At 41.3% G+C, this 118,426-nt stretch overlaps 5 protein-coding genes across 9 annotated transcripts; 2 read left to right on the top strand and 3 right to left on the bottom strand.

The window, feature by feature from the left end:
- Nucleotides 1-15,770: 15,770 nt before the first annotated feature.
- Nucleotides 15,771-60,420, bottom strand: rhobtb4 (Rho related BTB domain containing 4). Of its 4 annotated transcripts, none has more exons than XM_015972468.3 (12): nucleotides 60,275-60,420; nucleotides 59,590-59,722; nucleotides 34,455-34,656; nucleotides 34,095-34,198; nucleotides 29,250-29,435; nucleotides 28,199-29,018; nucleotides 27,850-28,069; nucleotides 26,952-27,070; nucleotides 18,047-18,197; nucleotides 17,847-17,935; nucleotides 17,559-17,664; nucleotides 15,771-16,171 (listed from the first exon to the last, which is right to left on the bottom strand). In XM_015972468.3, the coding sequence occupies exons 3-12, from the start codon at nucleotides 34,644-34,646 to the stop codon at nucleotides 15,993-15,995; spliced, it is 2,166 nt and encodes a 721-aa protein (XP_015827954.3). In that variant the 5' UTR covers nucleotides 34,647-34,656; nucleotides 59,590-59,722; nucleotides 60,275-60,420; the 3' UTR covers nucleotides 15,771-15,992. The 4 variants fall into 4 exon arrangements, with proteins under 4 accessions (XP_015827954.3, XP_015827953.3, XP_070402560.1 ...); XM_015972467.3 differs by lacking the exon at nucleotides 60,275-60,420 and adding an exon at nucleotides 59,797-59,955; XM_070546459.1 differs by lacking the exon at nucleotides 60,275-60,420 and having other exon boundaries at nucleotides 59,590-59,798.
- Nucleotides 60,421-74,195: 13,775 nt separating this feature from the next.
- On the bottom strand, nucleotides 74,196-77,268 carry wdr54 (WD repeat domain 54). Of its 2 annotated transcripts, none has more exons than XM_015972460.3 (9): nucleotides 77,044-77,268; nucleotides 76,855-76,917; nucleotides 76,268-76,334; nucleotides 76,052-76,147; nucleotides 75,860-75,987; nucleotides 75,666-75,766; nucleotides 75,376-75,538; nucleotides 74,648-74,722; nucleotides 74,196-74,530 (listed from the first exon to the last, which is right to left on the bottom strand). In XM_015972460.3, exons 1-9 carry the CDS (start codon nucleotides 77,266-77,268, stop codon nucleotides 74,399-74,401), a joined length of 1,050 nt encoding a protein of 349 aa, XP_015827946.3. In that variant the 3' UTR covers nucleotides 74,196-74,398. The 2 variants fall into 2 exon arrangements, with proteins under 2 accessions (XP_015827946.3, XP_015827947.3); XM_015972461.3 differs by having other exon boundaries at nucleotides 76,052-76,108.
- A 304-nt stretch (nucleotides 77,269-77,572) lies between these two features.
- Nucleotides 77,573-80,645, top strand: LOC107393852 (uncharacterized protein C2orf81 homolog). Its single transcript, XM_015972462.3, has 5 exons — nucleotides 77,573-77,708; nucleotides 78,446-78,701; nucleotides 78,825-79,001; nucleotides 79,099-79,186; nucleotides 79,879-80,645. Exons 2-5 carry the CDS (start codon nucleotides 78,459-78,461, stop codon nucleotides 79,896-79,898), a joined length of 528 nt encoding a protein of 175 aa, XP_015827948.1. The 5' UTR covers nucleotides 77,573-77,708; nucleotides 78,446-78,458; the 3' UTR covers nucleotides 79,899-80,645.
- Nucleotides 80,646-82,337: 1,692 nt separating this feature from the next.
- nol6 (nucleolar protein 6 (RNA-associated)) lies at nucleotides 82,338-108,118 on the top strand. The gene is made up of 26 exons (XM_015972456.3): nucleotides 82,338-82,501; nucleotides 82,740-82,964; nucleotides 83,084-83,200; nucleotides 83,291-83,470; nucleotides 83,552-83,720; nucleotides 84,923-85,057; nucleotides 85,186-85,349; nucleotides 85,442-85,562; nucleotides 85,675-85,733; nucleotides 85,816-85,917; nucleotides 86,004-86,119; nucleotides 87,027-87,204; nucleotides 87,285-87,407; nucleotides 88,062-88,210; nucleotides 91,694-91,769; nucleotides 93,079-93,219; nucleotides 93,343-93,460; nucleotides 93,656-93,810; nucleotides 93,939-94,102; nucleotides 94,231-94,383; nucleotides 94,479-94,576; nucleotides 94,791-94,915; nucleotides 105,465-105,554; nucleotides 105,669-105,869; nucleotides 107,604-107,705; nucleotides 107,779-108,118. Exons 1-26 carry the CDS (start codon nucleotides 82,436-82,438, stop codon nucleotides 107,926-107,928), a joined length of 3,477 nt encoding a protein of 1,158 aa, XP_015827942.3. The 5' UTR covers nucleotides 82,338-82,435; the 3' UTR covers nucleotides 107,929-108,118.
- Nucleotides 89,131-91,551, bottom strand: LOC107393850 (zinc finger BED domain-containing protein 4). Its single transcript, XM_015972459.3, has 2 exons — nucleotides 89,971-91,551; nucleotides 89,131-89,890 (listed from the first exon to the last, which is right to left on the bottom strand). Exons 1-2 carry the CDS (start codon nucleotides 91,480-91,482, stop codon nucleotides 89,342-89,344), a joined length of 2,061 nt encoding a protein of 686 aa, XP_015827945.2. The 5' UTR covers nucleotides 91,483-91,551; the 3' UTR covers nucleotides 89,131-89,341.
- Nucleotides 108,119-118,426: the final 10,308 nt, after the last annotated feature.

Here is a 118,426-nt window from a genome sequence, read left to right as displayed (position 1 = left end):
TTGGCAGTGCCTAATCTGTTTTTGTCTTTGATCTGGCCCCCACTGGCTTTTGGCAGCCCCCAGAAAAGCCAGCAACTGCAAAAACTGCTACTGATCAAGTCCAAAAAGAGCCAATTTCATGGGAACCGAGAATGATAACTGAGGGTCTTTTCAGGCACTGGTGGTGACACACAGACTCACACCCCTCTCCTAAATATGCACACACACCCACACACTGTATGAAATCTGCTATTACCCCAGACTTGCATGCCAGTGGGTCACTAGCACAAGGGTTTAGGATTATTGGAATGTTCCTGAGCTCTTTAATTTACTTAGATGCCATTCTTAGATAATCCAGGACAGATGCCAAGGATCAAGGTCGTTTTTGTATAGTGAAGTGTCTGACTTTGGTTCACTTGTGTAAATTGTGTTCTTCACCAAAAATTTGACATGCCAGTTAGCACTTGATATGGAAATAATGGCTGACTAATCCTTTGAGAGATAAAAGAATGACACAGTCATCCATCCAGTCACACATCACGAGAGGAAAACTTCCTTTCAAGGCCAATATTTTCCATCTTTTTAAATTTTTTTGGGTATTCCAAGGACAAAAGGAAAAGATGGCAGGTCAATAAACTGCTGAGCTGTGGTGGCCTCATGGAGGGGGCCATCGACTAGCACACTGCTGCTAACCACTAATACATTCTCTGTGTGTGTGTGTGTGTGTGTGTGTGTGTGTGTGTGTGTGTGTGTGTGTGTGTGTGTGTGTGTGTGTGTGTGTGTGTGTGTGTGTGTGTGTGTGTGTGTGTGTGTGTGTGTGTGTGTGTGTTTGTCTGCCTGCTCTGTCTTCTCGATCCCCAGTGAGTCGTGGAGGATGGCTGCTTATACTGAGCCAGGATTCTCTGGAGGTTTCTTCCTGTTAAAAGGGAGTTTTCCTCTCCACTGTCGCTGCATGCTTGCTTAGTATGAGGATTGCTGTATAGTCACTGACACTAGTCAGTGACTTGATGCAATTTGCTGGGTTCCTTATATAGGAAACATTATTTCTGATTGGCTTAATGAACTGTGAATTGGAATGTTTATTATGTGAAGTGCCTTGAGACGACTCTTGTCGTGATTTGGCGCTATATAAATAAACTTGAATTGAAAAAAATTGAATTGAATAAAGCAAAGCCAAACTACTATTACAAAGGGTTAGTAGTGATCAGAATAATTATTACTGATTTACATATGGTAACAGTTCATGCATGGCATTTCCTCTCAAATGTTGAATCTCTAACGCTCTGCTGTTTTGACTGGAGTTTGCATACCACCAGGATACGGAGCTTAACATCTTACATACCTCTATTATTCTTACAACTTCCTGCTAATTAAGACTCTCCTGCCTTTTCCAGCTCTTAACTGTGGATGTGAAAAACGGCAGTGCAGTTATGGTCCACTTCAGAGGACTTTGGCAGTTCCTCTGCAGGGGTGCGGTGGCAGCAGCTGTTGTTGAGGATGGGGCTGAAATGTTGGAGTTTTTAGTGATGTCCAGTGGGGATTTGCAAGTGTGTGTGTGTGTGTGTGTGTGTGTGTGTGTGTGTGTGTGTGTGTGTGTGTGTGTGTGTGTGTGTGTGTGTGTGTGTGTGTGTGTGTGTGTGTGTGTGTGTGTGTGTGTGTGTGTGTGTGTGTGTGTGTGTGTGCACAGGCATGTGGGCTAATGGGGATTTTCTCCTCATTTACTGAATTCTCTTCTCCAATTGTCTGAGAGGCTGCTGAGCTTCCTGCCTTCCTGGAGCAGCCTAAACAAATGGTTTAAGTGTGGGTGACAGGGTGCTGAGTGGTACAGTTAAACAAAACATCTTCCAGGAGTTCCCTTCACTCCTCAGCTCTTTTCCTTCAAGAAAACCAGTGATTGCTAATGCACTTAATTTGTTCCTGTCACTAAACATCCCTTCTTTTTGGATGTTTCCATTTTCTTTTTTGTTTTACTTTTCTGGAGGCCTCAAGGTTCTTGTGGCGTACTTTGCTCAGTTCTGATGGGTGGTGTTAAAAGGTCAGAGATGTGTTTGGAGTGCATGGGTTTTACCTTGAGCCCTTCACTGTTTTCATAAGCATCCGGCTGAACACTTTTATGCAAGTGAAGTCTTATCTGGTTAGTTTGGAGGTGGTCAAAAGGTAGATCAGAGTAAAGCATTTTAATACCAATTCTCGACCTGTGGAAAGAACCTGACTGGGGTTAATTTTTTTCTGACAAAACACTTAAATACGTCAGCAGTATTTAGGAATAAACCGTTGGCCAGAATTCAGACTGTAAGGGAACAAAGTGGACCTGAACCCGAGTGAGTTGTTGAAGGAGCAGCTTTACTGTGTGTGGATCAATTTTTCACCAAGCCGATCAAAATTGGTGTGAAACCCTAAAATGTTGACATCAACAACACCTGTGGTCTGACAGGTTGTAACTGCTGCGTCTGAAGAGAACTTTCATCTTTTGTAATAAAATCCTGATTTATGACTCTGATAATGTCTGCATGTCCTGTTAGTTTGTGATTCTTCCTATTCAGACTCGTTTCATGACGGAGAAGAAGGTTTCCAACTGATCTCAACTGTTTGAGCAGTGCACACATTTTTGTTCTTGCTGTGATTTTAGCAAGACTAAATTCAAACGTGTTTCAAATCGTTTTACCAGTAATGTGGGAAAGATTTGTGTTTTAGATGTTTTTGTTTTACAGCTGTTGCAAAATTACAAATGAATAATTCAAGAGTTTCACTTTCTTTCTAAAACCTAGTTCCTGTTTCATCACAAAAGAGCCAAGACTTTTGGATCAGAGTATTTAGTCCTGCCGTGCTCATGTTTAGTTCAGTGGAAGTTTGAGACAAGCGTTGATGATGAGGTAGATGCAGGGACACTGGCAACTTACTCACATTTATCCATCAAGGCTAACTCGTGCAGCTATCTGCAGCTGAGGGTGAATAACACAATAAAAATCTCTTAAAATCAGATTTGGAGCCAGACAGGCCGGAAAAAGGAAGGAAATATCAGAGGTGAAAAGCAGGGCTGGAAACAAAAGAGGACATAAAGATAAATAGAAAGACAGGGTGCAGGAAAGTCAGACTTTTCTCTGTTTTTTTGTTTTGGTCTGCGAGACAGACAGATGAAGAGAGAGATCTTAACATGCTCCGTGAATCTGGGTGTCTTCTCGTCTGGCTTCCAGGTGAGGTCACTGCTCAGCTATGTGCCTTCACAACAGTCTTGAGATATCACTCCCTCGAGCTGCAGTGCACACACGCATGCACACACTTACACACTCACTTACTCTGTACAGTTTGAGTTCACATTTTCTTCCCTGCACAAACATGATCATTTGTGATTAGCCTTTTGAACTTTAAACGTAATCATTTGCCTTCCCGGGATGAAATGGCACCATGGTGTTATGTTTGTCTTTAGTTTTGGAGGACTTAGATTTGTGCAAGAGAAGAACAGCAGCAGCAAACTCTAAGGGGTTACAGGACCAACATCATTACCTTTCAAGAGGCTTGGATATAAAAAGGAAAGTTCTGTCCATGAATCAGTTCACCTGAATATGCCTGTAGCGTGTGTCAAAGCTCTCTATCACTTGTTATTTCAATACATGTTTTGTCATTTCTAGTATAAATGGACACCTTGTAAGTCGTAGAAAAAAAGCTGTGGTACTCCTGTTTCAGGAAGTTAGCCGGAGGAGAGGGGAGCAAGAAATGGCAGGATTTGGGGTCCTACTCATTATTATTTGTGATATTTGGAGATTTCACCTCTGATTGGTTAACAGCAACATGACACTACCACTGCCTCAATTCGTTTTGCCACTTCGATGTTTTATCGTTACAAATCCTGAAGGAGGTCTGCAGTGTTGTAGCATTACTAGCCTAATGCTAGTGGTTAGCTTCTACTAGCTGAGAGGTGCTCTGCTCTCTCCTGGATGCTAAATCAACAACTGCCTTCCCCGTCGCGAGCCAAGATGGGCGAGTCCATGAATGCTAATGTTCTGTGTGACGTAGATCTGTGTTGCTTTTCTGACACAAGTGTTTCTTCTTTCATTGTCTTTCAGCAGCTAATGCAGGAAGAAAATAAGGTTAACAGATTATTGTTACATCCAATCTACATGTGAAACTTAAAGTTACCAAAAATATTTAAAAAACAAGTAAAAATACTTTCTCTGTTATTTGCACAAGCTCGTTTGTGTTCACCCATAAAACCTTTACAAATGTAGCCGTATCTTTGCTTTTACACGCTTAATGGCCTCTGAAATGCTCTGTTTTAGTTATGATTGAGTCATGCACATCTGTCTCTCTTCTTGATGATTTAAATCTGCCCCTCTTTCCTCCATCATCATCTCAGGGACAAATATATCTGTTGATTGACCAAAAATCCCTCAACATATTGAGAGCTCTCTACTGTACAAGTGTCTGTTTTTCTCTCAATTAAACTCCTCTTATCTGCTCCCAAGAGAGCCAAAGGAAATGACATCCAGATGTGGTGATGTCAGCTCTTCTCTGTGACTCTGAAGTTGTGCTCTACAAAGCTGGGTGCAACAGCAGGGATAGGGATTGTGGGAAATTTGAACACAGCCAACGTCTGAAGCGAGTGATGCAGAACGGAGGTCTGTAATCAGTGTTAACCCGATGCTGGTGACTGTGAGGTTTTTGCTATGAAAACGTGTCTAATCCCTCCATAAACTGGAGAATCAAAGGAAATCTGATTTACGTCAGCGCCTGTTAAAACATGACTGGTTAAACTGGTGCAATTCTTTTTTTTTCCAGAGACTGACTGTAACACACACACACACGTCAAAATAGCACCCACACTCAAATATTCCACACATTGCAATGGCCGCCGTCTGTTGAGATTACTGTAAAGATGCAGCTCATCCAACTTGTCACTAAACATCTCCATGACAACCTCTGCTCCATGTTCTTGTGGGTTTATGTGCTTCTTTATGAGACTTTATTAAAAGTCACTGAGTTTGATGACTCATAAGTTCAGGGAACAAAATGATGAAGTTGATGACTCAGACCCGCTTTATTCTGGGGCCTTGAGCAAATTTAAATGACTACTTTTAATTTTTAAAGACATTGTGTTTATTCTGTTAGTCAGGTATCATTTTACTCTAACACAAAAGGAGATTCTGCGGGTGTTCTTTTCCCCCACTAGGTGGCACAACGGGATCAAACTCTGTGTATGGGTTTGCATGAATTGGGGGGGCTTAAGTTATAAAAAGGTGTAGAAAATGAATTTATTTGATATCTTCTAGCCTACTGACATTGTTGAAGCTAAAATGTCATTTATGACAACATATTTGTTTAGTGCAGCAATAAAAAAGGCATGAAACACATTTATACAGGTGTTGCATAACTTTGTCACAATTTGTGTCATGGTGCTTCTTTGCACTTATTTTTTTACTTATTGCTGTATTAATTTATAAAAGTTACAGTTTTTTCACCATCTGTGAGTGACTCTTTTTTTCCAAAACACATCAACTTAGATTATTTTTTAACATTTTTTAGTAATGTTTTAAAATACATAAATGTATTTTGTGTGTGTGTGTGTGTGTGTGTGTGTGTGTGTGTGTGTGTGTGTGTGTGTGTGTGTGTGTGTGTGTGTGTGTGTGTGCATGGTGCACATGAACTGTAATAGTACTTCTATAGTAGTTAAGTGCAAGTAGCCCAGGGTGCCAAGTACGCAGAGACTTCTGGGCAAACCCTGTGAGGCAGGTTATCATGTTCTGTGTCCCTTTGTTCCCCAGCTCCTCCAGTTCCCACTCCAGGTTCTCCTTTTGTGCTCTCTTAGCGCCCTCATGTGTCCGTTGTCTGCATTTCTGTTGTGTGTCAAGTTTTACCTCTAGCCCTCTGTAGACTTCCCCAGGTGTCCTTCTAATCATTCCCCATTCCTAATCAATATTTATTTAGTCCTCCTCATCCATCTGGTTATTAGTTGTTTGTTTTTGGCCCTCAGGCTTTAGGTTTAGTTTTGTGTTAATGTTTATCTGCCCTCTGGTCAAGCTCCTTCCCTTCCCATTTTGTTAATTGATTCCACCAGTTTCTCCTCAGCTCACACTCCTCACACCTGTCACCTGTTTCCCTGATTGCCTCCCTCCTGTTTATAAGCCTTGTCTTGTCACTCTGTGTTTGTCGGTCCATTGTTGCTGTCAGTGTGAGTATTCTGTCAGTCTCCAGTTTCCTCGTCTCTAGTTTTACTTGTACTTCTTGTGTCTCATTATTGGATCACTAGTTTTTGGATTTTGAATGTTTTTGGATATTGGCTCCCCACCCCTTTGGATTTACATGTTTTTGGTTCACCGTAAAATAAAGGATTTTACTTCACATCATCTCCTGCCTTGTGTCATCCTGGGTTTCTGCAATTTGGTTTCCAACATCCTTCCCATAACGTGACACAGGTGCGTAGGGGGGTGGCTTTAAAATGGCCTGGGTGTGGAACAGAGTTTTGAAAGTGATCTGAATTGATTCCAAAAACATTAGTGGGATAAATCTACCTACATTTACCTTTTCAAGCACTTTCTTTGTTTTCAGTTTTTTTATTTGACTATTTTATCCTGTCAGTCTCTGATCCTGCATCTCTTCTCAATCCTCCAGAAAATCTGCTGCCTGGCTTCCTACTCTTTTTCCTCATGAGTTACTTTTGAAATAAGCTGATCAAAGAGATTTGTCGACCACTAAAATCGCAGAGTGTGCACTGCGCGGCAGCACGGGTGATGAGCTCCACAGCAGCGGAGCACATCAGGCACAAATAAAAGACATAGATTCATAGAATACGAGCAGAGATGAACAATTGTGTGTTGGCCCCGCTTTGAGAATGTTACTGTAGTCGTGCACAGGACTGGAGTACTATCAGAATGTCCATAAAAAGAATGTAATCCAGGTAGAAACTGGATTTTCTTTTTGTGCTCCCCCTGGGTGTCAGTTGAGGGCTTCTAGGGGAGCCCATCATACTTTCAGGGGAGCCAGGCTCCCCTTAATTGGCCCATTTTTAAAACCAGAAGAAGCAGTCAGTTTTTCACAGACAACTTAATATTACTGTGTGCAGTTTTATGAAATCATTTCTTTCTGAACCTCAGCACACTAACAATTTTAATCTGTGGGATTTTCTGACTATAAAGCAAATCAAAATTTTAATTACTTGATACATTCAGCAGCACATATTACACTGTGTATTTAAGACAGTGGGTTCAGGAAAAAAGAAGCTAAAAGTCATCTTTTATTTTATGATTAATTCAATGTATATTTCTAAATTTACTCCATCCATCCACCCATTTTCATCCGCTTATCCGGAGTCGGGTCGCGGGGGCAGTAGCCTAAGGCGAGAGGGCCAGTCTACCCTCTCCCCAGCCACTTGGGCCAGCTCCTTTGGGGGAATCCCTACGCGTTCCCTGGCCAGATGAGAGACATTGTCCTTCCCCCATGTTCTGGGTCTACCTTTAGGTCTCCTCCCAGTTGGACGTGCCCGGAAAACCTCACCAAGGAGGCGTCCAGGAGGCATCCTGACCAGATGCCCGAGCCAACTCAACTGGCTCCTCTCGATGTGGAGGAGCAGCGGGTCTACTCCAAGCACCTCCCAAATGACCGAGCTTCTCACCCTATCTCTAAGGGAGAGCACAGCCACTCTTCAGAGAAAACTCATTTCAGCTGCTTGTATCCGCGATATTGTTCTTTCAGTCACTGCCCAAAGCTCGTGACCATAGGTGAGGGTAGGAACGTAGACTGCAGTAAATCGAGAGCTTCGCCTTCTGACTCAGCTTTCTCTTCACCACGACAGACTGGTACAACGCCCGCGTCACTGCAGATGCAGCACCAATCTGCCTATCGACCTCACGCTCCAGTTTTCCCTCACTCGTGAACAAGACCCAGAGATACTTAAACTCCTCCACTTGGGGCAGGACCTCATCCCTGAACCGGAGAAGGCATTCTAACCTTTTCCAATTCAAGACCATGGTCTCAGATTCAGAGGGTTGATTCTCATCCCAGCTGCTTCACACTCGGCTGCGAACCGCTCCAGCGAAAGCTGAAGATCACGTTCTGATGAAGCCAACAGGACCACATCATCTGCAAAAAGCAGAGACCTGATCCTCAGGCCACCAAAATGGATGCCCTCCACACCTTGGCTGCGCCCAGATATCCTGTCCATAAAGGTTATGAACAGAATCGTTGACAAAGGGCAGCCTTGGCGGAGTCCAACTCTCACTGTGAACAAGCCTGATTTACTGCCGGCAATGTGGACCAAGCTCTGACACCGGTCATACAGGGACCTAACAGCCTGTATCAGAGGGCCTGGTACCCCATACTCCCAAAGTACCCCCACAGGGCACCCCGAGGGACGCGGTCAAATGCCTTCTCCAAATCCACAAAGCACATGTAGACTGGTTGGGCAAATTCCCACGCACCCTCCAGGATCCCTCTAAGGGTATAGAGCTGGTCCAGTGTTCCACGGCCAGGACGAAAACCACATTGCTCCTCCTGAATCTGAGGTTCAACAATCCGACGGACCCTCCTCTCCAGATTCCCTGAATAGACCTTACCAGGAAGGCTCAGGAGTGTGATCCCCCTGTAGTTGGAACACACCCTGCGGTCCCCCTTTTTAAATAAGGGGACCACCACCCCGGTCTGCTAGTCCAGTGGGACTGTCCCCAATGTCTACGCGATATTACAGAGCCTTAAGGAACTCCAGGCGGATCTCATCCACCCCTGGAGCCTTGCCACAGAGGAGCTTTTTAACCACCTCGGTGACCACAGCACCAAAGATTTGAGGCCAATCTAAAGTCCCCAGACTCTGCTTCCTCACTGGAAGACGTGTCGGTGGGCTTGAGGAGGTCTTCGAAGTATTCTGCTCATGATCCACAATGTCCTGCGTAGAGGTCAGCAGCACACCGTCCTCACTATAGATCGTGTTGGTAGCGCACTGCTTTATCCCCCGGAGGTGCCAGATGGTGGACCAGAATCTCCTCGAAGCCATTCGGAAGTCTTGTTCCATGGTCTCACCGAACTCCTCCCATGCCTGGGTTTTTGCCTTGGCGACCACCCGAGTCACGTTCCGCTTGTACTGCCGGTACCCGTCAGCTGCCTCTGGAGTCCCACAGGTTAAAAGGACCTGATAGGACTCTTTCTTCAGCTTGACAGCATCCCTAACCGCCGGTGTCCACCAGCGGGTTCGAGGGTTGCCTCCACGACAGGCACCGACGATCCTGCGACCACAGCTCCGGTCGGCCGCCTCAACAATGGAGGGACGGAACGGGTCCGTTCAGACTCAATGTCCTACGCCTCCCCCTGAGCATTTTGGAAGTTCTGTCGGAGGTGGGAATTGAAGCTCCTTCTGACAGGAGACTCTGCCAGACGTTCCCGGGTTGACAGCTCCGCCCCTCTCTTCACCCGAGTGTCCAAGACATGCGGCCACAGGTCAGATGAAACAACAACAAAGTCGATCATCGAGCTGCGGCCTAAGGTAACCTGGTGCCAAGAACACATATGGACACCTTTATGTCTGAATATGGTGTTCATTATAGACAATCCATGACTGGCACAAAATTCCAATAACAAAACACCACTCGAATTCAGATCGGGGGGGGGGGGGGGGGGGGGGGGTTCTCCCAACCACACCTCTCCAGGTCTCACTGTCGTTACCCATGTGAGTGTTAAAGTCCATCAGCAGAACGAGGGAGTCACCGGAAGGAGCACTTTCCAGCACCCCCTCCAAGGTCTCCAAAAAGGGTGGATAGTCTGAACTGTAGTTTGGTGCATAAGCACAGACCACAGTCAGAACCCGTCCCCCCACACGTAGGCGGAGGGAGGCTACCCTCTTATTCACTGGGGTAGACCCCAACGCACAGGCACCAAGATGGGGGGCAACTAGTATGCCCTCCCCTGCTCAGCACCTCTCAGTGGGAACAACTCCAGAGTGGTAGAAAGTCCAACCCCTCTCAAGGAAACTGGTTCCAGAGCCAAAGCCATGTGTCGAGGTGAGTCCGACTATATCTAGTCGGAACCTCTCAACCTCACACACCAACTCAGGCTCCTTCCCCACCAGAGATGTGACATTCCATGTGCCAAGAACCAGCTTCTGTAGCCAAGGATCAGACCGCCAAGGTCCCCGCCCTCGACTACCACCCGTCACACACTGCCCCCGACCCCTTTGGCCCCTCCCACGAGTGGTGAGCCCATGGGAAGGGGGTGCCCGGCCGGGCTCCATGGGTGAAAGCTGGGCCACCAGGCACTCGCCAACGTGCCCCACCTCCAGGCCTGGCTCCAGAGGAGGCCCCCGATGACCCACGTCCGGGCGAGGGAACACGGTTTCCATTTATTTAATTCATCGTAAGAGGTCTTCAGGCTGCTCTTTGTCTGATCCCTCACCTAGGACCTGTTTGCCATGGGTGACCCTTCCAGAGGCAGAAAGCCTGAGACAACTCAGCTCCTAGGATCATTGAGACACTCAAACCCCTCCACCACAGTAAGGTGGCAGCCCAGGGATTATCATTCAGAATTTAAAAAATAACATTTTAGTCTAGTTATGAGTAGACAACTTTACTCTCCAAAATATCTGTAAATTGTACACTCATATCTGTAAATTTTACACTCATATCATTCCTAGATGTGCACACAACATAAAAGTGAGACAAGTTCAAAAGATTATCCATTTTAATAAAATTCAAGTCAAACATCAAAATACTGAAATGGCAAAAGGGAAGAAAACATTTATTTCTACATTTGTTTTTCTCTTAAATGTTTTGTACAAATCACAGTGGTTCCAAAAAAATTACAAAATGTTTTCATTTAAAAAAATTTCTTTTCATTTTGCAACAGCAGTGAAACATTCTGATTGTTTCTTTTTAAAAGCCCTTAATAGTTTTTGAGAGGTGTGCTCATCTTTTTTAAACTCAAACATAACATGACATGAGCATTACACATAATTAACACACATATGAGTCCATGGAAGCAAAAGTGCATAACAATACTATACAGTAGATACGATCCACATAGAATTTACAGTATAGACCAGGAGTTAATTACACCATGTCAATAGAAATGACTCCATACAATCCTATGTATATAGTAACTTAGTTAATACATACAGAATGGTGAGCTTAAAAAAAAGGTTATTTCCAACTTCTATCAAATCCACAACACCGTGCTGCATTTTGGATAATTACCACTTTCAGTAAAGCAAAATACATACAGCTGTCACTGCTAATATGTGCCTTTAATACAACTATTCATTAATCAAATACTGTACTCCAACTTAAAGGACACAGAGTGTAGTTACGATCAGATAAATAATGGAAGCAATAAGAGTACACTCCTGGATTTGGCTTAGAGAGAACAACCAGGCACACACAGAGAATCGATAAAACTTGTAAATATAGAGAAAGCATAAGAAAAAGTCTTAGTAGGCTACATAATAGAAAGTGCAGGCACCTTGAAGAGTGAAGAACAGATCCTCTAAAAATGCTGGTTTGCTGGGTTTCCTTTAACAACCGAACGCTCGAGTCATCTGCTGCGTAGCTTTGGCATAGCTGACCAAACCTTATCTAAAATGATCATTCTTATCCAGACATCTAGTGACTACAGTGATATTCCACTTGAGTTTATTCTCAAGCTACCTACTGGTATTTTGATGCTTGTGTGTGTTTCTTGGCTTAATCTGAGCCCAGATGGCTACTGGTGCATCAAGTGAGATTTCACTGAAGGCACAGGAAAGGAGACAAATAAAATTGTTCTCCCAGTCACTAGGCTTCACTATAAAGTCAGGAGACCTGGCCTACAAAGTAGGAAGAACCAAAATGTCAAAAGTAGGGTGATAGTACAAAGGATGATGGGAAATTACAACAAACATCACAATTTGAGAAGGTCTAACTTTGGCTTGTAGATCTAATGTCAAGGGCTAAATAAGAATAAACAGAGTATGCTTTAACTGTCTCGATTTTTTAGATGTCTCACAGTAAATCTTTAAGAGCATCAAGGGACATTAAAGGTGCAATATGTAAGAATGAACCAAAAATAAAATTCTGTAGTCAAATTTGGCTACTGCAACCACTTTCTCACTACCATTTCATGAGTTTCATGGCTGCTTCCAGTTATGGATCAGCACCAGAAGATTCAAGCAAATAGCAAATAGTCATACACAGCAAGTTGATATAAGTAGAAAAACAAATGGTCATATCTGGTGTTGGCACTGTTGGGTGTTTAATGGTGGGGAGCACTTACTACACTTAATACAGTAATATTTCTCCAGCATTACAGGAAGTATTGTTCGCCAACTTGCCGTTAGCTTGCTGTTACAGTTTTGAATGACTAATTAAAGGAAGTAAAACACCACCATTGACTCATTATTCACTTCACACATACATGTCACTGTAATATTGAGTTGTTAGTTTTGAAGCAGTAACTTGAGATTTTTCTTAGAGCTGACCATTTCCTTCAAATTTAACGTTAGCATTGTTAGCTCAATATTAGCCTCTAGCTTTCTTCACCTGATATTAGAGCAAAACAAAAATATGCTGTGGCTTCTTTTGGGATACAAGAAATAACTTCTTAGTCATTTCTTTTTACTGGCTTTGGTTCTTTAAACAACTCTAGAGCTTTTTTCCTGTCTGTGTCGAATCACAAATGCCAACACTGGAGTACTAGCTCGTTGGAGATACAGTGACCTCCCAAACACCCTGATATAAACATGAACTACATCCCTCTTTCATTTTGTTGAAAGGAGAAAAACTGACAACCTCCCTGATGGCTGAGAATGAAATCTTTTTCAATGTAACCTTCCTTCCAGCACGATTGAGACATTAGACTGTTTTATGATTATTTCACTGTAGAATTCTTACATATTGCTCCTTTAAAGTCATCTGTACACAACGCAATGTCACCCCACAAACCTGCACCATGCCAACATCAATTCATGCATCTAAATCCAAACATGCTTGGCCTTAAGCCAGTTAGGATTCCATTTATATATTTTTCTGTTTTCCATTGTCGTACCCCAAGACCAACATTTCTTTCACATCACATGTTTAAATTTCATTTACTATAAAACTTGCAATAAGAGCATGCATGGGACGGCTGTGGCATTGAACAGCAGCAACAGATGGTCTGTTTAGTGTGGATGTCCCAGCAGCTTGCAAATATTTCACTGCTACTTTAAGTTGTGCTGAAATTCATTATAAAACACACGTGGGGGAAAAATAGAACCTCTGTGGGGAGAAAAAGCCAAATAAGTCCCATTATTCATTTTCTCCAAGTAGCAACTTCAGCGAAACATAAAGAACGGGCAGAAATGGCATGCTACAGTCAAAAGGTTTAAGAACGATCCTGCTTCACTATAAATGGAGGTTAAATACAGGAAAAAGAAAGTGCATTACAACATAAAGGTTGCTCTGAAAAGTCAGGGTACCATGCAAATTCACTACATCTCAAAAGTGGTTGCACCCTCTCAGCGCAGAGGCCAGCCAGTGCCTCATTAATAAAAAAAAAAGTTGAATCTGCATTCTCACCGTCAGTGGTTTTGAAGTTATACTGCAGAAGTATTTAAACAGCTACCTCTTGATCACCTGCTCAGTGAAGAAACACTAATCTAATGTCCCAATGTAGGGAAAACACATCCTAATCTAAGACAATATGATTAGACCAAGCTATCCTACTGCACAGTATTTAAAAAGTCACTTTGCATAACACAGTAGGCCCCAAATATGCTAAAGGCATGGCTCAAGTTGGCATAAAAAAATTCCCTTTCTTTAATTTAAGAAAGATAATTGCTGAGATTGTGTAATGCAACACCTTAATCTTAAATGTATTTATTTTTGTTACGACTTGATCTTCTGTATTTATCACAACTGCAGAACCGGTCTGCAGGATCAAACTAAGGTGTTGCCAAATGTCCACTTTACTGTCCAAGTATAAGGCACGTGGACCAAGAAATGAGGCCTGATGGGTGATAATTTCTTATTTCCCAAAGCACTGCACTGGGATGACATTTCAATTAACCACAAAATTATTTTAATCAACATCAGATGCAACTAATGTTGCCTGAGATTTGTTCATTTCTAGTCTACATGTCCTCCTTCTGGACGAATCAACCCAATTCTCACTTGGACCAAGTGAGATTCAATACAACTTCTATTCTAGTAGCTGAAAATTACTTTACACACCTCCCGTGGAAAACGCTGGAACACACCACATTTCACACTATTCATCTACCTAGCTCCAACAGTTGACTGGGGGAAAGCTGAGGGGCGCAAACCCACAAATAGCAACGTGCTAATGGAAAATCTGCATCACTTTTTTTTTTGTTTTTCTTCTTTTTCTACATTTTGTGCAAAACCCCCAAAAATTAGCACCCTTCATGGGGGGGTGGGGGGGACCCATCAAATTTGCTCAAATTACTTCAAACAGCAACTGTAAAAACAAGGAATTCAATCCAAGGTGACATGAAATTCCTTATTAATAAAGAAACTCAAGCAAATTGTTTTTTTAATAGAAAAGGGAAAAAAGGTTTGCAGAGCTAGGAATCATCTGCCTTTAAAATTAGTTATTAGTAAAAAGAAAAGGGGCAAAATAAGGTTTAAAAATATCAAATTATTTGTGAAAATACAATTACATTGCTATATGTTCTTTACAAATAAATACCAAAGACTGAGACAGAAAATCAAAGTCTGTGTGTTCACATGGACGTTGTGTTAGTGTTTTAAGCACCGTTTTCAATTCCAGCAACAGGAATCGAAGGCCATATCTTCAAGTGACACTTTTCTCCTGACACCAAAGAGTGAAAATACCACCCCAAAATAAGAAAGTTAAATATAACCTAAGACTGTTATCTTCTACAAATGTTGTTTCTTCTCCATCCTTACTTCCAATTTAAAAAGAAAAGCTGGAAAACAGTAAAATCCGAAAGTCAAGGAAGAATTGCAGCTTTGGTATATAAATCGTGTTAGATGTACTTTAGTATGCATGATTAAAAATCTGCCAATATTAATTGCTTGTACTATTTATTTTATTTTGAAAATCTTTGCAGTAGGCTGAAGATATAGTGATAATCTCAAAATAATAGCAAAGGAAGTAAAAAATAAAATACACCTGTTGGGATCTGAGTAATGTGGCCCCCTGGCGGTGTCGCTTAGGTGCTTCAATGCATCCCGGTGTCTGAGAACATTTAACACTGGATCCATTTCTTCTCTGTGGCAGAAGTATTAAGTAAGGCTAGCCCTTTTTGCAGCCATCAGTGCTATAGAGTGGCTGTGTGATGGCCTCAAAGCATTTTACTGACGCAAACTCAAGCACAAGAGCCTGCATTTGCCCTCCCACCTACCGTTGTGTGCAGAATGAAGAGTTAAAAGACGCAGAGCTAGATGATAGACACTAAGGGCAACATTGCGACCATATGTGAGCTCATTTGTGTGATTAAACCCCCTGATGAGGGTTGTAATCACCAACTGTTCCCCTCCGAGGAGTGGACTACACCATTCCCCCTGAAGAGTCAGAATGCAGAAAAGAGATTTGTTGTCAGTGTTTAGTTCCTGGTTATTATGGTTATGGGCATTAACGTGGCTGTATATGTGTCTCTGTGTAAGCTAACAGTCTCTACAAATGTGAAGGCAGAGGTAAACCACCCCTTACAGGAAGCTCCAGTGGTGAGTGTGTAAGTATTAAGGTCAGTGTGAAGGTTGAAGACTGAGAGACTCAAAAGAAAGCCCTTGCATCCTGTCCAGTCACTCAGAGATTAAGTCACTATTTGGCCTCAATGTCTGTCAAGCACCAAACCTGGAAGCATAAACTCACTCATTCATGCTAAAACCCTTCTGTTGAATTCATGTTTGTCACCCACACCAATAAAGAGGCACAAACACTCTCCCTGTGCATGCAGACATTCAGGATTATTAGCTCTGAGAGTTATTTCCCCACAGATTAGAGCATTCTGAGCCCACCCTCCTCTATTAATCTAAATATGAGGAGGTTAAAAAGGGACAATCCAGGTCTGGGTGAAGAGTCAGAGGAGGCGAAACATTTCAGGAGACATGTGGAGAAGAAGACGGGTGTCTCCAGAAACACCAGCCCCGTTTGGTGTGCTGCTTACGTAGGATTTCTTCCTCCCGCTCACGCTCCTTTTGCGAGCGCAGATAGCGGTCTTCCTCCTTCAAGAACCACACAGGAGGCCAGCGATGCTTCTCAAAGTGCTTCTGGTTCTCTGCAGGAAGGGAAGCAAATACAATATAATTGGACTAAGAATAGTCATTAAGCTTTCATTAACGTGTTATTCCAAAACATTTGAAATAGTCTCTGGTATAAAAAAATGCCTTGTGAGTCGTCTGTAGAAAAAAAGCTGTCATGGCCCTGTTTCAGGAAGTAGAAGAGTCTTGTGCCATTTCTCAATATGCGTACTTTTTTGTACTTGTGTACTCACTTGTGAAACGTCATAAACGTTGGCCCAAGTACTGCTCTGATCCTAAGTATGAAGCATAGCGAGTACGCTCAAAGTTCCCGAATGTGTTCTTGCTCCACCCATTGTGTCTAGAATGCATCAACGCATCCTTCTGCAGGCAGCTCATAACTGTAGTATTTTTATATCAAAAATACAAATAATGAAGTCTAAATATATAAATATGAAGTTAAAATTTGCTGTGTGGTTTTTTTATGCCTGACTCTTAGGATACTGCAACATGCTAATTAGCTAACCCACTATAGAAAAAAACAGAGTTGCCTTAAATAGCTGTTTTGATGAAGAATAAACTTTTAGTAATTTAACAGCAGAAAATGCTGGCATTTGATCACTTTTGATAAAAGGTGGACCAAATATTATACAAATAAAATAGTCATTGTTATTTTGTTATTTAATAGCGAAAAACAGTCTTATTTTTAAGGTCATAATTTTAACCATAGCACAAAGCAGCGCGTATTGTTCCAAATGCCGTCCTCGCCCTCCCGTACTTTGTAGAATGGACATTCTGCTGTACCTGTCAAGAGCATATTTGTTAAGTACACAAGAAAGTACTAGCATACTTTGGTATTGAGAAGCAGCCTTGAAGTCATCTCGTCTTTGATTGGCTAACAGCAGCGCGACTCTACCACTGCCTCAGTTCGTTCTGCAACGTTGACGTTTTATCTCCACAAATAACACAAGCCTGAAGGAGTTCTGCCATGCTGTGCAGTTGCTATTGCTAACAGTTAGCTTCTACTAGCTGAAACACGCTCTTCTTTCTCCTGGCTGCAAAAATACACACAGCCGTCCTCATTATGAGACAAGATGGGCGAGTCCATAAATGCTAATTTTCAGTTTGACATAAATCTGAGGGGGTTTTTTCCGACCAGAGTGTTTCCCTGTCTATTTTCTATCAGCGGCTAATGCAGAAAACAGGGGTAGAAGACTGTATTTGCATGTTCAGCCTGCATATTAAACTCAGTGACTGGTCACATTTCAGATATAATGTGTAAATAATTTCTAAGTGAACTTGCTCTTAAAGTCTTTCATAGACAACAAATGCAAAAGGTGTAGTTTATTTTCTCATTTCTCTTTGCAAAGGGTTTGAAAGACGCGAATGCTCAAGGCCAAGAGAGGAAGGAGGCGTGCACCATACCTGGAGACATGGCCTTCATATCTTTGGGAAACTTGCGGCAGATGCTGTTATAATTAGTGCAGATGTGATGAAGGCACCAAGCTGACAGCTGTTTGGAATTGTGGAACTGTGACACGAAACAAATAATGAATTAACAAAAACTAAATCTCATGGTCAGACAAAAAACAAAAACAAAAAAACTGACAAGAGAAAATGAAAAAGCTCACCATTAACTAAACGATTCAACTAAAACAATTATCTTTATTATTAATAATACGAAGAATCACAAATACATAAGTGAGACCACACCTGTGCAAGCTCAAGATAAGCCAACACTTGTCCATCGATGTCGATTCCTTTCATTGCCTGCTGGAGAAGTTCATCCACAGCGTGCTGCTCTAAAAATTTACAGAATTAATAGAATCATGAAAGTATTTATTATTTGCACGTTATCTCCCCTTGTTGGTGAAGTTCTAACTTTTGTGTATGGAGCCTTTATTGGTCTTTACCGGTAAAGGCGACGAGACGTGGCAAACACAGCCGATTGGCCAGAATAATTAGTTCCATGGGCTCCAAACCTGGACAAGGTGTCAGTAGACCGCAGTACAAGAACTCAAGCACCCCACGCATACAGGCCACACTGGTGTTGGGAATGGATACCTGCAAATCAATAACCACATCATGAGACATCTCAGATCATAATAAGGCCTCATTTTTATCATAATCGGTTCTACTCTTTGTCAAGTGTCCTTGACCAAAAAGCACTAATGACCCTTATATGTTCACCAACCTTTGTATTAATACTGAACACTAGATTAGATTAACCCTTTATAAAATATTTTAAAAACTAGGTTTAAACAAACTGAGGCCATTGGAGTTGACAGCATTTATGATATAAACTGACCCACTGTTCTAACAGCAAAACTCCAGTAACCTTAAAGGGAGACTAGGCAGTTTTGGCTTGCTTTTAGCACCCCCTAGTGTTCATTAGTAGAACTGAAAGCAAAATATATCTCCTCACTGTGCGTTCATCTTTTTAACACCTTAATCTAACAACTTAAATGTCTCCCCAGCCTTCTTGGGAGTGGTTCATCACTAAATTAAACAAATCAGCTTTGTTCATGATCTAAAACATGCAGGAAACGTGCTGGAACCATACTGTAGCACCAGGTAGGTCAGCTCATTTTTTTCCAGCTGCCTGCCAGTCTGAAGTTGCAAGTGGCATATTCTGGCCACAAGGGGTGATAGGGGCTGGGTGGCCTTTCATTAACCTTGTAAAGGGTCATTTTAGAACATACTGGCTAAAGAAAATGATTTAAAAATATGAAAAAGTTGCTAAGTATCCCTTTAAAGGGCACTCATTGAAGTATTTTTTTTTATCTCAGGGTGTTTTTGTAGTCCAAAACCAGAGTGTATTTCTGTTGTTACAATTTTCAAAAATATTTATTTTCACGCAGAAAGTCAGTGAAAATTAAGTGATCAAATATGGATTTAGGCCCTGTTCTGGTAAAAGACATTCCGAAATAAAATAACATGAGCAAATTAAATAAACATTATTTTTGAATAGTATGGATAATTATAAGACACTTTAGAATAATCTACACTGTAAAAAAAAAGTTGATCCAACTTAAAAAAAATTGCTTCAACTGGTAACAAGCAATTTAATTAAGTTTATCCAACTTAAATTATTAGTACAATTTTAATAATTTAGGTTGGATGAACTTAATTAAATTGCTTGTTACCAATTGATGCAATTCAATTAGGTTGATTAAACTATTCTCTTTTTCAGTGTAGCTAATTTTAGAACATTATTTCACTCTTCAAAAATACTGAATAATCACAATTATTAAACAATATAGAATATTTTTATAAAAACAGATTATTGTGAAGTATTTTTGAAAAGTTATTGAACATTGTACACTATTCCTGATCAAATATAGATTATTAGAATATTTTATATTTGAGGATCTGCCTCATTATCATCTTCCTCCTGTTCATCATCGTCACTGATAATGAGATTGTTTTTTGCAATAACTGTCCTCCATTTCCCAGAGAAATCTTAGCTTAAAACTATAAAGTATATTCAATATCATTATTGCTATTATTACTGTTACCATGAATATTAAGACTGTCTAAAAAACAACAGACTTTACCTAAAAATATACATGATTTCTTTTACTTGTTCAGGGAGTATGTTCAATATGGCAGATTTGATTTTCATGTGATTATTTAATCAACTTCATTGAGTTTAACATTTAAAACACAGATATCCTTATTTAGCACAAGTCTACCTTGTGATGTGTGTTTCATAAACCTAGCATTGGTAGTTTTAGAGATCTGACTGTAAACTCGAGAGGAGACCGAGCTCTGTCTGGCTCTGCAGACACACCATTATTTAGCGCGTTATAGCCTTTCACTGATTGGTAGAATGGCGCCATGGAGCAAACCGTGACTAGCATGGTCTCTGATGATAGTTTTGGTGAAATCCCGTAATTCTACAAGTTTGTGAAAAGGCACAACATCATTTATGATGTGAGTGGAAATGTCTAAATGTGGACATTGGCCCTATAAAGGGTTAAAAGCTGGTCATTTGTTGAAACCCACATATAATCCAATAAATGTATACAGTGCAACGTTTTAAACAAGTGTTATTTTTAATATTCTATACAAAAGGAATCTATGGCGTTTAAAGCGTGCCACAACCCGTGCACGCGCATTGGGTCCACAGCGCGCGTGTGAACGGGACTCGCGAGCGCAAATATACATGGCAGCGCACGTGTGAACGGGACTCGCGAGCGGAAATATACATGGCGAGAGGTCATTTGTGCACTGAGAGGGAGCAAACTGTGTCTGTAAGCGCACAAGGATGTGCACAAGTGACAAACCTGCGTGCGCGCGTTGTCAACGAGCACACGGCAGAGGAAAACGTGCGCGCGCGGCAGCCTCTGTGCGCGCTCGGCAGCCTCTCTGCGCGCTCGGTTTCTGACTCCTGCTCGCTCGGCTGTAAGGGCTTTTGGCACTCTGGAGGCGTGGCCTGTGGCAGATCTTCTCTGTCCTCTGACTGGTTAGTTTACCCCGCACTTTACCCTCTATTTATATAAAAAAGTCTGATATTCAGTAGTTGCTGGCATAGCTCAGCTGGGAGAGCGGGTGACTCTTGCCCCGGAGGATCCAGGTTTGAGTCTGGGCAAGGAAAATGCAATAGATGTCATGTTAATTTTTCTTAATTTCAGGTATTTTACAGTTGTGACCGTTCAACTGTCATTAAACGTCCGAAGGTTTGCTGGGCAGTGTTTTAAAAAGTGCACATAAGCTAGATGGTTTTAACCATATAAAATTACATTTTTTGTGATACTGGAAAAATACATACTGAAATAAAACTACTGATTGAAAACTTTATGACTGTGGTTGTACAATATATGACTCACTAATACACTGCAAACTCCCTTAGAGGTTCTCTCTCTCTCTCTCTCTCTCTCTCTCTCTCTCTCTCTCTCTCTCTCTCGAAGCCCCACTCTAAGAGAGTTTGCAGTGTATTAGTTAGTCATATATTGTACAACCACAGTCATAAAGTTTTCAATCAGTAGTTTTATTTCAGTATGTATTTTTCCAGTATCACAAAAAATGTAATTTTATATGGTTAAAACCATCTAGCTTATGTGCACTTTTTAAAACACTGCCCAGCAAACATTCGGACGTTTAATGACAGTTGAACGGTCACAACTGTAAAATACCTGAAATTAAGAAAAATTAACATGACATCTACTGCATTTTCCTTGCCCGGACTTGAACCTGGATCCTCCGGGGCGAGAGTCACCCGCTCTCCCAGCTGAGCTATGCCAGCAACTACTGAATATCAGACTTTTTTATATAGATAGAGGGTAAAGTGCAGGGTAAACTAACCAATCAGAGGACAGAGAAGATCTGCCACAGGCCACGCCTCCAGAGTGCCAAAAGCCCTTACAGCCGAGCGAGCAGGAGTCAGAAACCGAGCGCGCAGAGAGGCTGCCGAGCGCGCACAGAGGCTGCCGCGCGCGCACGTTTTCCTCTGCCGTGTGCTCGTTGACAACGCGCGCACGCAGGTTTGTCACTTGTGCACATCCTTGTGCGCTCACAGACACAGTTTGCTCCCTCTCAGTGCACAAATGACCTCTCGCCATGTATATTTCCTCTCGCGAGTCCCGTTCACACGCGCGCTGCCATGTATATTTGCGCTCGCGAGTCCCGCTCACACGCGCGCTGTGGACCCAATGCGCGTGCACGGGTTGTGGCACGCTTTAAACGCCATAGGAAACCCTGTTATGAAACTCTTTACATCTGATAATTGAGTGATCGAGGAGATTTGTCACAGGGCTACTTCATGTGGCCTCCCATATCAGATAGTTAAATCTGTGGCTTCATTACCACACAGCAGACTAATTCCTCTGTAGCAGATGGAGTTGAAGCCTCAGGAGGGTGGATGGAAGGTAAATGTTTATGAGAGCGATGACCTGACTCCTCTGGGAGCTCTCAGTCTACCCACTGTGGCCCTTTATGGTCTCCACTTCCATAACCAAGAATGTCAGCCTGGTGTGACCGCTCGTTGGAATAAAAATAATAATAAAAATAGTAAAGCAAACAGCAACATGACGGTAGATTTTGTAGAGCTTATGTCATCAGCTTTTGATCAATCCTACTACGTTAAACAATTTACTCAATAAATAATCAAACAGAACACTGACTTTGTGCTTTGGAGTCATTTAAGTGTCATGTTTAATTTTTTTCCTAATTTTATGTTTATTTAGAGTTTTGTAATATTTAGTCACTAGTGTTTTTATTAGATTTTATTTCATTACATAATGCGTTGCTCCATCACTGGAGCATTTTATAGCCTAATAAAAAAATCCCTAAGTGGGAAAATGAAGCTAAATTAATTTGAATTGCTCTGCACTGAACAGTACTTTCCCTTACTTCCTCATTTTAAAGGTCAGTTAGTTTAATACATTTTTATTTGATTTAAGTGTGTAGAACAAAACAATGTTATAGAGATGATTAAAGCTCTCATTCACTCGTTTTTCTTTTTTTTTTTTTTATTTTTTTTTTTTTTTTTTTTTTTTTTTACATTTGCAGTAGTTTCTAGTATAAAAACCTTTTTGGGTCACTCTTTGTGGAAAAAAAATCTTGAGCTCCTGCTTCAGGATGTAGGAGTTGATCAGAGGAGACGAGGCGCAGAAAACTGATATAATATTCGGATTTCTCGCCTGATTACCAAACAGCAACGCAATTAGTCCACTGCCACCACTCACTCTGCCACTGTAGATGATTTATATCCACAAATAACAAAAGCCTAAAGGAAATCTGCCATGTTGTGGAGGTGCTAATGCTAACCGTTAACTTCTACTAGCCGATAAGCGCTCTGCTCTCTCCTGGATGCAAAAATGAACAAAGCTCTACCTGTTCGTAAGCCTAGGTGAGTGAGTCGATGAACGCTAATTTATAGTGTGATGTAGATCTGACTTGAGTGTTACCCCTAGATGATGGGACTTAGGGCTGGAATATACTTGCTTTTTAACCTTGCCATTTGTTCACATACTTGCTGCTGCACAGCATGTAGAACTGGAAGATTCTGCTGGGGGTGCAGTAGAGTAATCAGACCGGATAGAGAGCCAGGTTTGTGGGGTACAACCAAAAAAAAAAAACATGACGTCAATTGAAGAGATCAGTAACTGGTTAATTTTGACTGCGGCAGAAAAAAGACAGCAGCAGTATTGTACATAGTATTAAAAAACTGTTCTAAACCAGAGACGGAGTGACTATGAGTATGTCTTGCTCATTATGTCAACTCCGCCTGCTGGTTACTCATATATTGCAGCATTTGAATGTACTGCGTTAACTTAAGGGGACTCGCACAAACGACACTTCAAATCAACACAAGTTATGCAATGCAGCCATTTTAAACATGCGCACGCGTTGTTATAGTAGCTATATTCCAGGCCTGATGGCTCTTATAAGGCTCAGTGACCTTGTTGTTTCAAAATGAAGGCAATAAATGACAAAAGAGCTGAAACAACTACCAGCAGAACCATTAAAAATGGTTGACTAAATAAAACAGTTACTGCACGTAGAGAAAAGACTGAGTCATCACAGATTAGATGCAAAGTGTGAGCGGAAAAAAAGAGTCAAATTAGTGAAGGTTATTTCCAGTGTACTGAAAAAAGAAGCTGTACAGGTTAAACAAAATTTTTATTTTTGGTAAAAATCTAATGCAAACACTGAATGGAATATTTGATCTAGTTTGTTACACAGCTATCTCCACATAAATAATGATAATATCTGCTCCAAAACCAGAATCTGTGCTGTTCTGTACAAAATAAGAACAGTCCATTTTCACACAACTACATAGACATGTGTGAGCAGGAAAAAAAAACTGAGAAGGAAGTGTGGCATGAGCACAAAAATAGGACGGCGCGGGACGGCTCACGCATGACTCACAGTTATGGAGTTACAGCTTTTGATGTAATAAGTCAAATAAAGTTCTATCAAAGATAATGAATGCCAAGGAAAAATGCCTCTTATTTGAATTCATGGAACTTCCAGCTTTCCTTCATAATGTTAAAGAACAGCTTTCTTCCGACTACCACAACCCTCTAGGTTTCAGTCCTTTTTTTATGATTCTGTTTCTTTTTCCTTTTGGTAATATTGTGTTTGATCATCTTCTGGTATCATCCAGTAGGGTAAGCCTCTAGAAGTAAAAACGTATGTGTTTTTATTTTGAATGGAGCAGACCCCAGGAAGAATAGTCTTACTATGGTGAAGACTGATGGGGATCCTTAAATAAACAAATAAATGGTAAAAATGGTAAATGGCCTGTATTTGATATAGCGCCTTCTAGAGTCCTGGAGCCCCCCAAGGAGCTTTACAACAAAACCAGTCAATCACCCATTCACACCCACAGTCACACACTGATGGTGATGAGCTACGATGTAGCGACAGCTGCCCTGGGACGCACTGACAGAGGCGAGGCTGCCGAGCACTGGCGCCACCGGTCCCTCCGACCACCACCAGCAGGTAACGTGGGTTAAGTGTCTTGCCCAAGGACACAATGACAGTGACAGACTGAGCGGGGCTAGAACCTGCAACCTTCCGATTACGGGTGAGCACTTAACTCCTGTGCCACCGTCGCCCACAATAGATAAACTGACTAAAGCTTAAGCTCTGCCCGTGTTTGTTGAAAAGCTATTCAAGCTAGTAATAAACTTTTTAACATTAAATGTGTGGGACACACTTAATCAATACATTTGCAGTGGTCTGTGGTAGGAAAAATACCTTACAAGTCGTGCTCAGGGGTAAAAATGCTCAAATTCACTTCTTTCAGGAACTAGCAGAATGCCACATGAGAGGAGAGCTTCAGAAGACAAGATTTGGAGTCTTATTTCCTGATATATAGACATCTAGCCTCAGATTGGCTAACAGCAATGTGACTATACCACTATCTTCATTTGTTATGCAACATTGAGTTTTTATCTCCAAAAACATTCAAGCCTAGAGGTGTTCTGCTGTGTGGTGGAGTTGCTGATGCTAACGGTTAGCTTCTACTAGCCGAGACGTTCTCTGCTGTTTCCTGAACTGCTAACAGCAGTCGTGAGCCAAAATGAGTTCATGAATGAATGAAGTGTGGCATAGATCTGTCAGGCTTTTCAAATCCTAGAGTTTCACTGTCTCTTTTCTGTCAGAAGCTAATGCATTAAATAGGTGTGGGAGACTATTTTCATGTTCAGCCTGCATGAAAAACTCAGAGTAACTGATTAAAATCAGAAATATTCATTCAAAATTGTTTTTCCAGTGTTCCACATCTTTAAATGCCAGCAGAATTCGTGATAATTGCAGTTTGCAGCTTATCTTCTTTGCTAATTTGCCTCAAAAGACTTTGTTGAAACATAGAAATGATTAACATGCAATAAAAGGAAGGAAAATGGTTCATTAACATAAATATGGGTCATTCATTGTGCAGTCACTCTGAGTCTGTCTTCAAAAGACCTGCTTTTCTATCGCCATTGTGTCATTAATAATAGTCAGCCATGTGAAGTGTTTAGGGTAACCACGGACAACAGAAGCCCACTTACAGCAAATATCACAGCTGTCTAATCAGTGATGTAGATGTTCTTTAAAATCGTCATCAGCAGCAATCTGCATCTTCTGATTATTGCACTTGCTGTTTTTTTTAGCAAGAAGGCTTTTGATGCAATAATAAATGCAAATTTAACACATTTTTTCTACATTTTAGTTCATGCCAAAGCATTTAAACTTAGAATTCTTGTCATTTATTTATTATTTACAACCATTCTATGAATCTTAACAACCTAAACCTGTAGCCTTTTAAATGAGCCGGTGGGATCAAGTTCTGTAATAAAAAACCAAGAAGCGTCGACATAAAGACCTGGCCTGAACTTCGTGGTTATGCTGGAGCAACAAAACATGCATCACAAGGAACTGAGGCATATGAGAGTGCACTAGACCTCTTACCAGGAAAACACTGATTTACAAAGAAAGGACTCCACTTTCTTGAAGTATTATTACCGTTTAACAAAACGTACTCGAACTTTTACAGGCAGAAGTCCTCAAAAAATGGGATTGGTCTTCAATAAAGTCACAGCTCCACACTTGAACCAACATTGTGCTACTTCAAGAGCTAAAAGAAATACCAGTTTACCAAATTAAGCTTGACAGTATCACTCAAGACACAGTCTGTGGTTTGTGAAGCAAACAGACTTAGCAGCAGGAAGTCAGTCAGGAAGCATTTCTCAATGTGCATGTTCATCATGTACACTGACAGAAACAACTACTATAGTCTGGAAATAAAAAAAATATTTGAATGATTGTGAAATGAGCTTCAGTTTAGGCAAAAAAAAGGGCAAGGTTACATAACAAAACTAGTTGATTATTAAAGAAGCAGCTGACTTGAAGTAAAACTGAAGTCAGGGTCAAGTTCCGAGTTAATTATAGACATGTCACATGTAAGCTCTGGGGAAGATCCTAGGAAATGAACTGTGTGGGGTTGTGTGTTCTCTTTATCCTCATTGTGTGTTGAAGGTACTCAGCCATCTGAGTAGACCTTCAACCACATCTGCAAGTGAAAAGGTTTGTAGGTCAGCCTGATAAGACCTAACCTTCAACACACAGGGAATGTTTGGATTGCACCGTGTCCTTTTAGGAATGAGTCGGCATAAATGATAAATCTTATCCCAGTGACTCGTATTATTTAGCCTACTTCATGTCTTTTATCAGGGTTTACAAGCTCTGTGGGATTGAGTTGCTGCTACTGATGCTATCCTGCACTTCCAAGAGTTTTATTTATTTTTCCCAGGATCTAGGATTCAGACATCGAACCCCATCTAAAAGCTTAAAGGTAATTCCATCCAGTCCAAATGAACTCACCTCCTCAATGTAACTTTCCATGAAAGAGCCACGGAACATGGCGGCCATCCAATCACAGCTGGAGATGAGGAGAGGTTTGTGGGCCGGCAGGCAGCCATCGTCCAGTCGGAACACCACATCTGAAACCGGGGTGGGAAAAGAGCGGTCATCTTGTGGAAAGCCACAGAATCCCAAGCTACAGATGGAGGGGAAAGACAAACGAGGCAGACACCCAAACACATGCACAACTAGACAAAAGAAAAGGCCAGACAAACACATTGAGACATGGACACGGGTAAGACAGACAGAGAGATAAATTGACACAGAGACAGCAAAGCTTTCGGACCAGAGGAGGGGAAAGAACGCAGGGTTACGTAGTGGATGCTACAAGGTCGAGAGGTAAAGTGAAGCAATAACATCATTAAATTAGTCTTGGGGGCTATATAGGAAATGCGTTTTAAAGGTGCACATAGCTGGTGAAAATGTGCACTTCAAAATAACGTTTCGTGTCACCATAATTACGAAGACGCACACATTACAGAGTCGAATTGAAGACTGAAGGTTAGGTTCGGTGGACTTCTAGGATTGGCAATGTAAAAGAAGACAAAACCAGGGTGCTAGCATTCACGAGAAAATACACAACAGAGTTAAGAAAGTAAACAAGCAGTCAACAAGTCAAACAATGACTCAAACATACAAAATGCACAAGTTATTCAACAGAACAAATATACTGAGGGTACATTTTAAGACTGAAAGACAGTGCTGCAAAATCGCACTGTTTTTGTCATTCTTTTCCATCACGTACACAAAAATTCACCCACACACACACAATAATCTATTCCTGACAAGGCATACTTGGACAACGTCCACAATTCTGAGGAAAGTACTGAGGCATTGGCCATTTAGCATTGCAGTTTACCAGCAAAAGTCCCTTTATTGAGGCACTCTTTGATGCGGTTGGCTCTGCGGACGTGGAAGGCCTTGGTGATCTCCTGGTTCATGAAGCTCTCTCGGTTCAGAACGTTTGCCACCATCATGCGCAGGTCGAACACCTCGAGCAGCTCTGCAATGGTGGCCACCTGCATCAGGTCATTTCGACTCTCATCCAGACTGCCTGTGTATAGGTACTGAAGCACTGCCTGTGGTCACAGCAAACCATGAGGTCAAATACACACATTAATGTATATGCATATATATGAAAGTAACAAAGAAGTGGAACATTAAGAGACTTCATTTAAGAATTGTTTTAGTAGAAAGGATAGTTTCACCTTGAATGGTTCTTCCTGTATTAACGCATCCATGGCTACCACGGTCATGAGACGAGGTCGTCCGGTCATCGGATCATCAATGTGTTCCAGACACACACTTAGAAAACCCCTTCCCCATCCAGAAAGTGCTCGACCAGTCCCTAGTGCTCCCAAGGAGTACTGGGCTCGAGAAGGGAGTGCATTATCACTCTGGGAAGTCCTCAGAGATCCCTGATGGAGGAGCTGGGGTCGGTTTAGACCCCTAACTCCTCCATCTACTCCATCTTTATCAATGTCCAGACTCTTAGTGCGTCCAGCTTGCTCTTTGGCTCCTCTCCTGCTCTGCTCGTCCTCCTCCCCATTCTTAGTGTTTTCCTTACCGTTCTTTTCCTCCCCACTCAGTTCTGTACGCAATCCACCAATATCAAGGGTGAAAAGGTCATAGAACTTGGAGCAGGATGTGGCTAAGTAGATTTTGTGTGCAAAAACACGAGAGGAGCCTCCCTGCAGAACAAAGAGCACATCTGCACAGAGGGGGTAGCAGAAAAGGGAGTCTGGGCCTTCGCCGTCTGTGAGAGGAGGGTCCGGGATGCCCACTATAGGGCGTGGTGGGCGAGGAGGCAGGAAGGGCGCCTGGAGAAGGGGTCTCTGGACCTTTTTAAGGTGTGATTTCCAGAACTGCAGATGTCGACGAGAGATGAGCGCTGCACGGATGGCATTATCGAAAACATCTTTGACTCCAAACTGTGCAACAATGCTGGTCTCGTAGTAGGGAATACCAAGTTCTTTTGCCACCTCATGGCCTCTCTCTGGAGGAAGAATATCTGTATGTTTGATGGGCCTGTGAGAGATAAGGATCTTTAGGATGCAAGTACTCTAGTAAAGAAGGATGAAGTAACAAAAACATGCATACAAACACATTTAAATATGTAAAGAAGCAATGAAATACCGCAGGGATTCGGTTACTGTCATGCTGCTGATACTGACCACTGATTAACTAGACAAACCAAGCATGTGCTCCTAGCCACATTGTTGAAAGAGCTATCTCAGAGTGAAAAGGAAGGCGTCTCACTTTGCTAACGGTCGTCGTGCACGGTTAACCGCATCCAGGTCAGCATAGCGCAGATCCAGCTGGCAGCCAACCAGGATGATGGGTGTTCGGGGACAGAAGTGCTTGATCTCTGGGAACCACATGGTCCGAACGTGGCGCAGGGAATTTGGATTAGCAAGAGAGAAGCACAACACCACCACATCAGACCTGCACAGAAAAACAAGAGTGAACGTTTATTCAATGTATAAGCAAAAAATACAAAACAACAACACAAAAACAGGCAAAGGAGAGCTGATTTCTCGTGTCACAAGCCGGCGCTGTCAGTCAAGAGAGGACATGTACCCTTTGATGGATTTATAGGACCAGAAAAGACAAATGAAAAAAGGGTCAGTGCTGACTCATTGAACAAGTTGTCAGTTTATATTAAAATATGCACAATGTGTGTATGGAAGCAGCATGTTCAGCTTCTGCAAGGGATTATGGGAGCAGACCAGCACTGATGTAAAAGCTATGAGGTGGAGCTTCGAGATGTGTGTGTCTGGACCTCTGGGCTGGTTATTTGTGTGGTGCTTGTGTCTTTTTTTATTTGTCTCCTGCGTAAATCTCCATGTCCTCGAAGGCAAAATGAACAACAAAGCAAGGGCCAAGAATAGATAAAGATACACACACACACACACACACACACACACTCATCTGATGTGTCTGAACAAGCAGACAGTGGCCCAGCTGCTCTCGAGCTTTATACTGACATGTTGATGCATGTGTGTGTGTGTTTTGAGGTACTGTTTGATTTCTGTCACTGAGACGGATTATTTTGTTTTGCTGAGGAAGTTATATTTCTAAGTTGTAAATCATCTACCTCTGCAACAGTGCGACAACACAGGGATTAAGTTCAGGAGCAAATGATTATTCAAACTTATGCAACTCATGTTACATAAATTATCATTTACAGCTTGGAAACCATTTCTTGGAAAGACTATATATCAGTTTTTAATGTTTGTCAGGCATGCAGTGCACACTGGCAGATGTGAGGTAAATTTGAACATCTTTATGCACCAATCAAACGTACCTTTTAAGCAAAAATATGAATGTTTCAGAACATTTTACCCACTTTGGGGAAAAGGTCAGACTCTGAAAAGGCTCCTAAAACTCTTAAACTCTTAAACTCTTAGGCTCCTTAAACTCTTAAACTCTTCTTAAAGCATGTTAACAGACATGAACACTGTAGCAGATGTCTGTTGATATTTATGCTTTATAAAGAGACATTACTGAACATAAATGGGTTAGGGATGTTTTTACAGTGTAATGTGGAGTCTAAGGTGCCTTTACTTTCACAAACATAATCTCTGCAAAGCTTCCAATCTCAAGTACATAATATACCAGGGCCTGGAATTACATCACAGCATACGCATACACACAAACTTGCATTAGCACGTTGTCAAAGCATCATTACCAAGGATAAGAGTGTGCATTAAATGAGGTCAACTCGTGAAAAGCTTTAGCTCACATGTTTAAAGGGACTTTTTTTTTTTTACTATTTACGCTGCAGTTCTGAATCACGGGGTTTAAGCCCAAATGTTTTTTTTTGAAAATGTCAAGATAAAACAAATAATTAAATAAATGTATCAAAACAAACGGTGCATTAAAATCACCATCATCCCCCATCTTTTAATTCTCTGTAGTGTAGAGAAGAGAAAGATTAAAATGTTCCGTCCCAAAAACGGCTGGATGTAACAAAGATAAGCTATCAGATGAAAATAAAAACATGAATAAAACATATTTATGAGGGTGCCTTTGTTGCTGTGTAAATGGAAAATAAAAATGTGTAGCAGTTTTTTGATTTACCAAAAAATTATTATTAGAAGGGAATTTTTTTAAGTCACAACTGAGGAAGATTTGTCTTCAATTAAAAGATTAACAAAAAAGATAAGGTGAAGAAAAGGAGGCTATGAGACATGGAAAGTGAATCTAAAATGTTCTGTGGGGTACCCCAAGGCTCTGTTTTGGGCCCACTTGTGTTTTTACTATATAAACATTCTCTTGGGCAATGAATTAATTTCATAATGCCTCCTATCATCCTCAGCTGTACCGCACCTTTAATGATTCTGATTTCTATAAACTTCTAGAGTGTCTATAAGCTATCACTAGCTGGTTTAAAGATAACTTCCTTCAGGTAAACTCTGAAAAGACGGAATGTTTGACTGTTTCCCCTGTGAGCATAGTTTCTCTGATTAGTCCACAAATTGGTCATTAACTTTTGCCGTCAAGTCAAACTTGAGCAATATGGTGTTGTTTCTGACCAATCAATATCTCTTAAAGGCCACTCAAATGGTGGTCTGAAACTGTTTTCATCATTTGAGAAACATTTCAAACATGAACTTATTTGGTTTAATGGTCTTTGTCTGGTTGTTTTTAATGACTCTTTGGTTTTGATTTTGTCTTTTAATCCCCTTTAATTTTGATGAGATTTCATTTGTGAAGCAGTTTGTGATTTTTCTAGTTTGTGATTGGTGCTATGAACTTTACCTAATTACTTGATACATCATTATTATTAGCAGACACAAGACTGTAATTGTGCCATTAAAGAAAAGCCAAAAATATGTCAAATGTTTAAACAGATCTCGGGCAGCAAGAGTGGATTTGTTTGTTGAAATTAAATGGTGGTACTCTAAATCTGGACAACTTAATCTTAGATAACAAAATATTCTACAACTAACAATTTTCTGGACTTTACTACACTCTCAGTGTCTTGAGCTCCTAACACCTCTGTGCTCAACTTCCCCGCTGGAACAGACTGTACAAACATTTAAATCTACAGCGGGCCCCCCTGTCCAACACTGTAACTCAGAGATATTTTGTCTGACATAAAAGGTGTTTTTTTTTTTTTTTAGGTGCTGAACTTTAGCTCTCTTGGTGCTCCAGTAGGGATAGGGGCCAGAACTTTGAGCCCAACAAATCCTCTTAGGCCACACTTGGCCAACTGTTGGTTAAGGCAACCAAAATGTGAAAGGAAGAGTTTAAGAAGGGGTGACAGGCTGCTTAAGATTCTGAACTGGCAATGCACCAACTCGCAGTGCTTACGGCTGTAATGCAATTTGAAAAATGCTACAGGAAGGAAACAGGGTGTACAGCTCGTCTGAGGTTACTTGGCTTATTTTGGTACTTGTGCACAAAACATAGCGTAAATAGAGTGACAGCATTTGCAGTAATAAAGTAATAATTCATGCTGGTATGATTAAGGTATTCAAAGCACACTGATTAAAACTTAAGATTAAGAAAAAGACCACCAGATTTTTATCTTTGATTTGAAGCCGTGAATTCCACCTGGGACACAATGAATCCGCAAAGGCAAATCTGTTTTTTCAATTAATTTGATTTTGCTCTTTTTTTATTTTTATAACTAAAAACATTTGAAGTGTTTAAAGAAACTATCAATACAAACACTTGGTTTACGCAACAAAAGTTTACATTTTTTACTTTTTGAGTTGTTTAGACTAATGCTCTGAAGACCCTTTTTATCATTTTTGAAAACAACCAAGGAAGCAAAAAAGGAACATGGCTTTGTTTGGGTTAGTTCATTATCTGAGAAATGTGCTGAAACTTGAAGAAAATGTTTATCATTTCTATTTAAATCTCAATTTCTAACTCTGACCATGTATGTGCGTCATGTTCATTTGCTAAATTTCCTATTTAGATTAGTTTAATGCGTGCTTCACAGAAAAGTGTGTTCCATTTAACCATTTTCTTTGACAAAGGAAGGACAGTGTCCTCATTAGTAAGGCGCCTGGCCTCGCAAGACATCGCCTCACAAGGCCAGGCGCCTTGACATTGAGAATCACCCCAGGTCTGGAGGGAACGGGGAACAGGTAGGAGAGGAGGCTTTGATGCAGAGAACTGGAGAGGCATGCAGGGCAAAAACAGCTGAGCTGGCAGTGTGTCTTTATCTGCAAGTTCAGAGTGTATGCACACACACACACACACACACACACACACACACACACACACACACACACACACACACACACACACACACACACACACACACACACACACACACACACACACACACACACACACGGAGGAGATCACTGGGCAAATGTAGACATCTAGACAGAGAGTAAACACAACAAAGGGGTGGAAATTTGAGCTGCAAACGAAGCTACATGCAGCTGGCAAATACATAAAAGACGTCAGTCACACACATTCACTTTGCACAAAGGGGACAAGGTGACATGTTACACAAAGTGCATGTAACCAACCTTGACAGGCTGCAGAATCTGACACACACAAAGCATCACATCCATGCGAGTATGCATGATGGGTGGGGTGTCTTTGAGAAGTCTTCCTTTGAATTAATTAAAATTTAAATGCAAAAAACTGACCCCGGCATAAAAACCCTCAGTCCCTTTTGATCCCAAATCTGTTGTTTTTGATTGTGTTTCAGTGATTAATCAGCTTCAACAAAGACAGGTGTGAAGTGAGAGGATAGAGACGATCCTGTAGTGTTTGATGAAGGAGGGCATAACGCCTTAAGAAGTAGGATTAAAAAGGGACTGGCAGCTCGATGAGTGAAAATGTATTTACGCAATGTTTGACAGATTTATTAGTCGTCTTAAAAGATGCAGTCTTCAAACCCAGCCAAGTTACTTTCCCAAACTCACCCAGCAGTTAAACTGAGAACTGTGTCAACGTCCTAATGCCAGGCTGAACTAATTATTAAAGTGGAATGTGTTTCAATGTAGTTAACCTTGTGATCAGCCAGCCACTGTGTTATTAGGTCAGTAACTAAGTTCTAAATGCAAGACTGCTTAAGTGTGTGTGTGTGTGCGTGCGTGCGTGCGTGTGCGTGCAAGACTGTAACCCTACCTGCCATAGGCAAATCGTCTGTCTTTGTGATGATCCCCGAATGTGTCCCACAGCCTCAGGGACACACTGACCTCGTCCACGACGTCACGAGATCTCTCCAGCACCTGCAACATTAGACACATATCCCTTTTGGTCAGGCCAAAGGTCACCAATTTATTGTGAGTTTTGTGCTTTTATGAAACTGGGAGGTTATGTAATCACCAGGCTTACAGCAAAAGAGAAAAAAAAGTTGTGCATAATGTCAAAATGTTGCTTTTCCACTCTGGGAAATTAAGTGTTTGACCTCATGAGGAATTTGTTTATTTGTGGATTTTTCTACAGAGTAGTTGCATAAATGTACATGTTTGTGTGCACACCCACCTCCTGGCATACACGGTACTGGTCGATGGCCCAGACGGTTGGCACGTGGGTGGCTAGCAGCTGATACTGTGTGAGCGTGGCATTGCAGGCCCGAGCACAGATTAGCCTGGTCTTACCTACTGCATTATCCCCCACCACCACACACTTAATGGTTTCCACATTGGGCCGCTCATAGTCTGTGTCTATATCCATGGAGAGGGCCCTAGAAAAATACAAGAAGATGGAAATGAAGACTATTGAAGGAATCACTGGGATAACTGAAGCAATATAACAATTTAGTTATGTGATCAAGCAGCTCTTCAATTGTTCAGTTGTTGAGGGAATGCATTGTTGAAGCTGTGAGCCCCCATGGCCAAACTAGCAGAAATAGAGCATCTGAAACATTCATAAAGGCCTTCACTTGCTATTCCATTGACGTGGATGCCAGCACAACACTTCAGTCCAGCAATGACAGACACAAGGAGCTAAAAATGGCAACTATTCGTCAGACGCATAGCCATGTGCGCAAATGCTATTCAGCCATGACCTTGTATCTATGCATTCCTTTACCTCCATCCTTCCTGCATAATAACGCTGCTTTTTCTCCCCGTCTAGAACCAGATGGCATTGATTTTCCTAAAAAAGAAGTTCAATTATGTCTTCCAGACTCCCTAACTGTCTAAAAAAGGAGGGAAAAAGAGAGTCCATCAAAGGCACCATCACTTGAATATGACTTTCAGAGTTATAAATATCCCTTTCCTTTGCCACCTGTGTGGTGGTGACACCTCTGGAGGCATGTATGCTACAGGCAGATGAAAGAGACAGAAGGGGCGATAAAAAGGTAGCACAACCCTGAAGTTGCCTAACAGCCATCTGCCGAACGCTGACAGCAGCTGCCAAAGTGGCACTTTTCTAGGTGTTATGGGAAAAGTGATGAAGGGAAAATGGGAAAACCTGCAACACTACAACTGTCTTTGCACTGTTCATGGTATGCTACAAATAAAGTAAAGAAACCCAGATGGGGGGGTGGGGGGTGGGGGGGGGTTCTGGCAAACAGTAGAGTAGACGAGGGGGTGTTTATCACCACTAACTCCCAGCACATTGCAACAACTGATAAGCGGACGGAATTGCAAGAAATAACAGCCAGGGAGGAAATTATTAATCTTACGAAGAGAGGGAAGGGCCAACGTAACAATCACACAGTTGCGCCAAAGAGGATCAAAAGAGCAAGAACAGCAATAACCAAGGCTGCACTGGAAAACAAATCATAGCTTTTTCTGCTGATTCTCCTCTCTGCCCGACAGTGTTTAATTCCCTCAGGAGGTGAGAAAAATGCAGGCAGAGGACGGACCAGAGTACAGTTTATAATCTTTTATTATTGACCCTAAAAACTCTGGTGCATGCATCCAGGAATGTGTGTGCATGAGAACCAGCATGTCCTTGGCCGGGCATGCAGTGATGTAACCAGAAGGTGGTGTGGTGGTGATGCGAGGTTTCTCGGGGGGGGGGAATCAAGCCCAGCTCATGAATATCGTTCCTCCATCGGAGGCTGCTCGCCAGGCCAAAAATTGTCAAGTCATGCATACGTCAACTCAAATTACACAATCGACGTCTAAAGCTTTCAACAAACGTGCACTTGTTCGAAAGGTTTCGCGCACAACCTTGAACATTTATTTCCAGCAGAATCTGTATATGGGTTGGTCGAGCAGCGCAGGTCACAGATGCAGAAAGAAAAGCTGTAAATGTTCGATTTCATTTTTGTCAACGACCCATGGTGAACTCCTCACAAATGCCGTCTAGACTTTATCAGTCCCACGCTCTTTAGAGGGAGGTGGACTAATCAGCAAGGACAAAGTGGTCATAATAAAACTTCTGAAAATGACATTGAGCTTTGGTCATGTTCCCAGTCGTTTCTGTAAAGCCATTCAAAAGTCTGATGAATACACAGACTCAACCTTTATGATGTCGTGAGTTACTGCAAAGTAAGAGCTGAAACAAGACAAAGCACATTGTGTATCATGAGTGGCTCAGTGTAGCTTTGCTTTAAGGCCAAACATGCTTTTAAAAGGAGAATGCTGGGTTTATCGATACATGAGCTTATCAGTTTTTTACACACAAAAGCTTGTTGTTTTAAAATTCTGTTCCTTAATCCCGTTTGTGCTGGTATTTCTGCTTTGTTACCAGCTGTGCCCACTTTACTACATCTTCATGTAATGCTCCAGATCAATGTTCCTTTTCCACTCCTCAATTATATCAAGTGTTTATTTATGACTTTTTAGACCAGTCCCTCCTACCATCTCCCTCCGTACTTCTCTGTTACGTAACAACTTTGGTGATCCACAACGGCTCATCACTAAACCTTCCGTGACCCGCATTTGCAGCTTGTTTGTCTATTTCCTTGGGGTTAGAGGTCATTCTAGTCTCTTAATGAGGAGATCCCTTCACATCACCCAGCTTTGATTAAAAATAAATAAATGCATGCATGCACATACGCATACACACACATGCAGTTTGCAGGCTTTATACTATCGCAAGCTTGACTGAATGGTCAAAATGTGGAATTAATAGAACTATTGGTGCTTTTCTTTTTTTTTTTTTTTTTTTTCTCAAAATAAACTTTTTGTCCAAGGTTTCTGCCCGGATGACAGAAAACATCATCTCACACAACCTTGTTTGCTCTTCAGGTGTGTGTGAAAGTGTATGTGTGTGTGTGTGTGGATGTGTGCCTGATGATGTTTGAGACACTGACTGCCACAGGCACAGCTGGCACAGACGAGTTACATAACCTGGTTTGTAGCTGCTGCTTCGCTCCCTGAAAGGCTGACAGTAGAACACACACACACACACATGCATGCATGTACCCACTGCAGATGTTACTGGTAATGATGTGCATCCCATAGTGGACAGTGTGATGTGCGTGTCTTTATTCTGGTGAACTGATGCATCTTTGGCTGCTGCATAAAACTCACATAAAAAAACCAACTTCTTCATCTTGTTTTAGCTTCAGAAACACTTTGTTAACACCAACGGTCTCTTCCTGGTGCCCTCATTTACTTCCACCCTCACCAGCGTCGTCCTCCTCCTCCTGATGCTGCTTGTCCTCCTTCTCGCTGTCCATATTTTCCACCTACTCTTTCCACTCATGCTCTATTAACTTGTTTATCTTGTTTCGATGTAACGCCCATACTTTATCATCACTGCCAACAGATTTTTATTTTACAACATGTAGGCAAACTGCTTTTAATTGCCAATTTTTCCCCCCTTCCTTTTAAGAACTCAAAAAGTTAAAACTGGATGTATTTAAGAGACACTGCACTATACAAACACATTGGCTTTATTGGTGATGTTTTTATGTTCCTGCTTGGAAAGATATTGATACTTAGAAAAAAACTGAATGTGGAATCATCCACCCTCGAAATTCAAAAATAGCCTGGACTTTCATCACCAAACTATTATTTAACAGCAGCTGCAGGTGCTGAACTCATTTAGAACCGCAGACCTTCCATTGCATGCTGTGTTCAAAACAAAAAACAACAAACACATAAAAGCATATACACAATTTCAAGCTCTATTACCTCTGCGCGTCCACCACTGCTTCCTGTTACAAGGGTCAGAACATTCAAGTCAGCCATATAATACTGGTTCACTCTTCCATGTGGGTTTGTGAGTGCTGCACATTGTTATCTCAAAGCTGTTGACATAGACAAAACTAAAAGTATAATCAGAATAATAGGTGGCCTTGTCACAAATCCATCTGACAGCACACTTACTGATAGCAAAGATCTTTGAATTATGAAGTGCATAGTTGGTAAAAAGATGAAAGGGACATGTTTCTGTTTCTGGTGGGTCCCAAAGCATTCCCATGCCAGAGACAGGATAAAAATCCTTCCAAAGTTATGGCTCATTCCCAGTCCCTCCTTCCAAAGGGATATACCCGGAAAGCCTCCACACCTGTTCTATTAGGCTGAGCCCATCCATGCTACGGAGGGAGCTTATTTCAGCAACTTGCCTCTCGGATCTCATTTTTTTCCATCACAAACTGAATCTCATGATGGTGCAAGACGGTTGGAACAAAGACGGACCTGTATATCACCTGTATATATCAGATCCTTCTATTCCACTACAGACTGGAAATTGGAGCTGTTACAAGATGACAGCTATCCATGTTGGATGTGAGTCCATGTTGATCATATCAGTTCATTATAAAGTGTTTCTTCGAGCCATATCACTGAAAGAGTTACATTTTGCTACTGGTGCGGCTGGACAAAATCATTTTTTCTGAACACAGGTTGTTCATTAAGCTATATACAAGTTAAAGGAGCAATAGGTAAGATTTCATTCTCAGCTGGCTCTCGGGGTTGTTAGTTTTTCTTCTTTTAAAGGGACTTTGTGGAGTTTTGAATTTTTATGCTCGCGATCGCCCCCTCAGGCCAAAAGTGTAATGGCAGCTTCAATAGGAGGCTCGTGCATGAGGCGCGCACGCTGTACATACACACTCCTTAACGAAAATAACAGCTGAGACAGTCCCTTGTATGTGTGTGTGGGGGGTGGGTGGGTGGGGGGGGCCGGAGGACAGAGGACAGGAGAACGCGCAGCTGATTAATTAAATAATTTGGTTCTGTACCTTTCTCTTCAGCACAGCCGACAAAGGTTTATGATGGGTCAGTCGTCCTGCATGCTCAGATCATTCCCTTCCCTTGCTTGAAAAATTGTTCCAAAATGAAAGTTGAACCCACATCTTTTTTATCTGTGAATTCAATGATGTTCGGCAAGTCTCAAATAAAAATTTGGGCATCTTACTGTAAAAAAATACATCATTAATGTAAAAAATAAACTCTAAAACAACTATGATCATATCCAGAATCAAACCCAGGTCTTCTGCACCAAAGTCTGAAGTCTTACTAGATGAGCTAAACCACCAGTGACATCTTTTGTATCTGTAACATTTATATTCTTGATGACAGCTGAAACAATGTTCAAAGAACGGTTCCGAGGGCTATGCCTGAGCGTGAATGCGCATGAAGCAGCCTGCTCGACCCGAGCAGCTCTCTTTTTCTGCGATTTTACAGAAAAACAGGCAATCACAGTAAAAATGCCAGGGCTCATTCTACAGGACCAGGGCATTGCAGGAGAATGTATGAAGAAGAAATTTATTATTTCTATACATGTTTTGGCTGTCAAACTTCCACAATGCCCCTTTAAAAATAAAAGAGGACGTAGTTTTTGTTTACAGTCTGTGAGCCTGTGAGGTTGCCCAGTCTTCACCAAGGTAACAATGCAGCGCTGGCTTTGTAATTCAACAACAGCAAGCAAACACCTCCAGAGTTGTTTAACTCTAATCTTAACCCGAATTAAAGTCAGTAAGCAGGAGTGACCCAGAAGTTTTTATTTTGTCCCTATAAGCCACAACATATTTTTCTTTTACTCTTCTGGGTGAAGCAGACTAGAGGCTAACATTGAACTACCAGTGCTAACAATAAATTGGAAGTAAATAGTCGGCTTTACAAGTATCTCAAGTTACTTTTTCAATAACCAACAACTCGATTTTACAGTGAAATGTTTGTGTGAAGTGAATGAGTCAAGTGTGGCGGTTTAGAACTGTTCAGAACTACAAAATAACAGCAAGATGGCAAATAACCACACTTCTTCTAATGCAAACACATTACCGTAATACGTGTAGTAAAGACTCCCTAAAAAAACACCCTAGAGAGCCAACACTAGCTATTACAATGTGTGTACTTATGAACATTTTCAACTTCGCTTTTCATCTAGAATCTTCAGGCGCTGATTTGTAACTGGTAACAGCCATAAAACTCTTAGACCTTCAGTGGGAATGTAACTTTTTGCTTACAAAAATGGTCAGCAGTAGCCAAAGTTGGCCACCAGGTGTCACTCTTATACATTCTGCACCTTTAAGAGACTTGTCTTCATAGCTTTAATACTAAAACTAAAACAGGTTTAGGGTGTGTGTGTGTGTGTGTGTGTGTGTGTGTGTGTGTGTGTGTGTGTGTGTGTGTGTGTGTGTGTGTGTGTGTGTGTGTGTGTGTGTGTAAATGACTCTTAGTTAAATGCTCAGTAATATGGACAGTTGTACAAAAAAGTTTAGTTTATCATGTTGTGGAAACCATGAATGTATGTATTATTAGATTTTGTTTCAGGAGAGAACATGTCCTTACTTGTTGGAAAACATATTTTTAAAAAAGTAGATCACGCAATGCTGTGTTCTGGCCAAATCTTTATGTAACTCCATCCATCTGGTTGGCATGATGCCGATAAGTTCAACGAAACTCACTTGGCATTATTCATTTATGTCCAAATGGAAGTGAGAGGCTCCTTCACCAGCCACGCTACCTGCAAAACGTAATAGCTCTGATGACGTCACAGTCGGGGATCAGCATTACGGCACGCGCGCGTGCAGATATGTGCGTGCGTTCTAGCAAGATTCTGCACCTTCTCTCTCTCTCTCTCTCTCTCTCTCTCTCTCTCTCTCTCTCTCTCTCTCTCTCTCTCTCTCTCTCTCTCTCTCTCTCTCTCTCTCTCTCTCTCTCTCTCTCTCTCTCTCTCTCTCTCTCTCTCTCTCTCTCTCTCTCTCTCTCTCTCTCTCTCTCTCTCTCTCTCTCTCTCTCTCTCTCTCTCTCTCTCTCTCTCTCTCTCTCTCACACTGGTGGTGGATGTCAAGGCTCATCAATGAAACGAGCCTCCCCCCGCAGCCATTCATACACACCTGACTCGTTCATTCATTTTTTCTCATCTAACAAACCTGATAATTCATTGTCTCGTAAAAGATCACCACCCATAGCCTGCACAACCTCCCATAGCCTTTAGATGACACAAAAGGCAGGTGCATGCCAGCCTTCGTCCCAAATGATGCGCTGATGTCTTGCGTAATGTGCCAAGCCCGTCCGCTTCACGGGGACAATAATAAATCATCATTTACTAGTCTCTGTGGCACGTGCTGAATCTCATAAATAACATTAGTTTATTAAGACGCATTTCTCACTGGCAATCGATTTAAAAATCATTAAAACAGCCCAAGATTTTAAGCAATTATGCAACAAAATCAAAGGAATTTTCAGAAGCATGGTAATCCAATTCTGATGCAGATGTTCAAAACAGAAGACAAGAATGATTTCTTTGTCATTAACAAGCGCTGGGGGGTGTTGCTTTGTGCACAATAGGGATAGCAGAAGGAGCATGTGACTCGCTGCATGCAGGAGGGGTCCCTACCTTCCGACGGTTCCGGAATTGACCCACATGCCAGACTGCTGGTGGTTCAGCCGGTCACTCAAACCGGACAAAGACGCACGGAGAACGAGGAGGTGACGCGGTGATCCCGTTTTTTGTCACAGAGAACTGCGGACAGGACCTCTGCCCTGAAACATCCTCCTCCCCTTCACTTCCCCCTGCAGTCCCTATTATTCAGCGCGCCGCGCGGAGATCAACAAGTACAGCGTGGCTGCAGACACGGAGCGGATACGCGCTGGATTTCCGGACGGACACTTCTCAGATTTAGATCTGAACATAACTAGCCGAGCGATTCTTCTCGTTTGAGCCACCCCCTTTGTGTTGTTGTTGCCACAGCTGATTTAATCAAAGACACGCCCCCACGCTGTCGCGTCACCAATCCGGACGCCAAGCGCATAATGCTGCGTTCTCGTTCAGTGGGAAAATCGAGAAATATGCTTTATCTGCGTTGTTTGGCTATATATCTAAACTGAAAATGACATCTGTAGGAAAAAGTAATGATTAAAACATTCATAAGTGAGTAAATGCAGCTAAAATAAGCCATCAACGTAATTTAACTTGCGTTCATAATCACATTTAGGCTTTATTAGTTTCTGTTGTTTGCAGGTTAAGACTTTCAAACAGTAGCCAAATTGTTTGTTTCATGTGTAAACATCTCCGAGCAAATACAAGCAGATCAAACGGTAAATATGTGTAGGATTTTGGACACTGGAGCAGAAATCAGAAAGGCTAAAACCATAAACTGTTCAGTTTGCATCCTTTAACAGTTTTAAATCACATCCATCACAACCTTCATGGGCAAAATCAAGACTATGGCCCTGATTTAAAATATCTACTAAATGTTATTCTCATTAAATGTGCAAATGCCTAAATATCTGTTGAAGTTATGACATTTTGGTTGCAGATCCTATAGAATTTAAAAAAACTAGACAATATAAAACACTGCAATTATATTTTGCTTCTGTAGTTATTCTGGGTGATCAGATGTAGCAACTATAGCAACCGTCTGAATCCAGCAGAAAACCAAGATCGTTGATTGGCTCGCGGAAATTACACAAGTTTTCCCCCTTTTTCTAAAATCTAGGAATTCCTTTTTGGAATATTAGCTGCACCAAAAGTAAAAAATAAATTAAAATAATAAATTTTTATTTGTATAGTGGTAAAACAACTCACCTGTTTAAAAATATCTTTAATTGTCACTTCAACAGAGAAGAAGTGCTGTTAGAGCATAGCTGATCATTCATAACAAAACCTCATAAAATATGAATGTGAAGTTTTCATTACGCAACATATTATGAAACAATTGATCTATGAGATTCTGCAGTGTATGCTCTTGTGTGGGTCCTAGATGCATGTCTGCTAACTTCCTCAGCCCTTAGCTAGACTGAAGACAGACATCTACTGGCAGAGTTAGGTACTGATCCCATGGAAACAAAGAAAACAAACTCCTGATGCCACATTATGCCAGGGCTGTCACTCCAGACCGCTGCAACAAAGAATTAAATGTCTTTGCTGAGGCTCCTGTCATAAATTATACGTGTTGATCTGTTTGTCTGCAGAAAATTAGTTAAACGTGAATTAATTCTTGACAACATCAATGCATTCATTGCATTTTCTCAAGGATTATTCTTGTGCAACATGCAAATCAACACCAATCAGGAGAGAGATGTGTTATCTGCTTGTTGAGTGTTGTCTGGTTGCCCTGAGAAAAGGCTGCCCCCTGACCCGGCTGGCATGGTCAGAATGGACCAGCATGAAAGATGTGCTGGAATGCTGTTGGAGAAAGCAGGGGTTCAGCACTACTGGTACCAAGAGGGCTTAGAACTGTGGAGAGGCAGCCTCTTTGTCTGAGACGTGGACTTGTGTGAGAACTCTCCAACAGCACCGTCAGATGTGATGTCTGGCCTTTTCAGCTACAGTAGGAGAAAAACAGGAGCTTTTTCTTCACTGGCTGTTTTACTGACAGAGTGGGGAGTGTTCTCCTGTACCTTTTAGACTCTAGTGAGATTAAAGTTAAAAGAATGAGGTGAGATCATTCTTGGGCATGACTGCATTAACCACAAGCTCCCTCTGTGGGCACACTTTTGATCTGCAGAATATTTATTTTAAAGTTTGAGCGCCAACATTTAAATTTGTAAGTGAACTGATTTTCAGATTGGTTTAAGTAAAAGTAAATGTTTTTTAAGGAAATGTGTCATTTTTATGTTATAAGTGGTTGGACAGACAAATAATAAATGCATAAATAGATTCAACTCATCCAATTGTTAAAACAAATAATTTAAAAAGTTTTTGAGTGCCTTGGGAAGATTCTGCAGACTCTGAAGTGGGTGTAGTTTTTTGGACAGTGTATGTTTTCTTTAGATTTCAGCATCAGACAGCAAAATTACTAAGTTCCTATAGAATTAAATATTTATGACTTTAAAAAATGTAATGTTTGGACAAAAAGGAAGACTTTTGCAAAAGGAAGACATCTCCAACTTTAAAGTCCAGGCCACACTGTGTGTTTTTCAGCTGCTGAAGGACTGCTTCATGTCACCCTGTGAAGACTCTATGAGAGGTGGCACACTGTGCAGTCCAAATGAGACAAACAGCACTAGGTCTCGCTCGAGCAGGACACGCTAACATCAAGAGAGTACCGGCCAAAAACATACATCACTAAAAGCTGACGGCTAACCAAAACAACAAAGCTAAACAGAGGAAAATATGCCAGCGTTATCACTTCTTTTATTAGAATCCAAGCCAAGCTCCAAAAATGAGCGGTCCGCGCATTCTTGCGTGTATCCTCCACAGTTGCTAATGTAGCTAATTCTTGAATTATACTCTCGACACTAGCTTTTAATATCACTCCCTGGGTGTAATTTCATTTGTCGATTGCAGACAAGAGTCGTAGGGTTTCTGACACAGCTTGAGGACTGTTGGGAGGCTGAATTTGATCGTAGGAGAGCTCATCAAGCTGTTGCTGAGCTGGTCACACTGGACGGCCACAGACCTGCAAATCACCCTCACATTCACTGTTTTTGTCACAAATTTATTCATGATGACGGATTTTTCTAGGATGGCTGAACAACGCACAGTGTGACCCAGGCTTAATGCATGGAGGTGGAAGGGTCACACTTTGGGACATGTTAGTTGGTTGCAGGAAAAAAGGTGGGTTCTACAACAGGACTAAAAAAATAATATTTAAAAAAATACATTTTTTAAATATTATTCCTGATCATAATGTCACTTAACATTCATAGACTCAGCCATCTTGAATCGCGACGAGGAAGGCTGTTGTTGGTTTAGCCTCCAGGAAACAGTAGAGAACATCTTGACTAGTAGAAGCTAACTGTTGGCAGCTCTACGTACCACACAGCAAAACTCCTCTGGACTTGTGGAGATAAAACTTCAACGTTGAAAGTCAGTGGTGGAGGTGTATTGCTGTTAGCCAATCCGAGGCAAGATGTCCAAATATCAGATGTAGCGTCCAGCAATGGTCAGTTTAGGCACTGTCTGATCTTTCACCATCTATTCAACATCTGGTCAGAAAGTAGACACAACATTGCATGCGTTCCCTTTAAATGAGCAGGCCTTCATACCAGCTGGGATTCACAGACTCTGCAAGTCTGAAAGATAAACAATAACTTTCTTTCCCAAGGTCCCATCTGTCTGCCTCCACAGAAGAAACAACTCCAACTCGAATCAGTTGCTAAATTCAAGAATGATTTACTAAATCAATATGAACTTCTTCTATGACTTATAATCTAGATAATCATTAAATAAAGATTTGTTTATTATTACTTATAATAATTATAGTACGATGAAATGCTTCATAAATCTGTGCACACTGAATGGAAGTTATATTATGTGTGTCTACTAGATCCTGCCATGTGTTCAACATGTTTTGACGACGAGGTCCTCACACCTGCATCCACACAATAACAAGCACGGTTAAGTTAGACGACAACACATAACTTGCCTTTTTAACCAGTCAGGACATCTGATATCAAAGAGGGTGTGTTTCTGAGTTGTCTTGCTAAAACATCTCTAAACTTGTCAGCCTCTGATTGGCTGTGCAAATCATAACAGCTAAACCTTAAAACTAGATCATTCTGAGAGATTCGTCAGTTCTAGAGAATCGCTCAGACCGGCCATCTGTAGCAAAACCTGTTTAACCATTAAAGATTTTGACACGTCGGCAAAACCTTTTTGCACCTGCAAAGCTGATGAGCAAACAGTTCCTGCAGAAACAAAGCTGATATTGTTAGACTCCTTAAGAGTCCTTCAGACGCACAGTTCCATCCAGCTGTCGTGACCCGAGACATCTGTGGACTGAAGAGTCGGTACCACGGTATTCTACAGCCTTCCGGTGCCAGCGGTCAGCTGACCCCTGCGACTTTCTGATCCACCGAGAGGTCTCTCTTAAATGGGTAAAGTAGACATGACCGACTGTGTCTGAATGTTCTTCTGAAGATAACAGCTTCATAGTTTAGAGCAAACCAAATTTTTAATTTTTTTTTCCGGAGATGCCGCTTTCCGAGATTTGGAAGTTCTGACCAACATCACACTGACACATAGCCTTCATCACATTTAGCTCCATCCAATCACAGTAAATGCTTAATTAATTAGTCATGTTTTAAATTGTTTGTAAAATAAATTCTTACTTTTATAAACCTGACTCTTTCTTGAAGTAACACGAACTATGGTTGATCACTGAAAAAGCAGAGAACCTAGATCTTCTGAATTAAATACTAGAATCTTCTGAATAATTGCAATAAAGAACCTAGCAGGGTAATATTTTACATTTTTATAGAATATTACATCTTCCTGGTCATAACAGATAAAATCATCAATTTGCCTACGCTACACAGGAAATAAGAATTAAAATCCTGTTGTCTGAAGATCCCTTCATTTGCTAGTTCCTGAAACTGGTGCACCGGGGCTTTTTTTCCCTAGAGTACAACTGACAAAGGCATTCATTCCTACCAGAGACCACTGTAAATGCTCCACACCTATAGGCACGCCTCTGAAAGAGCTACAAGCTGGACTTGCCATTTGACTTGTATCATGGAATTACCTTTAAGGTACATTATGTAAGAATGAAGTAAGAATGACATCCTGTGGTCAAATTTGGTTACTGCTGCCCGTTTTGCAAAACGCCTGGGGTGACTTTATCACTCCTGTTTCGTGAGTTGGTTGTTGCCAGCTACAGATCAGCACCAGAAGATACTAGAAAAAGAAGAAACTGTCTTTTATACTGTGCCTCTCAAGACAGAAATCACAGGGAACTTCCCAAGAACAAAAATAAATAAATAAAATAAAAAAAGATTAAAAAAAATACATAAAATAGGAAAAAATAAAATGTGTAATTAAAAATGCGAGGAAAGAGAGAATGAGTAAGAAAAAGCAATGAGTGGATCCCGGGACAGGCAGAATTGGTAGATGATGAGCAACGACAAGTCATATACAGCAACTTGTAAAAGCAACCTTCAATCCAACATGACTGACACATTAGACTGTTTTGTGATTATTTTACTGTAAAACTATTACAGTACATTTTTTGCACCTGAAAGTCTTTCATCCCACCTTAAAACGTCAGCGACCCCCCACCCGCCACCACCCCGCAGCTCCTGGTCCTATTTTTTGCATTACTGTGCAAGAGAGGTTCACTTGGAATGTTTTCAGACCTTGAGTTTATTTAACACCAAGGATTTGGTATCAAGTGTCATTTTAATAACCATGGAGCATTTTAGGAGAACACCCATGCCCTGATCTCCTCCTATTATGTCCATTACCCCATCTACTCCCCCCACACTGACCCTGAACTCACCTGAACATCCAACATGGCTGACGCAACCCCTGCCCTAGCTCTGTACTGGAGCTGCTCTAAAGCTGTCAAAACACCCAGCTTCTCACACTACTCATGAGAGTTCGTTTTAAACACACACCATTCCAAACCCTAAAACACACACACACAAACACACAATGAAAATAGTCGACATGGAGCCCATTCAGGGCCACAAGTAGGTCAAAGCTGCAGTGGGTCTACCACATCACCACGACACAGGCAGACACAGATTACATGAATGCTTTAGCTGAGACACATTTAAAGATGAGATCATTGTGCTATGCGTCGCAGGACATGTTTGCTCATGTTTGCTCTGATTTCTGTGATGTTTTTCAGTTTTTATTTCTTAGAAAGAGATATCAGACACCAAAATGACCGAAGACTAGAGAGAAATCAGCTTGTTTGATGTTCAATCTCTAATAGAGCCACATTAAAAAACACTCAAACACAGAGAAACTCAAATGCTTCCATCACAATCAAACTAACATGCACACATTGTTTTGTTACACAGAGAAGTAACAGAGCTTTGCCACTGCTGCGCTCCTTGTTTATAAAAGCCACCATCTACAGGTGGTTCAGAATGCCTGTGCTCGGCTTCTGACCAAGTCCTCCAAACACACCCACATCACCCCGCTTCTCCTCCAGCTTCACTGGCTGCCAGTCAACTTCAGGGTTCATTTCAAGATCCTGGTTCTGGTCTATAGGGCCTTACATGGACAAGCACCATCTTACATTGGTGATCTTCTTAGTCCCTACACCTCCAGCAGGTCCCTGAGGTCCAGTGATCAAAGCCTACTGGTTGTGCAGCACCAGGCTAAAAACCAAAGGTGACAGATCATGTGCTGCTGTGGCCCCCAGACTCTGGAACTCTCTCCCCCTGAGCCTGAGATCAGTGGACTCAGTGGTCTCCTTCAAAAGACAGTTGAAGATTCACTTGTTCAAGCTGGCTTTTGTATGACCTTCTTCAACCCCTCGCTCTTTATTTTGCTCTCCCCACCTATTCCACCTTCCTCAGGATCCACTGATTTCCTTCTTTCCTATTCACTCTCTCTCTCTCTCTTTCCTAACATTTTTTAATCACAATTGTCTATGTTTTGCTCATTTTAAATATATTTTTAAGCATTTTCTAAATTCTTTTTTATATTTTGACATTTTTTGTTTTGGTGAAGCGCCTCGTGATTTTTATCTTGAGAGGCGCTATAGAAATGATCTTTTCTTCGTCTTCTTCTTCCAAGCTCTTTGGTGATGGTCATGCTGTTTAAAATTATTCAATCTTTTATGAGGGCTGAGAAAAATAAACCAGGCTACAACCAAATGTTGTTTACTTCCTGTTATCAGCTGATTGTCTTATCTAAAATGTTGCCTCATTACATTCTTATGAAATCACTGCATTCCTAATTGTGGGAACACAGAAACTCAGTAAGGCTACACCACAGAGCATCTAAATACTTGTTTCGCTTTTAGTTTATTTTCCTGCTTTGTTTCCTAAAATTAGACATCTCAAAATTAAATAAACGAACCAAAGTTACACATTGGAACATAAAGAAATGTGTAAATTGTACATTGAAAAGATTTGGTGGGAAAAAAAGCTTTTTAATTGCATCACATCAACAGCCAAGAAGCACGATATTTATAAGCTGCAGTCGTAACAAAAGAATGAAGTGTAATTTTAATTCTCGACTCATTTAACAGATCTCTTCTATCTGCAGCATCTAAATGAGAGCACGTCATATTGCAAACAAACGTGCTATTAGCTAAAACGCAGATGTCTGGGCTGGAGACGATGGGTCGTGATGGTGGAATATGTGAAGAATGTAAAGTGGTCTCAAAGACTGGGGCAAAGGCTGTGAGAGGAACTGATAGGATGGAGGCCGGGCTGAGTAAAAGTGAAGGAATCTGGTGTAGAACGGGGTGGGTCTCTCTATTCATCAACCCACAATTCATCTGAGACTGAACAGAATACTGATTATTACATCAACAACAACTTTGGTGTTTCACAGTTTGGTCATTGGTAGTCTAAAAGCAGGACCTGTAAACTTCACACTGTCTCTCATTAGGTGCCTTCTGTCTCCTAACGCAGTTACAGCTGTGGGGCTAAGCACTCATCATCCACCATCAGCATCATGTTAAAGGAACTCTGCAATGAAAAGAAATGATCTAACTAAAAGTGGAAGTATCCAAGAACTTGTTAACTTAAGTAAAATTATTAATGCACGTTCTAACGTGTTTCAATGTTAAAGAAGTAAAAAAAAAAATTCAACTAACATTTAAATATGCATTGTGTGTGTGTGTAAGTGTGCTTAAAGACGGTGGAAGCTAAAGCAGGAGATCAGTGTCAAAGACTGTTTTCATGTTCAGCCTGCATGAAAAACTCAGAGTGACTGATTATAATCAGAAAAAATCATTAAAAATGAAAACATTTTTATTTCAATCAACCACACCTTTAAAATCGCTTTTAAAAAACAGATAGTTCAGGGAAGTACATGTAATTGCTTTAAAATGTAGTGGAGTGAAAGTAAATAAAAGGCCTCAAGAAAATTCTTAAAGTAAAGATACTGAAAGGTTGTACTTGAAGAAGAAGAAGAAGAAGAAGAAGAAGAAGAAGAAGAAGAAGAATCATGGCACAAATGTACTAGAATGCTTAAAATAATAAATAAATAAATAACATAGGTGCCCCCCCCCCCCCCCCCCAAACAAGTGCCCCACTTGAGAAACCCTATTTTAAAAGACCTGGACACACCACTGTCCGTGTACAGGCAATGAAAATATTTCACTTTAAATGAGGAAACTGAGTAAAAATATCAAATTTCAGAAACTTTTGCACCTGCTGAAGGGTTTTGTTTGTGTTGTAAAATAACAGAAGAAAAGCTAGAAGTCATATTTTCTATTTTGAGATGCTGATTGTTCAAGTGCTCAGCCACTCTGTACTCTGAGTTTAACACAACTTGTGTCTGTCTGGGAGTTTTAATGTGATGTATGACTTCATAATTTGACAGTTCAATTCAAATGACAGGAATATAAGAAAACATGAAAATGCAGTCAGTTCAAATGAACATAAATGCATATATATATATATATTTTTTTTTTGCATGCACTCAGGCAAACATCCCAAGTCTCCCGGATGGAGCCACGCAGGTCAGCAGAGGTGCTTCATAATCTGTGGCTGGCAAGTGGCAGGGCTAATCTTATTAGGCTCTTAATCTGCAGGTCCAACCCCTTCAAGGTGTAGTTCACTTCTCTGAAAATGTAACAGACTTGATTGATTCATAAGAAGACTCATTTAAAGTGAAAGACTGTTTTACTGTCTTGATAAATGAGTGCTAGACTGCTGATTTACGCAGCTCTAAGGCCTTCATAGAAAAGGAGGGATCTAAATGCTTTTAGGCTGAATGCTTGGTTGGATGCGGGGTCCGGGAGTCAGGAAGCCAAAGGAGAAATAGGACAAGGCCCAATCCCAATACTGCGCCCTGTGGTTTTCAGCAAAGTGCACTTGAAGAAATTGTGCAGTAAGGCTTTGAGTGCGTAGTACACAAGTGAGCAAATAATTGTTGAACTGAGACAGGGAGCATTGCGTCATCAATCGCAATGCATGCTGGGATGCTGGTCAATGTGATCAAAAAAGCTTTATTAACAACTTTTGAATAAGCAACCAAACAATTATTTGAAGTAAATTTAAATTCATTGCTGCTTTGCCTAAAAATTTCAGGGCATCTACTAATCATCCTAAAAATGAACCACTTTCATTAGATTTTTTTTTTTTTTAGAAAAGCCACTTGAACCTTTTTTTCCGCACCAATGGATTGTGGGTAATACACTTCACCCAAGTTTGCATCTATGTGGACTTGGGTGAAATATGTGTGGAAATATGGGAATGAGGATGGATACCAGGAAGGAAGAGTCTCTTGAAGGGCCATAGTCAGGTGAAATCTCAAACTGAGGGACAAATTAAGGTTATAGAGGACACCAGTGTCACCAGATTTGAACCATTTAGAACTTGCAGAAATGGTTTCCATGACTCTGGGACAAAAACAGAGGCTGAAAAGTAAGCAATCCAGTGTTGCAGCAGTTCTGCCTGATCGAGTCTTAACCAACAGCCTCTGCTGTCCAGCAGTTCAACATCCCACTGAGCAACACAGCGAATAAACACACGGGTCAGTGTTTCAGATCTGACTAGTGGATGCTTCAAAAGCTTCAAATGCTTTAAAACAAGAGAAGTCTTCTGCTGAAATCGCTTTATAGAATAACTCAGAAACACTACGAGCTCATTGTTGTTCTAACTGATTTCAGGTAAAATCTTCTTTTATCATGATGGGAGCAACTTATTACTCACTTATGTGATGTGTGTAAACAAACACAAAAGACTGGTGTTTACTAACTCAGTGGGTGACATGGGAACGTTTTTGTCTGTGTGAAATGCTTGACTGACACAGCAGATACTTTAGTTCCGTTGCAGCACAGAAAGCTCACCATCAGACATTATGCAGAGCATTATGCACCACATTTAAGAGCTTTATTGACAAGTGCATTAAAGGCAGATCAATGGGTGATGAACGGTAGGAGGTTTGTTTATCTGACCTACAAAGTTACACCTGACTGCTTTCTGTTGTGATGTTGAGTATATTGATAACCGTTTTCTCTCATTATTTCAGTCTAACTTTAAAGATTATTTTGGAAAAGTAAACAATAAGTGCATGGCTTAGAAATAAATGAAGTGGAAAAGGCACATGGTGACCGGACTGATGACCACCATGAGGTCTGAGCTGGTCAAAGAAAAGTAGAGGAAAGCGCAACATGCCTGGCCTTTGCACAGGTCAGTTAGTCCTCTGGAAACAGTCTGATTAAACAGAGAGTGAAGCCAAGACAAACACCTCTGGACTTCAGTCAGGCCCAGAAAAGCAGAGCTATAGCCCCATTGAAATCACGCTGCACACAGCCAGTACATCAACCCAACTAAATACACACTTTCATAAGTTTCTCAGTCCCTCTCAGCTGGTGAAATTTACAAATTCCAACAAATGAAAGGCTGCATGTGTCTTCCAGGTAATGAGTTGGACCAGTGGCGTCCGCTCCTAGTCCTCAAGGACCACTATCCTGCATGTTTTTGTTATTTCCAAGTTTAACATGCAGATTCAAGGACTGAATTATGTCTTTGGAATGTCCTCAAGTTCTGCAGAAGCCTGTTAGTCATCCATTTACTCAGATCAGGTGGGTTGGAGCAGAGAAGCATGAGAATCTCTGTGAGCTTTTAGTTACGAGGGTCAAATTGTCACCCTAACCCTAACCCGGCAACGTGTTTCAAAAGTCCCAATGAGACTTTTCAAACAAATCCTTCAGTAATTTCTCATCATGCCTCGACCCATAAGCTGGAAGAACAAGTTGAACCAAGTGAATGGTTAAGATATGCTGCAGAATCTGTGCAGAAAAAGATAGCGAGTGACCGATCTAGTCTTCAGGCCACCCAAATGGAGCACTTTAACAACCAAAAATGTGTAAATACTTACGAATAACCTAATTAGTAAATAAAAAAACACTTTATATCTTTGATAGCTTATGTTTGGATGTCTGAACTGACTAAAAAGGCACAAGGGTGTCCCGCGGAGTTAGCCCCCATAAGGAAAATATCTATTTTATTTTTACTTTCTCGTAAACTGGAAGAATTTTTTTATCCTGGCTTTTTGCTAATTGCTGCTAATTGCTAGGATGAATCAAAATGTGATTCCAAAGTTACATATATATCCTTTATTTTATTTAAAATAATCTAACTGTGCTTTGTCATTCCTTTGTCTTCCATTTAACCTCCTGAAAATCAGACTCATTTTAGTTGCTGCGAAATATCTTCCCATCACAGAGAAAGGTTATTCTGATTTATGTTGCAAAATCATTGAACACAGATCCAGGAATAGAAAGCAGAAATCGGAGAGGGGCGGGGGAAGTACACCAGAATAAACAGCGTATTAAAAAATCACAGACAGACTGAGACACAAATAAATTTTCTTACAAAGAGCCAGGGTTTAACAGGAAGGGCCTTATTTGTGTGTTTACTTCAAATAGCCTGCCTGTCTGTGCGTCTGAGTTGCTGTGCTGAGTTCCTCACATTGTGTTCCACAAAAACAAACCTGTTGAAAGATGAAAAGCATTCATTTTGAAAGCAATTCACTTTAATTTTATTCAATGGAGCTCTGAGTGGATTTTTTTAATCCTATGTGGGCATTTTCTCAGGAAATAGACAAGCATGTAATCCTTCAGCTGTCCTCAAATCATTCACACACACACACACACACACACACACACACACACACACACACACACACACACACACACACACAAATGATTTTCATCAAACAGCAATGAAATAGAACAAGTTCTACATGCATTTGCTGTAATGGAATTATGCGTCTCTATTGTTTTTTTTTTACTCCAACACACAAGAGAGCAAATACACACAAATGTGCACACACACGGGCCCAGTCACGGCTGATGCACTGTGCACGGCATGCGTCCTAGAATAGTGTGATGGAAAAATCCATACTAGCGTTCAGTTATTTCTGCACTGTTGCGCTGTGACCTGGTGTACAAACAGCATGAAATAATCACCGCACACTGTGACCACATGTCATTTATTTGCCAAGCTGAAGCGCAGCCACACAGGTTCAGATCGTTTGAAGAAGGGCACGGGCCTGGAAGTTCTTTTACACTAATGCAGAAGCTTTGATGAAAGCTTATTCCTAATACTTGTGAGGAACTCAGGAACAGTTCAATGAAACATCCACCGGTATCTACTGCAAACTTCAGTTTAAGCATCCAATGCAATGCATTTTTAAATGCTTTAAGCTTGGATTAAAACACCTATTGCACGACTGATAATTCGGTCAAAGAAAAACGACAAATAACGTTAAAAAAAACTAATAAATGGAGGTTTAGACAACTCAGGAAGTCATTTTTTTTGCATAAAATAACATTTGATATTGTCTAATGCCTTTGTGTTAAGTGTCACATGATATTTGGTGGGAACCATAATGGTCAGCTTGATCAAATATTAATACAGAAATGAAAATAAAACATTCCAACATCACACACACACAAACACCTGGAAAACGACAACCACCTTTCCTTGCATGATCCTGCTTGATACAACAAAACTGGTTTAAGTTTTGTTTTTATTTTAAAATGCACACAATGTGTGTGTGTGTGTGTGTGTGTGTGTGTGTGTGTGTGTGTGTGTGTGTGTGTGTGTGTGTGTGTGTGTGTGTGTGTGTGTGTGTGTGTGCGCGCGCGCGCGCATGTGCGTGTGCGTGCCTTGTATAAACTCTTCCTTTTTCTTGTTTCCTTTCTTATGGAATGGATGTCATAGCTGTTAGCTAAGATTAGTTAAATTGCTATTTTGGTCAAATGCTATCATGCAAAATCTTGGATGATATCACAATTGCTGGTGCAATCTGTCGTCACTTTGAATGAGATGTATTAGGACTTTTTTCTCAAATTATAATAGTTCTATGGTCGATTCAAAACATGTTCAGAAAGTTCTTAACGCTAAATCCCTCTCACATATTTTAACATTTTCAGTACCTTCATGAATGAGCCGTTTCAGGGCTCCAAAAGCTATCCAGTAACAAATTTACATCCAACGATCACCTTATGTGAGTTGAATTAAAACATGTGCAGTGATTTAAACACATTTTCCTAACCTATTTTAATCTTTTGAAGGTGAGCAGTAAAAATGTATTTGAGCCAATAATACTAAACTAATGCACCAAAGTGGTGGTTTAGTTGAATAGTTCCATGTGAGAAAAACAAAAACAGAGATATTAGCCAAACGTTTGTCTGGGATGATGATGACAGAGCTCTCATCTGCACTCGTGCCACCATCAGCTCCCATAACTGACTCATTCATTCAGGAAGGTGTGAGGAAAGGCTGAAAATGCACACAAGAGGGTGTCAGTCAGGTTTCGTCAGCGTGCTGAAAAAAAAGATGATGGGCATGCTCCAACAATGCATCAGTAACAGCAATGAAAGGAAACACCTTAACTGGGAGACACTTGTAAACACGATTGAGATCTGGTGGTTTCACGAGTGGGTTGACCAACATAAAACAAGTCAAACCCTGATTAGCAGGAATGACACCCTTGGGTGTGTGTTTTTTCACTGTGCATAACAATTTAAAGCCTGCAGCTTTAACTAAAACACACACATACTTAAGGAGGGCAGGAATGTGTCAGTGTGTTAGCAGTTACGATATTTGGTGGATTTGAAATCTATGTGCTTCAGGTTGAGTGTGCTGACAGATTTGTTTTCTGTGATGATATTTAGATGCTAACTGTTGCTCCCTGAGTTGTAATTCAGCATCACCACTTTTCACCCAAGAAGAACCACTGATGCCAACATACTGTAGGAGCTAACTGGGGTCTCTTAGTTCTCAGTTTGGGAGAGTTAAGAAAAAAAAAGGCAGGAGGGCAGACGGGCAGGCTATATGTAAGCAGACAAGATATAAGCCTTGCAGGCACTGAAAAGGACAGAGATGCTAGCTGGAGATTATCACTGTATCAAAACAGCACAGAAGCTCGACATATGGGGCTGTTTGGGTCTATGCAGACATAGTAAAGTTCATAGTGTGAGTGGGGTTAAGCTCCAGGGTCACCTGTTCAGCTGCAATCAGCACGCACATGTGTGCAACTTTCACTATAAAGGCTTTAGATCTTGTCTGAAACGCAATCTATGATTGAAAAACACACACACACACACACACATGAATTCCTAAATGGCATACCCTCAGTCATATGATGGAGCCAATTCTCCTGAGAGGATCAGCTTTCTGCCACAAATGAGGGGAGCAGATGCTAAAAAAATAAACTCCCTGGGATCTAATTGCATGTGCAGTTGCACACCTATTACAAACATGCACATGCACACACACACACACACACACACACACACACACACACACACACACACACACACACACACACACACACACACACACACACACACACACACACACAGGATGGTACGTCTTCACCACTCTGATACAAAAAAGGAAAAACAAAGAAAACACCGTTGCCAAGCCCCAAATAAACTAAAGTTTACATTTTAAGGAGTTAAATTAAATCTAATATTCAAATTATCAACAGTGTGCAAAATTGCATATTTCAGATGTTGTTTACTCAGACAAAAATAGCAGAGCACTCTTTATTTATCTGTGCAGATGACAAGAATTTCTGTCCTTTAATTTCAGAGCAACAATTAATCCCGAGTATCAAATCCCCCCCATCTCCAGACTTCCTCCTTTACTGTAACTCTGACTGATCCTGACCTCTCTCATAGACCTCTTAACTCATTTTAAAGTAAGTCAGGCCATGTAGAAAATATGTGCAGGCAGAGATTCCTGCACAGAAAAATCACTGAATCTGAGGAACGATGTTGAGGATTATTTGAAATCACAAAAAGCATCAAGGAAATCAAAAAGGAAACTAATCTTGCTGCATCTGACCTCTGACCCAGAACCTTTACTGTGGATTCTGTCAGCAGTGATGTGGTGCAATATGCCTCCCTATCAGTGCAGCCATCCTAGACCTCTGAGCACATCCCTCTGTCGGAGTCTGGCCCCGCTCCAGACAAAAACACTCGGGGCCGGGCGAAAACAACCAGCTCTCAGCTGAACCGTGTTCCTTATCTCCTCTTGCCCACTTGGTCCGACGCAAGCCCTGTCCTGCTTTAGCTCATAACACAACACCTTCTTATCCTCGCCTCTCAGCACGGAAACGACTCGTTCCCCCACACGGGAGCAGACCTCAGTCAGGTGTTTTAATGCACTCATCCACAAGAAAGTGAAAGTCATGGATTGTGTACGTTCCGTTTTAAGGCCAGCTAAAATATTATCTGTCAAAGCTGCTTCTTAAAGGAATAGTAAAGGATGTGTTTGATTTATCGTGTTTACTCTCAAATTTCCAATCTGGCACAGACTCTCTTCTGTGTTTTCTTTTTCGGTACCAAGGCAACCTCAACGCCAATCCCCCCCCCCCCCCCCCCAGCCAAAACCCCTACGTGTCCCTCTTCCTCTGGTTCTGCACCCTCCCTACTCTCCGCTCTCCAAAGCTTGGTTTCTCTCTTATTTGTTTTCAAGCATTCTGCTCCTCTTCTCCCCTCCTCATCTCAGCACACTGGGCCTGTGTTCTTTCTCCAGCCTGGCTCATTCGGACTTGCATGCATATTTTCTGATGTTTTTTTATTTAATTTTTTGCTCCAGACGAAGTCGGTGAAGAAGCAGCCAATAAGAAACATACTAGAGGCCACCTCTTGCAAAATGATTTGATCTTTTTCTCTATCTTAAGTCTTCCCTCCCTCTCACAAAGAGTACAAACATCATGTGGCGCTGGGAGTAGAAGAAGTGTGTGAGCCTTTTGTCCGCAAACATTGACCCATGAGGATATGTGTACATGTATTTGAGTGTTTTTTATTTATAATAATTGCAGCCAACCACTGAAGGCTCTAGGGGCAAGGCAACAGGGGCATTAGTCCCTGCTGAAATCTAATTGGCCTTCTGAAAGGCCACTGTCCTGTCTTTTGTCAGATTAAAAGTGGATGCAACTCCAAGTCTAACCACTAGTACTGCTAATGAGCAAAAGAAGAATTTCCAGTGTGAAATATTTTGTAAGGATGTTTGACTAATGCTTGACTTTTCTATAAATATTGTAGCCCCCTTGGCAGCCCCACACAGACAAATCTCAGATCCGCCACTGCAACCAACACACTCACCTTAACTTTAGAAGTATCTCCTGCACAAATAAAACAAAACAGCCCAGCCCTTACGCTGATTGGAAGCTTAGAGGAGTCGTCCCTAAGGACATGCAGAACTTGTGTGTGTGTGTGTGTGTGTGTGTGTGTGTGTGTGTGTGTGTGTGTGTGTGTGTGTGTGTGTGTGTGTGTGTGTGTGTGTGTGTGTGTGTGTGTGTGTGTGTGTGTGTGTGTGTGTGTGTGTGTGTGTGTGTGTGTGGGTGTGTGTGGGTGTGTGTGTGTGCACATGTGTGTGGGACAGTGCTCGGCCCACACAAAGACACTGCTTCTTATATGTCTCCCAGCTGTGTGAACTTAGGTCACTGAACGGCTATCAAGCAGCCAGAAATGTTTGGTGTGTAACCTCACTGGAAAGCCACACTTATCCCCCCCCACCCACACACACACACACACAGGGAGAGAGGCTCCTCTGAGACAGCACTCCTCTGAGCTGAGACAGAGGGACGGGCCTCACCCAAAAGGAAGAATGGTTCAAATTCCACAGCTGATAGAAAAACACTATGATCCCCACACCCACCACATTCTGGGAGGAATGGTAAAAAACAAGTCTCACAGGCATCATGGATTGATGGTGTTTGGACTGTTGTCTGAGAGTTTCCTTCCAGACTTTGGCCACTAACTGGAGCGAGCTCTGTGTGGAGACAGAGTGACTCCATCTGTCAGCTGACCTCACTAATCTGGGGTGCAGGTGGTGGAGCGTCTCTACTGAAAAAACTAAACTTCATTTCCACAAAACAAAGCAAAATCAAGACAAGTTGTAAACTAATGTTTCTTTTTCATGATTTTGCCTCATTATGCTGTTTTTTTTTTTTTTTTTTTTGTTTTTTTTTACTTTAACACAGTTGCCTAACTTTAGATGGCTGCTTTTGAAAAACATTTCCAACCTAGTGAATAAATCTATTGGACACTTTAAATCTTAGTCACATGAGGAATTTTCTGAAAAGCAAGAGAAGAAGACAGCCATTCTGAAATATGCCAAAATGTGAAATGCATCATTAAATTGTCTGTTACTTGCAGCTTTTGTCTTGTCTATGAGACACACTTATGTTGTTTTCAGGAATGTGGCTCATCTTAAAAAAGCAAGAGTCAGGTGCTACAACTGGGTCATTTGGTGCAGAACTCTGGTGAAGTTCTGCTGAGGTCCTATAAGTACAGAGCAGGGAACAACCCTGAGTGAACCGTTATGCAACCTCTCACTGTCTGTCCACATGTATCTGCACAAGCCCTTTTCCAGCTGCAGCTCTAAAGATTAAATCACAAGTCATACGCGCGTGCATTAATACTCGTAGCTCCTACCGTTAACGCGTTTATCCTCTGCACTCAGTCTCAGGTCCCTCTTCCTTTGCCCCCTCGTCGGTCCACTTCAGATGCACACCTCCTCCTTCACTTCCAGAGCTGCGATCCTCTCTCGCTTCTTCTCCCCATCAAACTGTGACGGACAAGCAAATCAGATCACTCCCGAGCGCACCTTCTATGACGACACCATCTGCAATCAAAACTCACAAAATCCTGAACTTTTGCTTCTTTTTAAGTAATCAAATTATCGTCTTATTTCGTCTTTGATGCGGATCTGCCAGAGCAGACAGACGAAAAATCCTCCCGACTGTTGCAGCCGGGAGACGCCAGGAGGAATGTAATTACACGAATACTGCTGCATGTTGCAAAACCCCGCAGGCAGACGCGCTCTTGTTTGTGAGCAGCCCACCCCCATCCCACTGCGCTCCGCCCGCCCTCTATTGTGAGCTGATGTCTGTTTGGGTTGCCTCGTCCTGCTTGTGGTCCTGATGAGAGTTTTTCCACGTTCCTCTTTGTTGTTTCTGTCACACCTTCAAGTAGCGGGATGGGGGAGACACGTGGAGAAAAACGCGCCGCGGCTTTAAGAGTAATTAAATATGATTGCCACGCATTTGCGTAGGAATTCGCATCATCGCGATGGAGACTTTTTACTGAAACTTCTTCGAATTTAAGTCCTCTGTCTCACCAGATTTCCTGCCCGAAGTTGGATCCGGACTGAGGGGTGAGATGTGGCTGCAGACGGTCCTCCTCTCCTCCCCTTTTGCTTCCTTCCTGTCTGGAGGCAGCAGTTAGGTTTCAGTCAGGACCATCCTTCATGGACAGCTCGCTCCCGTCTATCTACAAGCGCAGTGACGACAGTCTCATTATAGCCAGCCGCGCCACACCCATTCATTCATAAAGTAGCGCCAGGGCCAGCCACCAGGCTCGCTGCAGGGTGGTGGGGTGCGCACGGAGAGAGGACACGCCAAGGTTCCTTCTGCATCTCTTTTTTAATCAAATGTCTGATTCATTTGGGTCACCAATTTTGATGGAGATGATTGGCTCTTCTATTACACAAAGGTCTGCAAACTTCAAGCTTCATTTCGATTAGAATTTTAAAAATGCTTTAAAAACCGAAACATGTTCAAGTTGAACCCTTCTGTTTCTTTTGTCAACAAAACTGTTGCCTTTTAGAGTAAAAGGAAAGTGAAATATTGCATTTATCCACATTTCCATGACAGCACCATGTGGGTATATACAAAGACCTTATCCTTTTTGCCACCACAGATAAAAACTAATATCAGACATTAATGATGTTCAAGCAGGTCCCCTCTCCCTGACCGCATAGGCTGTACATGTCTCAAAACTCACAATTCATGCTATTTCAGACACAATGATCAGGGTGCTGTCTACTACAAATTTGATTAGAAAGAAAATAAAGTGTCTCAATCAGAATATGTGAAGTTGATCTGTTTTTTCTTGTTTTATTTATTTATTTTTGTTACTTTATCATATGTTATATGTGATTTTATTTTATTCTGTCTTTTTTCTAAGTTTTACATTGTAGTACTTTGGCCAACTTTGTTGTTGTTATTAAGAAATGTTGGGTTAGGTCGGGTTTGGTCGAGTCGAGTCGAATCGGGTCAGGTCGGGTCGGGTCAGGTTGGATTGGGTTTAGTTGGGTTGGGTTATACAACCCAAGGCTTGAAACACCTACTTATTAAAGGATGGGGTGGCCCCTTTATCCTTGTCAGATGAAAACCAGGTCAAGATGGCAAAACAAAATGTCATAAAGAGGACTCCAGGTCCTACATCTATAAGAAATGTTGCCAGTTCATAAACCAATATCAGAAATCATGCAGAAGGTGACAAAATTTGGGGAGTTTTAAAAGCAATAGTTGGAAAACCATGGATGTGACTGACTGGCATAAGGTTGTATCCCAACATAATGTGTCTGTATCAGAATAAAATATTTTCTAACACTCTTTACTCTATTTTTCAGTGTGCTGCATTGATACCCCCCCCCCCCCCCCCCAAATAGTCACCACCAAACAAAAACTGATATTCTGTTGCACCGCCTTTAGCTTTGATTATGGCACACATTTGCTGTGGCATTGTTTCGATAAGCTTCTGCAATGTCACAAGATTGATTTCCATCCAGCATTACACACATTTTTCTCCAGGATCTTTCATTGATAGCTTGCACTGGTGCACCAATTGAGCCACATCCGAGCTGAGCTTCAGACGGCAGGTTTTGAGTCCTATTTCCTGATATTTGGACATCTCTCCTTGGATTGGATACCAGCAACATCACTACAGCTGACTCTGTTTGCTCTGCAACATTGGAATTTAATCTCCACAAATAACACAAGCCTGAGGAGTTCTGCTGTGTGGTGGAGTTGCTAAACAAACCATCGCTAGCTGAGACATGATCTGCTGTCTCCTGATTGCTAAACCATCAACAGCCATCCCCTGTTGGTGTGAATGTTAAGTGACAGTATAACATACAGAAAATCATTCAGGATTTTCAAATCCTGGTGTTTCATCGTCTATTTTCTATCAGAAGATAATGCAGAAGATAAGTGTAGGAGACTATTTTCATGCTCAGCCTGCATGAAAATTTCAGAGTGATAAATTTTAATCAGAGAAAATATTTTTAAAATGGTTTTTCAGTGTTTCACACCTTTGAAGCTCTGTCTCCATCTGCTGAAATTAAAACCTTGAAACTTCTGATTTCACACCTGGAAGTTTCTTTTCCAATTTTTTAAAAATATTTTCTATTTAAAGACAACAGCAAATATAAGATCACAGTTCTTTTAAGAACTCAAAAGGAGAGTTTGCTGATGCATCCACAATTGCTCATGAATTCACAGTATGGGAGCAAAAAGCTTGCTTATTGGTGAGCTGAGTGTCATGTTATTGACCTATCCTTTTTTTTAATAAAACTTCATTAAAAGAACATAACCATGTTAGAATTAGGTTGTGATTCAAAGTTTCAGAGGACCCAAGTTCAGAACTCATGGAGGCAGGAAGCAGAATAATCTACATAAATCTTTATTTATAGAAAACTCTGCCGAGGACGGAATAATCCAAAAACAGAATCCACAACAGAAACCAGGGCGAACCAGGTGACCTGGCACAGAAAACAGACACAGACAGAAAACTAAGATAAGAAACTTGTAGAAAACAAATGAAACCAAGAACCACAGTGGAGGCAATAACGACAAAATAATTGTCAGGAGAGTCAGAAATTAGTTTTACAAAAGCCTATTAATGATCAATTTATTAGAATCAGAAGCAGGATGGATGGTGGCCATTCAAGGACCAGGATTTGGTGATCCTTCCTCCTAGCTTTATTGCTGATGCCTGTTTAAGTGTCTCAGGCCTCAACACGTCTACCAAAGTTTGTGCAAGGCTTGTGCAAAATATGCAGTCTATATTTAGCTGGAAGCCATTTTACACCTGTTTATCCCTCCTAACACCAATTCAGCATATTTCAAAACGACTGGGTTTGTAGATACCTTGAGAAACTTGCACCAAAGTGCAGAACATTTTCACTGGGACACTTTGCTCACCAGTGTCCTCAAAAATGTTTTAGAACTATAGAAATCTAGACAAACCGCAGCAGTAGCAACATATTTTGCTCTGCAGGACTGTCTAGCCAAGCTCCATTGTAACCTCAGCAGGTCTACCATTGGACAGAGCAATTGTACGTCTAGCCAAACACAGATCTATGTTTGTTACGTTGAGTGGGCTTAGCACCAGTGCTGCAATGGAACAGCACTCAAACACTTTTGGCATTAACTTTGGACAATTTAGTCTTGGGTTTTCTTTGAAACATGATCATAAAAAGGTGCTTAAAGTGACAATGTGTAGCTTATACCATTAATCTCTGGAAATATCCATTGAAATGTTGTAAATGAATTAAATGATACCCAGTTGAAAAATACTGGTGGTTTCATAACATGTAACCATAAAAATTGGGTCTAAAAACATGGGAGCCTCTGGGCAATGCCATATTGGATGCCATGTTTTCATCTATGGAAGCCCGGGAGGACATAATGCATTTACTGATTTGTAACAAATGGTTACAAAACGTTCAGCATTAATAAACATTGTTCTTTTACATATTTACCTCTTCAATCATTGCCAGTGATGAAAGGGAATCTGATGTTCTTGTTATTTGCTGGAGGTTGCACTCCCAAGGATTTTTGACCCTAATGGCCATCTGTTCGTACAACCCTGTTGAACACAAAAATAATGCTTTCTTACAATGATTTGCGCATCTACTGCCCCCTTTTGCCAGGGAAAATACGCACAGTTACTTTGAGTAATTAATTTATAAAACAGGATGTATTTGCTTCTTCTTCTTCCACGGTGTATGGCAGACTGCCCCGCTAACTGATTTCTGTAGCGAAGAATACGTTGTGTTGTTCCTTGCTCTGATTGGTCCTAGCACTGTCCAACTGTGCGCGGAGACAATTTGAAAGACAACCTTAGATTTCGTCTCACAACTGAGTTCTGTCTATGGTTGTGGCCAGACTTTCTATTCACATATATTGAATAGCAAATAGAGAACAGCATTGTTGACGTATTGAGTTACCTACAGAATCCCATCAGCAACCAAAGTGTTCAGTTTCTACAGGCAACAAAATGAGATAAAACAGTTTGTGGTCGAATCTACACTAAAGAACAAAGTTTCCTTTCTTAGAAATGTAAAAATGTGTTGCAGTGATAGTGAATGCAGTGGGTCAGGTTAGTTTTTTGCTGCTTTCATGACGTGTTGCTATGCTTCCAACACCTTCCCTTAACCATTTAACCCTCTCAGGCTCAAAATAAGTTTTGATAAAAGGACGAACAACTAAGTCCTTCAGGTGTACTTCTGAGTTAAAAAATGCTCATGAAATACATAGGTGGAGTAACCAGGTAAGTAGGTTTTAACGTTGCAAATCTGCAACGCCTGCCTCTAGAGGGTTAATAACATGTTTCAAGAAGTACCATTGTCTTGTGTGCTAAGAGGTTTTATGATAAATTGTAATGAGATTATTCTGGGCTCTGCTTGTTTTTTTGAAATGCAGGTGTGTCAGCGCCTAGAGTTGTATTTCTCTGAGATGGATCTGAATAAAAACATAAAAGAACAATTATGTCCTTTGCAACTTCACATTGGCAGTACAGGTATTGTGTACTTAGTTTCTGTTGCCCTAGCAGGCATAGCCGGTTGCACCTGTAAATTGAGAGGGTTTTGATTTTAGTCATGCTGCTTTTGTAATGATTTTCATGCTTCCTTAAATTTTGTTGCCACCCACACCTGACCCAGCCTACGTTTAAAGGATTGTTAATATTTTAATGATGAAACTATAATCGTGTTTGGTTTTTCAAAAAGCTACCAAGCGTTGTCCTCAGAGACTAAACTAAACTTACACCAACTCCTGTTTGGTTGGAAATTAGAAAACTGGTTTCGAAAACACTAAACAATAAAAGTGCCTTTATTGATAACTATTAAGTGTCCTTAAAAAGCAAGTCACCCCCAAATCCACTTTTTTATATATATATATATAAACTATATAAATGAGAATGTAATCGTGCTGAAGACACGTGTAGTCAATAATTTGGCACTTTAGTGCATCTTAGTTAAAATGTATTCATTCTACCTAAATCTGCTATTGCTATTGGCTAAGAGGTACACTATGATGTTAGCTGGTACATTATGATGTCACAATGTTGTTGTGAGCCTGTGTGTGTGTGTGTGTGTGTGTGTGTGTGTGTGTGTGTGTGTGTGTGTGTGTGTGTGTGTGTGTGTGTGTTAGCAGCTCCACCCTCTCGGTCTGCCAGGCAACAGCATTTGTTTCATTTTTCAAACAGGAAGTGGGCATGGAGTAAGACTTGGGTAGGGGGTGACTTGCTCTTTAAGGTTAGGACAAAGAGCCATGAGGGGGTGGGGGGGGGGTGGAATAAGGGTTAGGGTTGTAATGCATTACATGTTACGGTTAGGCAGTTGTTATTACTTTATTTAATACTTTTTAATGCTTAATAATGCTCTAAGCAACGTTAATAAAGGGACCCTTAAAAAGAGTTTCGTGAGCACCAAAGTCTGGACAACAAAGCACACATCAAGTCAAAAGCAAAGATGCTAGCTTTGAGAGATGATTGTCTGTGACATATTTCCTAAAAACTTCTGCTCAGCCTGAGCCAAGCAGCAGGAGCAGTGTTGTCCTGAGAAGGGAATGGAGCGACCTGCCCAGGCTTGTTTCTGCCTCTGCCTGGACTCCAGCTCCAGGCAACCGCCCTCAAGCTGTGGCCAGCAGGCACGTGAGCTATCTCTCTCTCTCTCACACGCACACACATCCACACACACAGGAGTTAGGACGTGTGTTGGAAAATCCTCCTGTAGCCATGAAACAAAAACCTTTGGGATGAACAGTGAGCTCTAGAAGATGTATTTGACATTGTGGTTAAACAATGTTTGCTAAATTCTGCTGATGAACACAGAGAAAATCCATAAATCACATGACCATGCGTGCATTCAGATCCGTTTCAGCTTCTGCTGGGCTCGTGTTCTCTACTCTTCTTCATTTCATTGAAAACCTTTATCTCAAAGTGTCCTCTGCAGCACTTTTCTATTGCCTGTACATGGCCACACTGTTGATGCAGCCACAAGGGCACAATGGGGGCACAATGAGGGCTGTACGTGGTTCACCCGTTACCCTGTCGGGGTCTTTTTCTGAGGGGCAAACTGCTGACCCCAGTCCTGTGAAAAGACTTCATCAGCTAAATGTACACAATTAAATATAGCTGGCTGAATATTTGTTGCATTCAAATGCACATCAACAGTAATTCTAAAGTGCATGAAAAAAATCAAGATATTTATTTTTGCTTTTGAAATAAGTTTTGATCAACTCAGAAATGCTTTTCCTGCACTGCGACTACTCTGACCTTTGACACAAGCTATCAAATGATGGAAATGACTTGTTTTTTGACCACAACGGGACTCTCGGTGCCTCAGAGCTTGTTTTTCTTCTGCCTGATATCTCAAACAAAGTTGCGTTATGGAAGCAAAAGTGGATGTTGAACACACAAACACACACTTGTCTTATTACTATGAGCTCTTTGGCCAAGTTGAACACATTCTGAACACAGCGTTAGGATGGAAATCAGGCATCATAGATGTTTATAAATTATACAAATAAACTTTCTTTTAAGCTCTGAGTCCATTTTTAAGTTTTTACTTGCAGGGCACCAAATTCAGCACTTATAAACTGGGCTAATTTTATTTCATTTAATATTTTGATTCCAAACTATTTCAGCAAATTAAAACAAACAGAAAAGAAGAAGTGCTTCATGCAATCACCTCGTGGTTACATTTGGAGAAACCCCTCTGTGAAATCCCATGATTGTCAGGGTCTCGTTAACTGCAATTTCTTCTTGTGGATGCTATGTCCATAAATAGAACCAAACAGGCTGGATTTCCATGTGAAATGCTTTATGATGACTGAGGTGTGACTTTGTCCGTGTGGACAAAGATCAAACAGACAATGATATCAACCCTGCCAAGAATTAATCCCTAAATCTCTCCATGCATCTCTCCACCTCCATCGATGGGTGCCACGCACACCTGGGTCAGTCGGGCAGCCATCCCCTCCTGGGCCCTTCGGTCCATCTTCTAGCCTCCCCGTGTCCCTCCAGGGCATCAATGAGGGGCTATGAATAGACACAGGCGTATGCTCTGTGCCGTCAGCCAGGCATTGGCACGCTTGGCTCATGTCAGCATGGCTGCAGCGCAACGCTCCTGAATGGCGTCACTTCACCGGTAGGCAGCCCATTTGGGTCGCCATGGAAACAGGGATGAACACAGCTACCTCTGCCTTGACATCCTTTGGCTGTGTTTCCAGAATGAGAAAAACAAACTCGGGTGTCTTTCTTGATCTCTTCCGGTCTCTATTTTCCTCGTCTCTCTTGGTTGTTGTTTACGTGACTCGTGACGCTCAACAGCGACCTGGAGGTTTGAAATTCAATCCAGAGGGCTTTCTGTTCAGGTTTTTTTTTACATTGATGAGATTGTTGTTGCCGTTGCTCTAATTAAAACATATCTGTATTTACACGAATCAGTGGATCATTCTACAAACCGAGGATTGTCTCAAAGTTTTTCTACTTTCTCCCACAACTAGAGTCAGTTTCCTCTTTCTTTCCTTTCTTTCATTCATCCAAACAGACGTGCAGTCTGGGAGTGACCGTCTTTAATGGACAGGTGTGCGGGTCCCTGCGTTTCTCGCTGACAGCTGAGTTTTCTCAGGACAAATGGGCAGATTGCTGTGTTTGTACTTTCGCTCCATTTACCCGTTTGTGTTTAATCACATATCATTAACTGTGTCTGGGCTTTAGCCAGCGGGGCCAAGTTAATAAATAAAACCTAAAGGAGATGAACAGCAGCTGCTTCCTGTTTCTAATTGCGTGTGCGTTCTTCTTTTTAAGTCTCCTGAGATCATGGCAGACTTTTGACCCTTTTGTCAGATGTTGCAGCCTGTTTAATATCCAAATAATGTAAATGGTCTGTTAGTTCTGCGCGCTCTTATCATAGCAAAGGACGCGCTGGGATACAAAAAGATGAATGAGTGATCAGAAAAGACTGTCTGTTTTTAACTGGTTCACTTATAGTGTTTCCTGTCTTCCAAATGTTGTTTATTCTTAGTCTCATTCTAAAATAAAAGTTTGGAGAAGAGCTTCCCATTCAAATGGCTCAAAGTCTCTTTGATGGTATATTGTGTTTATATTAGATCTATGGTTTATACAAAACATGTTTATGAAGTTCTTTATACTAAATCCCCCTCACATAAAGCAATTCAGCTGTTTTATTCATGACATTTTCAGTATCTTCCAGAATGAGCCATTTCAGGGCTCTGTCACTTTAAGAAAACCAGCTGGAGCTGGCCACTCCCACCCCTCAGAAGCTCCAAGTACCTGGGAAGAGCTTGGAGTTGAGCCACTGCTTGTCCAGCACACAGCTCTCTCTTACACGTGACAGGTGGTTCAATAATGAATGTCCTTCTTGTGACATCACAAATGGGGACCTTTTGAAATGGCTTGTTTTAGGCACATAAATCCTAAAACCAAACACAGTGAAAACGGATAAACATGTTTTTTTTTTCACGTCTGGAGTGTTTGTAGAGGCAGTAGAGACCCACATGGTAGCACAAAAGATCCATAAGGCATGTTTTACCACATGTAGTTTTAGGTTTCATCATTTAAATGTAACTTTATTTAAGTCAAACTAGAAACAGCAGTAGACAATTTTTTTATGCAAATGGGCATCTGGTCCACATTCACTTCCATCATCAACTCTCTGTGCCAAATATGGCTAAACTCTTGTTGGTTTGGGTTTTTAATGCTTGTGGATTTCATGAATAAGTGTTAACCTGGAGCTAAAAGCCAACCAGTTTTATTGTTGATTTCTCAGAAATAAACATTTTGAAACAAACACTTTTGTCGACAGTCATTTATTTGTTCCTTCACAGGCTTTTCATCTTTACACTTGCTGCAAGCCTTTAATTATCCATCCATCCATCCACATTTTTTCATTTCAATTTGCTTTGTAGATGGGGTGGAATTAAAAAAGTTCTACTTTTCAAGCATGTGGTTGAATTATTGCAATTTTTGTTGTTATTATTATTATTGTTATAATTATTATTATATTGACTAAGCAATGGATCTGTGTATTCAGAATAAATGTACTACTATTACTGCTTTTAGAGGTCATAGCGGTAACAGATCGGGACACCCAGACAGCCCAAAGTGTTCCCAGACCAGAGAGGATATCATCGCTGTCAGGCAAAATGCTTGTACCTCCATTTTTCATTAATTTCTAAATCTGTGGGTCAGGCTTGACATCTGTTTGTGGTTTCATGGATGACAGTCCAGTTAAAAGTATCAGAAAAAGTTTGTTTTATTTTTTAGTGTTTAAAACCAGTGAGGTTAGAACATTTTTTTTCTTTTGATAAAAATGTTCTGGAAAACATGCAAAACAAGGTAAAGAACAATCCTTTTTTTCTGTGTTGTAAAAGAAACAAGCAAGGCAAGAGATGATGCTGCTCAAGGAGCTGCAAGATTACTGATCTGACCCCCACACACACACACACACACACTTGTCATTTGATGTAAACATTAATGTGATTAGAATTCAGGATGCGCCCTGAAGATGCTCATTCACCTCCTTCATATTAACCCTATTAGCAGCTTCAGTAACAGAGCGCCATGATACGGGCTGCCAGGAAATTACTGTTGTTATTGCTCTGACTCCCTCACCCACACAATGTGAAGTAATGAGAGGGACGTTTAATGTGCTTTTAGCGGGGACACACACAATTCTTTAAAACAATAATTTCAATTTAGATCAAAGACCCAAATATTATGCTCTGTAACACATTAAAAATATTTATTAACAAAAACATTTCAATAGATTGTGATTTTTTTTCTTTGCACACTCATAATTTTAGAATTAATCTTGTTTTTGTGTGTGTGAACTAAACTTAAGAGTAGAAGTATTCACAAAACCAATTAAAATCACGCTAATAGACCGATTCAGATCAGAGAGGGTCGGCGGTTGGAAGACTGCAGTGAATCCAGCATCATCTGAATTGTGCCATCTGTACATAAAGCACACACACACACACACACACACACACACACACACACACTCACACTCACACATGAGCATAAGCACAGCAACATCAGTCAAGCCAAATACTGGCTTGTGCTAGGCAACCGTGCCATCCCGACGCAGATGGCAGCATCTGATCATGTTTATTTTACTTTAATCTAATGCATTTAAGTCCCCTTGCCTAGCCATTCGCGCGCGCGTGTGTGTGTGTGTGTGTGAGTGTGTGTGTGTGTGTGTGTGTGTGTGTGTGTGTGTGTGTGTGTGCGCGTGTGTGTGTGTGTGTGTGTGTGTGTGTGTGTGTGTGTGTGTGTGTGTGTGTGTGTGTTTCTTAGGGTAGGGAGTTCAGACAAAGAGGTCAGGAGAGACGTACTGATCATCCAACAGACTCCACCTTCACAGTCAGTTTAATGTTGAACAGTTAACTTTCCAGTTTGACAAAGATTTGTATCGTTTCACTCTTGGGCTTCATATTTTACCAAACAGGAAGGGTGGAAATGCATAAACGGTTCCAGATCCTTTAAAGATGTCCTTAAAATCACAAACAAGGTGGAACAGCGCATGTTAGAGTTTTAGAGCTGGGTGAGGTTATTCCACTTTAATCCGTCCTGTCACACAAAACAAACAATAAGTACAAAAAACAGACTTACTTTGCTCTCTGCCCTTGTTGTCACCTGACAACTCTTTTCAAACTCTCTCAGTCGCTCCAGTTGCTCTACATGCTGACATTTATAATTTAAGTCACACCCTCCTTTTCAACAGCAAATCGAGTAATTCTGCATATTGTGCTTGCTATTGAAAGTGAGTCCTCTCAGCTGTATTTTGTGTAATAAAAGACGCTTGAAGCACATCTTATTTCAGAATAGATAAATGATATCTATGTGCAAGCCACAGTATTATCTGAATCTGAAATACTGAGAATTGTAAGGTTTGGAAAAAATAGTTAGCCTAATTTTTCTTTACAAATTTTTCTCTTTAATTCTACTTTTGATGTAAGCTGTTACACGATACCCTAGGGCATGGACGTAATTTTGGGGGGGGAGGGGACAGGGGGGACATGTGCCCCCCCGCACACTTTTTCCATAGTCAAGTTTGACCCCTGCACATTTTACCATCCAAAAAAAATTACGCTATATTAAATTGACACTGGTTGAGCTCTAGGGACCCCCCCCCCCCCCCCCCCGTGTCCCCTCCACTTCTAAAGTGAAAATTACGTCCATGCCCTAGGGAGAAGTGGAGCATGAGATTGACAGCCGGATTGGTGCTGCGTCTGCAGTGATGCGGGCGTTTGACCAGTCTGTCGTGATGGAGAGAACTGAACCAGAAGGCAAAGCTCTCAATTTACCGGTCAATCTATGTACAACCCTCACTTATGGTCACGAGCTTTGGGTGGTGACTGAAAGAACAAGATTGCTGATACAAGTGGCCAAAATGAGTTTTCTCCGCAGGGTGGCTGGACTCTCTCTTACAGATAGGTCATCTGGGAGGGGCTCGGAGTACACCTGCTGCTCCTCCACATTGAAAGGAGCCAGTTGAGGTGGCTCTGGATGCCTCCCTGATGAGGTTTTCCAGGCAGGAGGAGACCCAAGGGAAGACCCAGACTATGACCCTAGGCTGGCCAGGGAATGCCTTGGGATTCCCTCGGAGCTGGCCCTAGGGAGAAGAATGTCTGGGCCTCTTGACTTAGGCCATTCCTACCGCAACCCGACTCTGGATAAGAGGTTGAAAATGGACGGATGGATGGATGGATTGTAGTAAGTCAATTGGATCTGTTTTGATCCAGGCCCTAATGCAAAAAGAGTAAAGAACCCTTTGCTTGAAACTAGGTTTTAAATCCACTAAGTCTTTAAAACAATCAGTTTTCAGTGTGAAGTAAAAGTCTAAGTGTTTCGGAACTGAAGCAGATAAAAAAAAAATGTCCAGATGGTAAAGATTCAGTGGGACGACCCTTTAGCTAAATGCCAAATCAGGAGCTAGAATTTGAAGCTAACTTCAGTGCTTCGCTGAGACCATCTGGTCTGAGTTCTGGTGACTCTTTAGCGTCAACCTATGTCTTTGTCTGCTTTGACACATTATTTGCACATCTGCATGTGTGTCAGACAGCATGGTTATTTTTTTGGTTCAGTCAGATCCTGTGTGTGCAGTGGCACATCTATTTATACATCTCCTGGTTCTCCAGTCCCTGCATCAGAAGGCTGGTCTGTCTGTGGAGGCATCAGGCTGGAGGGGCTTTAGGTTCTTCATCCCCCGTGTCGACTCTCTATCCCTGCAGGCTTAGCGGCGCAGGCCTGGGCAGCTGCCACCAGGCTGGGATAAACTGCTACTTCTCCACCAGAGTAATGAAAGCACACAAGCAAACCTATTAAAGTTATCCACGATGCTGCGATGTCACAAACAAAGTCAGGTTACCACGCCCGTATGGCTTAACTGGTCTGGTGGGGGAGCGTGTTTTGAGACATAAAATTTAACCACCCCAGTTTGGTCGAAACCCGGCAGTTACGGCTTGGGCTGAACACGGGGCAAGCTTGTCTTACTTGTTTACTTTTGACTTGCTTTCTTTAATATTAATATACTTCAAACTACCAAATGATATAAGATAAAGATTCACAGGCATGCACAATCCGTATAGGTTTCATATCCAAGGACGGTTTAGTCGAGACTCCATCTTTGTAACATTGTGTTCTCAGCTGTGTCGAACAACCATCAGCCACCTATTGACAAGTGCTGCAGAGGTGCGCAGCAGGAGCAGCCCGGGGCTACGTATCGGACCAGACAACTGCACAGCACTGTTGACACAGTTATCAAGGCTTAAGAGAGTGTTGTTATAGTTTGTTTTTACTCCAAAAAAACTGCAAACATGTTCTGTTTTCGGCACGTCTCTTCTGAAACACTCATTTGCTTCAGTCGTGTACCACTTTTGACCAACCTCTGCCTCACCCTGTTCCAGTAAGTTATGTAATCACAGTGTCTGTGTCATTTGGGCCCTCATATTGACAGCTTGGTCCTGAACCCAGCTGTGTTGCCAGCCTGCTCGAGGTACAACACCAAATTATGTAGTAAAAACCATTGATCCCATTACGAAACGTACGTTTCTGTGTTGCAGCGATGCATGTTTGCACTTTACATTTGGCTTGGCCAAATCATTAGTGTGACAGACTTTTGGCACCTATGAAATGTAGGTTACGTAACTTGCCATGTGTGTGAGCTCAAGGCAGTCCTGTCAGCTGATGTTATGTGATCTGCATTGACTGCAGACCAGAAAAGACCAGAACTCAGGGGTTTAAGGCGTGCTGATAAACAGCTCACAACTTATCTGGTTTTACTGGTCACAATGTAAATGGGATTATGATACCTGGTTAGCTGAAAGGAACCTAAACTATGAGTTTTTTTTTTGGGGTTACATCAGGACATCTTGCGGAAAAAAGCTTTTACTTTAATGTCTACCATTGGTTTGTGCTCTCATTTCAGACCCCCCCCCCCCCCCCAAAAAAACGTAACATTTTTTATTCTAAATTTTAAATATTACAGAATGTTTTAGTTATTTTTTATCCTATTTAAACATTAGGATCTTCAAAACTCAGAGTTAAATATTTTCTAAATGTGTTTTTTAACTTTAAAAAATCCAAACATGGGAAAATGTAAAGCTTAGACGTAAAAAAATGACAAAATAAACAAAAAAAACTATTAAGGAAGATTTCTCAAAATGCATAAAAGTAAAAAAATATTCTGTTACAACTTTGCACAACAGAAGAAAAAATAAAATGTCAGAATTTACTATATTTCAAATACAAGAATGTTGCTTATTTTTGTGAGCAGCTTATGAAGAGATGTGGGTTTGCTGACTCCATCCTGCCCTCTCGTGGCTTCCCTTTAGACTACACTGGCAAATACACATCCTAAAAATACATTACCCACAATCCCATCCGAAGTACAAATGAATGAATGCAATATGAAACTGAATGAAATACAAACTGCATCATTCTATATGACAAATTTAATGCTGTTCCAAGCATAAATTATATATATCAGCACTTTTTAAAAAACTACACCTGCTTGATTTTATAGATAATACATTTACAAAGTATTTCGACAGTTAGCAACACTTTGTTATATAATAATATTAAAAACCTAGCATATCAAAATACATACCATTTATACATGTGGCTTAACAATAATTAAGAGCTATGACTGTACAAAGCGGATGATCTCACTCAGATCGTAGCCGGTAACTACAAAAGCATAGCCATCACCATCACAGAATTTAGCGCCACAGATCTGTGTGTCGGTCACACACTCATTATGCAAATGGGCAACCTGGGAGGAAATCAGGAACAAAAGTCAAGGAAATAATCATGTAGAAAACGTTAAAAAAGGGTGGGTGTAATAATAATGCTGCAGTTGGATTAGGGGACCACAGGTTGTGTTATTTACCTCCATGCTGTTGGTCTCTGGTGTCATGGCCAGGTGCCACACTCTAACAAATGAGTCTTCTGCAGCAGACAGAAGCTAAAGCAAATGCACAGAAAGCCTGTTAACTCCAAAGTCTGCCTTTTCATAAAGGTGTTGAATACTCGTTTATTCATTGCATTTGCAGTGGCCTCTAGCAGGAATGAATGCCTTGTATGTCATACTCTGGGGGGAAAAAGCCCAGGAACTAGAAGTGAGCCACATCAGAGCTCAGGTTTTGGAGTTTTATTTCCTGATATTTGGACATCTCGCCTCAGATTGGATAACAGCAATGTGACTCTACTGCTGCTTGCTTTCAAGCTCTGATGCTTTTTCTCCACAAATAACACAGGCCTGAACAGGTTCTGCTGTGTGGTCAAGTTTCTAATGCTAATGGTTAGCTTCTACTAGCCTCTAATGTTCTTTGCTGTTTCCTGGACGCTAAACCAACAACAGCCTTCCCCGACGTGAGCCATGATGGGTGAGTCCATTAATGTTAAGAAACCATGTGACATAGATCTGTCAGGCTTGTGAATTTATGACAAAGTGTGACTGATTAGGACTTTTTTTTTTTCATATATTCAGGTCATAGTTAAATGTCCTAAACTTTTCCTTGAGAGTTTGTTGGGATAAGTCTGAACTCATCATTCCTATGTACTGGAAACAAAGCTAAATTAGGCTTTTTAAAAATACAGTTGCTTCATACAACTCACCAGTCCAGAAAAGGGAGCAATGTCCAATGAGTAGATCCAGCGAGCATGAGCGTTAATCTCAGCATGCAGAATTCCCGTCACTGCTTCGTAGAGACGGATCTGGCCCGTACCATAACCCGCCACCGCCGTACCTTTCCATAACTTGACAGACGAGCAGGTCATGCTGAGGGATGTGGAGAACATCCAGATTCAATGTCATATAGGGATAAAGAGTAAAACAAGGGATAATTTTTATACTTTAAACTAGCACACTTTGTTTTGCTTTAAAACAATAACACAAATGATTTTACTCAAAGCCAGGAATCTTGTTAAGGAGTTGAAATTCCTCCCCAGACTTCCACACACACAGGTTGCCCCCATCATCTGCAGAAACCAGATTAGCTATGCATTCCTGAAAAGATGGAGACAGAAACAAAGAGAAAAGGACTTTTATGTTTGTTTATTTTTTACCCTTCCTGTATCCACAAAAGGCTAGAGACCATACCTGGCTGCCAGAACACTCTGAAGCCACATCAGTGATGGATTCTTTGTGCTCCTCCAGAACCTCATACAGGGTAATATTGCTTCCTTTACTGGGGACATCAAATACTAAAATTGCACCTGAAGAAACACCTGGAAAAAAAACTGTGTCAAGTTTGCCTTTTACATTATGAAATATATTTAATTCAGTACTTACCCACACAGATGTAATTATCAGGCACGGCTGAAATTCCCCGAGCAAACACTGCCTGTGCTGGGACAGAAATGGGATCAGTGAGTGAACGGGAGCTAGCTGCTGGGTTTAAAGGAAGCGGAATAAAATCACACATGGTTTTACTTTTGTTTGTGTGGGATATCAATGTTTTATTGTCTGGTTTTAAAAGAGTGCAGCAGAACCACAGCAAGTGCCTACCTGTGGGTGTTTCTGGTGTGTCCAGTGCATGCCAGTACACCATGATCGAGCCATCTGACTCATACATCTGAAAAAACAGGATTAGTTTAAAAAAATAATAATCTGATCCAAACACTCACGTTTAAAGAATGGTAACTGGCACAAATCCAATGTTCACCACCAGTGCTATCAAAGACTGGGTTCTAACATTTTTAAATCAAATGTAAACACTTTTCAAGCTCTTTCACTGTGAGTTCTACACAGAATGGTTTCTTGCTGTTAGGGCAAAAAGTCCTTACAGCCATTTCAATACACTCATCATGACCAGAACTGCTTAAAAACTGACGAGAATGAGGAAGAAAAATCCATCTGTTTAAATTTGACAACAATGTTGTTCATAACTGTGTTTCTGATTATCTTATTTTCTTCTATCTTAATTTACACAGCTGTCTGTTTGGGTAGGGGCAATCTTGAAAGAGATTTAATCTTATGTTTGCTGAATAGATAAAAGTACAAAATGAAATGTCAGCAATTCATATAAGCTGGAAAGATCACTGAAATTGGTGTTTTAACTTTTTGACACCAGAGAACAGCTGCACGGGACTCACCTGGATGCCCTTCTGAGAGGTCACTACAAGCAGATCTCGGGATGGCAGAACACAGAAGGCTGCCTGTCACAATATAAACATTAATAATTTATGTTTAATCTATAGCTACATTTATTGTGGGGCACTAAAACAGAAAAAAAAGATGTGACTTTTAAATGTAAGGTTTAACAGTTCGAAAAATGGCTGCACCTGCATGATGAGCGATGTGCTTGTAGCAACGTTGGGTTCCTTGGATTGCAGCTGACGGTGGGAGTAGTTGAGGCCGTCCCAAGACGCGCTGATCATGTTGACCACGTTAGCATGGACCACCGCGAAGTAGGTGAGGCGCCTCGGTGCGATGCGCAGCACGCCCAGGTTGTTGTACAGCGCTGATGCGCTGTTTTTAATCTGGATGCTCTTTTCCTTGTGATACATTGAGCTGCCTTCAAGTTTGCTGAACAATGTGCGATTTGACGTTAGTCTATGAGGAGAAAAGGCATGTCATCACAGCAGAACTCGCAGTTTTATTAAGAACACGCCTTTTTCAAGGAGTAGCAACACGCTAGCTATGTTAGCAAGAAGGCACGTTCACGCTAGAACTAAACGAAAACGCCGTAACTTTACGTCACATTCGGCTCAAATATTTGCGATGTGGACTACATCAACTTTGATGTTAGCATAGAGGGGTATTTTTATCCCCTGCTACAGACGTATTTGAAGCAATTTAGTTATAGGATTACCTGTGCGTCCTCCGCAGCCATAGAGACAACGTAACTGTGCGTGTTACGTCATCTTTGTCTGTTCCGTTGCTGGGCAACCGTGGGCTTCGCTCGGAAAGGAGGGAAAAGGCAAGAAAAACAAGAAGACGGAGAAAGGTATGAATGCAAATAGACCGTCTTACGGTTTACAACGAAGAATAAGGTTTAATAATTGTTCTTATCTCACGTTGTTGACTTTTTGTCAGTGATTCCAGATATTTAAAGTGATTTTAATTTAGGTGTTCCCATATCAGAGTCGTAAATGCCCAAATATCCCAAATAGGGATATTTCCCACACTGGAGTCCAACTTCCTCCTTCAGACTTTGCTGGGAGATATGGTTTGGGAATAAAACACCCTGTGCCTAACACAGTCTTGGCCAACAATCTCGCTCTCAAAAAGTGAAACATCTTAATTCTTTATAATTCACCATAAACAAAGAAGAAACTGTTTTTACATAGCACCTTTCAAGATAAAAATCACAAGGTGCTTCACAAGAACAAAAACTAAGAAATATGGTTTTAAATGTAGTAAAAAATTGGGAAAATTGAACATTTTTTATTAAAAAAATGTGAAGGCAGAAGGTAATCACAGGATACAGCGAAAGACAAATTTGGTAGGAACTGCAGTATGAAAAGTGAAGACAAATCAACAGGAGATCACACAATGTCAGCCTGAACAGGTGAGTTTTCATCTGCTTTTTAAAGGAGACCACTGATCTCTGAGAGGAAGAGATTTGCAGAGTCTGGGGGCCACAGCAGCAAATTATGTCACCTTTGGTCATTAGATGCACATTGTAAATAGACCTCATTGTTTTTATTAAATATTTTCTATTTTTGTGTGTGTGTTGGGTAGTTGTAGATTCAAAATGTCTCGCCCTGCACCCAAAACCAAGCTTGGCAAACTGAAACGACAGCCAACTGTCAAGGAGATCCGAACACCAACGCCTAAGCCTAAAAAGAAAGAGGAACTTGTTATATCTGGTCGCTTAACCCAGATCCAGTGGGAGGAGATGATTCAGAAAGAGACAGATGAAATAGTAAGGGAGATAATGGATGACCTGTTAAGCAAAGTCATGGATCGCTGTCACAAAGTGGACCTTGAAAGACAGGTACAAACCCAAACAGGCATTACAGAAATCAAATCAGTTTTAACATAACATTCCTTCTTGTTGTGAATCACACATGCACTGAGTCTAACACATCTGTTTATATTGTCTTTTTTCAACATCAAGTGTATACCTCACACTGTGTGTTGGGCTGAGAATTTCCTGACTCAGGCAGTGCAACACCAGTTTGTGTTCCTGGATAAGGGAGATGACCTAGAGGAAACATGTGGAACAGAGGACTGTGAGCCAGAGCCATCAATTCCAGATTCGTGGGCTGAAGGATGTTTGCAAGTTGTGCACAGTGTAAGTCAACAAGTAGTTTGTTTCATATCAACAGAAGCCATGCTTGTGTTCATATCTACATCTTTGTCTCTGATTTTATTTATTTTCATTTGACCAGGAAAATGACTTTTATGTCTCATTGATGGACTTGCAGCCCGTCCAGGGTGTCCCCCTGCCTGTCCCTGCTCCCGACTTGGGAATAAGTGGTGCATGTTTTAATATTTGTTTTCAAGTTTATTTTTGTACATCATAAATTAACACGTGCAGTGCAACAAAACTGTGTGAACTGTCACCTACACCTCAAATAAAAAAAAAAGCAGCAATGAAAACATGAACTTACAGTGACATTTTAAAAAATGTTCCACACTGGAAATAATTGTGTTATATAAATGTTAAGATTAAACAAACTTTAACATGCTCTACAAGCCTTAAGAGCAAGAACTAAATATCTATAAGAGCAAGAAAAAATGGACCAACTTGCCAAGCACAGAAGGCAAACGCATCAAGCTAAATCAGAACTAGAAAATAGAACAAAACATCTTCTAATTTGATTCTGATCTCTGCAGAAATAATCTAAAAAATATCTAAACGTCTAAAATGATATGCCAGTATAACAACAGATAAGTCATTTGTTTCTGACCAAATGATGCAAAGCTTGGATTATATTTTAATTATTTTGTTAGTGTTGACAATCTATATTTTGATATTTTAGGAATTGTTGGAGAAACTGACCAGATTCTGGAAATCCTTCTGACTTTTTAAATGACAGCTGATTCAGAAACAGTCAGTCTATCAATCAGCTGCTCTTGCAGCACATTAGGGTGAAGAACTGTTGGTATATTTGTGTGAAAAAGTACAAATAATATAATACAGCCGCAACTTTATTGTTTTGCTGCAGGATGGACTGCAGAGTCATGACTTCACTCTCACTGTGCCTGGTGGAGCTGGACATTTTTTTAATCCGTTTCTGTCAGAGGAAGACATCACCTGGAGGGCATAACACATCCATTATGTTCCAAGGTCATGTCCATTTTACCTGATGTACAACCTTGGTCACAAGGACTGCGTCACATCAAACTTAGGTGGAGATAATTATTACACCATTTCACTTTTTTTCCTTGCTCATCAAAAAGACACCTAGCAGTTCTTGGTTCTTTGAAGCTCTGAAGAATGCTTTCCTATTTCTGGCTGACTGGCTGTCTTCGTTCTCGGGACAGAACTGTCCGACAGCTGTCTTCGGATGATGATCTTGTGATGATGACCCTTGACCAGCTCACAATTCCAGGTCTTTAATGCTGGGTCATGCTTGCTGACAGCAGAACTTGGGGAGGAACAACTGGATAGAGACGAGCTGGATGAGCTGGAGCATGTCGAGTCGGACTTGGATAAAGAGCAACAGGAGCAGCAAAGGGAAGGGCTGGATGAAGACTCAGAAGATGAGGAGGAGCTTGAGCTTAGTGGGATGTTTGAAAGTGTATCAAGAGCATCAGGGGACTTGAACCTGGAGACCAAGGGGCGACTTTTAGAAAGGTCTGGTGCAGGAAGTCTTTTACGTATCAGCCACAGAGTGTTTGGTCGGTTGACGTTTTCAACTAATTTGGTTGTCCAAACGTAGAGCTGACCAGCCTGAAAACAATAAATAAAAAACTTCATACTGCTTCTGAATTATTGTTCCTTTTTTTAATTTTTAAATAATGTTGTCTGCATATTTTAAATAAAACGTTTATGCTTCAAAATTAGACAAAAAAGTCATACCTGCTAAAATATTACCTGAAATGTATAATAGTTAACAAGCTCTGTGAGTGTTCATAAATATTAAATTACGTCTCAATCACAGATTGCACTGCAGTCTCAGCTTTGACTATCCAACATTTCTTTAATAGCTGATTTAATCCTTCAGTACTGTTTGGCCTAATAAAGTGAATTGTTCCAGTAGTTGATTTAACAACGATGACATTTGTCAAATGTTGATTAAATTTGATTATTTAAGTGATTAACAAAATTTAAGTTAGCTTAACGTTTATAGCTGAATTAAAGGTATTGTTAATAAATCTTATGTGCCCTAAAATAAATAAGGTACGTTATAAGTAAAAAATAAATACAATTGTTATCTCACTTCTTTCATGATAGCAGCTTCTGTCAGAGTTTGTGAACAGGTGACTGAGGCAAAAGTTTGCAAGTGTTTCAAGCTAAATATCCGAACTAGCTGCTATTGACACTTAGCAAAGATCGTGTGCTTGTTTTTTTTTATTTTCTTCTTCTTCTTCTACTTCTTCTTTTAACAATCTTTATTGACACATATGCAACAGACAAGACATAACATATTGACAAAACAGCATCGATGTACGGGGTGTGATTCATTAGATATACATTGGCAAACAGAAGAGAAAAAAAATTAATAAATAAACATAAATAATTATACACAAATAAATAAAATAAAATTCCACTAATACGTTACCTTGTAATAGGGGACATAATAGAATTAATCAAATTGGATATTTTCACAGCTTTCTTGTTTTTACTAATTCTACTACAGAGTCAGAAAACAATTAAGATCAATATAAAATAAAGTTACACTTGGTATAGCCTGGAGAAATCTGACTTTATGAATGTGAAATTTACCCAACAGACACAGCAATTTTATTACATCGTTAACTTCCTTGTTACATTTAACGTTTAAGAAAAAGACCATACTTTCATTAAAAGTAAAGATCGTGCTTATTGTCACGGTCAATCATTAAAGCCCCTATCTAAGCATGTCCTGTGGTGTTCCCGATCCAACACACCCGACTTTAATCAGTGGGTCTAACATGCTTTTGTAGAGCTTGGTGACCTGCTGAACAGCTGGTTTAACCACTGAATCAGGTATGATGGAGCAGGGAAACAACTACAACATGTCTGATAGGAGCTCACATAGACCATATGTAGCAGATTAGTTAATTGCTTTAAAATATTTTTGTTTTAATCAGAAAAAGTTGTTTCTTTTTTGCTGCATGTTAACTTATGCGAGAGCTTGCGGTAAACGCAAAATGTAAGTTGTAATAGTATATCAAGTTATTAAACAATAAAACAAACAAATCTTTAAATTCACGGATAACGGAAAATAGAGTAAAATCACAACTTTTCTTTATTGTTATAAATGACATTTCATATGGCCCACTGGCGCTGCTGCCCCAGCGAATGCCTGAAAAGAAAGTTCACTCATTATCACGGGCTATCATTTGGGAACGTTGGAGTTAACAGTAGACTAGCAGACAGCGCAGTGCGCACGCACGCAGGAGGCTGCTAGTGCAGCCTACCATTTTACAGTGGGCGGGACCTGTGTTAAAGAAAGCAATCAGCATTCGACGTTGCAAGCACTGGGGCCAATCAGAGACATTTGTTTTGACAGCATGTTAAGCTAACCCTTACCACATGTGAGACAAGTAAGTCGCTAAACCTGGATTTGTAGGTTTATGTTATTGAAGAGAGCGAAAATCATGAAGAAGAAGAGGCAGACAGATGTGAAGGAGCAAGCAGAGGTATGAGATAAAATAAATGTGTAGATAATTTAGTCGTTAGTGGCTAACTAGTTCCTAGCTTGTGGCTGGTTTACTACTGTGAGTGTTTTTGACACGTTTTGTTTAGTTTGTCTTTTTTTACAAAGGCAGTTATTCTCAGATAAATAACTCTAAACATAAAAAGGTGCATACACGTGTTATGTTTGTCTACCTTTTCACATTAACTTTATATTAGTTAATTAAGCTGCTGTTCATTTAGATGCATCCTTCAGATTCGTTTCATGATGAGGAGGAGGAGGAGACGGAGGAAGCTGAGCCTTCGGTTAAAGCCAAAAGGATCAGATCTGAGGAGGAGAAGGAGGTAGTGGTCTACCATCCGGTGAAGCTTTCCCGAAACGACCTGTACAGACCTCCTACCGCAGAGGAGCTAAACCAGCTGAAGGAGGCAGAAAGCTTATTCCACTGCAGCCTCCTCAAAATGCAGGTGAGACATAGACATCAGTGAAAATGAATTAGTTGCCTTGCTTTAGACCTTTTTAGTGAGAAATCACGACAAACTTGCACTTCTGTTGATTTGGTCTAAGATGTTCTCTCCTGTAACAGATGGAGGAGCTGCTGAAAGAGGTGGTGCTGAGTGAGCACAGGAAACAGCAAATCGATTCCTTCATTCAGACGGTAACGAAGCTGATCCAGACTGTGCCGAAAACGCCTAAAGTAGAGGTGTGCAGTACTCTAAAGATCATCAGGACCACCTCCTCTCTGTTATCTCCACATCTTTAGTTATTGATTACTTTCTTCCTGTGTGTTTAGGTAAATGACATGTCTTGGCTGTCCGGCGCAGTCAAAGTTCCCTTTCTTCTGTTGCCCAAAACGACAAAGGGAAAGTTCTGCATGGCTCCTCCGGCTTCCGTTGATCTGATTGGGAGCTACGCACTAGGCACCTGCATCAAACCGCACATCAGAGTGGACATGGCTGTCACATTACCAGCTGTACGTTGTTATTAGCCTGTGTAATGATTAAGATGCTATTTAACTTTGAGGCTGATTTATTTATTTTTTCTTCCCCATCAGGAAGTCCTCCAACCAAAAGACTTTTTAAACCAGCGGTATCCAAGGAAAAGGGCTCTCTACCTCGCGGGGCTTGCCCAGCATCTTCAGTCCTCCTCTGAAGTTGTGACGTTACGTTTCTCCTGTCTCCACGGCAACAGGCTCAGACCCATTCTGTTGCTGACCCCCTCAGGTATTTAAAAGGAACCCAGGTTACAAAACTTTGTGGTTCTTAAAAGATAAATGTTAGTATCAATTATATTAAAATGGTGTAAAAAACCCTGATGTCTTCATTATATAAAATTTGTTAAAAATAGTTTAACTCGTAGGTCACCATTGTTGTTGGCGTCGCAATGCACTCTGGGTAGTGACGTCATATGGTTGTACCTCGGTTGCACCACCTGTAGTGACTGTTCAGCCACATCAACATGTCATCTGTTCAGCCTTTTCAATTTGAACCAGAGTGTAGCATTAATGAGGACATCACTGATGGTGTTTCACAAAACGAGCATCAAAATGAAGAGCTAGAAGGGCGGGATGAAGTGAGTGCAGGACAAAACCGGTGGTGCGTGTGCGGTAAATGCGTCTCCATGGTAACCGAGAGGGAGAGTGTTTGTTGTCAAGAGCTCACATTTGTGTCAGCAAAAGTTAACAGTTTGCTATCGTGTGATCAAACTTATTCAGTTATGAATGATCTTGGAGAATTTGAGCAGTCCAGCGTCTCTCGTCTCTGCGAGGGCGTTTATGCTCCTTGTGTGGAAAATTGGTCGGTGAAACATTTAGTTTCTGCCTTCTCTTATACCCAGCTGCTCTGGTGAGCTCTTTAAGTAGTTGTGGTCGACTGTAAGCCTCAAACGCATCAGGAGGAGAACGCTGGGAACACAGCCGCAGATCTTTGGGAAGTTGTGGCATCTTCCCACTGCTTTCTCCTCTTCTTGCCAGTGGGAAAGCTGTGTAAACTCACATCACTCCCCTTGTTGCCCTCTGACTGGAAATTACATCCGAAAGCAGCACAATGCTGCATTTTACCTAAATTATTAATACGATGTGCAAGTGCACGTAAACAAACACTTGCGTCACTAGCTATTCTTCCAAGCACTACCGATATACGTCATCGCCCCCAGAGTGCATTGCATGCGGAAAACATGGCGTCCTACGTATGTCAAAAAATACTAAATATTATAGATTTATCAATAAACAGCAATGTTTTGTGTGTTTCTATCAACATTGTTTGGTACAACAGAAAACTTGTGGCTTATTAGGGCATACACGTCCTCATAGCCGGCGTTCCTTTTAAGCTTAAGTAAACAATATAGAACACAAATTTCCTCCAGCTTTTACTTTCTTAAGCAGTTTTTCATGTTATGAGATGCGTTTTGATGACTCATCGTTTAGGTAAAGACTCTTCCAGTTTCACCGTTGGAGTTCATGCCTGCCTGCCTCCTGGATACTTCAAGCCGAGCCGTTTTCATCCCAAGAGAAATAACATCAGGACTGAGTGGTACACTGGACTGAAGACCTCTAATCCTGGTAGCTGTCTCAGTTAGCAGTGAGAAAAACGTTGTAGACTGGCTACAGGGCTTCTTGCTACATTTTCCACTTTGAAACTGTTCAAATAGAAATGTGTATTCAAACTCATGTGTTTTGTTTTGTTTCAGAGAGCAGTGAACCCCCCACTCCACATTACAACAACTCTATTCTTGGGGACTTACTGCCCAGGTCTCACCTCCAGTTTCTGTCTGCTGTCAGCTCTAAGTGCTCTGCATTCGCCGATGGAGTGGCTTTACTCAAAGTCTGGCTTCATCAGCGACAGCTGGACCAGGTAGGACGCTTGTAATAAATAACTAGGACTTATATAACGTTAAATATTCTGTTAGTATTTACCAAAAGCGTCATAACTCTGTTTTATTTCAGGGTGCTGGTTGTTTCAATGGATTCCTGGCCTCAATGCTCTTGGCTTATCTGCTGATCTCTCACAGAATCAGCAGCACCATGACGGCCTATCAGCTGCTACGAAACAGTTTGAATTTTATAGGTGAATGAGGAAAAAATCTGCACTTTTGAAACAAATGAAATCCTTCAATCTGATTCAGAAAAGCACCTTTCACTGTTTGGAATGTGTAAGACTCAATTCTTTTGACTTTTAGCATCTACAGACCTGACGGTGAGTGGAATCAGCCTCGCCAAGAACCCTGACCCTACAGCTGTGAGTCAAATGTCAAACTGTAATATTTATGCATTTTCCTGCCTTGTTTACCAATATTTAAATTTCTCTTTTCCCTCTGCAGCCGTCACTAGCGGACTTCCATGACGCTTTCCAGGTTGTCTTTGTTGACCCTTCAGGACATCTTAACATGTGTGCTGATGTGACTGCTTGCACTTACAAACAGGCAAGTGTCATGAAAACCTGCTGTCTGTGTAAACTAATGATCTCATGCTGTGAGATTATCTGACTTCTATTGTTTCTGGTCCACAGCTGCAGCACGAGGCATCTGTTTCTATGCATTTCTGGGACGACCCCTCAGTAGACGGCTTCCACTGTCTCCTCATGACTCCCAAACCCATGATAAGGACAAGTGACCATGTCTTCCAGTATGTAAATCAGATTGTTCGTCATTATTTTTGTTTGAGTTTTACTCCTTAATCGAACAAAAAATGACTAAAGCCGGGCGTACACTGTGCGACTTTTTAACTCGTAGCACTCAGCTTCAGCTCAAACTGTACGACTTCCTCACAGGGCAGATCTCACGAGTCACGCGCTCACACTGCACGACCCAGTTCTCGGATGCGACCTGACTGCTCACACTGTACGTCTGGTAGCAACACGTTGGACCTAAAAATATACTAAAAATAGCAGTTTTTACTCAACACGTTAGACTTTTTTGTCTTGTTTTGCCTGTTGTCCTTTGGGAGTGCTGCAGGAGGACACACAGGGATTTATGGGGGTTGGATGAGGAAAACAAAATAAAGAAAGTAAATCTGTGTTTTGTGATCAGTTTAATTTGACATGAACACGACAAACACGCTTTCTTGACAATCTTTGTGAGTAAAAAAACGTGTAGAAATAAAAACTAACAACGTGTGTTATTAGGGAAATAGCAGGCGAGCGGCGTTGATGCAGGATTGCGCATGCGCCGTGAGCGGTTCTGATACATTTTGGGTCGCAGCTGCTCGCAGCGCCGCTTCAACAGTGCGACACCCTCACGAGGGACGAGCAAAATATTAAACACACCAGAAGTCCGTGCGAGCTCACGACTGCTGATCGGTAGCTGGTCACGTGGTGTTAATCGCCTCTCGTAACCCCCTGTACACTACACGACGTTCAGCGCAAAACTCGCCCCGATCTTGTGGATTCTCGCATGAGTGGAAAATCGGCTCAAAAAAGTGAAAATGTCGCACAGTGTCCGCCTGGCTTAAGGGACTAAAGTCTGAGCTGAATCACAAGAGTAAACCTGCTCATCATTCTCTAATCTCTGATTTGTTTTTTTACCCGACTTAGGTTGTGTGACTTGGTGAAGCTTCAGTCCAGCTGTAAAAAGCAGAACCTGCTCTGTGAGTTGATGGACCACAGCGGGGATTACATCCACACAGCTTTGCCTTTTATTCTGTCACTGCTCCAGCGAGGACTCGGCCAGAGGATTCACCTCCTTGCTCACTCCCTCACTCCCTCACCTGTGGTAATGTGTGCTAAATGCGATAGCCTCTTTAAAACTGCAACTAAGCGGCCTTTCAAACTTTATTTTTAATTTTCCTGCAGTGGTCTGTTGAGAGCGAAGCCCCAAAGTACAAAACTCAGCCTCCGCTCTCCTTTGGATTGCTCTTAAACCCGGAGATTTCAGCTGCAGTCCTGGAACGAGGTCCCCCTGCAGACAGCTCCAAGGTAACGTCAACAAACTAATAATTAAAGCTGCAAATCAGGACCATACATTGTCATGCATGTGCACTACATAAAACATGTTTTATGTAACAAAGTCAGGGCCGCCAACTCTCACACATTGAGAGTGAAACACACTCTCAAGCTACACATTCAATATCTCACACTGAAGAATGTGCTGGTGTTGGCTGGTTGTAGAGAACAGTTTAACTGTAGTTTTTTTTATATATTTGATAAAACTTTGCTTTTTTTTCCAAACTTCTCCTTGTGACTATTTCTTCCTCCATCATACTTCAAAGTGCTGACGTGTTGTTTAAACTAAGTCTAGAGTACTTTTGTAGTCGAGGAATTGAATGATTTTGAAGAATTATTCAGTCCTAATGTTTTATTGTGTCACGGTTGATTTTACATCCATCAGTGCTGAACCAAAATTAAAATGCTACATAGAAAAAACCTATTTTAGTTCCGACCACCAGCTAAAGAAAAAAAAAACCCTCATTCTGTTAGTTTGATTACGGTAATATAGGAGCAGCTGTTTTTGAATTCTTGCGTATAATCTGCCCATTTTAGGCCGTCTTCTGTTAGTTTTTTTCAAAAATACATTTTGATTGTGCCGCGATTGGTTATAAAAAGTAAAAGTGTTGTGTGTTTCTCTGCTAGGTGCCCGAGTTTCGTCAGCTGTGGGGCCCTCGCTCTGAGCTGCGCCGCTTCCAGGACGGCGCCATCACCGAGGCTGTGCTGTGGGAGGGAAAGAGCATGTACCAAAAGCGTTTAGTCCCCAAACAGATCATCACACACTTGCTACAGCTGTACGTATCTCACGTTAGCTAAACTTAAAAGGAGCTCAACATAAGGGGAAAAAAAGCCCTTTAACACCGGTACTGGTAGTTTTTATTTTGGTACGTGTCGACAGAATACAGACATAGAATATGGTACCCCACACAGTTAACTGGTCTCTGTTCACTTTTTATCTTACGTGAGAACTGGAGTCTCATATCAAGTGCTGGTGTGACAGCCAGACATGGATGATTCACTTTGGTTCAGTTCATGTATAAATCCAGATTCTATTGTGTAATTTTACTGAATATAATTCATTTTAAAGTATCCATTTGCAGTTAGTTGACACGTACAACCACGATAGTGCTGCCTGCTAAAGTACACTGTGTCTAGATGCAATAACAGATTTTGGATTCTACAAACTAAAACAAGGCATCAAATTCACAGAAACATTCATGCAACAAATTCATCAAAGGTGTACAGAGACATTAAGACAGAGACTGTTCCCTTGCTAACAATGATGTTTAAACCTGCTGGGAGGTGTTAGATTTCAGTTTTTATACGATATATCTCTTCTTTATGTCCAACTACAAGCTACAAAACAGACCTCACAAGTGATTACTGATAAAAACAGACATTTCTCGTCTGTTTTTGCATTTTGACTTCAAATACTGACAATCTGACAGTGTTAGTCAGATTTTTATGACCTTTAACAGAAGTTTAAAAACATGTGAAAAAAAAACTTTTACTCTTCTAAAAAAAATTGAGGTTCTTTATCAAGTTAGTTCTAATAGTAACAGTAGATCCACACAGTGAGGTTCTCATTAATAAAGTGGATCCATGCAACTCTACTTAAAATCTAAAGGTGTATAAAAGCAGCATCTCATCTAATACAGGCATTTAAAACATTTCAGTCCACCTCCCCTTTAGGCTCACTATGCAAGACAAAAAATACTTCATAGCTTCATCTTAAGCTAATGGAGTCAAACGTGAACATTTTTTATAAAATAAATATGAGCTTATCCACTCCTGGAAACACATTTACAGTGAGAGTACCACTTTTTAATACTGTCATTATCTGGATCCTGACTTCATGGATCTTTGTTCGCTGCTCCTCTACAGGTAATTTTTGTTCTTGCTACAGAAACGTCACGAAAGGCAAGTTATGCATTTCTGTTTACAAAGATGATCATGTCCACGTGCTCCGGGTTTAGCCTTGTGCGCATTGCCGCAAAGGTTTGTCCATCCTCTGACAATAAAGACGGCAGTGAAACACCAGGAAGACACAAATAATGCCTTGCCAGAGATTCCAGTTTGGGAAATCTTTGTTTATTTACCTTCCACCAGTCAAGAGGGTTGATCTCCAGGGAAGGAGCAATATCTCTCAGGTAATAATCCACCTGGGCTTCCGAGTCCGTGGCGTAGGAGAAACTGTAGTTGTTTCCCAGAAGCAACATCATGGTGTTTTTGGTGTCACTTCTCAGATTTGAGGCCAGAACCTGCTGACTAATGTCTGGTGTGACTGGAGTCTCCTGCTGTTCATCTTTTAGGACGCCAGTAGTAGTCATTGTGTCTAATTTTGAAACCAGTTCATGCAGTTTAACCTTTGCGGCCAGTTTGCCCGCAGGCGTCAGGAAGCTGAGGTGTTTGTGACGAGGATCCAGTATGGACGCAACCAGGGCTGGCTTGGAGGCTAGTTCGTTGGAGTCGATCTGTAAACCAAAAAATCAAATAATAGTCATGGAGAAAATTTGCATGAGTCAACATTAAAGAACTCAAAGGTTTTGCTCACCTCCATGTGATTTCTGAGTGACTCCTGAACTTTCATCTTGAACCACCGGACTTGTTCAACGTCGTTCTCTTTTGGCACAAGATGTGTCTGAATGAGACTGAAGGTTATCGGGTAGATGTTTGAAATGGACGTCTCTGTCTCGGCTGATACGACTGTTGTTGCCCATTTTAGCGTTGCCAGCACTGGTGTAAAATTTTCAATTATTTGCCAGCTGTCATCTTCCATCTCAAGGGCCTGAGCTTCTTTTTTGCTGGTGATGGTTCGGTCAGAGAGAACTGCTTTAATTGCCCACCGTTGCTCTAGCAATCGTTCGAACATGTCACAGATGGTCTCCCATCTAGCTTGGTCTGAATTGATGAGCTTGTGCAGTGGTAGGCACATCTGCACTTGCTTCTGCTCCAAAGCTTCCCTTGCCATTGTGTTGTGGATGAAATGCAGAGCTAGTCTCCCTGCAGCGGCAATGATCCTGATTAGATCCTCACTCAGCCCATCTGTGACTGCAAGATGCAGAGTCATGGCAAAGCAAGCTGCAAAGTCCCAGGTGACATGGGCACAGGCTTTGCCTGACAAGATGTTTTCTTTGTCGTTGTGGATACATGCAGTAACTTTCTCTGCGATGCCCCAAGCCTGCACGGTGCTCAGAAGCTTTTCTGTGATGCTCTCTGTAGTGATGTGGTCCTCTGAGAGCATGTGTGTTTGCAGCACAGCTGTCCTCCCCTTCCAGTCCTCCGTTATGAATGAACAGGACACTGTAACATATCTCTGAAATGGCAGGGCAGCCCAAAAATCAGCAGTGATTGCGACTTTCTCCACTTTTCCCAGTTGCACCCGGAGTTCCTCTGTCTTCTCGTGGAAATGGCCTTCTATGAAGCGCGTGACATCACCAGCAGAAGGCATTTTATAACCATTTACGATTTGTGCTAACAGCTCCCGAAATCCCTCCCCGTCAACCACGCCAATAGGCATCATGTCTTTTTCTATCATTCTGCAGATGAGTTCAGTCACTTCTGTGTGCGTCACCAGTGTCCCACCCTCGTTAGATGTGTTGTCTTTTTCGGAGTGTTTGCTTCTGACGTGGTACATCATGCTGGTGGTGCTGCTCTTGTATTTCAGTTTGGTGTCGCACATGGTGCAGTGAACCTCGTCGTCCACTTTGATGAAAACGTCCCAAACGGAGCTCCGCCTCGAGCGTTTTTTCTCCCCGTGGTCCCGCTCTGGTGGCGGGGTGGTTGCCTCGGTGTTGGAGGACATGTTTGCAGCCTGTGTTACCTCTGAGTTAGACGTATGTCCCTTCTCGGTGCAGGGAACAGTAGAAATCAATGGCTTCTCGTCCTCCTCTTCCTCCAGCGGGGTGTTGGACATGTGCTTCGTCATGTGGGCCATCATGGTGCTGGTGGATGCTCCGCAGTATTTTAACTGAGCATAACATTTCTTGCAGGACACAACATTTGAAGTACCAACTTGCTCAAAACATTCCCACACGGAGCTCCGTCTTCTCCGACCGCGCTGCATGCTTTTTTATACAAGGATTTGTTTTGGGACAGCAAATAGGTAGCACACGTTAACGCCTGCAGATTAGAGGGTGTGTGACGTAAACACTTTAGGGTACAGTTGCATTTTTACTGGTTGATTTCCTTTGTTTTTGCCTGAATTTAAAACACCGTAACTACTGTAATTATGGTTAAATATATATATTGTTTTGTCGTTTTTGTTTTTTAATCAGGCACGCAGACATCCCCGAATCCAGTGTGCGTTTTGTCGGGGCGCTGGTTGATGACGTCGTCAAAATGGGACGCGAGGTAAATGGTTTTAATTTAATTCATTTTTATTGTATTAGCTTCAAAATGAGTAGATAGGGATTCGAAAACGTAGATTAGAATGTGTTTCATTTTTATTTATTTTAGGATTTTTTTCTACATAAGAAAATAAAGTGTAAATAAATAAACTTTATTTAAAAATGGGCAAGTATAGTTAAGAGAACAAATAAAGTATACAATATAGTTGAATTCATGTATGTGGACATTCAGCCAGGGGAAATAATCATACAAATATATGCAAACATTCACAAAAATCAATCGGTTTGTGAGTTTGTGAAATTAGAGTTCAATATAATTCTACAGCTTTAAGAAAATAAGGAAAATATGGCATCTTATTAGCAAATTTACATTCATGGATCTAGAATTTAGCAAAGAGGATTAACAAGTTTATTACAAAAATACGTATTTACACACTTTTTGGGGGGTTTATATAAACAAACACATATTCATGTTTGTAGAAAAATCCTTAAAATATGTTGATTAATAAACACAACTCCTTCCAAGAAAATGTATTCATGTATTACTATTGTTATAAATTTTTTTGTCATTACAAAAAAATTAAAAAATGAAGTAGAAAATCTAACATATTTATTTTTCAGCAAAGTTTTTTTTTCTTTCAAACATGATTCATTTGTTCTAATGTGGTATTTTTGTTGGCATTTGTTGTAATAGGAAAATAATTAATAAGAACTTGTACATTTTTATTCAACTTTTATTTAACCTGAAAGAAAAATCCAGTTGAGATTTAAAACCTATTTTCCAAGGGAAAATTTGCAAGATAGGCAGCAGGGTTGTAACAATATTGGCAATATCGCAATATTGCTGTAATAAAATTGCCACAACATCGTCGTGGTCTTGTTACAATATTGTACAGTATGTCCTGAGGTAAAAACAACACTTTTCAGTCTGCTTCACAGGAGCATAGCAAAGTAAACTACATAGACCATGATCCTTTACTTCCGTGTCATCGGCCAGTTTGGATATTGATACACCCCTAATATGCAGCCTTAATTATACAGCACAAATGATCATAAATATCATAAAATAAGACTTGTCTGATTGTTATTTGAGCAGCTTGGTTAAAACACAACTTTACCATTTATTTCTGTAATATTTACGTTGATTTCCTTTTTTTTAAATTTGTTAAACTAGCTACCTATTTATATAGTTTTATATTGTGTAAACTGTAGGTAATAAAAGCCCAACATGAAGTTCAAAATCCTAAATTGTCTGCATTGTCAGAGGTATCCTGATTGTCAATATTATTAAAAACACTTGCTCTGTTGTTTAGGTGCCCAGTACTGGGGAAGAAGAGAGTTTGGTGGTGGTTCAGTCGTACGATGACCTGAGCAGAAAGCTGTGGAAACTTGAAGGTTTGCCTCTTTCCATTACTGCCGTTCAAGGAGCCCACCCTGCTCTAAGATACACACAGGTAAAGACGCCTGTTGATATTTTAGTGATGCTGAAGATGTGCTGTTAATCAACTTGCATCTTTTTAAAGATCCACATGGATTTGACCTCCAGTCAGTTTTAACCATTCAGTGGTGTCTTCCAGGTCTTTCCCCCTGAACCACTGGTGCTGGATCATTCCTTCTTTGACAGAGATAAAATTTCTAGATCATTGGTGCCAAAGGATGTCAAGCCTTGTCCACAATATATAACTCCCATCACAGGTTGGTACCAACAACTATTGAAAAAGTTTGGGTTTTTTAACGATCGAACCCATTTTGGTGAATTATAATTGGATTTTTACATGTAAACGGAACTTAATTTTTCTTTTGACTTTGTTGCTGCACAAGGGTCCTGTCACCTTTTGTCCCATCTAGACTTAGAATTCCTGAATGCTTTTTAATGTTCTCTCCTTGCAGTGATCTGTCACATGGAGGGGAGTGGAAAGTGGCCCCACGACCGCCTCGCAATCCGCCACATTCGAGCTGCTTTCCACATATCTCTGGCTGAGTTACTCAAGAAGGACCATAATTACACATGCAGGCCCTGTCCCACTCACCTGGATGTGTGGAAGGTATATATTTAAACGTTTATGGTCTCTCTAAGCAAGCCTTTATGAAGCAGCACTATGTAAGGGGTAGGAATGCAGCATCTGTGCAGCTTGGTATCTAAGAGCATTGTTTGGGTTTTCCTTCCTTTCAGAATGGTTTAGCATTTCGAATCCAGGTGGCGTACCATCGTGAGCCTCAGGTCCTGCGCGAGAGGGTGACTGCTGAAGGGCTGCTGGTTGTGAGGGACAACGAGGAGGCTCAGGCTCTGGAGATGGCAACGATTCACAAACCGCTACTTACCAGCATGTTACACGGGTAAAATCAAATCTTCATCAGAAAGTAAAGTTTAATTTTCTTTTTGGAGTTTTTATTCTTCCATTCTACTCTTCTATTGTGGATGTTAACATATCGTTATACTCAACTTTTTACTTTGTTTTCATTAGTCTCCAGCAGCAGCACCCATGTTTTGGAGCCGTTTGTCGCCTGGCTAAACGCTGGCTGGCGGCTCAGCTCTTCAGCGACGAGATCACAGAGGATGCAGCCGATCTGCTGGTGGCATCGCTCTTCCTGCAGCCTGCACCCTTTACTGCTCCTGGGTATTTATAAATAATCTCTTTATTCGTGGAAGTCACGTTTTCCCAGATGCTTTGTTTTGTTCAGTAGGTCACATGAATGTCGCTGTCTTCCTTAGCTCTCCTCAGGTGGGCTTCCTTCGCTTCCTTCATCTGCTCTCGAGCTTTGACTGGAGGAACAACCCGCTGGTAGTCAACCTGAACAACCAGCTCACAGGCAAGTGCTCACACACACTCTCACACACACACTCTCTCACACACACTCTCACACACACACACACTCTCACACACACACTCACACACTCACACACATTCAATATGGCACAAACAAATCTCCCCCTGACCTCCTTCTCCTTTGACATACTTCAACATCCTGTCCATATATTTTGGATGTTTTCAAGTTTGATTGTTCACCTCTCTGCCACGTGTAGCTGCAGACTACACAGAGATCAAGAATGACTTCATGGCGTCGAGGGACTCTCTGCCCGTCATGTTTCTTGCAACGCCTAAAGACAAAAAGCTGTCTTTGTGGACCCGACGAGCACCAAGCATACAGGTCAACACACACACACACACACACACACACACACACACACACACACACACACACACACACACACACACACACACACACACACACACACACACACACACACACACACACACACACACACACACACACACACACAAATCTGCACATTTAATAGCTCAACACTGAGTGCTACAAAACTACGTTTGGTCAGTAAGCATTAAATAAGGCCAAGTAATATTTTTAGGATAATATATACATTCATTCAGCTTAGTTCACCACATTTTACTACTTTTTCCTTTTAGAATCATAAACAGCGGTGCAGGAACGAGTTGCATGTCCTAGGCAGAGAGCAGTCGCACAGTTTTCCAATCCGGGAGCCTATCCTTAATGCACACTGTTCTCCTGGATCACACTAGAAGAAAGCAAGCAGATCATATCACTTATAGAGACTTATGACAAATGTTAGTAGTAATCCTCGTGAAGATCATTTTTTGTTTCAGATTGACTTAAGTCACTCACCGCCGGCAAATAGCCGTGCTTTTTTCTCAGAACTGGAAATTTATTGTTCTGAAGTCTTTCCAAAACTTGGTGCAAGTCATTGATCTAAAAATGCATTTTAATAAGCAATACAGTATCAGATTTTACTTTTGTTAGTGTCTTTATAAATAGTAAATGTTTGAGACCATTGGGTGCTGCTCACCAGTTGCTTTTCATTGCTGTGCTCAGTCGCAGCGAAAAAAGTTGTGTGTTTAGTTTGGTGTTCCTCTTTTTGGGTTTGAGCATGGCTGTAAAAGAGTCCAGGGGTCCACAGTTGTGAAAAGAAAAGAAACGCACACCAGCCTCTCATGGCACGTAGCTGACCCAGATAAGTTTCCTGTGCACCTCGATTCTCCAACAGACTCTGCTGTGACGCCTAGCCTCTCCCAGCATCCTCCTTTATATGAGAGGCAAAAAGCAGGACGTCTGTAGTCTGTGACGTCACTACGAGCTTCATGACGGAGGTCCATAAACGTTATTCAGGTGGCAGATTCAAAGTTAAACAAATATAGAATATGTCAAAAGTTTAACATGAAATGTTAACTAAGAAAACTGAAATTTTCACAGAAAGTTCAAACTTTTTCAAGTTTATAGCACCTAAATGTTGATTTAAACAGCACCTCTGTTGTAGTTTAACTATAAATAAGTGTAGCCACTTCATTTTGAAGCATGCTATGTTTACTAGGATCACAAAAATGGTAAATGGCCTGTATTTGATATAGCGCATTCTAGAGTCCTGGAACCCCTCAAGGCGCTTTACAACACAATCATTCACCCATTCACACACACATTCATACACTATCTTCAATCAATCAACTTTTATTTGTATTGCACTTTCCATCATCCTCAGGGGGACCCAAAGCACTGAACACAGCACAAATAAAACATAGAAACAAGACACCAATAAAACTAGGATAAAAAAGGAATAGAATCAATAATGACAAAAAAAAATTTTAAATAATAAAAACCATTAAGATCACTTTGAACCTGTCACCAAACAGATTAGGTGAATGCCAGACATAAAAATGAGTCTTCAAGTGACTCAAAAGCAGTCAATGATGGAGACGGCTTAATGTTAAAGGTAACTTGTTGCAGAGGGACGGTGCTAAAACAGAAAACGCCCTATCCCCACATGTCCTAGACCTGGAGCGAGGCACAGTCAACAGGAACTGATCTGCAGAGCGCAATGATCTTGAGGGTACATGTCTTTTTAACTGATCCTCAAGGTATGGAGGGGCACTGCCCTGAAAAAATTGATAGACGAATAACAGAAGTTTATACTGTGCCGTATAGGAGAAAGGAAGTCAGCACAGGACAAATATGGTCCCATTTCTTAGACCCTGTCAGATACCTGGCCGCACTGTTCTGCACCAGTTGCAGACGTCGAAGATCAGTCGGACCCAACCCATCATACAGAGAGTTACAGTAATCCAGCCTTGATGTTACAAAGGCATGGAGTACTCATTCCGAGTGGGTCCGTGATAGCAATGGCTTAATTTTAGCTAGGCGATGCAAATTAAAAAAGCGGGAGCATACCACCAGGTTGATATGAGCGTCAACTTTTAATCCAGAGTCAAGCCTAACCCCAAGGCTAGTGACAACTGATTTCTGACATGGAGAGAGAATATTCAGGTCAGATATAGTGCCAAAGTCTGACCTAAATCTCGGGGGAAAGATGGTAAGCTCCGTTTTATGCTCATTAACATGCAGGTAGTTAGCAGCTAACCAAGACTTGACTTCATTAACACAGTTAACCAAAGTCGTAACAGAGGCACCATTCCCAGGACATAGTGGTGAGTAGATCTGTCAGTCATCAGCATAAAGATGGAACTCAACACCAAGACCACGGAAGATGGACCCCAGCAGAAGCAAATAAATGGCATATAGGAGTGGACCGAGAGTTGAGCCATGCGGAACCCCCCAACGCAGAGCCTCCCATGACGAAACAACTTTTTCCCATTTTCACACAAAACCTCCTACCATGGAAATATGACCAAAACCATTCAAGTGCTGATCCTGAGATCCCCAACCACCACTCCAACCAATCAAGCAAAATATCATGGTCAATCATATCAAAGGCAGCAGTTAGATCTAATAACAGCAGTGCCTCAGAGAAACCATGATCTAAAGATACATAGATATTATTTAAAACCCTAAGTAAGGCCGACAGTGCTGTGGCCAGACCTAAACCCTGACTGAAAATTGACTGAAATAAATCAGTCCAATAGATGAGATTCTCACTAACAACGATAAACAGGTTTCTGATCCTGCCAGCTAACACATGCGTTAGGCAATGACCTCTGATCTCATCTCTTCAGGCTTCTGAACCAACTCAAATGTAACCTATAAATAAATAGTAAATTTCGTTCTTTTTTTAATACATCTAACTATAGCCAATTTTGGGAAACGGGGAAACCCTTTTCTTGAACTTATATTACAGCAAAAAGAAAAGTCATTAAGAGTGGAATAAAGTACTTTTCTCATCAAGTATTCTTAAAGTAGTTTAGTTAAAAATGAGGGTATAGTTTTCAGGTGTTGCTGAGGATGAGAAAAAGTATTAGTTAAAGAGACGATGTGTAGTTTTTACAATTCATTTCTGGAAATATCCATCAAAATGTTGTTGAAAATGAATGAAATGATGTCCAGTAGTTGTAAAACATTGGCGGCTTTGTAACATATAATCAGGTCTAAAATACATGGGAGTGGGTAATGCCATAATATATGCCATGTTTCCTTCTACGGAAGCCCATGAGGACAAAATGTAATTACTGATTTGAAACAAACGGTTACAAAACTTTTGTAATTCATAAATGTTGTTTTACAGATCTACCTCTTTATTTGTTGCCAGTGATGAAAGGGAGTCTGATGTGCTCGTTATTTTGCTTAAGTTTGTACTCCCCAGGGCTTTTTGACCCTAATAGGCATCCCTTCGTGAGGTCTTACTCCAACACAAAAATTCTGCTTGCTTGCAACGATTTAGGTGTCTACTGCCCCCTATCACCAGGAAAATTCACACTTTCACATTAAGAGTTGACAGATTCACACAAAACTTTTTTGTTAAAACATGTAATTCCATCCAGAAAATATTCTTTATTTGACAGTCCTCGTCTTAACTACTCTTCCTGCTGTTTGCATCTCATTAATTCTACCTCCAATGACAAACCATAATATTCTGAAGACAAATTCACTGAGTGAGTATTTAAAAAGCAACCTTTGAGATAACGTTCCTCTGATCGTGTAGTTTCTTGGAGCGATGGCTGCATGCTGATCTAGAGATAGAGGAAGAAAACCCAGTTATTGGCCTTGTTCGAGTTGAGCAGCATCTCGCCTGGAAACCAGACGAGAGCAGACGGAAGCAGCAGGGGGAGTGGCTGAAAGCCGGCGTTAAAGTCGGACAGATTTCCCTGCATGTGTAGCTCGCGGGTGACCATGGCTGAAGATATCGCGTTAGCGTTCACATTTGTTTATTTTTCAATTTTAATTCTGGTTCCTGTTAGCAGCTGAAACACATCCTCGTGTGCTTGTGGATATCATATATTGTATATGAAGACATGACTGTAATAATAAGTAAAGGTTATCAGCTGTAGGTTTAGTGTGCTCTTAGGAAACGTGACAAAAATAAAACAAAACACATTTCTCTTTATGGCCTATATAGTTGTCATCATCAACGTAACATGATTTACAGAATACATGTGAACAACTAACATTTCATGTTCTACCATCGGATGTTTGGATCAAAATATGAACCAATCAGATCTTGGATCAGGTGAGAGCCAGGCGTTTCCCGTCATCCCCTAGGTTTTGCAGCCGATGGAGAGCAACTGCAGCGCCTTGCTCCAAAATCTGCGTCCGCCTTGATCTCACGAGGTTATCGTTGCCTACGTATGCTTGACGTCAGAGCAAGTCGGCGTCAAGTCGGACACAAAGCTAACCGGCATGCACTGCTCGCCGATCACCGCTGATCCAATCTGCGCAGAACTGGCTTATCTCGAACACGGCCATTGTCTTTTGTTACCCTGCAAACATGCAGCTCAGATGTGTTGTATATATCTGTTAGGTGAGACTGGCTGCTAGTCCGTCCTTTAGCAAGAAGGTGAAAGGGGACCCTCTGCATGAAGACCAATCTCAGCCCTCTCCTTCACTCGCTGTCAAAAATGAAACTCTTAACAGTAACAATCCTGACTGTCCTAACCCCGCCTCTAGGGAGGAGCCTCCTTTGCACCACCTCATGACCTTCTGGAAAACTTCAATGATTGCAGCTCCCATATGCCAAAAATCGAACGTTTTAGTTGTTAAGTAGACGTGTTTTTTAGTTACTTTTTAATGAAATTAATAAATTGATGTGCCAATTGCTGTTTAATCATTCAGTCCCTGAAATTTTATGCTACAGTTATTTACATAGTATTATTCAAAAGGGGTTAAAATCAATTAAATCTTTTCAATATTGTTTTACATGCATCTATTTTTATTCAATTCAATTCAAGTTTATTTATATAGCGCCAAATCACGACAAGAGTCGTCTCAAGGCACTTCACATAATAAACTGCACACTGTAAAAAAATATTAGAAGAACTAAAAATTGTAAGGCAACACACTTCAGCAAAGTTTTTCGTCATTAAACTTAACCCTTGTAAGTTTTTTTGAGTTGGCGTAACTTTCTATTTAACCCTCTGATGCATGAATTATGAGATCTTCAGCCATGATTTTTTTAAACAAATTTTTTCATCCATTTTTAGGTGTGAATGAAACAAATTTCAACAAATATTTTTTAAAACATTTTGTTAATTTACAAATAATTTATTACATGTCCATTGCAGTGGACAGCGTGCATTCTGAACATGAAATATGTTGGCTTGACTTACTGAAGTCCAAATAGAGGGGCTCACATGCAATAAAATCTTCAACAGCTGTGCTTAATAGCAAAAATAAAGAAAAAAACAATTTTGAGTACCTGTCCACTGTAGTGACCATTATGTATCAAAGGGTTAATTTTTCCCATACCTAATGGGTAGCTATAGGGACTTACATTTTTTTATTTGTAAAATGCTTAATCCTGTTATATGCAAACTGAACTGCAGGTTGTAGAGACTAAAAGTTGTAACTTTAAATCCTATTTTGTTCTAACTTAAGTGTAAGTTGCAGAGACTTACATTTTTAAATAGTCATTCACACACACATTCACACACTGATTACTGGACAACCCGCTCTACCTCATGAGCTTCTGCTGTCCCAATTAAGCAATTTGAGGAGTGGCAAAGACCAGCCTAGATGGCCAGGAACCATCAAAACCAGTAGCAAAACAAAATTGGTGGGTGTTGAGCAATTTGAGGAGTGGAAATGTCTAGCCTGGATGGGAGTCATTAGAACCAGTAGCGAAACTAGATTGGTGTGTGTTAAGCAATTTGAGAAGGGGAAAACACATTTAAAATGTTGCAAAACCTCCTCAGAGTTACCCAACTCTAAGTTCAGATTCTCAGTCTTAGCTGACATGCAGTCAACAAACTCAACAACTGACCCAGCATTTAAAAATCTGGATCTAGTGAAAGGGATAGCTCTCACCGGGATGTAACATGCTAGAGACTAAGATCACAGAGGCCAGCTCCAGTGACCCTTGAGTCAAATTAAGAGTCCACCAAATTCAAAAATTCCCTAACCAACAGGTTGTCAGGACAACACACATGAATGTTAAGAAATAAAACATGATCATCCCCGTACTCTTGTACGTTGCTCTCCAGCATGAAGGTTTATTTATTGCTGAAGGGGACGAAGACTCTCAAAGGGCGAAGGGGGCGAAGACTCTGGAGGATTAAAAGCAAGAGAGCCCCCGATAAAAACAAAACAGGCCAGACAGGCCAGAGACTACAAAAACTGGACATTAGGTCAGTTGTTCCTAAATGGTCACAAGGGAACCTGTTGGATGTACAAGATGGCGCCGTCTGTTGTGGCTTGCCGTCTGGTTTACCGTTTGCCGTTTGTGCTTTTTGTACTTTTGTCTCTGTTTTTGAGTCTCCTAGTGGCTGATTCCTGTCCCACCTTTACCTATGACCGAGCTACTCTTCTGGATCTCTGGCAGAGGTTCGAGTCTCTCCAACTTCACTATGCCTCATTAAAGCAATCGTTTGGGAACCTGTTTGAGTTTGTTGGAGTTCCGCCCTTCCTCCTTTCCTCCGCCTGCGGCCTGGTGGGGCCGCGGTGGAAGCAGCGGCGGCGCGGCAGGCGTACTGGCGCTCATGTCCAGCTCCGAGCTTCCTAGATGTGCCAGTCCAGTGGCAACGTTTCTTCTTGGGTTTGGGTCTGGTTCCCTGATGATTCCTCGGAACACAACATCCAGATTCTCCACAGGCAGGACAGCGATCCTGTCAGCTGGGGATCCAAACGGAGGCGCCGTATTGGCGGGGTGAACTGGAGGAATCTTACCTATCCTGTGAGGTCCGGCGAAGAGTGTCCTCGCCCCTGTTTGTCCTCAACTTCGTCGTCTTCTCTCAGGATTGCTCTACTAAATGTTCGTTCGCTGGGGAATAAAACAGTGCTATTAAAAGGATTTTTTAATCGATTATGGATTAACTTTGTTCTGCATGACGGAGACGTGGGTCCCACCGGGTGAGTCAGCGACACTTGCTGAACTTTGTCCGTCAAATTGTTCTGTTGTGAATGAACCCAGACTGTTGGGTCGAGGTGGGGGCCTATTGACTATGCATTCATCCTCCCTCCCCCTCAAGCGCCTCCCGGGCTCAACCCCCCACCAGCTTCGAGGTCTCTGTTTTTGAACTCAGTCTCTCCCCTGCAATTCTTTTTATTCTGTGTTACCGACCACCAAAATATAACTCTGCTTTTATTACGGACTTTTCTGACCTTTTAGCTGAATATCTCCCCAGGTACGACCAAGGTATTATCCTTGGTGATTTTAATATTCACGTTTGTTGTCTGTTGAATCCTCTGGTGAGAGATTTCTCAGATGTTCTGGTTTCATTTGGCCTCCAGCAACTGGTCAATGTTTCTACTCACGATCACTCTCACACACTGGATTTAGTTTTATCATTTGGACTGAAGGTGCAGGACTTGGTTGTTCACCCCATCAGTTTCTCAGATCATTTTTCAGTCGTTTTTAACATCTCTGCCATGTTGCCTGTGGTGAGAAGGCAGGCTTCTCGCTACTCAAGGCACATCTCTCCCTCCACGACTGCCTCACTACTGTCCATTCTGGAGGTTGAATTATCCAATCCTTCCTCATCTGGGATCACCACGGATGTGGATGGGCTTTTAAATTCTTTTAATTTGACTTGTTCTGTCGCCCTGGACTCAGTTGCTCCCCTTAAACCTAAACAGAAGAAAACCACATCTGAACAATGAAACATGCAGCCTCAGGCGGCGTTGTAGGGCGCTGGAAAGAAGGTGGAAAAAGGACAAGTTACTAGTCTCACAGCAGTTTCTGATAGATGCCCTTGACCTGTATCAGAGAAGCGTTAAATCAGCCAGGAACAAATACTTCGCATGCATAATCTCTCAGCATCAGGGTGATCAGCATAAACTTTATAGCACTGTCAATTCCATCTTGTCAATAACTGAACCTGGTAATGTTGATCCCTCTTGTGTCATTGTGTGCTGAGCTCCAGGCCTTCTTTCTTCACAAAGTCCGGGACATTAGGGTTAGTCTTGTGCAACCAGCTGGCTGTCCTGATGTACCACCAGAACCTCCCTCATTCTGTAACTTTACACCCATATCGCTTAGTGAATTGTCAGATCTGATTGGAAATATGAAACCAGCAGGTCCTCCTGAGGACCCTCTCCCCCCGAGGATGGTGGGTGATATCATCCCTATTTTGGGCCCCGCCATCTTAGACATTTTAACTCTAGCTTGGCTACTGGGGTGTTTCCTACTTCTTTTAAAAAGACGGTTGTGCAACCAATTTAAAAAAAACCTGGTTTAGACAGCTCAAACCTTGCAAACTTTTGGCCAATCTCCAAATATCCGTTTTTGACTAAGGTCCTTGAAAAGATTGTCTATTCACAGATTACAGCACACATGAATAGCTTTTCTCTGGTTGATGTGTTCCAGTCTGGGTTTAGGCCACTTCACAGTACTGAATCAGCCCTTCTTCGCGTGACCAATGACATCCTGGTGGCTTCTGACTCTGGGTCTCCTGTTTTGCTCCTACTATTAGATCTTTCTGCAGCATTTGATACCGTTGACCACGATATTTTGCTGGATAGACCTGAGTCATGGGTAGGGCTTAGGGGTACCTCACTTCAGTGGTTCTGCTCATTCCTGTCAAACAAAGTTTTCAAGTTTCAGTTGGGTAATTGTTCCTCTACATTCCTTCCGCTTCCATGGGGAGTCCCGCAGGGATCTGTGCTTGGGCCTCTCCTGTTTTCAATTTACATCCTCCCCCTGGGTTTCATCCTGAGGAAATATGGCCTGGGCTATCTTATTTATGCAGATGATTGCCAGATCTACCTGGCTTTGAACAAACCATGCTCCCTCTCTCTTCTGGACCAATGTTTGGCTGAAGTGAGGGTTTGGCTTGCCAACAATTTCCTTAAGCTAAATGATTCTAAGTCTGAGGCACTCCTGATGACCCCTAACAAAATCACACATGTATCTTCTGATTTGGCCACTCTCCCATATGACCTCAAGCAGTGTGTTACCAACCTGGGGGTGAAACTGGATACACACTTTTCCATGGGCCCTCAGATTAACGCAGTGGTCAGATCGTGTTTTTATCAGCTGCGCAGACTAGTTAGCTTAAAACCGATCCTGAAACGAGCACACCTGGAATCTGTAATTCATGCTTTTATCATCTCCCGGCTGGATTATGCAAATTCCATTTTAATTGGTTTACCTGCCTCCGCTCTTAACAGGCTTCAGGTCGTACAGAACGCGGCAGCCAGGTTTTTAACAAACACCCCTAGAAGAGACCATATCACACCTGTACTGGCGCAGCTCCACTGGCTACCCGTAAACTTCAGAGTCAAGTTTAAAATCCTGACTTTTGTTTTTAAGGCCCTGAACGGTCTGGCTCCAGATTACCTGTCGGATCTTGTGCCAAACCGGGCGTTGAGGTCTGTTGATTTCCTGCTGCTTCGCGTTCCATCAATGAAATACAAAACGCGGGGGTAGTGTGCTTTTGTCTATGCTGCTCCGACACTCTGGAATGCTCTTCCTCTTTCAGTGAGGCTGGCACCATCCCTTCTCCGGTTCAAGTCGCTGCTTAAGGCTCACTTTTACGACCAGGCATTTTTAAATTCCTGACTTTTATTATTTTATTATGTGTCTTTTTATTGACCGTGATTATCTGCCTTTTTGTGCATTTTATTGTTGACCGTGTTTTGTTTTATATTGTGTTTTTACTTTTTATTCTGTACAGCACTTTGGTCGGCTGCCATGCCGTTTTTAAATGCGCTTTATAAATAAAGTTGGTATGGTATGGTATGGAATCTGCATGCTTTTTATCTTTAAAAACATCCCTCTATCGCATTATTTAAACAAAATTAAAGTTTATCAAACAAATCTTTATGAGAAACCAACAATGCAATAACTTTTGTCCCTTTTTGTTTAAATTGGTTTCCACAGAAAACAAGAATGTTTGGATTTTGACAGTACAGAATAATACATTTTAAAAGGATTGCTTATCTAATTCTCTTTATCTCCCAATGTCCAATTAATCTAAATGAAAGTAGTTTTCATTTGAATGATTCTGATTCAATGTGCTGTTTGTCTATGTAGCTGCTCTGAGTAACCACTAGAGGGCAGACCGTAGCTATTTTTTTTTCTGATATCCAATACAATGTTTGGTTTTATGGTCATCTTTCCCAATGTTTATCTGTTGATAAACCTTTTCTCCACATTGGCTTGGAGAAATTAGCTTTGAGTTACTAGATAATCTGAAAAAGTGCACCAGTGAGGGCTTTGTAATAGTCCAACTTTCATTTCACTTTGATTTCCTGAATAACAATTTAACCGCCATATTGTTGATAAGTATATTTCGGACATGGGAGATTGTTGTCGATTCATAAACCTGTTATTTTGTTTTATCAGATGCTGCAGCGTGTGATGATGGTGGCTGCAGAGAGTCTGAAGGTACTGGAATGTCAGCTGATGGATGGCAGCCAGATGCAAGACGTGAGGGTGTGTGTATATCTTTAAGTCGCTCATCACCACATTCTCCATAAATGTTAAATACACATAAGTCGTCATTAGCTGTCTCACAGGTTTTCTGCATGTTTCTACGTGTTTGTGTAGGTGGTCATGCGTCCTCCATTGGAAGCCTATGACGTGCTCATTCACCTGAACCCAAACCAGGTTCCCTTACTTGGTCAAGCTGTGGACCCTCCAGCTGTGACCTTTAACAGGGGCGTGGTGCCAAATGGCGCCCCCCAGTCTGGAGGGCCGCTGCCAGTCATTGACTACAACCCCGTGACCCTCTATCTGATGGAACTGAGAGTGAGTCATGTCTGGACAAGATCCAGGACCTTTTGTTTATTAGAAAGACTTTGTTCTAGACATTCCTAACTGACGCATGTTGTATGCATCTGGTACCTGATGGTAAGGATTAACTAGACATATCTGCTGATACACTTACAATTTGGCTTTTGTGCAATGCATTTCTTATTTATTTTACTGGTGTTTCTTAAAGTGGGCATACACGTGTTATTTCACTACAGTATGAATGAACGGCTGATTTGTTTTCTGTGGAATAAAGTTCTGGCGCTCATGTTTCAGAAGTTAGTCGGAGGAGTGTGGTCATATTTCATCATATTTAAAAACAACAAGTACCGTAAATCCTCTAATACAGGCCCGGGCCTGTATTTGACTCAAGCTCAACAAGCTCCAGGCCTTTATTGGAAGGAGGACTAGAATTAGAGGCAGGTCTCAATTTCTATTTGAGCAAAATGAACTAATGGTTCGCTGGAGTTTTTGACAATTAAAATTGCGCCCACATGTTCAAAGTTAAACACATTTCTTGTAACAACGGTAGTTTCTGCTTCAGCCCTCTCCCCCCTCCCCCCGCGCAGCGGCCACAAACTCACTGATGCGCCTGCAGCCTCTCGGAGTTCCTGCTGCTCTAAACATTAAAATAATTATTTCATTTTCTGTTCCTCACTTCTGATTACCTTCAATGGTGTCTGTTTGTTGCAACCACCAGGTACAAAAACTAACTTGTTTTTATTTGACTATTTTTCTGTCCTGCCTGTTTATTATCCTCCTGCATCTCCTCTCAATCCTAAAGAGAAACTGCTACCTGGGTTCATATATATTCACCTTATGAGTTACCTTTGAACTGCAGTTCTAAAAGATCTACCGACCGCAAAAACAGCGGAGTGCTCGCCGGCCACATCAGTTAGGTGCGTCACCGAGGACAAAACAGGTGATGCGCCCCGATCCACAGCAGCGAAAGGCATCAGGCACAAATAAAAGAAGAAAAGACAGAAAACATAAAATGAAATGAGCCGACATGAATGATTGCGTGTTAAATTAGTTTTTGAGGTGGCGACACCTGATTTGATAATGTTACTGTGGCCGTGCTCAGGTCGCAGATGTCTGGAGCGCGTCAACAATCAGAGCTTTGCATGCGCAAGCTGGTTAAGGTTAGGATGGGGGTGAGGGGAATGTTAAATTGCAAGAGGGTAAAGGTCACAATTTGGTTAAATGTCCGTTTTACGGCGGGTGTCAGTACCGATGCTCCGGCACAGCGCGTTGCCTCCCGACGCGAAGGAGCTTGTCACCTGCTGACAGCAGGCTGCTGTCTTTTCCGTGGACTGCATCTTGCCGGTCATTATCATGTGACAGCGACTAGTCGATGACAGGCATAACAAGTCACTATAGAGCGGTGAAGTCGACTGGTGACTAGTTCATACAACCCCTGCTACTGCGCCCCAGAGTGTTCTGCAGCATAATCAGCAATGTTCTCTTTGAACTTGATATCAAATTTTCGCCTCCTCTTCGTCTCCGCACGGTTAGTTACCCTCGCGGTCTGTCACTGGCAAATCAAAAGTGAGACGGATGACACAACCACCCGGCCACAATTAAAAAACAGCCATTATTCACCTCCGCCGACTCCGACACCAGCCAAAATATGATACCCGGCAGTTAATTAAATACAGGCTAATATTAGAGGATTTACGGTATTAGAATTTTCTGGGTGAACCTCTGCTTTAATCAAATTCATTTTTGCAGGAGGCGTTTGGAGACCTAGCGCTCTTTTTCTGTGATCCTTATGGCGGAACTGTGATCTCAGTTCTATGGAAACCGAAGACTTTTGTTTCTGCACCATTTAAGGTAAATCACTGATGATCACATCATATTTGTCGTGTCATCGCTCGTCACTCCTTTGTTTTTGAATCCCCATCAGACATCCCAGATAACTGCTCGGACCGTGGAGGTGATGGGGGAGGAAGTGAAAACCATTCCAAACTTTGGAGCCATACTGGAGGACTTTAGAGTTCTAGGAAAGGGTTTGGTCAAGTCAGTAGAAGCCAAAACTGAGAAATGGGCATTTTAGGTACTTCTATACAAACTGCCGCCAGACCTGTTGACTCAGATGTTTCAGTGGAGAGGAAGCTTTGATTCTGTGGTTTAAATGCAACCCACTGACACATGTATGACCTTTCAGCTGTAAAATACCAGCCCTTGCTTGTTTTGAAGAGTCTGTAACTTGTCTTAATAAATGTGCATCCTTTGGATTTAAACAAGATTCCTGTCATATTTTCAGTCTGTGAAGGGGTCTCTGAATTAACTCAGCCTGGAAGATGGCCATGCATCATATGTATGATAAACATGAGCACAAACCAATTTGTTTACAGTAAAACTAAAAAGATTTATGAGTTATTCACAACCATATTTGAACAATTTTGTCAATAATGCGAGGATACTATCTTGTTTTTTTTTTCTAAAATGCACTAAATGTTAATCCCAGTTGATCTCATCGGGCAGATAAAACATACAGCCTTAGCGTGTCATCCTAAGATTGTACATTTGTTATTGATTTCATCAGATGATTTATGAAAACAAAGATTAAAAATAAACATGTGCAGCCATGACGACCGTGAGCATAAATACAGAACGTTAATCATTCCTTTTGAAACTTGTTATTAAAAGTCAACAAACTGGATTATGAGGTTTTCTGTTTATCGTTGGGACTGGTTATTGTAGTCATGTAGATTATTCTGAAACGAACTGCAGGTGGATGGTTTATCAAGTCGAGGCATGACTCTTCCTGTAGCAGTTCAGACACTTGTTCCGAGTTCTTGGAAAGGCTTGTCTCCGAGCTTCCCATTTCTAAGAAACTGTCGACAGGTACTGCCCCGAAGGCACTAATACTGTTTGAATATTTTTAATCCTGACACAAATGTAAAGTCGTAAAATGTATTTGAAAGCTAAGAATATATACAGGGTTGAGTTTTGCATTTCTTTGAACTGGGACAGGTTTGAATTGGATCAGCTCTGAACCGATGGCCGTGCATCCTCTTACCTGCTGTGCAAAGGAAATAAAATAAAAATCAGATTTAAGTTTTAAAACAGCAGGTTCAGTGAAGATTTCCTAAAGAAACAAAAACAGATCTTAAAAGTCCAATAAAAGCAGGTTTTAAGACGGGAACTGAAGCGGGCCGGTGATTAAATGGACCTCATCGTCTCAGAGCCTCAGGGTCCAGACTTCACACTCTCCTCCCTTCAGCTGGACCCCTAAAACACACCAAACCATCACTGGAGACACAATTACGAGGTAGGCAGGAACACTTTTACTAAATCAAAACTGAAAGTGCCACAGAAAGCCCTGAGAACAACCGTATAAATTCTAAAATTTATTTGGAACCAGAGCAAAGAAACTAAAATAAAACTAACATGTCTTGGCTCTGGATTAAGAAAACTTTCTGCACCACCTGGAGTTCATTAACGTGTTTTGATTCAGGCAGGCAAAAGGTTGCCACAGCTCTCGAGGCGTGGTGAGACAAAAGCATGTGAAACTTTAGGACCCTTAACATGTTTTTTTTTCTTCCAGAGATCTACCTTTGAAGGGAGTTCCATTACACACCTCAGTAATTATACGTGCATCTTTCAAAATTCCTCAAGACTAAACAACTAAAGTAGAATCCCATTTAAAATATGCCAACACATGCATCAAAAGTGAAGTGATATACCCATCATGCCTAGTGCCTACTGTACAAGCCTGTGGGGGCGGTGCTATGATCTGGGGTTGCTGCAGTTGGTCAGGTCTAGGTTCAGCAACAGGATGTGCTCCAAGAATTAAGTCAGCTGACTTCCTAAATGTACTGAATGACCAGGTTATTCCATCAATGGATGTTTTCTACCCATATGACATGGGCATATTCTCAGATGACAATTCTGGGTTTCTTCACCCTCAGATAGTGAAAGAGTGGTTCAGGGAGCATGAGATATAATTTTTACTCATGGATTTGCCGCCACAGAATCCAGACCTTGACCCCAGTAAGAATCTTTGGGATGTGCTGGAGAAGGCTCTGTGTAGTGGTCAGACTACCATCATCAATGCAAGATCTTGGTGCAACATTAATGCAACACTGGATGGAGATACATTTTGTGACATTGCAGAGCCATATCGAAACAATGCCACAGCGAATGTGTGCTGTAATCAAACCTAAAGGTAGCGATGACATGTTAGAGTGTGTGACCTTTTTTTAGGCTGGGCAGTGTATACATTCATCCATCCATTCTCTTCAGCTTATCTTTGGTCAGGTTGTAAGGACAGTAGCCTAAGCAGAGAGGCACAGACTTCCCTTTCCCCAGCACCTTTGGGGGAATCCCAAGGTGTTCCCTGACCATCCAAGAAGTCCCTCCAACGTGTTCTGGGTCTTCTTTTAGGTCTCCTCCTGGTTGGACATGACCAGAAAACCTCACCTGGCATCCAGGAGACATCCTAACTAGATGCCTGAGCCACCTCAACTGGCTCCTCTCGATGTGGAGGAGCAGTGGATCTACTCCAAGCCCCTCCAGGATGGCCAAACTTCTCATCCTAACTCCTGGGAGAGCCCAGACACCCTGCAGCAAAAAACGTATTTTGACCTCTTGTATCCACAATCTCATTCTTTTTGTCACTACCCCAAGCTCGTGACCATACGTGAGGGTAGGAACGTAGATCGAGCGGTAAACTCAGAGCTTTGCTTTCGGCTCAGCTCTCTCTACACCACAACAGATCGGTACAACACCCTAATCACTGCAGATGCAGCACCATTCTGCCTGTTAATCTCCCGATCCATCTTTCCCTCACCCGTGAACAAGAACCTGAGATACTTAAACTCCTCCCCTTGGGGCAGGATCTCGTCCCTGACCATTCTACCCTTTTCTGATTCAAGACCATGGTCTTGGATTTAGAGGAGCGGATTGTTATCCCAGCCTCGGCTTCAAACCTCTCCAGCAATCACGTTCTGATGAAGCCAACAAGACCACATCATCTGCAAAAAGCCAGCAAAGAGACCTGATCCTTAGGTTACCGAAACAGATACCTACATTAGCCATGTATATTTTGTGGAGATTACAAAAACAAATAAAGTGGTCCTCTTGCATTTGTCTGAAAACATCTGCCAATAACCTGTTTCGACCAAAAGCAACTACTGAAGCAACCGGTTGTTGGTCTTTCCAAACCACCACACTTCCCTGGGTCCTCCATTCATTATGTACTTGCACATTTTGCGATATAACACCTCTGGTGTGAGAAGTTCTCCGCTATCACAGGTGAAACAGCTGGCTGCTACCATTTCAACTTTAGGACAAACTACCAGAGTCCCAAAAAGTAAACCCCCACCTGAAGTCACGGACAACAAAGACAAATAACAACTGGTGTTTAGCGCTATCTCGTTTCCTCTGGCAATATGGGTTTCCGGAATCCATGGGAAGATGCCTGAGAGAAACCCGAGAGTGTTCCATAATAGTGTTTTTTTTATATGAGTAGACAGGAAAAAAAGGCTCTCCCTTAGAGATAGGGTGAGAAGCTCGGTCATCCGGGAGGGGCTCGAAGTAGACCCGCTGCTCCTCCACATCGAGAGGAGCCAGTTGAGGTGGCTCGGGAATCTGGTCAGGATGCCTCCCTGGTGAGGTGTTCTGGGCACGTCCAACCGGGAGGAGACCTAAAGGTAGACCCAGGACACGTTGGAGGGACTATGTCTCTCACCTGGCCAGGGAACGCTTTGGGATTTCCCCGGAGGAGCTGGCCCAAGTGGCTGGGGAGAGGGAAGTCTGGGCCTCTCGACTTAGGCTACTGCCCCTGCAACCCGACTCCGGATAAGCGGATGAAAATGGATGGATGGATGGATGGATGAGTAGACAGATTGAATGTAAAGTACCCAGATCATCAGCGCTACAATGTTCGATCCGTCCTTTTTTACAGCAGATTTTTCAGTTTCTTCAGTAACGACAGGTCAAGATTTTTGATTTTACCTTCACATGTTTTGACAGCGATGAATATCACTCATCCCAGATTATCATCACTGTTTCTGTTTGGGTACAAAGTTGGATGTAAAACGTAGCTTATGGTAGAACCTATGTCAGGGTAATTCAAATGCAAAGAGAGAGCTCAGACTGAACACAGTTTGTGTGAGCAATGCTGTTTTTACTTTATTTATGAAACCTAGTAGCATTTTACCATCCTTATTAAAACGTGAGGATGTTTAGGAGCTTGCCCAACCAAATGTGTGTTTTGTACACTCAGAGACGGCTAAAACCTGTTTTCCCTCCCTGGTGGTGTCCGGTGGGATGTGTTTCAGAAGTGTTGGATATCAGGTACTTCGCAACAGGCCATTAGGTCCCCATACATCCGGAGTGAGACCTTGTTGAAGGGAGTAACTGAGACATGTTTCAGATTAGAGTGGATCAGCTCCAGGGCTCCCATTTGTTAACAAACCCGGTAGGAACAGAGTCCTAAACACAGCAAGAGCCTCGGCAAGCGGAAAACTTCGGCTTGCACTGGGATGATTTCCAGCTAGGATGAGACTCTAATCTTTGAGTGTATTTGAGATGCATGTTGTTCCCTTGCTGCTTCAAGTCAAGGATTTTCACTAATCTGAGGATGCAGAAATGTTGAAGATTGGCAAACTGATTACGGCATCACTAAAGACCAAAACAATAACAACGCAAATTATAAAACTCAAATTAGCTTCCTCAAAAGTGTCCAGGTTTACCCTTGGGGATCGGATGTGGAATTCAATCACCCAAAAGCGTTCAGTCGAGTCACTGCTCCTGCTAACAGAAAGGAACTTTATAAGGTAGTTTGACAATGAAATCTGGATGGCTTCAATGGGAGATCTGTTTTTCGAAAAAGTCACATTAAGGCACCTTAGCGGAGCCCCAGGACATGTTAAGAGAGTAAGTGTCCCTCAGCTGACTTGAAAATGCCTTAATTCTATTTTTTGTTTTTACTTATTTAACCTTTATTTATCCAGAACTCTGCAGGAGGGGTTCTTTTTGGAAAAGGAGCTCGAAAACAGAAGAGAAGGAATGGATAAAAGGACAGAAGGAACGAGGCAGCGATCAGAGGGATCAGCAGTGCCCCTGTGATTACCGAGCTCATAAATCAAGTCATATTTCAGTTTTTCATGACCACAATATTTACATTGTTGAATTTATAGGCTGTTTGTGCACTGCAGTGGAAATAGTGCAGATTTGAACTGTGTCCTGTGTTGACTAAGGAGATCCCATAACAGAGACTTTTAAGTCTCACTCTTCCAAAGGTCTAGCATCTCTTAAAGTAATAAATGTGTTTTTCTTCTTTCATGCCAGTGTTACACTAAAATCCTCTGACACTGAGACGTTTATAGCCACTTTAATTTCATTTCAGGCAAGCACCCTCACTGCCGGTTTGGGTGGGATGAAGACTCACGTTTATATTGTGGCCTTCCCTCAGCACGTGAGTTAGCATTATTTTTAGATAACTTAGCAAATTTATTTATCCAGTTTTATTTTGTTCTTTTATCAACATCTTTTGCTTTTATCTCCTGCTTTAATTAGCCCTAATGTATTTTTTGTTTGCCCTTGCATGGGTCAGTAATGTTTTAATTTCTTTCATGCATGTACAGTGCTTTGGTTTGCTTCCTGGCTGATGGAAAGCACTTTATGAACAAAGCTGATGATGATCTCTTGCAATCTTCCAGCTACAATCACATAAAACTTTGTAAAAACCAACTACGGGATAGTTGTTTTTGTTTGCTAATGTGAATTGGCTACCATATTGGATTATATTGATTTCCAAAATTGATCATTTGTTCATTTTTCTTTTTTTTTCCATTTCATTTTTTTCAAACAGATATCAGAATTCACTGTCATTTCTTTGTTTGAAAGGGAGTAGGCTGAAGTATAAACCCCTTCTCACATGACATCTCTTAGTTGTGCGTTATATCGTGATATCACATTTAAAAAAAAGAAAAAAAAGGAAAAGAAAAAAAAATCTAAAACAACTACCCCATCCAACAAACAAACTCACATCTCTATCATCTACGATAACAAATGATAATCAAATGATAATATGTTTTTGATAACTTTTTAAAAACTTGTTTATGTTTGTACTTTTAGTTTTATTTGCACTTCTTAGCTATTCCATAATTTAACTCCTACTATTGCCATACTCTTTAGCGTTGTTCTAACCCTATGTATGTACCCTTTAAATTTAGTTTCCTCTCAAGCTATATCCCCTTCTCTCTCTGTGAACAGTTTGGTAGTAATTTAGTCCTTGCTTTACATATAACTTGCACTGTTTTATATCTAACCAAGTCTTGAAATTTTATAGCCCTTGTTTTAAAAAAGAGCTCATTTGTGTGGTCTATATATCCTGCATATGTTATTAATCTGATAGCCTTTTTATGCATTGTGGTTATTGTTTTTTGTAATACTTTTGTATGTGTTTCCCCTGACCACTACACAGTAGCTCAAGTATGGTAGTAGTAACATGTTATATATTATACTCACTTTCATAGTGTCATTGAAAGCGTTGTGGCATGGAAAACGTTGCAATAAACACACACACACACACACACACACACACACACACACACACACACACACACACACACACACACACGCACACGTGTCCCTTGGTGTTTGGGATAAAACAAGAAAACAAATGGTAGACGTTCTTTTTTCTTTTTCTTTTTTGAAGTTGTGACAAAGCAGATCTGATGGTAACAAGTAACAAACTGAACCTATCTTGAATTTTACTCAGCGGCAAATTAGAAAAAAAGTTAAAGTTCCAAATAAAAATGCACGAGTCAGCAAACCTGTGTTTCTTTTTCTTTTTTATATTTTGTCTCTCACTGATGTGCCTGCTAGTTCTGGAGCATTTTTCAAACTTAAAACTCACTAAAATGAAAAAGATAGACATCCCTATTTTGTAAGAGATTGGTTTTATATTTTAAATTTGAGTTAAAATTTGTTTGTTTCTGCCGTACCTTCAAACACAACCACTCAGTATGAAATATCCATGTGTGAGATCAACTTCTGGTTGTTTTTGTACAAACTGAGTTACCGTAATTGCTCTCTACAAAACTTCAACTGAAGATTATTCCTGGAAACACCTTGACTTGTTTCCAGGAACTGATTTTGGTTGAACGCTTTCCCGTATGAACTGGATATTTCAGGTTCAAATCTCCATTTTGTATCTGAACTTGTCATGCCCATGAATGGCGCTTTGCATTCAGTGTACACTGACATGTAGCAACACGTTAAAATGCTGCACTTTGCTTGAAAGCAGTATGAGACTGATAGAAAGATTAAAATATTTCTGGTATTGGCGTGTGTTCTTTCATTATAATAACTGGTATACATGACAAATCTGAAGCCAAAGAATGTATCCGGGTTTTTTATACCCTGAATCTTATCTGTGGTTTCGTTTTAAATAACAATGTTTGTGTCCCACTTCTGGTAAGATTCAGCTAAGACTTCTGTTTATACTTTAATTGTCCCGACTTAAGAGATCTCTATTCTAAAACCCCTTCTTCGCCTGTTATTCAGGTCAACAGCGTGTTTGTATTTATATACAGGTCAATCAAAAGATTACTTGTGGTGTGGTGCACACTTTACTCTATTATAACATTCAGTTGCAGAACAACCACTTTTTTATTTGAACTAGACATTTTGAAAACAAGTTTGTGGATTTTGCTGGTTTCAAGTATCAAATAATATGTTTTAAAGAAAAGAAACTAACCTTTTTCTTGTTTTGCATTTTCATAGATCCTATTCACTTTCTTATCAGTATTTTGCCCCAAAAGTGTGGAACACTGAAAAACTTTTTAAAACCTTATTTCTGATTGTAATCGGTCTCAGTGTTTCATGCAGGCTGGACATGAAAGTAGTCTCCTACACCTATCTCCTGCATTAGCTTCTGTTAGAAAATCTAGGATCTGAAAATCGTCTGACAGATCTACATCACACCGTTACTTAGCATTCATGGACTCACCTATCTTGGCTCACGACGAAGAAGGCTGTTGTTCGTTTAGCATTCAGGAAACAGCAGATGACGTCTCGACTAGTAGAAGCTAACCATTAGCATTAGCGCCTTCACTGCGCAGCAGAAGCTCCTCCAGGCTTGTGTTATTTGTGGAGATAAAACGTCAACATTGAAAGTCAGTGGTAGAGTTGTGTTGCTGTTATCCAGTCTGAGGTGAGATGTCCAAAACACAGGAAATAAGACTCCAAAAGTATCACTCAGAAGAAGCTCGGCTGTGATGTTGCTCACTACCAGTTTCTGGAAACGGTGAACCTGTGCGTCCTCCCCGGTACGACTTGCAAGGCATTAACCCTTTGTACAAGACACGAATCAGTATAATATTACTGCAACGGTGTGTCTCATAAACGCGCTATGCCGGCATGGCGATGTGCAAATTTTGCGGCCTCGCTCGGTATATTGCGAGAATTGTCTGTCTTATAAACAGTGATTGCGCCTTGGCGAAACAGAATGAGGTGTCACGATCACGTGGGGAGTTACTGCCGAGCTCCGCACGGGAACAACATTGGAAATGAAAGTAAAAATGGGCCGTAAGTTTCGCTTTTGTCAACAGAATCAGCTGAGATGATAATGTAGAGCAATGCAGAGCTCCTGGAGCTTCTCTCCGTTAGAGCTGGAGGTCAGATCACCAGAGAGTGCATGAGACTGTGGAGGACAGACACCTTAAGGAGTGGCTTGTTAAAAAAACTTAAAGAGCAACTAAACCCCAAAATAACTTTTTTTTTGCTTATAAACTGTATAATTGGGTCTTTACAAATGCAATCTGTTTCTTTTTTGACAAGTTTGTGTAAACTTGATGAAATCTAGAATCTAGGTCTAAAAATGTCTTAGTGCTGCCCCCTGTGGGTTGAACTATGGCTACTGCATTTTAACTTTGTGATTGACTGGGGTTGGTTCAATTTCACTCCCTCCCTGGATGGAAATTCTCCACACATGGCCAAGCCACTTTGTACCCCCTGCCAACGCCCACGTTCATAACATTTTTCAAATCTTGACTAGGGGTGGAGTTACGTTTTCTGATGGTGTGCAGTGCCTCTTTAATGAGCACGGCTTATATCGCAATTAAAAACAAGTTATGTCCAAGATAAACGGAAGTCCGCAGCAGTGCAGAGACTTCTCCCATACCCCTTTATGCCACCATTGCATAATCTTTTGTGAAAAGGACATGATTGTTCCACATTACCTCCACAGCCAGACCACTTATGAACAGCCCAAGGCTCCCTGATGCCGCTTCAGGGTTGCAGCAAATTGACGACATTGTTCTGTAAAAAACTGCTCTTCATAGAGACTACTGCATTTGTATTGATTAAACAAGTGTTCAACACCTTTAAGAACAAGCCCCATGACAAAGTTTTAAAGACCTGTAACAGGTACCAGATTCACAACCTGTTTAGTTATCACACACTCTTCTAAATAAGGGTGCCGTTGGTAGCTCTGGTACCTCACAGTCAGAAGGTTGTAGGTTCTAAACTGGTCTGAAGTTCTCTCTGTACAACGTTTGCGTGTTTTCTTCATGGATACTCCTGTTTCCAACCAAACACATTCATGTTTGGTTAACTGGAGAGTCTAAAACTGTCCCTGGGTGTGATAATGGTTGTTTGTCTTCACGTATTCCAGAGAAGGACTGGCAACCTGTCCAGAGTGTTTCCTGCCTCTTGCCCTTTGAATGCTGTGGGCCCCAGCTCCCAGGGACAGTATTGAAGAATAAACAGTTCAGATAATGATTATTTTAATTTGCTGTCTCATCAGAAAATCTTGATGTAAATATTGTAAATGACAGTACTTTGGTATGTATTTAGTAGTTTCTGTCAGTAAGGAGTGCATGCCAACAGCATGTGTGTGTGGCCAGATGACATGCACCAACTTAACAGCTATCAATCTTTCTCTACCTGTCGGCGCCTGACCTGACTTCCAACATTAGATGGAAAACAACTGGCACACTGGCACTCCTACATAGACAAAAACATCTGGTAGGCACATTACAAATATGGCTATCAATCAGAAACTTGAAAAGAAATCCTCAATTCCATTTTCAAATTACAAAACAGCAATAATTAAAAAACACAACAAAAAAATGAAACAAATATGTTGACATTGCTGCATAATTTCAAGGACCATGTTTTTAGAAAAGGATATAAATCCCTGCAGGCTCCTCTTGCACCGATGTTTCCTTCATTCCTTCTTCTCTACCCTTCACTGTCCTGCTTGTGAACCATGGCTATTCCAGGAAACATTGTTTGAAACCATGTGGCACAAAAATGTAGCTTCTCTTGTTTTCTTGGTGGGTTTTTTAGAAACAAATGGCAAAATTTAAAATGCACAATATAACAAAAAGCTGCCAATTTATCTTCACAGAAGACGACAGCATGAGTCGGGAAGAATTCTGATTTAAAAAATAGACATTTTGGGGGTAGATCGACCAGATGAGTTGATAGAATGAGATGAAGAATGTCCCACCCATCGTAACAGTACAGTACAGAATGTGTCGTTACTTTCAACCCTCTCTTGTCAGAGACTGACAAGTATCCAGGATCAA

Source organism: Nothobranchius furzeri, chromosome 17 (assembly GCF_043380555.1).
Source record: "Nothobranchius furzeri strain GRZ-AD chromosome 17, NfurGRZ-RIMD1, whole genome shotgun sequence".
Lineage (NCBI taxonomy): Eukaryota > Metazoa > Chordata > Actinopteri > Cyprinodontiformes > Nothobranchiidae > Nothobranchius > Nothobranchius furzeri.
The sequence above is the reverse complement of the archived record's forward strand: the minus strand, read 5'-3'. Positions and strand labels throughout refer to the sequence as shown.

Bases quoted from the DNA above. Each gene is read 5' to 3' on its own strand.
- LOC107393850 (XM_015972459.3), bottom strand. From the start codon at position 91,482: ATGCAGCGCGGTCGGAGAAGACGGAGCTCCGTGTGGGAATGTTTTGAG. The intron at 89,891-89,970 runs GTGAGCAAAACC...TTTGGTTTACAG, and splicing joins CACTCAGAAATCACATGGAG to ATCGACTCCAACGAACTAGC.
- wdr54 (XM_015972460.3), bottom strand. From the start codon at position 77,268: ATGTATCACAAGGAAAAGAGCATCCAGATTAAAAACAGCGCATCAGCG. The intron at 75,767-75,859 runs GTATGGTCTCTA...CCATCTTTTCAG, and splicing joins CAGAGTGTTCTGGCAGCCAG to GAATGCATAGCTAATCTGGT. The intron at 74,723-75,375 runs GTGAGTTGTATG...CATTTGCTTTAG, and splicing joins TTGCTCCCTTTTCTGGACTG to CTTCTGTCTGCTGCAGAAGA.
- LOC107393852 (XM_015972462.3), top strand. From the start codon at position 78,459: ATGTCTCGCCCTGCACCCAAAACCAAGCTTGGCAAACTGAAACGACAG. The intron at 78,702-78,824 runs GTACAAACCCAA...TTCAACATCAAG, and splicing joins AAGTGGACCTTGAAAGACAG to TGTATACCTCACACTGTGTG. The intron at 79,187-79,878 runs GTGCATGTTTTA...GTTTTGCTGCAG, and splicing joins TCCCGACTTGGGAATAAGTG to GATGGACTGCAGAGTCATGA.
- nol6 (XM_015972456.3), top strand. From the start codon at position 82,436: ATGTTATTGAAGAGAGCGAAAATCATGAAGAAGAAGAGGCAGACAGAT. The intron at 83,721-84,922 runs GTATTTAAAAGG...CTCATCGTTTAG, and splicing joins TCTGTTGCTGACCCCCTCAG to GTAAAGACTCTTCCAGTTTC. The intron at 85,563-85,674 runs GTGAATGAGGAA...TTTGACTTTTAG, and splicing joins AAACAGTTTGAATTTTATAG to CATCTACAGACCTGACGGTG.
- rhobtb4 (XM_015972464.3), bottom strand. From the start codon at position 41,689: ATGTGGGTCAATTCCGGAACCGTCGGAAG. The intron at 29,436-34,094 runs GTAGGGTTACAG...TTTTCTGTGCAG, and splicing joins AGACGATTTGCCTATGGCAG to GTCTGATGTGGTGGTGTTGT. The intron at 18,198-26,951 runs GTGAGTTCATTT...ATTGATTTGCAG, and splicing joins TGGAAAGTTACATTGAGGAG to GTATCCATTCCCAACACCAG.